Source organism: Sardina pilchardus, chromosome 4 (assembly GCF_963854185.1).
Source record: "Sardina pilchardus chromosome 4, fSarPil1.1, whole genome shotgun sequence".
In the NCBI taxonomy this organism is placed as follows: domain Eukaryota; kingdom Metazoa; phylum Chordata; class Actinopteri; order Clupeiformes; family Clupeidae; genus Sardina; species Sardina pilchardus.
This window is the reverse complement of record NC_084997.1, coordinates 36,814,035-36,938,077: the sequence shown is the minus strand read 5'-3', so window position 1 is coordinate 36,938,077 and position 124,043 is coordinate 36,814,035. Positions and strand designations below refer to the sequence as shown.

Sequence of the window (124,043 nt, the reverse complement as noted above, 5' to 3'; positions counted from 1 at the left end):
ATGCCGTCCACGACCTTCCCCAAGGGGATTCGGCGACGGTTTGCCCTAGTGGGACAGCAAGAGTAGCTTGGGGTACCACATACCCTCCCCCTCAACTCCAGGCCACTCCGGGGGAAAATGGACCACAGACATTCCGATCTTCGTGAAAGAGCATCTGCATTCCCCTGTTGCTTGCCTGCTCTGTGTTCCACCTTGAACTTGTAATTTTGGAGCTCCAAAAAACAGCGGGTTATTCGGGAGTTTCTGTCTTTATTCACAGACATCCATTTCAGCGGAGCGTGATCAGTAACTAATGCAAATTCTCTTCCAATCAAGTAGTATTTCAGTTTGTCTATAGCCCATTTTATAGCAAGACATTCCTTTTCCACTGTTGCATAGTTTTTTTCATGTTTTAGAAGTTTACGGCTGATGTATGTAATCGGGTGTTCAACTCCATCTTTTACCTGCGACAGGACTGCTCCCAGACCCACTGCTGAAGCATCTGTCTGTAAGACAAAAGGCACAGAAAAGTCCACTGTTGCCAGGACAGGTTCCCTGCAGAGGGCATCCTTCAGCTTCCCGAAGGCCTCCTCCGCCTCCTCGGTCCAGTGTAGGGGGCTCTTCTCAACCTTCTTGGTCAACTCAAAAAGGGGAGCTGCTACAGAAGCAAAGTTGGGCACAAACTGACGGTAATAACCCACAAGACCCAAAAATGTTCGTACCTGTCGCTTTGTGCTCGGCCGTGGCCAGGTGGCAATTGCCTCTAGCTTAGATGCTTGTGGACGTACACGTCCTCTTCCTACGGTGTAGCCCAGGTAGTTTGCTTCTTCTAACCCAAGGCGGCACTTTGGTGCTTTAGCAGTCAACCCTGCATCTCTCAGCTCCCCCAGAACGGCTTCCAAGTGCTGCAGGTGTGTCTGCCAATCTGTGCTATGAAGAACTATATCGTCCAAATAAGCTGCCGCATAATTTCTGTGAGGACGAAGGACTTTGTCCATGAGCCTTTCAAAACAGGCAGGGGCGCCATGAATTCCAAAAGGTAACACTTTGTACTGGAAGAGCCCGTCAGGTGTTACAAAGGCCGTTTTTTCTTTAGCCTGGTCTGTGAGTGGGACCTGCCAGTACCCACGAGTAAGATCTAAGGTGCTGATGAACCTGGCAGGTCCTAACCTCTCTAGCAGCTCATCTACTCTGGGCATTGGGTAAGAGTCAAATGCTGAGATCACATTAAGCTTCCGAAAGTCATTGCAGAATCTTAAAGGGATAGTTCGGGTTTTAAGACACGAAGTTATATGGGTTCCCTGTCAGCAACGTTGTGCATCAGCAATGACTTACCCCCCGACAGCGTCCTGTGAGCCGAGATCCAGCCGGTTTCTGATGCTGAAGAAAGTAGTCTGGCAAGTTTCTGGGGTCACGAAAGTAAAGTGTTTTTCTTCTCAAAACCATACGTGTTCAAAAGAGTGATATATTTGCACCACAAAAACGTTGTCCAGGAAAAATTCAAACCTCGTTATCTTGGCACTATTTTTCTCGATTCCTATCACTGCGCGCTACTGACAGCTGGACAACGTTTTTGTGGTGCAAATATGTCACTCTTTTCAACGCATATGGTTTTGAGAAGAAAAACACTTTACTTTTGTGACCCCAGTAACTTGCCGGACTACTTTCTTCAGCATAAAAAACGATCAAAAACCGGCTGGATCTCGGCTCACAGGACGCTGTCGGGGGGTAAGTCAGTGCTGATGCACAACGTTGCTGACAGGGAACCCATATAACTTCGTGTCTTAAAACCCGAACTCTCCCTTTAATGTCCCATCTGGTTTGGGCACGATGACAATTGGACTGCTCCAGGGACTGTGAGATTCTTCTATCACACCCATCTCTAACATTGCTTTTACTTCCTCGCGGATGGCTTCTCTCCTGGCTTCTGGAATTCTGTAGGGTTCAAGCCGTACCCTTTTCCCCGGCTCCGTGATGATGTCGTGGGCCACAACCGTTGTCCTTCCCGGTTTGTCTGAGAAAACATTGCTGTACCGGCCCAGCAACTGGGTCAGGTCTTGGACTTGGTGTGGAGCCAGCTGTTCGCCCATGGGAACCTGGGGTGGTCCAGACGTAGGCTGGTGGGTTAGCAGCGCCTGTGCATTAACCTGGTTGGGTTCGTGCCACCTTTTCATCAGATTGACATGATATATCTGACTGCTCTGTCTCCTCCCCAGCTACCTCACTCTATAGTTGACAGGGCCCAGCTTTTCAATCACCTCGTATGGCCCATGCCACTTCGCCAAGAATTTACATTCTTGAGTGGGAATGAGGATTAACACTTTGTCCCCTGGACTGAACTCCCTCACCTGTGCACCCCTGTTATACAGCCTGGCCTGTTCCTCCTGAGCTTTTAGCATATGCTCCCTTACCATGGGCCAAAGTTGGCCCAACCGCTGGTGCATCTTCTCCACATGTTCTATCACCGTGGTGAGTCGTGTTGGCTGTTGTTCCCATGCCTCTTTGGCTAAATCTAGCAGGCCCCGTGGTCTCCTACCGTACAACAACTCAAACGGCGAAAAACCCATGGACGCTTGAGGCACCTCACGGATGGAGAACATAAGATAAGGCAAGAGCTGGTCCCAATCCTTCCCATCTGTAACTATCATTTTCCTCAACATCTGCTTTAATGTCTTGTTGAACCTCTCAACAAGGCCATCTGTTTGTGGGGGATAGACAGATGTACGGACCTGTTTCACTTTCAGGAGGTGACAGAAGGCTTTCATTACGTTTGACATGAAGCACGAACCCTGATCCGTTAAAATCTCCTCTGGTAAACCGACCCTACTGCATAGGAGGAAGAGTTCCTTGGCCACAGCCTTACCAGTGGCTGCCCTTAAGGGGATGGCCTCAGGGTATCTGGTTGCATAATCAAGGAGTACCAAAATGTACCGATGTCGTCTGCTCGATTTAGGGACCGGCCCCACGATGTCCAACCCAATCCTCCTGAAGGGAACATCAATTATTGGTAAAGGAATTAACGGGCTACGGTAGGTCACTTTGGGGCTACGGAGCTGACATTCAGCACAGTGACGACAATAATCTTCTACTGCTCACTTTACACCTGGCCAGTAGAACCGGGAAGTGATCCATTCATACGTTTTTTCAGTCCCTAGGTGGGCTCCGAGGACATGGGAGTGGGCTAAGTAGAGCACTTTAGAGGCATAGGATTTTGGCACCAGAAGCTGACTAACCACTTCTTCCCCTTTCTTTATCTTTCTGTACAACAGCCCATTTTTCACAGAGAAACATGGAAGATGAAGTTGACTCACCTCGGCTTGCTCTTCACTGCTGAACACTGCTGATTTCCACGCCTGGGCTAAGTTTGGGTCCTCATGTTGCTTCCGGCTGAATTCTGTGGCGGCCCCTGGAGCCTCGCTGTGGATCTGGAGGAAGTCAGAGAAACGCTCATCCGTGACTCCCTCTCGAGTTGCAGCAGTTTGTGGATCAGCCGCCTGGAATCCATCACCACGGCCTTGGTGGGGGTCCTGTTCTTCTGAGCCAGAGGGGGAATCATCCATCCATGGGGCTGCCCATGCTTGGTGGGCTTTTTGTGGCTTCCTGAGTTTGGCTACCTTCTTTGGTCCCACTCGCCAGGCCTGTTGTGGTGTGTTCCAATATTTTGCAAACAAGGCACAGTCTCTGCCTATCAGGACCGGTACTGGTAGGCCAGGAACCACACCAACTTTTGTGATTACCGTCCCTCTGGGAGATTGAATTTTCACCTGGCTTGTTGGGTAGCTCTTAGTGTCTCCGTGTATGCATGCCACGGCCACCGATTCTCCTTGGGCATTGTCCACCAACTCGGGGCGGACCAGTGTGATGACACTTCCTGAATCCAGCAGGGCCTCTGTATCCTGTCCCAAGATTTTCACTGGAAAGCGGGGAGCAGACTCAACGGTTTCCACCCAACAGGTGGTGAGGTATCCACACGGAAAGGCAGACATGGCAGGTCCAGCTGTTGGCATGGACTCATCTCTCTCGGGGCAGTCCCTCGCAAAATGGCCTTCCTTACCGCACACAAAGCATCGTCGATCCTCTGTTGACAGGGGACTTCGTCCCGGGGACCGTCCCCACCTCACACCCGGAAGCTCTCCTCTCCTAAGACCGTTTCTAACAGGTCGGGGAACACTGGTTCGCTCGAGTTTCGCCGGACTGCTTCGATTTTCTGTCTTCACGGGTTTGAACAGCTCTTGAGTCACTCTGTGTTTTTTTAGCAGTGCAATCAGCCGATCAAGGTCAGTGGCGCCTTGCTGGGCAACATATTTTTTGGCCTCATTAGGGAGTGCTCTAACACACCGGTCAAGGACCACTCGGTCCACCACTGCTGGGCCATCACCCTCCGTGAGCCACGTCCTCACTAGCCGCTGGAGAGCTTTTACCTGGGGCCGGGCGGGTGTACTGAGATCATAGGACCACTGGGGTATCTGGTTGCATAATCAAGGAGTACCAAAATGTACCGATGTCGTCTGCTCGATTTAGGGACCGGCCCCACGATGTCCAACCCAATCCTCCTGAAGGGAACATCAATTATTGGTAAAGGAATTAACGGGCTACGGTAGGTCACTTTGGGGCTACGGAGCTGACATTCAGCACAGTGACGACAATAATCTTCTACTGCTCACTTTACACCTGGCCAGTAGAACCGGGAAGTGATCCATTCATACGTTTTTTCAGTCCCTAGGTGGGCTCCGAGGACATGGGAGTGGGCTAAGTAGAGCACTTTAGAGGCATAGGATTTTGGCACCAGAAGCTGACTAACCACTTCTTCCCCTTTCTTTATCTTTCTGTACAACAGCCCATTTTTCACAGAGAAACATGGAAGATGAAGTTGACTCACCTCGGCTTGCTCTTCACTGCTGAACACTGCTGATTTCCACGCCTGGGCTAAGTTTGGGTCCTCATGTTGCTTCCGGCTGAATTCTGTGGCGGCCCCTGGAGCCTCGCTGTGGATCTGGAGGAAGTCAGAGAAACGCTCATCCGTGACTCCCTCTCGAGTTGCAGCAGTTTGTGGATCAGCCGCCTGGAATCCATCACCACGGCCTTGGTGGGGGTCCTGTTCTTCTGAGCCAGAGGGGGAATCATCCATCCATGGGGCTGCCCATGCTTGGTGGGCTTTTTGTGGCTTCCTGAGTTTGGCTACCTTCTTTGGTCCCACTCGCCAGGCCTGTTGTGGTGTGTTCCAATATTTTGCAAACAAGGCACAGTCTCTGCCTATCAGGACCGGTACTGGTAGGCCAGGAACCACACCAACTTTTGTGATTACCGTCCCTCTGGGAGATTGAATTTTCACCTGGCTTGTTGGGTAGCTCTTAGTGTCTCCGTGTATGCATGCCACGGCCACCGATTCTCCTTGGGCATTGTCCACCAACTCGGGGCGGACCAGTGTGATGACACTTCCTGAATCCAGCAGGGCCTCTGTATCCTGTCCCAAGATTTTCACTGGAAAGCGGGGAGCAGACTCAACGGTTTCCACCCAACAGGTGGTGAGGTATCCACACGGAAAGGCAGACATGGCAGGTCCAGCTGTTGGCATGGACTCATCTCTCTCGGGGCAGTCCCTCGCAAAATGGCCTTCCTTACCGCACACAAAGCATCGTCGATCCTCTGTTGACAGGGGACTTCGTCCCGGGGACCGTCCCCACCTCACACCCGGAAGCTCTCCTCTCCTAAGACCGTTTCTAACAGGTCGGGGAACACTGGTTCGCTCGAGTTTCGCCGGACTGCTTCGATTTTCTGTCTTCACGGGTTTGAACAGCTCTTGAGTCACTCTGTGTTTTTTTAGCAGTGCAATCAGCCGATCAAGGTCAGTGGCGCCTTGCTGGGCAACATATTTTTTGGCCTCATTAGGGAGTGCTCTAACACACCGGTCAAGGACCACTCGGTCCACCACTGCTGGGCCATCACCCTCCGTGAGCCACGTCCTCACTAGCCGCTGGAGAGCTTTTACCTGGGGCCGGGCGGGTGTACTGAGATCATAGGACCACTCGTGGACCCTTTGAGACTTTGCTGGTAGACTATAGCCATACTGGGCCAAGACGACGGCTTTGAGCTGGGTATAATTAGCTGCCTCTGCTGTAGATAAATCTCTAATCGCCCGTTGGGCCTCCCCCGTTAAGAAAGGAGACAAAATGTGAGCCCAGTCTTCTCTTGGCCATCTCTCTCTGGTAGCGACTCGCTCAAAGAGTTCTAGATATGACTCTACATCATCTTCTGCTGTTAATTTAGTAAGTACCTTGTGTGGGGCTCTCGTCGAGGTTTGTCTGCTGAACTCCGCAAGGGCTCTCTGTAGCGACTGCTGGGTCTGCACAATGTTGGACAAAACTTCCTTTAGTGTCGGATCCATGGTTTGGGTTTGCGCTGAGCTGGGTCACTTTGCCCGCATTCTCCACCAAATGTGAACTCCCAGGGCTCCAAAGGTACGAGGAGAGAGGTTTCCAGCAAAAATGGTTCCTTTTATTTACTTATAAAGCCTCAAACAGAGGTGCTCAAAAAGGCAACAAAAAACTTTTCGATCTCTTTCGGGTCTTGAGTCTGGAAACTGGATGGGCCCTCTTGGCTAGTCTCCAGTCCACTCCGCTCTTCAGAATTCCTGGGCACAAATAATTAGCGTGAAAAAGGTTTAAACGAACAAATCACTGTTTTAAACCAAGGAGATTGGCTTTTCGAGTCTCACAACCACAGCCCTGCTGTACTCTCTCCGTCTCTCCTAAAACAGGTCTTTCTTGAGTGCTGTTCAGAGCAAAAGTTACACCTGAACTCCAATTAGTGGAAGGGCTGACGAGCAGAGCAGCTCCCCAGCCTCAGAGCAGCTCCCCAGGGTCCTAGAGCCCAACATCGCCCTGGTGAGGTATATGCCGTCCACGACCTTTCCCAAGGGGATTCGGCGACGGTTTGCCCTAGTGGGACAACAAGAGTAGCTTGGGGTACCACAACACACACACACGCCCAAACAAACACAGAGAGTCTGAAATGTTTGTGATATAAAGTCAAATACACACACACACACACACACACACACACACACACACATACACACACACGCCCAAACATACACAGAGTCACAAATGTTTGTGATAGTCGAACACATACACACACACACACACACACACTCACACACACACTGTATTAAGAGTGTTGTTACTGTATGTCCTCATGTAATGTAATGTCTGTGTCCATTGGGCCTCATTAATGATCTCATCTCTGCTTCTGGTTTCTTTAGAGCGCAGGGGTAAGTACCAGAGAGGAGTTGGAGTGTTTGGGTTTTTTAGGAGGGAGGGTGCATCATCATGGTCACCCGACACCACACACACACGTCCAAACACACACAGTCACAAATGTGTGTGTGATATAAAGTCAAAAAGTCAAACACACACACACACACACACACACACACACACACACACACACACACACACACACACACACACACACACACCACACACATTGTATTAACTCTCACATTGTATTTACTCTCTCTCTCTCACACACACACACACACAGGCCCAAACAAACACAGAGAGTCTGAAATGTTTGTGATAGTCGAACACACACACACTCACTCACTCACTCACTCACTCACTCACTCATACACACACACACATACACACACACACACACACACACTGAATCACTCACTCACTCACTCACTCACTCACTCATTCTCACACACACACACACACACACACACACACTCAGGGGCAGATGTACTAACGCTTTTGCGTCCACTTCAGGTGTATTTGTTTCGCAACGTGCGCTTAAAAAGATGGCGAGGTATGTATTAACAGGCTGCAATGAGGTGAATACGCAGACTGCCTGTTGCGCTCTCTTTGTCTCATGCATATGGATTTATGGGAGTGTCAGATGATAGTAGGAGGTTCGTGTAAAAAGATGGGAGGAGAAGTGTAAAATGCACCTATTTATGTATTCCCCTGTGTGTACTAAAACTGACGATGAAAGCGCATGTCTGTTTTGCCCCTAAATATTTCCGCCCTGTAAAAGCAGTTGCTAAATGCGGTTTGCTGCGGTTTTGTGCATGACACAGAAAAACGCAATTTGCCATTTTCAGCTCGCGCGACAGCACCTCATTGCAGCCTGTTAATACATACCTCGGCATCTTTCTATGCGCACGTTGCGAAACAAATACGCCTGAAGTGAGCGCAAAAGCGTCAGTTCATCTGCCCCACAGTGTATTAAAGGAATAGTTCGGAATTTTGGACATAGGACCTTATTTCCAACTTAGTCGGGGTGATATAGATCGGTGAAGACCATTTTCAGTGAATTTCTGCCCTTCCTTGAGTTGCAGCGTTCATCTCGTGCTAACCTAGGTGCCGAGATAACGCAAGTCAACGTAACATCCAGCCTGCCACTGAAAACACTCCACAAAACACCCGAAACAAATAAATGATAACATCAGACTATCAATGCACATGCCTGTGTTGATAGAACAATGTTAGAAATAAAACTAACCTTGCATCGCATTGCAATAGCCTACTTTGTTTCCTGTATGGCAGTGGCAGATTGATATTGAGAAACTAGTCCCTCAAAATGTAATAAATCATTGAGTTGCAAGGTTAGTTTTATTTCTAAAATTATTCTATCAACATGCAGTGATGTATAAAGTACTAGAGATCCAGACTTGAGTAGAAGTACAAGTGCTCTATCAAAAAAGTGACTTGAGTAGAAGTAGAAGTGCTCTTTAAAAAACGTACTTAAGTGGAAGTACTAAAGTATTAAACATGTTTTGTACTTAAGTATTGCAAGTAGTTTATTTTTTAAAATACTACTCAAGTACTGGAAGTAAAAGTAGAAGTATGTGTAATTAGCTGATTTGCGAACGAGATGGGTGCAAAAGGTATCAGCACAATCGTTCAGTGCAGGCCCCTTGGCAGACACACGGGGGCCATAGCCTAGGCCCTAGACTAGGCTATAAACATGTGGTAGTAGTTAAACAAGGTGAATAAATATAACTGTATGGGTTTCCCAATGTCATTTGTTGGGGTGTTATGACCGATGCAACTCACTTTTAATACAATAATAGGTATACAGAATCATATCTATCTAATGCATCAGTAGCCTATAGCCATAGCATGAAAAATACACGATAAGACTATAGTGTCACAATTGTTTTAACATAAGTTAAGAATTTTGATACTGATTTGATATGGGAGCCCCACCACACCAGTGGAGACCAGACACCAGACATTACAAGGCATAGGCCTACTTCCCCACACTCAGTGAAAAGGTGGCTTCATATCATATGTTTGTATTTCAAACATTTTGAAATTCATATGAAGTTTACATTAGGCCTATTTATGATCTGCACAATTAGTTAAAATACATAGTATGTTGAGTATTTGATATTGATTTTTTATTTTGACTCACATTTTACACGAGTGTCATATTGACTTACATTTATTTTTAATGTCAATTGTCTAATTGAGTGCCTGTCACTTTAAAAGAACATGAGAGTAATTAGGCCTCAGTCGTGGTAGGTTATCCGGCTAGTCTAGAATAGGCATAATGCATAGGAATATGTGGAGGTGATGCTTATGTTTTCTATGTAATCTATGTAGTTTAAATAAATGTTCTAAAACCAAACAAGTGGAAGAACACAATATTCAAGTAGTAGGCTAGTTATTGTGGGGTGCTACACAGACTGAAGTCGGAGACCAAGAAGAAATGTTGCAATTTAAAAACGGGATTACTCGAGAATGACTTGTACAAATGAATGCTTCTCATGTAGCCTAACTTCACCTTGATTTTCTCGCGAACCCTTAATTACAGCAACTATTTAATCCCATTGGAAAGCTAAGATCGTGCTGTCAACAAGTGACACGCATCAGTGTGACTAGGACTTTGTGAGCAATCCGGAACGGATTTGTTTGTGACCGACACACCAGTAACGAGTAACGATGGAGCACATAAAAAATGTATCGGAGTAAAAGTACTATACTCATCGAAAATATGTAGTGAAGTAAAAGTAGAAGTAGGAGAAAAAAATAATACTCCAGTAAAGTACAGATACTGCATTTCAGTACTTAAGTAGAGTACTTAAGTAGTTCTACTTCGTTACTATACATCTCTGTCAACATGGACACGTATATCGATAGTCTGACGTTTTAATTGACTTGTCTCAGGTGTGCGGTGGAGTGAGTAAGACTGTTGTTGATGTAAGACTGATGTTACAGTAGAAATGCGTTAGCTAAGAACCAGAGTTAGCAAAGGGGGACGCTGCAACTGAAGGAAGGGGTTGAACGCGATAAAAACGGTCTCCACCGACCTTTATCACCTCGGTAAAGTTGGAAATGAGGTCCTATGTCCAAAATTCCGAACTATTCCTTTAACACTAGAAGCGCCATGCTGGTGTGAACTACTTAAAGGGGACATATCATACCTCTTTTTAAACGAGGTTAGAATTGGTCTCTCCCAAATTGAGCCGTTTCTGGGCTGGCCCCGCCTCCGGCTGCATGTATTGATTACGCTGCTCGTTTCACAGGTGAAAATGACTAAAACAGAGCCGGCCATCCAACCACATATGTTAGACCCTGGTGCTAGGGTTGGTCTATGCAAATTCCCTTAGTATGACATCAGAATAAGGGAGCCATCCAAATGGCTCGCAGCAGCATACTTTCTTGACACCAAAGTCTTTCTACTGATCTACAGAACACGGATGGATGGGTTTTTTTCGCGCTTGGAGTGTTTATAAGAACAGTAGAGGCCTAAATATGAACATAAAGGCCCGCAAAAAGTGAGTTTTGCATGATATGTCCCCTTTAAAGCGTGGCTGAGTCCTCAGACTGGGACGCTGTTACTTACACATAATGATAGCTAGATGGCGCTTCGTGCATGAATCAAATGGTTTGGTCATAAATTCCGTTTGCACCAAGCCATGTGTCATTCGTGTCAGACCGTGTTGGTTGTGGTTGTTTCATTATGACATAGGCTACAGCATGTTTGAGTTATTTGTTCATTTATTTGTGTTTATTTGTGTTGTTTGAGGTAAAAACTCTGGAAGAGTTCTTGAACAAACCTTAGTCAAACTTTCAACTTTTTCATAGTATTTAATTTTTTATATTTCGTTTTTACATTTTGTATGCTACTTAGAAATGTTATTTATAGACAAGACAACTGCTAATGGGTCTTTTATTGAATGCCTCCATGTGAGAAGGTTTCAAATAGGCTGTTTTCAATGGATAGTAGTGATGCGCGGTTCAGGCCATTACCCGCGGATATCCTCGGGTCGGGCGGATTTGGGTAGACCTAGTAGTTTTTTCTAAATATTGCGGGTGGGTCATGTCAAAAAAGTAAAAATGCACATTTCTCACTAGGAAACTTATGACATATTAGGTGCAACGAATTAGGCTAACATTTTGCATTAAAGACTTTCTAAATTGCATGCAACATGCTATGACCTTAAAGGCAATTAGGCTAACATGACCACTGCAGAGCTCTCTTGCACTCAAAAGCGCTCTCACATGCACAACTGTCTGAATCTGGCGCGTCCCTTTCTTCGAAGGTATATAAATAAACAGCATCCAATTGCACCATGTGTGACTGACTGAAAAAAGTAAATCGCGCTATTTTAGCCTAATGATCTGGGATATGGAAGGTTGTGTACAATGCGAGAACACCTTGCTTCTGTCATACACGAATAAACAGCTGTGCTCATGCAAAATGTGTTTATGCTTGGCAGTGTTTCACGCAAAAGTAGCCTCTGAAGTTGCAAGGGGAAATATTAATGGAAAATCGTTATGTCCATGAAGATGAGATTTAACACTGGCTATGTCTAGGCTGCAGATTCCAATTATGAATGGTGTGGAAGAGCACAGATTGTCAAAATGACCGATCATTTTAACCACTGCTGTCTTCACGTAGGAGAACTAGTTACCAGCGGTTCCCAAACGTTTTTCCCCCGCGTACCCCCACCTACATTCTGACTTGACTTATGCACTCCCATCATCTGACACATACAGATGGTACGGGTTGAGAATGCTCCTTTCTTTCCCGCACATCGGGAATCCCGAAGCATCGGGACTTTGTAATTAAAACTGCAACCGCAAGGGGGCAACATAGACTGCCCTAATAATATGAAGGTTCGGCTCATGGAAAAACCCGAGGACGCCGCGCTGGTGACAAGCGGAGAAAAGAGACATGACGCTCGGCATGTTAGATTGCAGTTGCAGAGTTTTCGAATGTTTTACAGCCTACCTCACAGCTCTCTCACTCGACGTAGCCTATAACTCAGTCAGTCCAGCAGAGATGCCAGAGCAACGTTTTGGTCAATGGAGAGGGAGAGAAATGCTCCGCATATCCGTCTCATTTAATCATTAAAATGAAAGTGATGACTGGCGAAATTAATCAAACGACGTTTCAATAAACCATTGTTGAAATGAATGAAAATGGTTTTAGAAAATCGCCTATAGGCCTATCAGAAGGAAATAGCCTTCAATTAAACCTGAAATACTCGAAAGGCAACCTTAGATTAATTCATGAATTCATTACGGTTACAAGACCGCATTTCCGCGATTAGGCTATTATTGTCAATGTCAAGGCGAAGACGAAAGAGATGGACAAGATGGACATTTTGGCTACATTTACATACTAGGAATACTTAGAAATGTGTATAGGCTATTTTAAAACGGAGGCATGTTCATTTTAACCGGTGGCGCTGGGTAACCTACATGTACCCAGCACTTGTTATCACAGATTTTGTCCCCACCACTTTTGACGACTGAAAATAAAATGTATTTAACAGAAATCTCTTTAATACATGCCTATGCTTGTCACTTTACTTATAACCGTAGGCTACATGCATGGAGAAGATCGCGCATTTTGTAACATTGTAACAATGGATGGTCAGATATGCGATAGGGCAGTGAGGGTGATTCATTGTAACCATCGACTAGCAGGCCTAGCTCCGCAAAATAAGTTTCTAGCAACGTATGTATCGTATGCATGTTCATGGTGATTCAGAGATAGGCATAGACTAATCAAGCTATATGACAGCATTTTATCATGTGGCAGAGCTGCCAACTCTCACGCTTTCTTTTATTTCACTTGCGTAAAACCGTGAGATAGAAAGCTACCTCACGTATTTCTTAAAGCGACAGGCACTCAATTACACACACCACTAATGCACACTCAATTAGACCTGGGCCTACACACCATTTAAAAATAGGCCTATGAGTAAGTGTAATAGTCTTGAAATCAGTACACAAATGACTAAACATTTTTAGCTACTAATAGTTATGCAGATTGTAACATACATTATTATCAACAAAATATGTACAGTTATGAATTCCAGAATATATGCTATAGAAACATATGACCATCTTTTTCTCTGTGTGTGGAGGGTTGAGCAGAATCTTAGATGGCCACTGGTGTGAATGATCACACAATATTCAATATTAGGTTACTGATGATTAAATCACCAAATACACTAAAATTGTATTTTGTATTTATATTGTTATAAAAAAGCATCGAAAAAGTATCAAAATCACAATTCTTGACTTAGTATCAGGATCAAAACAATATTGGCCGCGTTTCCCAAACACGTTAAGAAGCTCTTAACGCCAAGATCTTCTTTGGAGCGCTCTTAAGAAGGCTGTGAAAGAAAAACGTGTTTCCCAGAGTCGCTCTTAGCTTAAGAAGATCTTTCACTAAGAAGGAAACGTACGATCGAGCTGACCCACTCTTAACAGCCTTCTTAGCGATCAAATGCTCAGTGATCAAAGCCTGCCGCTAGGGGCACCTAGATTTCTAGGCTTTAGTGATCAAGCTGCGTCAGGGAAATGTATCCTCCACTTTTTTAAACAATAAAACAATTTTCAATGTTGCAATGCACTCGTGGCTGTGGACCACTGGTGCAAGAATCATAGACTTAAAAAAAATAATATTTAATTAAACGTTTAAGTTTTCAACACATCTGCATATGAGTTTATAATACTTCACATACAAAAAACATCAACAACCCTGTGGCATTCCACGGATATCAAGGAAACAGATGTAATTGAACTAAGAACCTAATCCAATGAGGCTTCACCTGCTACAGTACTCTAGGCGTTGAAAAAGTCTGCGATGTAAAAGTCCGGTTTACATTAATGCATATGTGCACCCCACTCGCAGGCCACATGGGCTGGAGGGTTACATCTTCTCGGATATTAATAAAGTGGACTAGCCTATAGGGTTGTTAATGAATAATCGAATATCGAATAATGTTTGTTAAGAATTTATTCGAATAAAATAAATGCCTACTGAATAATCGTTTTAGTCTCACGGAATATGAGAACAGCAACATTTTCCGGTATTTTGCGCGCATGACAAAAGCAAGCAGAGATGAAGTGAGCGAGGAAAAGTGCTGGACCTCTTCTTTATTTAGGGGCTCATGGGAACGGGGTACCTAGTAAAACGTAAGCAAGAAGTGTTGTGGTTAGAACAACGTGAAGTGCGAGAGTTAGAGAACTGTGTGTTATGTTAATGAATGCGGGAGAACTGTTTTGTGAAGCATCTCCATGTTAAACAAAAAGAAGCCTATTAAACTGGTATTCCGAGACATCAAGCCTCTTAATTGTTTCATCACCAATATACCACGAGGATAACCCGTGTTTGAACGATTACCTCGCAAGCTGCCGGCAAGTGAAGTTAAAAGTGATAAGATAACGGGCCGACCGGCAAGGTAACAAAATGTTCATCCGACCATAAACGAAACCAGCACCGGAGATGACCAGTGAGCGTTGCAATCGCTAGCCTACATGTTCAAATAGGACCTACGTCGGATGGCATAATGCCCTGTAAAATAAAGTTTACAACTTAACCCAGGGCTGGACTGGGACCAAAAAACGGCCCGGGCATTTTTGGCCATAGTGGCCCACCATGATAATTTACACGATAAAACATATGTGCACACTGTTTTGTTTGTAAAAAATATTTAAGTAAACCGCAGTAGCCTGCATGGAAGTGAGTAGGCTAGCCTACCCTTGCTAAAAAAAATATTAATTATTATACTCTCTCTCTCTCACACACACACACACTCACACTCACACACACACACACACAACCACGCACCCACTAGAGTGACCTTTAAACCAGCAAGGATGAGGTTGTGCACAAAACTCATGCTATTAAATGCTTCACTAAATAAAACCTGCTATAATTTATGTTGAGGATTTGCACAGTTTTAGCCAACAATTCACCTTGATACTATTTAGTGAAGATGTATAGGCTACACATCCCAAAACATTTTCATTGTTAATTCCATGGGCTATCACCTGTTTCATTCCATGCGTCTGACTGCATGTCTGTGTGTAGGGGTGTCTGCTTGTCTGCGCAAAGAAATTTGATAGTTTGCTTGTTGTACTGCGTCAAGATTGACAACAATTTCGACCAATCGTGACTGTCTTAAGATTTCAGAAGGTTGATGGCGAGCCGACAACTCGTTAATTTGATGGGTATCGCAATTCAAATGCATGCGAGAGGGGTAGGCCTACACAGAAATCACACAAAAAGACGCGCTCACACTATAAAACTTTGTTTCGCTTAACTGGGTGCTGAATCCTATAGTAGGCAGGTTAATACATCTAAGAAGCAAGGGGAAGCAGCAGTCGCAGATTTCAAACTTTTAATTGTTCGTTGTGCGCCCAAAAAGTTCAGCCAACATTTCGGCTACTTCTTACCTGGCTCACAGTAGCTATTCTGACCTACTCCTCCTCAATCTGTCCCTGCTGGGTCACGTCTCTCACCTCTTCCTCCTCCTCCGAATCAATTTGAATAGCTACTCCTTCCTCTGTGTAACTACTCTGTTGCACACTCGCATGTGCCTCTCTGAAGCCTGTGCACTCGGTGCTGCTTCTGCACTGCTGCTATGTCGACGGCCCTGTTTGAACTTGTGGTGGCAAACATTTCTGTAATTTTAGCACATTTTTGCTGCATCCACTTGTAGGCTTTTGCCTTTTATCTCGCAACTTCTCTGCGCCCCCCTTGCGCTTTTATGGTTTGTCTTTGTACATTTTTCATATACGGACGGTCTCAAACTCCGGTCGAACTCCAAGAGGGAGATGAGGCCGGGAGGGAGACAGGGAGGGGCCTGAGATTTCATTGGACTAGCTCAATGTCCATTAAGGCAGTCAACCAATGGGCCGCGATTCGCTACCGTTGCGGCCGTACGCTATATAAATGAGCCTAATATTTGTTTTATAATTATGAAATTATGACAGCCTCGGCCCAATATATGCGTCGGCCCACCGGGCATTGCCCGGTATGCCCTATGGCCAGTCCATGCCTGACTTAAGTAAACAACTTATTTCTTGTAAAGGTTTTTGTAATATCATCGTTAATATCAATTGTGTGCGTGTTGGACATGTGGGAGTGATGGGTGGGGGCAAATGTTTACACGGCTCTGAATGCCATGTGACGTCATGATTTAGCAAATAATCGATTAATTGTTCAATAACGTTATGATTAGTCGAACATGAAAATTCATCTAAAGTCCCAACCCTACTAGCCTACATTGCATGCCTACTACCACACTATCTATAAGAGATAGCGTCTAGTTAATAGGCTATATGATTGGCCTGAGCTAATAAACAATAGACCTAGGCTGTATTGATAATCACCCTGTTTTATCAGTTAGTTTGAGTTTTTTGGCAGACGTAAGGAGCCGCGACCGCATAGCCCAGGCTGCAGAAGTGCCGCAAGGACGCAGCAAATTATCTTCAGAAATATATTTAAGCTCACGATATTCACACCGGCCCAAAACGTTAACGGCCCACCGGTAATCCTCCCGAATCTCCCGATTAGCCACCCGGGCCTGCACACACACACACACACACACACACACACACACACACACACACACACACACACAAACACGCACGCACACACGGCGTAGCCTAATTGCACCTGTAGGGGGAACACGGGGCGCTGTGTGTGACTTGTGCGCTTATAAAGGGGTGGGTGATCGATTTGCCTGGCATCGATTGATTCCGTTTCAGCACCACCGTGGTGAACAGCTCTCGTTAAGAGCTTCTTTAGAAGCTTCTTTGGCTTGATCTTAAGATTCTCCTAAGAAGGCAGTTAAGAACGCGTTTGGGAAACACCCGTATCTTAGCGTTCCTTCTTAGCGATTCCTTCTTTGGAGCCTTCTTAAGTCCTTAAGAAAGATCGCGTTTGGGAAACGCGGCAAATTTTGGTATCGCGACGAGTGCGGTAAAAACTTTTGCTCACCCCCGACAGAATCTCACTCCAAGGATTTTTGAAAAGTTGGCAGCTCTGTGTGGTGAATTAATAACTAACGTCAGTTTAACTTTTGATAGGCGAATAAAGCATGACGGTGATCACAATCGAGTTGTGGCGCAACTGGTTTAAGCATATGTATCATACGTCAGCGACCGGGGTTCAAAACCTACTCGAAGAACCTCTCCGGAACCCATCAAGAGAAAGGGCATCGTTTTATTAAAAACATGAAAGATTTTCTGTTTTGCGATTTTTTTTTTTGTTTGCGATGTCTGCTGAAAAGAAAAGTTAATATGTGAATTCGTGGTTCAGCGCACACTCACACACATTTTTACATTGACATAGTGTCGGGTTAAGTGTCTGTCGAGAGAGAAGAGGGGGAGGCAGTCGTCCTCATTGCCACATATAGGTAGGCTATAATGTAGTGAACTGGTTAGACGAGTGTGGGGGAGGGGGAATGATCGCACAAGACAATTGCTCTTCATGAAATGGATCTCACAGACGGCTGTCGATTTTTAAATGTAGCCTACTACACCACTTGCGAAATCGGACGTGGCACATAGCCTAATTATTAGGCTACTGGATTTAATATAGCAAATCCATGTACTTTGTTCATCCTATATATACAATAAGTATAAAATCCGACAATCCAAAACGATAACGAGATCTCCCTGAAACGAAAAACAAGTTTGTTGAGTAGCCTAGTCCTTCCAACAATCTCAGCTTTTGCGTTTGATAGATAAAAGGCATCCTGTCCTGCTGTATTCCAATGAGAAAAAAAAATATCCACAAGATATAGGGTCACGGTAATGCAGCATGCATGAATCTCTCTCTCTCTCTCTCTCTCTCTCTCTCTCTCTCTCTCTCTCTCTCTCTCTCTCTCTCTCTCTCTCTCTATAGAGAGAGAGAGAGAGAGAGAGCGCCATACATAACAATAGCTGCCGCGCGCTCTCCCCGGCCTCCATTTAAACTAAGGGCAAACCCATTCATTCGTGCCCAAAAAATTATTGTCAGTAAGGATAGGTCATATTACCAAATGGCGAACCTCGAAAATTATTTAGGATATAGAGCCGTGTCCATTACGCACTACAGTTATTTTTTAGGCTATTGTTTTATTTGAGTGTTTTTGTCTACCATGGCAAACATAGTTGAAACGTTCGCTCTAAACTTATGTATTTCCAATCGGCTTTCACAATCAGCTACAGCTGCGCTGATGATCACCATGAAAACTTGCAATGTCTATACAGAACTGCTTTCACTTCCCCAAGTCACGAACGCAACATGCACAACAATATACCGATATTTAGCAAACACATGTATTTCCAGCTCTCAAAACCGATGAGGTCCAGATCTCAGTGGCCTCATAGCTGCCTAAAGCCATGCATAGTAAGCCTAATGATAGCCTTGCCAAATAAGTCATCAGTCACACACCCCTAGTCGCGGGGTTGACCTGTTCCTTTCACACTGAGCCCCGATGAAAACAACCTCCTTGGCGGAGATAATAATTAGGCCTATCAAATTAAAAGCACACTACGACAGGTATACTTGTGTGATCACGCAACACAAGAGAGCATTTAGCGATGGGACAGTTGTGAATGAGTGCTTAACACCCTGGAGTCTAAATACCCCCCGGGGGATTTGAAAAACACATCTCAATCTCTGATTTTATCATAGGCTATTATAGAAACACCATTAGAAACCTTTAATCAACTCGTTTTCAAATATATAGCCTATGTTTTAAGAGAATATGGCAATGATAATGGCACTTTGTAAAAACAATAAATTCTTAGGATTTGTCCTCTCACCTGCAGCAGGCCCATTCAAAAGCCCATCCACCTAATTTGCATTTGAAAGAGCCCATCACTAAAGTGACACATTCATAGGCGTATCAAAATATTTCCAAGCCCCCCCTATAATTTTGGGTCGGATTTAAATAAAAAAAAATAGTGCAGATACCTTAACATGACAACAAAGCGAGTCAAACTATAAATACAAGTCTGTTTATTGAATGAAAGTATCGTTACATTTAGTCTGGAAAAAGTAGCAGGCTAGCCTACTTTATGAGTTTTTTTGACCCCTCTAATAAATTGCCTATAGGCCTACTACGATATGGAGGAAGGGCTGCCTAACTGTTCCCCCTAAGAGTTTTTCCATAAGATAAAATGTTTACGCTATTTAAGTTTAGGATTTGGTAGACAAGACAACCTCGGAAAAGTTCTTCAGATAAACAATTTTTTATTGAATTAAAGGAAAGAAAATGTATCGCCGGGGTTTTGGGGCTTGCAAAAGCATTCGTTGATCTTATCGATGCAGTCCTTGCGGCCACTTCTCCCCATCGTAGGAAACTTTCTGTTTAGTGTTGACAACACAAAGGCCTTCACGTTGTGTGGCAGTGCTTGCTTGCCCTTCGATCCATCCCAGTTGGTGGTTTTGCACCTGTCCCTGAGTTATAGTCTATATGAGTAAGCGCTTATGCTCTAACCGCATAATAAAAGAAGCACCTGCATGCCACAGCAGTGCTTATGGCAAGGCTATTAACACCTGTCACTGAGCTATGGACAAGCAGTTATGCTCGAAAATTATCATAATAACAGACACACCTAATTGTATGGCTCTATGTTTAAACACATCAAATTAGCAAGTATTTCCTCCCGATAGCAGCAACGTTTGCTTTCTTTTTCTGTCAGTCCGCGGTTGCTTGGTCAATTGCGCAGCAAATTATCAGATGAAGCACCGGACCTAATTTCACTCCATGTCTCGCGGACCAGCAGCAGTCTCCACATTTTGCGGCCCATAGTTTGAGAAACGCTGCATTAAAGTGTCATTAGGTTGTATGTAGGCTATATGTTTAGTGTTTTCTTTGTGTATTTTTCATTGTAGTGTGTGTGCATTGAGTAGTTCCTTAAAATACGGAACAAAGAGCGTCCCGTATCTGTTCAATACGGAAGAAGACTTTAACTATTACTTATATATTTCTTATAACGAAATGCGAAGAAAAAATACGAGGACTGACCATCTCGTTTCTCCGCGTTTCCCCCAATACCATGGCGACAAAGAGCAATAAATATGATTTGACATTTAAGCTGATTGTTGACAAATTTGCCACACAATTCGGGAGAAGCAGCGGACAGGAGCGCCACCACAAACAAGCACTTCTATATGAAGGGTCAAAGTAACAATAATTAAATATAAAGTAAATTACAAAGTAAAATGTCATGTAAGTCATATCACCAAGTATCAAATTTAAATCTATCAACGATTATTAAATGTAATCTAATTTAAAGTTTAAATCAATGTCATTTGAATTTTGAATTACATTAAACTTTAAATCAATTGAATAAGAAGTTGAATTAATTTTAAGTCATAGGCCTACATCACATTTACATTTCCCTGTTGTTCTCATTTTGAATGAGACTTAAAATTTCAGCCTCATGCAATTCCGGGCGCCACCATTTAATTTGAACGCCTTTAGCAAAACCACTCTGGCGTGGACCTGGCCCACACCTATCATGCGATCCGCCCCGGATCCGTCTCACGGACACGGTCCAGCGTCCAAACGCACAGCGGGCCGATAGTGGTCAGGATTCTTTTTATGGCTCTGCACCGGAGATGGGTCGGCGCTGGCCCATTCCCGTACCAAAACAGTAAAACTACACTGGGGTGGATCTGGCCCACACTTACCGTTCCATCCGCATCTGCACATCGGCCACGAAGTGGTCAGGCTCCGTTGCACGGCTCCGAATTGGAACTGGAACAGCGCTGGCCCAGTCCCGTATAGATGCGGCATGGAACCGCGTGCCGGATCGATGCCAGCTATGCCTTATTTTTGGCATTTATAGTTAGGCTACATGATGTTTAGTCTATGATGTGTTTGGGCTACCTTATTTAATTACCCTACAGTCAGAAGCAACAATCATAGGCCTACATCCGCATAAAGTAGCCTACACATTTAACAATCTAACATTCTCGCTTGGTGTCTTTAAAACAAGGCTAAGCAAATTACCCAGTGACTAACATAGTCCAATACCCCAATAACCCTAATCAGAATCGAAGAAAATGTTTACTTTTTTTTCCAAAAAAACTTTATTCAAAACATGATGATCATCAATGAATCTAGCTTGCTCCTTCACACTGCCGTTTGCGACGTCCCCCCTTCTCGGTCATGCGCCAGCACATTGGTGAATGTCGGTATCCGTTGCCTGGGCTGTCACTGGACACTTGCGTACCGCTCCTGTGGAAAAAGAAAATACGTTATATTAGTGTGCTGCTAAATTATATGGGCAGGCTCGCACTGGTGCACCTGCCGCTGCTCGGGTGGAAGGAGTTTTCATTGTAGACAATGCATGCAACTTTACCAAACTGTAGCCGTTTTCAGACAGACGTGTATTTCCACAATGTCCACGGTGTGTAGGCTACGGTAGGGTTGTCTTTGCTGTGATGTCTGAATTCATATATCCGTATACTATCTACCTTCCTGTAGCTAACCTGGTAATTTCGCCGTAATGTTGTCGCCACAACTGTCCTGTGAATCCAGTCACGGAAACATTCAAAGGCTAGTGAAAACGACACTCTTCCGCGGTCAGGCATTAACACTAGAAGCGCCGCGCCGTTCTGACCCACTTATACCTAGAAGCGCCGCGCCCCGGTCATTTGACCGCTTTGACGACCTACTAGAAGCGCCGTGCTGTTGTGAACTACTTAAAGCGCGGCGAGGCGGTCAAATGACCGCTGAGTCCTTAGACTGGGAGGCTTTTACTTACACATAATGATCGCTAGATGGCGCTTCGTGCACGAATGAAATCGTTTGGTCATAAATTCAGTTTGAACTAAGCCATGTGTCATTCGTGTCAGACCGTGTTGTTGATAATCTGTGGTTGTTTGTTTCATTATGACATACAGCACGTTTGAGTTATCTGTTCATGTATTTGTGTTGATTTGTGTTGTTTGAGGTAAAAACGTTGGAAGAGTTCTTGAACAAACCTTAAGCAAACTTGACTTTCAACTAAAATGCTCTAAAAGTGAATGTGGCTAGTTCTAATTCACTCCCCAAATTCACTTCTATTAATTTAATAGGTTCGCGCCGCCGAAAATGATCGGACCTAGTCACCTGGAACAAAGAGCCTAACAGTCTGGTTTCAATTACACAGTAGCCAGGATTTCATGCCGCATTTTACAGGCTACCGTGGCTACTTTCTAAAACAACTTTCATTCATTTAGGGAGAAGCATCTTATAGGGTCTAGGCTAGCTACCTCGGAGGGAGGGAGATAGAGAGAGCTATGCTGAGCAGGCATAGGCGTGAGAAGTAGCATAGGCCTAATTTAAAATAATGAGTGAATGATATTCTCCGTTTTGCGAATGTGTAGGCTATGTTTGAGATGTCTGCTGAAAAAAAGCTATAGGCCTGTTTCTACAATTTAAGCTAACTTCTATGTGAATTCGAGATTCAGCATTGAGAAACACATTTTCACGTCATTAATAAGCAAGGTAGTAGCTCAATGGTTAGAGCTTCGGCTTCAGGACCCAAGGGGTGTTGGTTCAATTCCCAACCTATTCATGACGGAAGTCCTTTTGAACAAGGCATCAATAAAAAAGGCTATATTCTATTCTTTTCTATTCACATAACTACACGCACGCTGGCGAATTCGAACATTCTGAAACGCGCATATGAAACATTGCGCATTCTTCCACGAGTTGCCTAAACAGTCAGCCTACAGACTAGTAGGCAGGGACAGATAGATGGGGTGGGGGTGGGGAGGCAGTTAATTGTCCATTGCCTCGGTGATGTCTGTAGCCTAGCCTAGACGAGTGTATGGGGGAGGGGGGATGATCGGTTTGAAATAGGCTGCAATGGATAGTGTAATGTATAGACCCCGAAGCCATTTGCTTTGAGAACGGCTGGCTGATGAAGTTGTTGGCTGGCTAGCTGGCTCAGCCAAAACCTTAATGCAGCCGCCACAGTTTTCACGACTGATAATGGCTTTAGTTGCCACTTCATGTCTACAGATGTGTATATTGTATTAGATATCAACACACAATGTTATTGTATTGTTTTGGACAACGTTCTGCACGTTTCACTTCAATGTAGACTGCATGCGTTCATTGCGTTGTGAACGCGCAGCAATCTCTGGAAAGGAAACGGTGGAAGTCGCAGCAGTAGCCTAATAGCCTATCACGCTCAATGCTGTAAATCCATCTGTTCCAGAATATTTGGTTCATATCATCAATCTTTGGTTTTGGTGTTTGTGCAACCGGGCCCTGACGATTTAACAAAAGTCTGAGTAACGTAGGAATTAGGAAAGTATGTAGGCCTAAGGTGAGATCAAAATCAGGCTAGAAGTAGTTGTTTCCTTCTTTTCCCCATGTCATTTTCATTGGTCGTCAACTCACTGTGAGTCCTGTATCGTAGCAACGAGCACAATACTGATGTGGTGTGTCCAGTGGGAAAGTCTCATGCAGGCCTAGTTTCTAAGCTATCGTTTATTTTTTCGCGTGTCACTATGATATAATTATTTTTAGATGCAAAAAGTCTAACTGGCTTAGTCAAAGTTTGTCAGATGGCGGCAGAAAATGATTGGCTGGCGAAATGTTTTTTCGTTAATGGTAGGCCTAAACATATTGTGATTCATCCGTTTATTTCAGATAGGTTGTTATTAAAAACCATTAACAAAAAATAATTGTTCAACGACGTTGAAAAACGGTCAGTAAATTCGATCGAAGGTTCTGTTTTTCGCTCCTGCCAGGATGTGAACACGGGTCTCTGGCGTTGCAGACAGGAGTGCTAACGCTGCGCCACTTGACAGTATACAAAAACTGCGTTAGGATAGGTCTTTGACTTGACGTAACTCAGTCTGTCCAGCAAATATGTAAGAAAATGCTTATACATTAGCATAGATATAGTCTGAGCTTTAAAAGATAGCCTACAAATAGAAGATAAGATATACAACTATGAATGTACGTAGGCATACGCGCCCTACGTACATAAATAGGCTACGACGAAAATATGTTTTACACATGTAGGCCTGTCGCAACGTTTTCAAAACAAACTCGCATTTTACCACTGTAAATCGCCTCCATAGACTATGCCATGTAAATGAAAAAGAGTTATTAAAATAAAGCACATACATAATACATATTGCACATATATAAACGATATGTTTTATGGTAAAATATTATTCTCATGCCCGACTGACAGGAAATCCTTGCGACATCTGCTGTGAGAAAAGAGAATAGCAGCCTGGACAAAAATGGCCGAACGCGAGACAACATATAGTGTTGTCACAGAAGTGAGCGCAAAATAGCTCTAAACTAGCTTGTACCGGTGTGCTTTTGATCATGTAAAAAATCTGGGTGACAAAACACGCGTATTTAGGAAAAGTCGTGAACGTAGGGTCCTGGAATTTAATCGAGTGAAAAGATTTATTTTTTTTTGTAATCGCTGCGGTCAAATGACCGCAGCCCGGCAGTTCTAGGTATATCTAGGTCAAACCCACACGGCGCTTCTAGGAATACGCGTCAGCGGTCAAATGACCGGCGCTTGGCGCTTCTAGTGTTAACGGCGCGGCCGCATTTGACAGAAATTGACAGAAATTCTAAAGAAGACGTGAACAACAGGTGGCCGTATACATTCCGCATATCATGTCTGAATGGCCCGATTTCTCTCGCGCACACTCAATGGACACCCGCCCATCAACAAGCACATGCAATCCAAATAAAACATTCACAATCGTGAAAACAATGATGCATAGAAGACGAATAGCTGAATTAGCGTATTATAAAATCCGGTTAGCAAGCGGCGCACACTCTTGCATTCAAGTTGACTGATCATCTCAATACCAATGTTTTCAACTCAAAAGACTCAAAAGCGCCTCTCTCAAGGACAAAAGTATTACTCTACTTTTAAACTTAAACACACATGGGGAAACTGAACAGTCCAACCAGTAGACTATGACAAGCTAGCCAACTATGTTACTTTGTTTACAATATTTTGAGGCTTCCATCAGACAGCTGAATTAAAGAGGTGGAGTTGTAATGTGAATATAATCTGCATGAAGTGTGCGGCCATGAATATCAGACAATTCAGCATGTAGAATAAAGAATTGTATATACATATAGGCTATTTATATTTTATGTTGAATGTATCTCAATTCATCCTTACCTAGAGACAGCAGTGTTGCAGAGGCCTGTAGTTATTTCTCTTCTGAAATAAAAAAATATGTGCATTCCATTAGCTTTTGAGGCATAAGGTGGATTTTTATTACAGCAGACAAAGGGATTCATGTATGTTGACATGTACCTTCAATTCATCCTGAACTGGTAACACCACTTACAAAGGCATATCACATGGTTATTTGTATTATTAATGTGTGGACCAAAAGTCAAATAGATCAAATGTAAAACTGTATAGCTTACTTTGTGTGGGTGGCAGGACAGGATGAGCTAGGGTACACCCCCAAACCAGACCGGAGCAGATACATGAATATGCATTACTTTCATCATCAGAAAGAAATAGCCAAATATTTATCAATACCAATATTACACCCCATTAGAAAATAGCATTATTTTGGGATCCAGAGAATATTTTCATTTTAGCTTCCCTTCCCATATATTCTAAACATTGAAAACAGTCTGGTCTATGACAAGGCAAAGCGAAGATATGCATCAAGTCAACTACTGCCTCTTCTATATTGCCCCTTTTCAGTCAAATCTTAATCCAAGAAACTTTCAACATCATTAAATGAACTTGTAGACGGCAGTATTTCTGCATAAAACAAATGGCTTCGGGATTTGTGCCCTTACACTTTATAAAAGTTAGGGAGGAATCTCTACTATTCAGTCCAAAAAGTCACTTGGAAACAAGACTTTTTAGATTGAATAGTAGGCCAGCTAGCGGGTTTCTCAATAACGTGTACAAAATATAAGGGCACGAATCCCAAAGCTTTGATCCTTACCTGGAAACAGCAGTTACAGAGGCCTGTAGTTATTTCTCTTCTGAAATAATAAAAAAAATATGTACATTTCATTAGAGAGCTTTTGAGGTATAAGGTGGGTTTTTATTTCAGCAGACAAAGGCAGTCATGGATTTTGACATGTGCCTTCAATTCATCCTGAACTGGTAACAACACTTACAAAGGCATATGGTTATTTGTGTTATTAATGTGTGGACCGAAAGTCAAATAGATCAAATGTAAAACTGTATAGCTTACTTTACTTGGGTGGCAGGACAGGATGAGCTAGGGTAGACCCCCAAACCAGACTTGTGAATGACCTGTAATACAGATACATAAATATGCATTACTCTCATCATCAGAAAGAAATAGCCAAATATTTATCAATACCAATATTAGACCCCATTCTAAACATTGAAAACAGTCTGGTCTGTGACAAGGCAAAGCAAGGATATACATCAAGTCAACTAACTGCCTCTTCTATAATGTCCCTTTTCAGTCAAATCTTACTCCAAGAAACTTTCAACATCATTAACACTAGAAGCGCCAAGCGCCGGTCATTTGACCGCTGACGCGTATTCCTAGAAGCGCCGTGTGGGTTTGACCTAGATATACCTAAAACTGCCGGGCTGCGGTCATTTGACCGCAGCGATTACAAAAAAAAAAAAATCTTTTCACTCGATTAAATTCCAGGACCCTACGTTCACGACTTTTCCTAAATACGCGTGTTTTGTCACCCAGAATTTTTACATGATCAAAAGCACACCGGTACAAGCTAGTTTAGAGCTATTTCGCGCTCACTTAGGCTGAGATTATACTTGCCGTTAGACCAAGCGTACGCGTATGCGCCCGTGTGCGACCTGCTGTGTCCTGTGTACAGACTCGCTGCAGCATTAAAGGGATAGTTCGGATTTTAAGACACGAAGTTGTATGGGTTCCCTGTCAGCAACGTAGTGCATCAGCACTGACTTACCCCCGACAGCGTCCTGTGAGCCGAGATCCAGCCGGTTTTAGATCGTTTTTGATGCTGAAGAAAGTAGTCCGGCAAGTTTCTGGGGTCACGAAAGTAAAGTGTTTTTCTTCTCAAAACCATATGCGTTCAACAGAGTGATATATTTGCACCACAAAAACGTTGTCCAGGAAAAATTCAAACCTCGTTATCACTTACTTATTTTTCGCGATTCCTATCACTGCGCGCTACTGACAGCTGGACAACGTTTTTGTGGTGCAAATATATCACTCTGTTGAACGCATATGGTTTTGAGAAGAAAAACACTTTACTTTCGTGACCCCAGAAACTTGCTGAAGAAAATAGTCCGGCATCAAAAACGATCAAAAACCGGCTGGATCTCGGCTCACAGGACGCTGTCGGGGGTAAGTCAGTGCTGATGCACTACGTTGCTGACAGGGAACCCATACAACTTCGTGTCTTAAAATCCGAACTATCCCTTTAAGGCCCCGGTACAGTTCACGCACCCGACTTGTCGTGCGACATGTTGACGTCACGGGGAACGTTGCAACCATGTATACTTGCGCGTGGTATTCGCGACACAATTTGCAGTATTCTCCTGAACAGAGGCACGGTATCCATTGACGTTAATGGCAGTAGCAACTAGCTTCTTTGCTGATATTTCAGACTTAGCTTGCACAACTGAAGGATTAGCCTACCATCTCGTTTATGAGATGAGCTTGTGTAATCTCCCTAAATGGAAAGATATATAGCCTATATTTTTTTAGGTCTAGCAGATATCCTTTGGTTGAAAATAAATCTCTTCCTTACCTTTTGCTGGAATACTTATGTGCCTCGGTCCTAGTCATTTCCCCCTAATATCCTCCTGTTGCAACTCTCACTGGTAACTTCGTTAACTTATCCAACGTAGTTCACGACTGTAAACAAATCAGTCATCCAAACGGCAACTCTCGCTGCAGCCTAGCCAAGTTAACTTCCCACTTCTCAAACTTACTATTATTCAAACTTCATGACTACAGTCGTTTTAAAAATGAATGGGCTTATTTAAGATGTTGGATAGGCTATATGATAATGCCTGAATGTGGTTTATGTGGTTGATGACTGTAGAAGGACACTGGCTCCGTGAGCTTGGCTTCAATCTCTTCCTAGTTGTCGTGCGAGGTTGGCGCGCGCGGTTGATATCAAATGTTCGGTGCGCGACAGGTCGGCGCGCGGCTGAAATGTGGCTAGCGACACAGGAAATTACGTCATTTTGACGTCACATTGTCGCGCGACAGGTCGGGCGCGTCGAGTATACTTCTAGCATTACGCACCTTACTGGAGGTCTTCACCAGGGGGAGACTAGTAGCCTAATATCAGATGTGGATGTGGCCATGTGCCATTGTTTACTCTCATGATTGCCCCCAGCTTTGATGTCGATAATGCATCTTGCAGTCACTTTGTTTTGGCAATGATCGCCCCCTACTTTCTTGTCAGTATTGCATCTCGCGGACGCGTCGTGTTCGCTTGCGACGACGTGCACGACCGACGCACCAAACGACCGCAAAATACGCGAGGCAGCCATGATGCGTACACGAACGCGTTGTCTACAGCAAGTCTAAACGTGCCATTATGTGACAACACTATGTTGTCTCGCGTTCGGCCATTTTTGTCCAGGCTGCTATTCTCTTTTCTCACAGCAGATGTCGCAAGGATTTCCTGTCAGTCGGGCATGAGAATAATATTTTACCATAAAACATATCGTTTATATATGTGCAATATGTATTATATATGTGCTTTATTTTAATAACTATTTTTCATTTACATGGCATAGTCTATGGAGGCGATTTACAGTGGTAAAATGCGAGTTTGTTTTGAAAACGTTGCGACAGGCCTATGTGTAAAACATATTTTCGTCGTAGCCTATTTATTTACGTAGGGCGCGTATGCCTACGTACATTCATAGTTGTATATCTTATCTTCTATTTGTAGGCTATCTTTTAAAGCTCAGACTAATGTATAAGCATTTTCTTAAATATTTGCTGGACTGACTGAGTTACGTCAAGTCAAACACCTATCCTAACGTAATCTTCGTATATGTTAAGTGGCGCAGCGTTAACACCCCTGTCTGCAACGCCAGAGACCCGTGTTCACATCTTGGCAGGAGCGAAATGTAGAATCTTATATCGATTGAATTTACTGTCCGTTTTTCAACGTCGATGAACAATTATTTTTTGTTAATGGTTTTTAATAACAACCTATCTGAAATAAACGGATGAATCACAATATGTTTAGGCCTACCATTAACGAAAAATAATTTCGCCAGATCATTTTCTGCCGCCATCTGACAAACTTTGACTAAGCCAGTTAGACTTTTTGCATCTAAAAATAATTATATCATAGTGACACGCGAAAAAATAAACAATAGCTTAGAAACTAGGCCTGCATGAGATTTTCCCACTGGACACACCACATCAGTATTGTGCTCGTTGCTACGATACACAAGACTCACAGTGAGTTGACGACCAATGAAAATGACATGGGGAAAAGAAGGAAACAAAGTAGCCTGATTTTGATCTCACCTTAGGCCTACATACTTTCCTAATTCCTACGTTACTCAGACTTTTGTTAAATCGTCAGGGCCCGGTTGCACAAACACCAAAACCAAAGATTGATGATATGAACCAAATAGTCTGGAACAGATGGATTTACAGCATTGAACGTGATAGGCTATTAGGCTACTGCTGCGACTTCCACCGTTTCCTCTCCAGAGATTGCTGCGCGTTCACAACGCAATGAACGCATGCAGTCTACATTGAAGTGAAACGTGCAGAACGTTGTCCAAAACAATACAATAACATTGTGTGTTGATATCTAATACAATATACACATCTGTAGACATGAAGTGGCAACTAAAGCCATTATCAGTCATGAAAACTGTGGCGGCTGCATTAAGGTTTTGGCTGAGCCAGCTAGCCGGCCAACAACTTCATCAGCCAGCCGTTCTCAAAGCAAATGGCTTCGGGGTCTACATGCCACATACATAACACTATCCATTGCAGCCTATTTGAAACCGATCATCCCCCCTCCCCCATACACTCGTCTAGGCTAGGCTCAGGGGTGTGATTCTTCTGTTTTTAAACGGAATTCCGTTTTTTTAGGCCTGATAATGAGACCCACGCAATTCGTATAGATCCGCTGAGTTTTTTTTTAGGGGGTGGGGGTGGGGGGGGGTTCAGAGGTTTATTTCTGTAGCCTAAACACAGACCATTGCTTAGGCCGCTGACAATGACGACGGGTTTGGTGCTTCTTTCATTCATATCACTCCGCAAGCCTAGTCCGTTCTCTCACTAGTGGAATTCATTGAAAGTGAAAGCAGACGGGTTGATGAATGTTTGATGCAAGTTCGATGTGTGAGTGTGTGGTAAACTATTTGTTTCTTAGCAGAAGCCATGAAACGGTAAAGGTCAAATTATTTGTTTAAGTATTATTATTAAGTTAAGTAGTATTTATTAAGTCTTTGCTTCGCGTTCGCGTCCAGTTTGACGTGTCTGGATTTTCCGATAATGACGACAATCTCCTGGTGCTGATATTGACTTTTAATTTCTGCGCGTGTAAACTAGTCTAGGCTACTGTGCTTGAAGTTAGCTGTGACAGACTAGCCTACTGGTTTTCATCGTTTTCACCACAAAGCCTGTCTACCTTAGCTTAGGTCTACTAAATTGTTTAGTTAACACCTGTCATTCCGCGTTTGTCCAGCCGTTTACCTCCGTGCGCCCCATGTCATTCAAAACATATTTCGGGATAGACATCTCACTATGAGAAAACGTATTATGACAGTGCTAAGAGATTGACACTTTGGCATTCTTGGTAAACATCAGTCTTGACTCTTGCACATAATATTGAGCTGATTTATTTTAGTGGAAATGGCCTATTGTAGCATTGTGCTGATACATGGAAAAAAGTTGCCTATTTAAAGGCACATTCTGAATTTTAATTCTAGCTCTCCATTGAGTGTGTACACTTGAACAACTATGTAGCCTATACCAGTAGGGCCTGCCATTTATTTTAGGAGGAGAGGACATGTTACCTTGGAAGGAGAGGGAGTGGTGCAATTTGATTTTCTTTCCAACTTAAATATCAATAACCTTCAAGCAACCTCTTCAATCAGCATCAATAGGCCTATATTGTACAGGACTAGACGACTGTAAGGGGGCAGGCTAAATGTTATCATAGGCCTATAGCCTACTAAATAATGTAGTCAACATTATAACTTTATGTTGGTTTAAGTTGAAACAAAACATGAACTGAGAAAATCCATAATTCTACATCATTGTTGGCAAAATGATCATGATAGCCTATATTTCAGCCATATCTGCTTTAGTCTTAAGTAGGCCCTTGACTACTTTGCTATAAATGAGTTTTCTTTAGGCCTTATAGACTATTTTGTAATATGTTATAATGTTTGAAATATATGTATTTCAGTCTATCAATAGTTCTCATAAAAGTCATCAGATGTCATCATTTAAGGGGTTATTTTTCAAAATGTTCTCCCGGGGGTGCATGCCCCCGGACCCCCCTAGTAAATTACATTGAAGTGCACAGTAGCCGATACTATAGTACCTTAGCTATACACTAGAGCAGCAGTTCACAAACTTTAGCCCCCAAGGACCACTGACTCGCGTATTAAAAGGGGTGGGGGGGGGTGGGGTGGGGGGGGGGGGGGGGGGGGGGGTATATAGGGGTCGGATATATTTTCCTTTTTTTTTTGTCCTTTGCCAATCACACCCCTGTAGGCTACAGACATCACCGAGGCATTGATGACAATTAATTGCCTCCCCACCCCCACCCTATCTATCTGTCCCTGCATAGGCCTAGTCTGTAGGCTGACTGTTTAGGCAACTCGTGGAAGAATGCGCAATGTTTCATCGCATATGCGCGTTTCAGAATGTTCGAATTCGCCAGTGTGTGTGTAGTTATGTGAATAGAAAAGAATAGAATATAGCCTACTTTATTGATGCCTTGTTCAAAAGGACTTCCGTCATGAGTAGATTGGGAATCGAACCAACACCCTTTGGGTCCTCAAGCCGACGCTCTAACCCACAGGTGTCAAACTCAAGGCCCGCGGGCCAGATGCGGCCCGCCACGTCATTTCATATGGCCCGCAAGAGCTTTAAGGGTCTGATACAGTATGTGGCCCGCGAGAGCTTAAAAGGTCCGATACAGTTTTTGCGTAGGCCTATAGGCAACACACTGCAATACAATGCACGAATGTGAAACTGACAGGGAGGCAACATCAACCACCTTCCTCTATGATCAGTGCAACTGGCTACATCAGATGTGATAGCAACGTGTATGTGTGAAAACAAAATAGACCAGTATTCTAAAGTATTTTAGCGAACAGAGCGCCTAAATTACGCGCTCGGTTTAGCCTGCCTGTGAAACGCATGATTGTTTGAAGTGCGTGTGCTTCTTTGAGAGGGGAATCGATGTAAGTTGTAAACTACGTGATACGTTTACGTCTACGTTTAAAAGGCATGTATAATTGTGTGTTGTCCTATTATCCAAAAAATCCAGCTCCAAATCCTTGCTAATCGAGCAAGTGATTGTTTGGCCAAAAGCGAAAATAAGCCTATTCTGACCGAGAAGAGGTGCATTCATATCAGGCAAGCAGAGGTATGCTAGAAGTTTGTAGTAATCACCCTGTTGCTTTGCATTTTCATTTCAGTTTAAAACGAACAACATAGAATCCACACAACACCTTTCAACTTTAAAACTTCAAAGAAAAAGTCCACCAGGACCGTTCGCTTCTACTGTATGTGTATGGAACGGTGTAGGCTAGTGACGCATTTCATATGGATGCACTTTTTGACATGACAGTTAGCCTACTCGTTTGCATCACTTGCTAGATGTAAAACTGCATTTCGTTACTGGTATTTCACTCGTGCAATGACAGTAAAGTTGAATATACTCGAATCTAAAAACTCAGAAATATGAAAAAAAAAAAAGAATCCATGGCATGATCTCTTCCTGACTGACCAGTGACCCTCATTGAAAAGTCAAACTGTATGGAACTGACAGTGGTGTTTTGTTTTTACAAAACATAACAATATTAAAAAAGAACATGTCATGCTGATACCTTTTGCTCTTCTCGATTTTAGAAGTTTTACCGATGCTAAAGATTTTGTGGCTGGTGCTACAAATCTTAGAAGATACATCTGGCCCTTTGAGGGCAACCATTGGGCTGATGTGGCCCTCGGTAAAAATGAGTTTGACACCCCTGCGAGTCTAACCAGTGAGCTACAGCCTTGCTTATCAGCCATGTGAAAATGTGTGACTCAATGCTGAATCTCGAATTCACATAGAAGTTAGCTTAAATTGTAGAAACAATAGGCCTAGCTTTTTTTCAGCAGACATCGCAAACATAGCCTACACATTCGCAAAACGGAGAATATCATTCACTCATTATTTTAAATTATGCTACTTCTCACGCCTATGCCTGCTCAGCATAGCTCTCTCTATCTCCCTCCCTCCGAGGTAGCTAGCCTAGACCCTATAAGATGCTTCTCCCTAAATGAATGAAAGTTGTTTTAGAAAGTAGCCACGGTAGCCTGTAAAATGCGGCATGAAATCCTGGTTACTGTGTAATTGAAACCAGACTGTTAGGCTCTTTGTTCCAGGTCCGATCATTTTCGGCGGCGCGAACATATAGGCTAAATGAATAGAAGTGAATTTGGGGAGTGAATTAGAACTAGCCACATTCACTTTTAGAGCATTTTAGTTGAAAGTCAAGTTTGCTTAAGGTTTGTTCAAGAACTCTTCCAAAGTTTTTACCTCAAACAACACAAATCAACACAAATACATGAACAGATAACTCAAACGTGCTGTATGTCATAATGAAACAAACAACCACAGATTATCAACAACACGGTCTGACACGAATGACACATGGCTCATGCAAACTGAATTTATGACCAAGCGATTTCATTCGTGCACGAAGCGCCATCTAGCGATCATTATGTGTAAGTAAAAGCCTCCCAGTCTGAGGACTCAGCGGTCATTTGACCGCCTCGCCGCGCTTTAAGTAGTTCACAACAGCACGGTGCTTCTAGTAGGTCGTCAAAGCGGTCAAATGACCGGGGCGCGGCGCTTCTAGGTAAGTGGGTCAGAACGGCGCGGCGCTTCTAGTGTTAAATGAACTTGTAGACGGCAGTATTTCTGCATTAAACAAATGGCTTCGGGATTTGTGCCCTTACACTTCATAAAAGTTAGGGAGGAATCTCTACTGTTCAGTCTAAAGAGTCACTTGGAAACAAGACTTTTTAGATTGAATAGTAGGCCAGTTAGCGGGTTTCTCACTAACGTGTACAAAATATAAGGGCACGAATCCCGAAGCTTTGATCCTTACCTGGAAACAGCAGTTACAGAGGCCTGTAGTTATTTCTCTTCTGAAATAATAAAAAAAAATATGTACATTTCATTAGAGAGCTTTTGAGGTATAAGGTGGGTTTTTATTTCAGCAGACAAAGGCAGTCATGTATTTTGACATGTGCCTTCAATTCATCCTGAACTGGTAACACCACTTACAAAGGCATATGGTTATTTGTGTTATTAATGTGTGGACCGAAAGTCAAATAGATCAAATGTAAAACTGTATAGCTTACTTTACTTGGGTGGCAGGACAGGATGAGCAAGGATAGACCCCCAAACCAGACTTGTGAATGACCTGTAATACAGATACATAAATATTAGGGCCGGGACTTTAGCGCGTTAATTACGATTAATTAATTACACAAACATTAATGCATTAAAAAAAATTGACGCATTTTAATCGTATGCCTATTTATTTTTGCACCGCGGAACGTTTCTCACTGGATGAGTTTCAGACGGACCGATTATACTGGAGCACCAAGTGACGTGCATGAGTTCGGTTCAGACAAAACAAACCACAGTGGCACAGTGAACATGAACAAAGAAGCTGATGTGACCGCGTTGGTTGGCCCCGTGGATGGGAAATGTTGTTACAAAAAACGAACGGATGGAAGCGTAGATAAGAGCATGGTTGTGTGCAACCTATGCAACAAGGACGTATCACCGCAGGTATCACCTCAGTGCAAAACATAAAGCAGCTAGCTGCTAGCGTGGACAAAGTATTGTGATACTCCAGACACTTGAGGGAAACCTCTGAGCTTTATTTATTAAACAAATAGCAACCAAGTTGCTGTTACAGCCACAACTCACGCTTATAACAGTAATCCACCGCACCTAATTCCATGTCCAACTTTCATAGACCTAAAAGAAACTTCACACTCAGAACCGCATGCAAGCACACATGCACACACGTAAACTCCGCCCCCCAGTTCCCCTTAAAGGGACACAACAATTTCATGAACTCAACTCAAGGTAACAGGTGACACAATTAACAGGATATCACAGTATTATAGTTTACAGAAGGTCTACCTATCTATATGCTACATGAATTTCTGAAAATGTACTATTTCTAAATATGGTATTGCTACACTTTATGGCAAAAATTGCCCTGGTCTGTTGGACTTATTAATAAACAATATTTTTGTTGCTTAAGCTTAGGCCTATGTATTCAGTCATTATCCAATAGTAGGCTATACTAAAAATCCATGTGAAAAAAAAATACTTCTCACTGTTCTCAGGTCATATATTTATATACAATTAAAATGCGATTAATTTCGATTAATTAATTACAAAGCCTCTAATTAATTAGATTAATTTTTTTAATCGAGTCCCAGCCCTAATAAATATGCATTACTTTCATCATCAGAAAGAAATAGCCAAATATTTATCAATACCAATATTAGACCCCATTCTAAACATTGAAAACAGTCTGGTCTGTGACAAGGCAAAGCAAGGATATACATCAAGTCAACTAACTGCCTCTTCTATAATGTCCCTTTTCAGTCAAATCTTACTCCAAGAAACTTTCAACATCATTAAATGAACTTGTAGACGGCAGTATTTCTGCATTAAACAAATGGCTTCGGGATTTGTGCCCTTACACTTTATAAAAGTTAGGGGGGAATCTCTACTATTCAGTCTAAAGAGTCACTTGGAAACAAGACTTTTTAGATTTAATAGTAGGCCCGTTAGCCGGTTTCTCACTAACGTGTACAAAATATAAGGGCACGAATCCCGAAGCTTTGATCCTTACCTGGAAACAGCAGTTGCAGAGCCTGTGGTTATTTCTCTTCTGAAAAAAAAAAAAAATATATATATATATATGTACATTTCTTTAGAGAGCTTTTGAGGTATAAGGTGGGTTTTTATTTCAGCAGACAAAGGCAGTCATGTATTTTGACATGTGCCTTCAATTCATCCTGAACTGGTAACACCACTTACAAAGGCATATGGTTATTTGTGTTATTAATGTGGACCAAAAGTCAAATAGATTTGAGGTATAAGGTGGGTTTTTATTTCAGCAGACAAAGGCAGTCATGTATTTTGACATGTGCCTTCAATTCATCCTGAACTGGTAACACCACTTACAAAGGCATATGGTTATTTGTGTTATTAATGTGGACCAAAAGTCAAATAGATCAAATGTAAAACTGTATAGCTTACTTTACTTGCAGGACAGGATGAGCAAGGGTAGACCCCCAAACCAGACTTGTGAATGACCTGTAATACAGATACATAAATATGCATTACTCTCATCATCAGAAAGAAATAGGCAAATATTTATCAATACTTAATATTACACCCCATTCTAAACATTGAAAACAGTCTATTCTCAGTTAATTATACATTTCTAAAAAAGTTCATAAAGTTGGACAGGACTAAGTGAGCTAAATTAGCTTGCGCAAGCTACACGTTAGCAGCTAGCTGGTATGTCAATGTGAGCCACCATCAGCCGGCCATTATAGCACATTTTCGGATTACATCAGCAAACAAAGCTAGATAAGTAGGTAACTTGTGTTATGGAAGTACGTTTTCACTGGATAGACTGGGTAATTGCATAAATAAAGCAGAGCATACTTACAGTGAGCCTTCAGACGCCACCGTTTTGTCTCACACTCGGCAGCACTCCATCAGCGAGAAAAAGCGCGTTAGGGCGCGTTCGGTGTACGCATCCGTACAGGGTCCGTCGCGGACCCGGTGAATGAAGGCGCGCTGGCGAGGCGGATCGGGTCCGGTGCCCGTAGCCAAAACGGAGGTAGACTGTCAGGCGGATGTGGCCTTATATGGACATTATATGCTGTATATATTTTTAAGGATGTATTCTATTTGTAAAGCAGTTGTCTAGTTGTCAATAATCCAGGTAGGCGTGCGATCAGCAAGCAGGTGGCCTTTTCATGGAAAATTGCTGCCCAAACAAACCAACAACAACAACAATAACAACAACAACAACAACAAAAACTTTCCTTGCACCCCCCAAAAATGTTACCTGGATATGATTTTGAATCATATCTAGGGTGATTTTTTACCAGATTATCTGGAAATAAACGAGGATCAGTTATAAGTTTTGTTTGTAAGCTATTTGGCTGTGATTGGCCTAGTATAGTTTGAAGGTGGTCTAGGTCCGTATTAGTACAGATGTGGCGTAGGGTTGCCAACCGTTCTGTATAATACGGAATCGTCCTGTATTTGACACCTAAAAGTCTTGTTCCGTATTGAACTAATACGGAACGCTCTTTGTTCCGTATTTTTGAGAAACTGCTCAATGCACACATAGTACAATTAAAAACACACACACACACAAAAACTAAAAACTCCCTGACACAACGTGCGAGCCTGCTGGTCCGCAAGGCATGGAGTGAGGCCGTGCTTCACCTGATAATTAGCTGCGCAATTGATCTGGATCAAGCAACCGCGGCCCGACAGAAAATAAAACAAAGTTTCTGCAATTAGGAGGAAATGCTAGCTAGTTTGATGTGATGTGAGTCATACAAATAAGTGGTGGTATGAGCGTTCATTGAATGCATGCCTGTGTGCGTTTGCGCGACAGAAACTGAAACTACACAATAACGTTGTTGGCAAAGCTCCGCTTCAACCTGTTGGAAGACTATTTAATTACGTAACGACATTTAACAACGTGGATTCTTGCAACTTCCATGGAAACAGAGCAGAGACTGTACAATACATTGTTTAGCATTGAGTATTGTTTAGTCAAATTTGAATATAACATGGTCAGAAGATTGTAGCTTTAGTCTTTCATTTAAAGATCTCCAGATAAGTGATTTACGCCTATATGCTCGGCCGTTTAAACCATAGACAAAAGTTGGTATTATGTTTCCTGCATCTTTACATTCAGGCATTCAAATGAAATTTCATTATAAAGCATAGGCCTATCATTTTTTTCTCCATTTGCCCACAGAGTATGATGCTTGCATGAGGGAAACATCCCAAAACAATAGCACCCATATAATTGTTGTTTTCAGAAGTATTTCTCATGCAACCATGCAAAAGCAATGAACTATTGTAAATATATCTTACATTATTAAAGCAGGCCTCTGATGTGCATATAGGACATGTAGGCCTACACACTTGCATAGCACTTTAAGCACTTTTAGCATTTCAAATATTGACTGCTTTGAAGTGAAAGTGCATGTCTAACAATATAGCATAGCCTAATAATAATAATTGTGATAATGATAATCATAATGATAATTTGATGTGGGGTGGATGCACTCTAAAAAATGCTGGGTTATTTTTTCAACCCAACCGCTGGGTTGAGGCTGCTGGGTCATTTTATTGGGTTGTTTTAACTCGTATTGGGTCATTTCTGTAACCCAGCTTGTTGGGTTGATAGTACAGCGCTGCTGGGTTGACCATTTAGGACTGTGCCCCTCTTCTCCCCCACCTGATGTGGAGCACACTACCCAGCACCTGGGTGACTTTAACACAGCTGCATAGTTATTTGAGAGGTTGAAGAAAAAAATCGGTACGGTAGACATTCTTTCAACCGTCCAGTCCAGCAGCTGCTGCCAACAAATGCAATGGAAATCAGGCGATTTTGGAAGGTATGTATCTGTTTTTAACTTCTGCATTTTAAAAAGAAATCCAGACGGATTTTAAAAGTCCACCCAGAGACCTTTGTGATATATGAATGAATATTCTGCCTGACGACTTCATTCAGCCTCAAGCAAGCCAGCTATATTAGCTAAGCTAAGTTAACATTAACAACAATATCTGTTCATGTTAAATCTACACAAAGACAGACTCATAAAAAACACAGTTCTGTGTTCACTGGGTATGAACCGCTGAACAGAAACAAAACGAACTTTTACAACGAACTAAAATTAGCATAACAGCTGTAGGTAATGTTAGCAGACAAGTAACAAAATTATGCTTTGTGGTGCAGCTGAGGTTTATCAGCTAATGTTAGCTAATACAGCGAAGTAGTCTCTGCCCAACACACGTAACTGACGGTAATAATCATGGCAAACAACATCTTATTAACTAATTTAGGGTAACGTCATATTATAGCCATGTTACTTATTGGGTGTATTTTGGTAGTAGCGTACAAACACCTTGGATCCACTGACTGAATAACGTGCTAACATTGGCTAGCTAACGTTAGCATCGCCACTATACTAGCTGCTAATTACGTTTATTAGCCTGCTTATCCAGCTCATCTCCAAACGCACGTTTTGTGTTACCTGTATTAGGTTTAAAACAACGCCATAATATTCGGTCTCCTGGTGGATTTTTAATGTGTGTCAACATCATTCATTGATAATGGTTCATGGAAGTCTTGATATAAAGCTCTGTAAATAACTGATTCTCTTTTTTTCTTTGATTGACAGGGCTGACCCCCGAAACGGACCGTGAAATCTGCCTGCCTTCATGGAAGTATCACAGACTGTTCAAAAATAAAGAAAAGTATAAAATAAATAATCATGTCTGTTTTATTTCATTGCATGGCTATTCTTGCCCATATAATATGTTGTCTGTATCCAAGCTGTCAACAAAATGTGTGACTTTAAGTTTGGCTATTTAAGTGAAGTGTTTTAAAAATGAACCAGTGGATTTTTTTGGGATTTGGTTTCAAATATAACCCAAACATTATGTAAATTTAACTAAACATTCGTGTCAAAATAACCCAACACATTGGTTAAAATATCAACCCATCCGCTGGGTTAAATTTAATAACCCAATTTGCTGGGTTGAGATAACCCAATGCTGTGTTGGACCCCATTTTACTCAGCAGTTGGGTTGAAAATAACTAAATTTGGGTTGTTTTTAACCCAGCATTTTTTAGAGTGTGTACGTGTAGGTGGGCCCCAATGAATTTTTGTTCTGTATTTTATTTTCTCAGAGTTGGCAACCCTAGATGTGGGCCACATCAGTGAACTGTCTTTGAGGAAGCTTTGGCTCCGATGTGGTAAGTGGATCTGGGCCAGATCTGCTGATCGTAAGAAAAACAGCACTGCAGTTAAAGCTGAAAAGTCTAACCGGCCTAGATCTGGTCCTTAGCCAGAAACCGTGTGTAAGCTACGTCCGGATCTAGAGGCTTTTATGCGGGTCCGGCCCAAAGGGGTTTGCTATCTGGGGACTTTGGACTTTGGTACTTTGGTTGAACTGTCACCTGTCAATCATGCTATGTCCCCCGCCCCCCGCCCATCCACTGAATCTGAGTTGATTTATCAGGTCTTTTGTAAGACTCACTCACTCCGGGCGAAATTATCACCACGTTGTACACTGTAGCCTACACAGAGGTGGGAGTAACAAAAAAACCAAATCAATGGCGGTGGCTCCGGGGGTCGTAACTGGAAATATTAAATGTGAATAAAGGTTTCTTGACCACTTTTAATGGCTTATTTTGATACGGTTTATTGTTTATATGCTAAACAAATGTGTTCAGGACACACTATCATTGAAGGTTAGCTAGGGTGACCAGACGTCCTCTTTTTCCCGGACATGTCCTCTTTTTGAAACCTAAAAATGTGTCCGGGCGGAATTTCAGAATCGTCCGGGATTTTGTTATTCTAGCCTAACGTGTTTTCACCGAGTTTGCATTGCTCTCTCTTTCATTCACATAGTAGGCTAATCACGCCCTCCCCCTACAGTTCGCTTTGCATCGAGTTGAAGTGTAGAGCCTGACCTTGGAGCTACCGTCATTGGTCGATATTCTCGGCCTTAACATTTAAAGAGTCACTTCACCCCATAACTCCCCCCACTTCACATTTCTGAAATCGGCTTTCAAAATGGGCGAGACGTTCTGAAATTTGGAGAGAGAGTGCAGCACTGTTGCAACCAATCAACCATGGTGATGTATACCAAACGGTAGTATGCGCGAGAGAGCAATATCTCCAATACAAAATCAGACGAAATGTTACTTTTGTCGAGAAACACGATTTTTGTCAATATTAACCCTGGTAATAGTACAGTTCACCACTTATGAGTATTTTCAATCAATAAACAGCTCAAAAAACCTATTTTAGGGTGCAGTGACCCTTTAATTGGTTATTCACCTCATCAGCGCACACTTCCTTGTTTACCACTGGCAACGCGCAAAACTATCCGGCATCTTCAGCCATGCCGAAACGCAAGTGCAAGTTCACTGACGTAATTTCCATGTTTTCGGCTCGGTCGAGATCAATGCAAAGCAGGCAGTTTAGGAGGACTGAAAAGTATCAGCCATTGGACAACTTTTCAACTTTAAAAATGTCTCATTTTGTGCAATTAGGTTTTATTTTTTATTATTTTTGTTTTACCATTGTTGTGACTATACTTTACATTGTATAGCCTACAAATGTATAGTTTGTTTTTGCACATTTAAAACTTTCAACTACAAAATAGCCTTTTGAGGCAGTGTTTTTCTGTTAGTGTTGGGCCGGCCAATAAAGCTCATTATCATATATCACCATGTACACAATTGTATGAATGCATGTACCTCTCCCCCCCCTCCCCCCCCTTCCCCCCCCCGCTGAAGTGTCCTCTTTTTTGCAAACTCAAATCTGGTCACCCTAGGTTAGCTTGTTAGCTTGTTGACCCATTATAACCAATTGAAAACACATAGCAAGCTAGGCGACTAGATAGTTATAGCACGCTGATATGAACTGTGGTGTTTCTGTAGATTATGAATTGTTGTCAACATGAAAACATTCAAACGGATTTTTGTGTGTATGCCACTTGAACATACTTGGGCTAAATAAACCCCTGAATGTAATCTGAGGCACTGGACTGTCTAGCTAACTAAACACTAAGCTAACCACTAACCACTAAGCTAACCTGTTGACCACTGAGCCGAAACGCTAGGTGTGTGACAACTGGACAACACCCCCTGGGTGAAATTTTAGCAGGCGTATTTCACGCAAAGACAGTAGAAGATCTCGCATGGTGACATGCTCTGTGGAAACCCAGCGTCAGACGAAGGACGAAGGCTCTGGTGATGGTGATGAAGTGGGGGAAACTGTTACTAAAGAACTGATAAATCGACTCAGATTCAGTGGATGGGCGGGGGGCGGGGGACATAGCATGATTGACATGTGACAGTACAACCGAAGTACCAAAGTCCAAAGTCTGAAGTAAAGGCGTTCGAATTAAATGGTGGCGCACATAATTGCATGAGGCTGAAATTTTAAGTCTCATTCAAAATGAGAACAACAGGGAAATGTAAATGTGATGTATGACTTCAAATGAATTCAACTTCTTATTCAATTGATTTAAAGTTTAATGTAATTCAAAATCCAAATGACATTGATTTAAACTTTAAATTAGATTACATTTAATAATCGTTGATAGATTTAAATTTGATACTTGGTGATATGACTTACATGACATTTTACTTTATATTTAATTATTGTTACTTTGACCCTTCATACTTCTAGCCCAAATTAACATGGCAACGTTGCCTATGACTTAAGTGTCTAAGTAGGCTAGTCCTACTAATATTACATTTGATTGGTAGCATGTTTGTAGCGCGCCAGTTTACCCATCCCCTACATCAAAACAGCTTAGAATCAATCAAAGAATCAGCTGTGTCGGCGTTAGGCTGTAGGCGATTTTCTATAACCATTTTCATTCATTTCAACAATGGTTCATTGAAACGTCGTTTGAATAATTTTGCTAGTCATCACCTTCATTGTAATGATTAAATGAGATTAAAGAGTCGACTATTGACGGATATGCGGTCTTCATCATTAAATGCAGTTGAAATGCGGGATGAAACTTTCTGCCACCTGGTGGTTGTTTGGGTACATTGCCTTAGCCTCGAAAAAAATCGGCTTGACGGCCTGCGGGATCTCTTCGGGAGTCCCGCGGGAGAAGGTGCATTCTCAACCCGTACCCACTGTACAAACATAGCGCATTGTATTACCACCCCACCGCCCATGTTTAGAAATTATTAACAAAATATATAAAGTTTATGAATTCAAAATATGAAATAGAAACAAGACAAGCCATTTTCTGTGTGTGTGTGGAGGGTTGAGCAGAGACTAGGATTGCCACTGCTGTGAATAATCGGTATCCTGCTGAAGGCAAAAAGGTTTTGCCTATATTTTTGAACAGACACAAACACACACACAAATACACAATTTAACACATCCTTCTTGGCTTAACCCTGGGCCAGAAACACATGTATAATGCTGACAAATGTGTGTGTGTTCAAGATGTGAAGATGCTGAGGACGGCTGTTTGCCGAAACGTGTCCGTCTTGTACATGCTTTCAGCATAAATAAAAGCACAAGAATATATTTGAGAGTATGTTTATCTTTCTTTAAATGTGTTCAAGATGTGTTCATGTCTGTTGCTCATCTCTCTACTCTGGTATTACAGTGAAGCAGGAGATCACTGCTGAACAGAAGAAGAAAATGGAGGAATCTGTCCAGTCTCTGGGTGAGTGGGAGAGATGATTGGTGGAGATCTGATGACTGATGAGTGAACAGGAGAGATGATTAATGGAGATTTGATGACTGATGAGTGAGCAGTAGAGATGATTGGTGGAGATCTGATGACTGATGAGTGAGCAGTAGAGATGATTGGTGGAGATCTGATGACTGATGTGTGAGCAGTAGAGGTGATTGGTGGAGATCTGATGACTGATGAGTGAGCAGTAGAGATGATTGGTGGAGATCTGATGACTGATGAGTGAACAGTAGAGATGATTGGTGGAGATCTGATGACTGATGAGTGAGCAGGAGAGATGATTGGTGGAGATCTGATGACTGATGAGTGAGCTGTAGAGGTGATTGGTTGTCTTACACTCGTGACTCGTCCTCTTTCCATTCTTACCCTATACTAGGCAGTATTGTGTCAGGCAGCAACTTTTTAAATTGTATGCTGTTAAATTTAATTATTGTATTTTTTTTAATTATTATCTGTATGTCGCGTTGGACAACAGCGTCTGTCAAATCTCAGAATTACTTCGGACGAAGTTGCTGCAAATCCTGTGCTGACATCACAGACTCCTACCACTGGGAGCTGAGAGAGCCCGTGGTCTCCATGGAGACCGTATTACCAGTGTATAAACACAGGTCTTCCTCAGGATGTTTTGAGTGTGCGGTGTCTGGTTTGCGTTGGGTGTGTGGCGGAGAAGTCACTCTACAATATCAATTCATTGACCCTGATGTCCTCAGAGCAGAACTCGCCATGCTGCAGTATGTACCCATTGGTCCGTTGATGGACATCAAAGTGCTCTCAGGTGAGCTGTTGGAGGCTCACCTGCCCCATTTTGCCTGTCTGGACGGGTCAGACTCCTCCTTTAGAGACGCTGTGAGAGTTCTGCGTGGAGTGAACAACAGCGTAACCCTGGAGACCTGTGAGCTGACCCGCTTCCACGTCAAACTCCTCAAGCCCTCCTTCTCACAGATTGGAGTCCTGCTGAAAATTTACATCCCAATGAAAGTCCATCTTGATGTGTTAATCTATCGGACCAGAGTGACACCCTTGACTCTTCACACATATGTTGTGCCACGAGATGCTTACATGATTCAAGCTGTAACAGATGAGATATCAGTGATCCAAGATGCAAAGAGGATCACAAAACCTCGTCCGGACATGTCGATCTGGATGAACTCTAAATTCAGCCTCACCTCGTCCTCTTCTGCTGAGATTGCCCCATCGGAGATCACCCTTAAATACATTCGGCCCCCAGACTGGTTTGAGGTGTTCATGGAGAAAGCAGAGGACTGTTTTGAGTTGGAGGTCATCAGTCAAGGACAGTCCATTTGGAAAGCAAAAATGCGAAGCATTGAGTTTGGCACAGCGTCCGGTAATTCTGAAGAAGGGAGAAGAAACAGGGTGGCAGTAGATAACAGAGGGGAAGGGGAAATGGCCTCCTTGTCAAACGAAGGTACAACCAAACACTACACTTTGTTTTACAATCTGACTGTGCAGACTACAAAAAACATTTAAAAGATATTTATTGAAACTATGCTTTCCGTTATTATTGTTATAATTATTACTGCTATTATTATTATTTATTTTTTTAAAGTCATGAACAATATGTTTATGTTTTTCTGTCTGTCTGGGAATATAAGAAGGTGAATTTCAATACAAACTAAATTGGTGCAGACTAAACATGGTTTCGATTTTCCATCAATATTGTCCTGTTTTCATAGTGGAATAATGTAGCATTATGGGCATGAGTTGATGATCTGTTCCTAGATTGACTGTTTGTGTTTCGGCCTAGCCTCATCAAAAACATATCAGGAGGTCTTCTCAGAGATGTCTTGGACAGGCTCCAGGTCCTGCGTTATGTGGTCAGCAGCAGGCTTGTGCAAAACTCTGAATTTTAGAATTGGCCTCCATTCAATTCATGAATTGGAATTTGAATTGGCTCCGCCCCACAGGAAGTTCAATTTGAATTTGAATTGGAAGGACAGGAAGTGGCATTAAATTCAGGGCAATTCAAAGCAATTCCACAGTCACAAGATCAATAGCCACTCTCAGACAGACGTGTATTTCCACAATGTTCACAGACTTTTTAACGGTAGTAATTTCTAGACAAATTCTGTGCAATTACCATACAATAACAATGCAAATAACTTGGGTAAAATAAAATGGTAATAACTGCTGTAAATATGTACTTACCGAAGCAATAAATATTTAGGATTTACTTATTGTGACATAATATTTCTGTAATTATACCAACATGATGGTGCTATGAAGGACTAAATTACATAGTAACTTCTAAGTGTTATGGCACAATTACAAAGTGGTCAAAGTTTTTGTAGTAGTTAGTTTGATGGTAAAATGTGACCTGTTATCTGTTATTATGATGAAATAAATGAGGTAATTTCACAATAACTATCTGGTATCAGGGCTGTAAAATACTGTTTTGTCTTTTCGAAAGGATTTCAACAACCCCCCAGAAAACGTTTCGAAAAGACAAAGCAGTATTTTACAGCCCTGATACCATATAGTTATTGTGAAATTACCTATTTATTTCATCATAACAACAGATAACAGGTCACATATTATGTCACAATAAGTAAATCCTAAATATTTATTGCTTCGGTAAGTACATATTTACAGCAGTTATTACCATTTTATTTTACCCTTAAATCCAAGTTATTTGCATTGCTGTTGTATGGTAATTGAACAGTAATTGCCTAGAAATTACACATTAATTATTTGTAATATGTGGTTTAAAAATATTATTACCATTAAATTGCATACATATTACCATAACATTACTCACTTATTACCGATCTGTAATGTAAAGTGTTACCGCATTTTTTATGTTATTTTGTAAATAAGAACTATAATGTCACTGGAGATCAGTGACTGTTTTCAGAATGTGGAATGGTTGAAGGTAGAGTTTTCTTTGTTTGGATGAAGAGCATCTCGGCAGCAATGAGAAGCTATTGCTGGTAAAGTTAACATGATCCGGTCTGCTCAGTGTCCCCTTTAGAAGCCTTGTTTTGATTTTCAGGTGAATGAAGCAAATGCCGCAGGACTTCACAGTCCTGTATACTCAATGAATATTATTTCTCCGCCTCCTCACTTATCATTATTTCTCCTCTTGTAGACAAGCACTTCATAGACAGACACCGTACTGCTTTGATTGACCGTGTGAATGTGATTGATGCCATGCTGGACCTTCTGCGGGAATGGGACGCCCTTGACAAAGAGGCTTATGAAAAGGTGCGCTCTTGTAATACCAGGCAGAACCAAATGAGGAGTCTGATAGACCACTGCACCACCCAGAAGGAAAAAGACCTGCTGTATAGGGCTCTGATGAAGACAAATAAATTTGTAGTAGAAGAACTAGAGGGGAATAGACGTAGTTCTATAGTACCGTCTTGTACAGTGCTCTGAAGGAGACAAATTAATTCCTGATGAGGGATCTAGGGGGTTTAGCTAAATAATGCAACATCCTACCTGGAAGTATATATCCAATTATGTTTACTGAGTTGTTGTAAACAAACAATTGCATAGACATTGACACAGTAAAATATGACAAAAGTCTATGGTTAAGTTGTTGGCTGTGTTCCAGTACCTCTGCACTCTCCCTCTTTTAAACATTCCATATTGTCCTTTATGTCTTGAATATGTTTATGCTACTGCCCTTTTATGCTTTTATGTACTCTGTGCTCTTTATGTAAATCACACAAATTACTAGGGGTGGCACGGTTCACAAAATCTACGGTTCGGTTCGTATCATGGTTTAGGGTCACGGTTTACGGTTCGGTGCGGTTCTTGTTGTTATTTTTTCTTTTACTCTTTAACACTCCAGAAACATATTTCAGCACATAGCTTAATCATCCACAATTAGGCTAGAGTATTTAGAGAATAGTTATCATGTAATAATGCACAAACTGAATTTGACTTCACATAAAGCACATTATTGTCTGAGGAAACGTTAAGCTTCAGTTGAGATTTTGATAAAGCAAGAGGGAAGACATTGATGATTTCAACAATCATTTTCATTTATTTGGCAGGGATGGTGCACCAGCACAAAATGTAGGTCGTCCACCCATATTTTTCATTGCATCGCCTTTTTATCGCTCTCCTTTCATATAGTGTGAATGATTTTTTAACAAGATGTAAAGCTTGTCTTTATTTGAAACACACACACATTATGTGATTATTTATTCATTCTATATACTGACATGTCTGATATTCATAACAGCAAACTTTATGCAGATTATAGCCTACTATTCATTATAACTCAACCCTTTAAATTCAGCTGTCTGGCTGAAGCCTCAAAATATTGTAAACAAAGTAGCAGGCTAAGCTCATCATACTCTACTGGTTGGACTGTTCAGTTTCCCCACATGTGTTTTAGTTTCAAGGTAAGCTAATACTTTTTCTCCTTGGGACAGGCCCTTTTAAGCCTTGGAGTTGAAAACATTGGTATTGAGATGGTCAGTCAACTTGAATGCAAGAGATTTTATCAAATGTCTGATGCTAACCGTTTTTAACAGTAATTTAGCTAATCGTCTTCTGTGCGTCATTGCGTTCACGATTGTGAATGTTCTATTTGGATTAATGTGCATGTCGAGGGCGGGTGTCCATTGAGCGCGCACGAGAGCGGGCCAAGGAGAATGAGTTTACTTCTACTGTTTGGTAAAGTTGCACGCATAGTCTACAGTTACGGAAGAACATGCTTCCACCCGAGCAGGGTCAGGTGCATCAGTTTGACCACGCTAGGGATGATCTCTCGCACTTGCCATTTCTAAAACCTTGCGCGCAGCACTCAAAACTCCATACTCCTACTCTCGCACGTAAGGGAAACACGTCGTGACATATGGGAATCAATTGCGCATGCCATAACTAGCCTGAACCGTAGGACCGTACGACAAACACACACTCCGAACCGTGACATGCGAACCGCACGGTTCGGAGCATTTTTCAAAAACCGTGCCACCCCTACAAATTACCCCTGTGTAAGGGATATTCTATATCAATAAACGTGCCTGGCCTTGCCCTGTGGAATATACTTTTTGGAATAAACACCTTCCTGTTTATACTGTAAAGAACTCTGTGGACCATTTTCTTTCACATGCGCTGCACACAAGTGAATATTTGTTCTCTGTTTAGCAACATCAGCTCTCACACAGTGAAATGTTGAAGAACGTCATTTCAATCTCATTAAAAAAAGGGCCAGTAGTGCCTAGAGGTGAACTGTACTGAGTGGATCATTAGCTGATGATGTGTTTCTTTTTCATGCTTATCAAGGTTTGTTTGAAAAGAGCAATGTGCTTTGTCACACTGCAATCATGTTGAGCCCTTCTGTATCGGCTTATAGGCTACATGGTTGAAGTTCCCTGTGTGTGTGCGTCCGTGTGTTTGTGTTCAGATAATTCAACACAATCATCTGTAACATACTGTACTCTACCTAACCTCTAGATGGTGCTGTTGCTATAGATCTCAGAGTGTAAATAGACCCCAGGGGTTCTTAAATGTTTTGTCTGGCATCCCCCCAAAGATGACTTTCAGTTTGAAAAATGGTGAGATAGGCATTGGTAGCAGAGACACCAAATTGTGTTCTTTCATATCTAGGCTGATGGTGCTATCAATGGCAGCCTCTAAACATCTAATTTATTATTTTCCAATGGATAACTAGCACTCATCAATGTATAACTGGCGCTCCTGTGGCAAAAGAAGACTGCATTGTGTTATGTCACTGGTAAGCTCACACAGCATCTTTTTTTAAAAATGTTTTATAACTTTTATTTTTGGTATTTATCAATGCATACACAAATACATTTCAGAGTAAACCATAGCCCTCCCACCACCCTCCCCTCCCTTCCCACATGGGTAACAGTAAAATCATTAACACAGCACAGATATGTCAAATTTAAAAGAAAGAGAGGAAAAGAAATCCATTAGTCTCTCGGCATTATAATGCCTTTTACTCTGGCGATGCCATTTTTCCAAGTTCGTATTGTCCGTGGGGTTGCACCATTGACTCTGGCAGAGGAAAGTTCAAGGAAAAGAATATCTAAAAGGGTATTCAACCAATGTTCATATGACAGATTGTGAGGTGGGACCCACACTTGCACAATAATCTTTTTGGCTGCTGTTAGACCAGCAAGCCAAATTTTCCTAGACCTTTCATTCATACAAATTTGGGAGTCGTCATTGAGAAGGTGTAAGGCAGGGTCCATGGGCAATTGTACATCAATAAGATCAGACAAAGATTGTACCACTCTATTCCAAAAATCATATATTTTAGGGCAATCCCACATTACATGCATAAAAGTTCCTACAGTATTTTGTGAACAAAGAACACAAAATGGATGTGGTTCCAGTCCTATTAGGTGTCTGATTCTAGGGGTAAGATATGCTCTGTGAGAGATCTTCATATGTATAAATTGATGATTGGGATTATGGGAGGAGCTACAGATATTATCCCAGCTTGCTTCCCAATTTATCACCCTCCCTCTAAGTCCCATTGTTCTATCCCATTCCATAGTACTAGGTTTAGAAGATACTTGGGAAAGTAGTTTGGAATAGAGATAGGAGACAAGACTACGTGGCGCTTCCTGTATCCATTTCACAGTAGGATGTTCTTTCATCCCTGTGCCCCAAGTAACGTTGTATGTTTTAAGGGCTGATCTAAGTCTAAAGTAAAAGAATAATGAATGCTTAGGGATGTTGTAGAGCGCCATTAAATCATTAAAGCTTAGTAAGGAGTCCCTGCCATTTATGTCTCCTAGCACCCATATGTCTTTGTCAGCCCACATACTTTGAACAAATGGTTTATTACCGGATAACAAATATTTGTTATGCCACAGAGGAGATGATTTATGCCATTTTGATGTAAACCCCACACATTTCTCAACTTTTCTAAAGATGTTTAGCATGTAAGTCAGATTTGGGCCATACCTCAAAGCACAATGTTTTATAGAAAGACCACAAAACAAAAAATCCTTCAGTCTAATTGGAGCAATTATTTCTTCTTCTATTTTCTCCCAGGGCGAAGTAGAATTAGGATCTAACCATTGCTTGAGTGAACGTATAATGAATGACCAATGATATAACTGAAAATTTGGAAGTGCCCAGCCGCCTTCTTGTTTATTGCGTTGGAGTGTAGTCCGTTTAATGCGGGGACGTTTCCCATTCCATATGTATTTGGAAAGTAGGGAATCAACCTTGGCCCAATAGTCCTTTGGAGGAGGGAGTGGTATCATAGAAGAGATGAAATTAATGCGAGGTAGAATATTCATTTTAACTACTGCTATACGAGATGGAACTGATGCAGGTAAGGTAGCCCACCTTTTTGTGTCCTCCTCAACCCTTTTGAAAATATTAGTGTAGTTTAATTTAGCTATGGCTGTGACCGATGGTTGGATTAAAACCCCCAAATATTTTACTTCTTTGGAAACTACCACAGAAGTAGGCAAAATGGGTTGACCTCTATCCCCATGTATTAACATCAAAGCAGATTTTGATAGATTGATTTTAAAACCAGCTATTTCACCAAACTTATCCAGTATCTTAAGAGTGTTAGGTAAGGATTCTTGAACATCTGACATGTAGATCAATGTATCATCTGCAAACATTGATACAGAATGAACAGAGGAGCCTATTTGGATGGGTGAAATCAGTGCACTGTTGGGGATATACTGTGCCAGAGGTTCTATGGTGAGATTAAAGATTAAAGGTGATAAGGGACAGCCCTGTCTCGTGCCACGGTTAATTGGAAAAAGATCTGAAATAGCACCTCCTATACATACTCTAGCTGATGGGTTTGCATATAGGACCTGAATCATCTTAATGAACTTGGGACCGAAGTTAAATTCCTTAAGAACTCGCCTTAGGTATCGCCATTCAATTCTATCAAAGGCCTTTTCGGCATCAAGAAAAAGAAGACCAGAGGAGGAGGGGATTTTATGTGCTTCGTCTAAAACATGCAGCAATCGTCTGATGTTATCTGCCGCTAATCGACCCTTCATAAACCCTGTTTAGTCTGGGTGTATTAGTTCTTGTAGGACTGACTCTAGTCTACAAGCCAAAACACGGGCATATATTTTCAGATCTGCATTGATGAGTGATATTGGTCGATAACTTGCACATTCTGAAAGGTCTTTGTCCGGTTTTGGGATTACTGAGATAAGTGCAGTGTTAAGGTCTCTATGAAAACACCCTTGCCCAATTGCAAAGTTTATAGCCTCAAGCCAAAAAGGACCTAGGATTTCCCAAAAAGCTAAATAAAGCTCAGCAGGTAACCCATCAATACCTGGTGAACGCCCTTTCTTCATATATTTTAACGCCTGGTGTAATTCCTCCAGTGTGATAGGGATTTCAAGTTTAACAGCCTCTTCTGTAGCTAGAGTAGGGAGATTAAGGTTAGCAAAAAACCCTGCATAGTCATCCTCTGATGGGTGGCAATCACTTGAGTAAAGTTTTGTAAAAAAAGATTTGAAGGTCTCATTGATTTCAGCAGTGGTTGTCACCACGTCTCCTTGGTCTTTTTCGATGGTTGCTATTGTTCTGCTTTTTTCCTGACGCTTCAGAGTCAAAGCAAGGAGATGGCTAGGACGACTTCCCTGAGAATAATATTTATGCTTTGTGATATGCATCATATACTCTACTCTATATCTTAACAGGCTATTTAACTCAGCTTGAGTTGCCTTCAAATGAGAGTCTATGTCTGAACTGTATGTAACGTTAAGCTGATTTTCCATTTGTTTGCATTTTTGTTCTAAATCAGAGATCTGACGAAGTCTATCACGTTTCAGATGAGATGAAAACCTAATGGCATTGTCCCTAAGGAATCCCTTCATAGAAGCCCAGAGAAAAATTGGATTATCCACACTGCCCTCATTAATACGTATGAATTCATTTAATTCAGTTTTAAGTTGGCTAAGAAAAAATTCATTTTGCAGTAAAGATGAATTAAATCGCCATCTAGAGGTTTTATTATTTTTAAGGATTTGAAAACTGAAAGTTGTTTCAATGGGATTATGATCAGAAATATGTCTGGGGAAGAGGTTCATTGAAGAAGATGCAGGTATTAGTTCGCTAGAGATGAGTATATAGTCTATCCTAGAAAAGGATTTGTGGCATGGAGAGTAGAATGTATAATCTCTTGATGTAGGGTTTTGAACTCGCCAGAGATCAACTAAATTCAAGTCCTTTGCAAAATTAACCAAAGCTTTGGAGGACGTAACTTGGGTGTGAGTAGCACTTGTTGAAGTTCTGTCCTGGCTATTGTCAAATACAGAATTCATGTCAGCACCAATGACTAGGTGATATTCATTTAAGGTGAGTAACTCTGTTGTAATACTCTGAAAAAATGTATGGTCAAATGCTGTTGGGGCATAGATACTAATGAAGGCTATTTTCTTTCCTTCAATGGAGGCACAGCAATAGGCTAACCTTCCCGAAACATCCAAGCTTGTTTTAATGATACTAATATTTAGATTCCGTCTAATTAACACAGCTACTCCCTTTGTGCTAGAGCCATCTGATGAGGTTGCTACGATTTTATACCTCTTATTTTGAAGTCTTGATGAGTCATTAGGCTTTAGGTGAGTCTCCTGCAATAGGGCTATATCAACATTTTTCCGGTTAAGAAAATCCAAAACTTTGGTTCTTTTGAAAGGGGAGTTTAACCCTCTCACATTAAATGATATAACTGAATATCTATCCATTGTCGCTGTTGAGGTATGGCAAAAATAGTAATGTGTAAATAAAAAGGTTGAAAACGTTTGCTAATAGTTTCAAATGAATAGGAGAAACTAATGGTATCTTAAACAAGTAGTATTCTGTGCATGAACGTAACAATCCCATGTGTAAAAATCCCCCGAACGTCTCCAATCCCCTCCCAGCCCCCACCTCCTCCCCATCCCTCTCCCACCCCCTCCCCCCAGCCCCTGATGTCGTCTGTGAGAAACACGAAGCGATGTCTACAGTGAACTTTTGCCCATAGCCCCTGATTAGGGCAGCTTCCTCGCTGAGTTAACATAACACAAGTATCAACTATTTACTACTCTGGCCAACACGTTTAATATAAGAAATACAGCGATTTAGCTGTCAATCAAAGGGCATTTGGCAGGAGCTCAATGTGAAGCGACCATCTCGCTGCGCGTCCCACCGGAAGTCGCTCACACAGCATCTTCAAACTAATCATTCATTAGAGGCACTTGTAGGGAGATGGGCTGTATTCTCTGTATGAGCTCCAAATAAATATATACTTTATTCAATGTATAAAGGCAATGTTTGTACAGTTGAGGCCAAAATTATTAGCCCCCCTGAAATTTTGGAACATTACTGTAAAATTCTGCCTAAAAATTTCATCCCTGATAAAATTTTGAAAATCAAACATTCGCTTACTGTTATTATGCAGTATCTGGTGCATTTTGGAGTGTCAATATTATTATTAGGAATGCTTAATCTCAAATAGTGTGAGAAGTGGAGCGGTCAAAATGATTAGCCCCCATGTGATTTTTTTTTTTTGCTTTTAAACACACACAACCAACCTGTCACCTTTCAAGCCGCAACTTTGCAGTCAGTTAGTGCCAGACAACACCTGAACATCCAATCAGCATTGATTGTTTACCGCAGACTCCAAGGAACAGGCCTACAGGCACCTGGACACCTGTCTGAGAGGGGACTGCCTTTGCAGGCATTCTGAAGATGAAATAAATCAGTCTGGACCTCAGAAAGAAAACCATTGAGGCCTATACTATGGAGAAAGGCTATACTGTAATTTCTAGATGCTTCACAGTTTCTAGAACAGCTGTGCGAGGCATCATTACAAAGTACAAATAGTTCCAAGTTTGTGCATAACAAACCTAGATGTGGATGAAAATGCTAAATATCTCAATCTATAGAGAGAAAAATCATCAGGGACGTTAGCAAGCATCCCATAAACCCCATACACACACTCCTAAACCTTGTGGAAAGCCTTTCCAGAAGAGTTGAAGCTGTTATGGCTGCAAAGGGTGGATCGACATCATATTAAACCATATGGATTAACAATCGGATGCCACTTAAGTTTATATGCAAGTTAAGGCAAGCGACCAAATACTTTTGGCAATATAGTGTATGTATAGTATAGTGTGTGTGTTTGTAGCATGTATTTGCGTGTGGTTGGTTGTGTGTACGCGTGTGTGTGTGTGTGTGTTTGTAGCATGTGAGTGTGAGTGTGTGTGTGTGTGTGTGTGTGTGTGTGTGTGTGTGTTTAAGTGAAACCCAGCTGGCCAGTGTAGGGGACTTGAGCTGCTAGTCTGGGCTCTGCTAATTTGAGCTCCTCATTTGCATGGGCAGGTTGTGCTGCTTCTGCTGTTCCCAGAATAGAGCAGCTCATCTAGCAGAGCTTCCCCAGGGACCCCCACACCTGCACTCAGTCAGCCCCTAACATACCGAACACACACACACACACACACACACACGCACGCACGCACACACACACACACACACACACACACACACACACACACACACACACACACAGACATACAGATTTCACTCATTTCATTGCATTATAAATTATTAATCAAAATGTTAAATGCAACATGCTAAACAACTCATAGAGCTCTAAACCTTATCTTTGTAAATTGTACATTTCATTTATTTCTCTTTGCGTTTGTGTGACTATGTGTTTTGGTGGACTTATCTGGTCCAGTTTTGTCCATGAAGGCTGTGAATGGTCCTCAGCGTGGGCAGGACTGCTGCTTCAGCTGTTCCCAGAACAGAGCAGCTCGTCTGACACACACCAGAGACATGCAGCGTTGAACCATCGCGTTGCATAATGTGGAATCATGGATTATCTGCAAGTGTGTATTAAAACAACTTTTCACTCTTTAATTTTATTTTGTTTTAATTTGTTTGTTTGTTTTGATTAGTTTCTCTTTACCTCTATTTGAATCTTTGTTTGGTTGACTTAGTCAGTTTTGTCCATGTAAGCTATGAAAAATGGTCTAGACATGGACTATTAAGACAATTATGCAAATGCTCATAATTATAACGGCAATAAGGAATAAGATAAATTGACTTATATTTATTCATTTCATTTTTGAATATAAATCATCACATCTTATGATCAACGTATGTGATGGTGAATTATACTGCGTAGGCAAAGTTTCCAGGGATGATCTTGTTTAAATGGAGACGCGGTGAGCACGGAGGGGGTGTGTGTGTGTGTGTGTGTGAGTGTGTGAGAGAGAGACGCGTGAGTGACATAGAGAAAGGAGGAAAGGGAAATGCAGCGAATATGATGCGTGTTTTTAATAGCGTTAAAAAATAAATGAATAACGAAACGCAATATGTGGTGGCGGGGCGTTGAATCTATGGCGCACGGCCACAAATTAGTCTATGGGAAACACTGTGACTGCTACCTGTTGTGGTATGTTCATCACGTTACTTTATCCTCTGTGACTATAGTGTCTACATCTAGAAACTAAACTGCGCAGTGCAGCGTTCTATGGACGGAATGACGCATTTTAAATATCGCTTGATCACGCGAATTTGATCGTGGGAAGCCAATATTGTGATCGTGATTAAAATTCGATATATTGTGCAGCCCTAATACTGCCCTTCAAAGCAAAAAGGCAGTAACTGCCAACTGAAAAAAATGAAATAAATGACCTTAAAGTTATCCTGCTGTTCAGCCTGAGTAGTTGTAGGTGAATTATTGGACATGTGGAGGTTTTGTTACTTAACATTAACTTATTTTTGGTAAATATCAATCTTAATAACAAGTTGAATGTCATGAAAATTGTAATAAAAAAAATAGACCAAAAACGCAGTTACTGCCTTCTTGCTTTGTAGTGAGTGCAGTTTGCAGATGAGAAGTGAATGTGTATAACTGCTGGAGTTCACAAAAAGCATCTGAATATTTTAAGGGAAGTTGTAGCTGAAATACTACACAATTTCAGTAATTATAACACATGCATATCACATTTATCATTGAATGTAGATGATCACTTCTGCAATTTTATGAAATTATGTATTTTGACTCAATGAAACTATAAGAAAAAGACAACATTTTATAATCCTTAGAATATTATTTATTGTTGTTTGCAGCCTGAACACATATGCACATTGAACAACAAGCACACAGTACCAGACAGTGTGTGTGTGTGTGTGTGTGTGTGTGTGTGTGTGTGTGTGTGTGTGTGTGTGTGTGTGTGTAGGGTCTAGTTGGAGCACTGGTCTCTGGTGAGCGTGCTGGTGACAGTCCCCTGGGCGCTGTGTGTGGCCTCACACTGTGCAGTACTGATCTTTGACCAGCGGGGGGCGCTGAGAGTCAGGCTGCTGGTCCAGCTGTACAGGCCGTCCTTCCCCAGGAGCCCTGCACTGGCCTCCCCGCCCTCAACCCCCCCATCCAGACGCCAGCTCAGCCTCCAGTCGGACGGGAAGCCCCCCCTGCCCACACACACCAGCGTGGCACTGCGCCCCCCCGACACCTCCTCAGGGGAGGGGGGCAGCACCGTCAACACCGGGGGGGTCACAGCTGAGGGGGGAGAGAGGGATAAAAGAGAGATGAGAGAGAGAGAGAGAGAGAGAGAGTGAGAGAGAGAGAGATGGGGGCTCTACATAAATAAGGCAAACACCAGGTTTCTGCTTTACTAGACATCGACATACAATTTCACTTCCTTATATGACTATTACTTATGAAGATACAGTATCAAAAACATTAGCAAATAAACAATGGTATGTCTCACACACCAAGACCTCTCAACCAGTAACGGTTGGGAGAGACTTGACTTTTCACTGTGTTCTATTCAACAAACTCAAGTTAATACATTCTACAACAACGAGAGCCATTTCATTGACATCTGATATCCACAGTAATGTATGTAAACATGAATTTCTGCTTAGATATCTGCTACAGTTTGAAATCAACAGAATCACCAAAAGGCATTGAACTAAATTAAATTAAAAGCATACAAAGGATTTTGTTTTCCGTTTCCACATTTTCATATATTTCTTTTACCATCAATGTACATGGCTGTTCAAAAATACTGAAATATCATGATTTAAATCTTTGTGAAATATTTAAATACTGCAGTCTGAGCTAAAAAAAACAACAACAATAAAACATCTGTTCATTAGTTATGTTAGATCTTAGAATATAGACATACCTCCAACTTCAAGTTTAGAGCCACTTCCAAAAGTGCGCCACAGTGATACAAAGTAGTCAGCTGCCCGTACAAAAACCTCTGTTGCTCTCTCAAACCTATTTGATCTCTAATATTCAATATTCTCTATCATCGTGCACTACTAAATAAGCCCTCACATTAGAGCACTGCCATACTGGCATTTTATTACTATTATTATTATTATTATTATTATTATTTGTAATGTTCTTGCTTATTAGATAGATGCGTTTTTCTGATTCAGCAGATAAACACCTCGGTAACACTTTATGGTAAGGGTACATGAATCATGAATTCATACATGAATTCATTCATAATTTGTGCATTAATTCATGCCTTAATATATCACGAATCATCAGGAATTACAAGAAGGACAAGAAGCAAATTAACCATGCTATGAATATTTAGTGGAGAGAGATAGGAAGTGAGTGGGAAAGAGCGTTGGGGTGGGATCCAGAAAGGACCACGGGGCGGGAATCGAACCCGGGTCATCGGCATGCTGTGCAGGTGCCCCAGCCAATCGCGCCACCGCTGGGGCCATTAAACATGCTATTTAAATTAAATAACTTCCTGTGTACTCACCAGTGAACTCCCATAGCCCATCAAGAGTCCATCAAGAGTCCAAGCATACAGTTTCCTACAGCTGCTCGTGGAGTGGTTTGTGATGATGATGATGATGATGATGATGATGATGACATCTGTTATTCCCAATCATAAGTGCATAAATGCATCCTTACAGGTTACCCTCTCATTCCCAATCATATTATAAAGAGGTTACCCTCTCTACATCCTCTGGACTCCTTCATGAGCTGGTGGTCACCACACTCCACTTCAAAAGGTTTGATCTCTCATTTTGACCTGCGTTATCCCCTAATTTTTGTGCAGTGAAACCTGAAGGAGTTCCTGAGAGTTCCTGGAATAGTTCCTGAGTTAGCACCTGCGAGTTCTGCTGGTCCATTTCCTGGTGTTGATGTGGGAGATCCTCACTCAGCCCCCGCAGTAGTCCCCAGCTGCAGCAGTGCAGTCATGTGCAGTCACTCTGACAAAGGAGGTTTTTGTACAGGCCTCTAACACTGTGTGAACACCCAGGCACAAGAACTTGTGCCACCAATACAGAACACCCCCATGCAGTAGTAATGTCCAGCATCCTCAGCCTGGACTCCACTGATGGTCAGAGTGAAGTCAGAGCCATAGCTTGATCCACCTCCACTGAATCTGTCTGGAGTGCCTGTATAACGGGTGCTGATACTGTGTATCAGGAGTTTAGGAGCTTCTCCAGGCTTCTGCAGGTACCAGGACAGACAGCCCCCACAATCAGCAGGTGAGCGACGTCCGATTCCACTGCTGGTTTTGCAGTTCAGAGTGACTGACCCTCCTGGACCAACAGCTGATGCAGCAGGAGTTTGAGTCACAGTGATCTGACCTCTGCATTCTGGAAATCAAATAATAGCACGTATTAAACATATACAGATAATATGGATTCATGTATTAGAAACATATACAGATGCTATGGATTCACAATGTTTTTTTAGATTTGTTTTTATGTCAAGATTGACTTTACCTTGGAGGCAAACTAGAAGAGTCCAGATGAGGATGGAGATGAAGGCCATGGCTGAGGATTGACTCTTTATGACGGACAGCTGTCAATCATGAGGCGTTAAACTCAGTGGGATATAAACTCTCCCTAACCACTGAAGCATGTGCAGCCAATGCAAATACCCCTCTCTATGCAAACCCTCTTCCTGCTGTGTGTCAGTGTGTGCATGTGTAAGAGTGTGTGTCTGTGTGTGTGTGTGTGTGTGTGTGTGTGTGTGTGTGTGTGTGTGTGTGTGTGTGTGTGTGTGTGTGAGTGGTTGGGTGTATACTGTATGTGTGTGTGGTTTATAGACCACTAGGTTTACTGGCACTGCATTAGACATTACTTGTTAATTGTTATAACTTACATTTGGCATAAAGTTGTTGTAATGACATTAAAGTTTTGAAAATCACCGATAAATCTATCAATAGAGATATAATGGATCTACCAATAGAGATAGAATGGAATCGACCAACAGACAGAATGACTCTTTCAAATGAAGGGACACCAACTGTCATGTTGACTTACTGCGTCTGTAAAGATGTGCTACACGTGATTTATGCTAAACATTACTGGATATTTCAGGACTTTTGTTCATGTGTGTGTGTACATGCTTTGTGGCACTACTGCAGTTTGCATACAGACCTACAGTAGGTGAGGTACGGAGGACACAGTGGAATGCCTTCTCCATTCCAGCCTTCAGCACTTACACACATATTTTCTTTGTCGACTTCAGCTCTGCATGCAACAAAATCCAACATCACTAGTCACACACACACACACCAGCTGTGGTAGCATTGCCACGACTCACACACCTGCACTGGCTGAGATGGTGTTGACCGGACACACACACACACACACACACACACACACACACACACACACACACACCTGCATCAGCTATGGAGGCTTAGCTGCCTCCTGGTGGTCACTCTGGGCTCTGCAGTTAGGTGCACATCCTCTTTGCTGTCTTCAGCTCTGAATTTAGCTCAATCCAGCAATTCACCAGCTCATCAACACTACAGCACCTCAACATCCCCTCACTTCTCACCCACTGGATCCACAATATCCTCAGCAACTGACCACAGACCATGGAAACAGACGTTTGTCCCTACTGCCATCAAAGTGCTACGAGTGTGTGTGTGTGTGTGTGTGTGTGTGTGTTTAAACAAACGTATGTACACATCCATTGATGCCCCCTCCACCCCAGTCCGTGGTGTGGATTTGTGTTACAGTGATGTGCCTCTGTGTTCTGATGTGATGTGTGTGTCTATTGAGTGGGGTTGAACTTGAGAGTATATGCTACATGTGTCAGGTGTATATGTGCTGTTGAGTGTTACAGTACATGTGGTGCTTGAGACACGTGAAACAGCAGCCATGTTTGAGCTGTAGGCCCCTGATGGTGTGCAGCAGTGCAGTCATGTGCAGCCACTCGGACTGACTGAGGAGGTTACTGTGCAGGCCTCTAACACTGTGTGAACACCCAGACATCTGAGGAGGTGACTGTGCAGGCCTCTAACACTGTGTGAACACCCAGACATCTGAGGAGGTTACTGTGCAGGCCTCTAACACTGTGTGAACACCCAGACATCTGAGGAGGTCACTGTGCAGGCCTCTAACACTGTGTGAACACCCAGACATCTGAGGAGGTTACTGTGCAGGCCTCTAACACTGTGTGAACACCCAGACATCTGAGGAGGTTACTGTGCAGGCCTCTAACACTGTGTGAACACCCAGACATCTGAGGAGGTTACTGTGCAGGCCTCTAACACTGTGTGAACACCCAGACATCTGAGGAGGTTACTGTGCAGGCCTCTAACACTGTGTGAACACCCAGACATCTGAGGAGGTTACTGTGCAGGCCTCTAACACTGTGTGAACACCCAGACATCTGAGGAGGTTACTGTGCAGGCCTCTAACACTGTGTGAACACTCAGACATCTGAGGAGGTTACTGTGCAGGCCTCTAACACTGTGTGAACACCCAGACATCTGAGGAGGTTACTGAGGAGGTTACTGTGCAGGCCTCTAACACTGTGTGAACACCCAGACATCTCTACTGCTGATCCAGACGGAGCCTCCACCCGCCGTAGTAACGTCCAGCATCCTCAGCCTGGACCCCACTGAAGGTCAGAGTGAACTCAGAGCCAAAGCTTGATGCGCTGGAAATCCAGAGTTCTCGCGAGAGCACGATTTGAATAGTGTCTGCAAGATACTCTGGCAACGAGTCATGATGCACGTCAGTTTTGTGATCTGACCTCTGCATTCTGCAAATCAAATAACAGGACGCATTAGAGAAAAAAAAAAGTACAGTATGATTTATAAATCTTTTCAGATTCACTTCATGGTTTAGATTGACTTTACCTTGGAGGCAAACTAGAAGAGTCTAGGTGGGATGGAGATGAAGGCCATGCTGAGGATTGAGTCTTCCTGACGGACAGCTGTCAATCATGAGGGGTTAAACTCAGAGGGATAGAAACTCTCCCTAACCACTGAAGCATGTGCAGCCAATGCAAATACCCCTCTCTATGCAAACACTCTTCCTGCTGTGTGTGTGTGTGTGTGTGTGTGTGTGTGTGTTTATGTGTCTATGAACTTGAACCTCATTATATCTGTTGTCTTGACATTAACTTTGAACAGCAATTGATCAATTAGTCTGCATCCTAAAGGACACACGTAAATACATGCTTACACACTCACTCACTCAATCTCTCTCTCTTGCTGACTCTCTCTCTATCTCTCCGCTATACTAGGCTTTATGTGTTAAACAACGCTCTCTGATAGAAACGGTGATAGACAAGAAAAGCCATGACATTCTCAAATGTATCATGTATTGCAACATGCCTTTGGTATAGAATATAATGAAACAAAGAACATTTGACAAGAGAAATAGCTGTTTATTTTACAATGACATTCTAAAATCCTGGACAAATGTGTCAGTACCTCTAAAAACATAATACATTATAGGATTATAGCCATGCTTCAAACTGTTTTATGTTAATTAGTATTAGAGATGTATTCAATGTTGATTCAGACATTCAGCCTATTTAAATGAAGTGTTCAGTCTGTAGTCTGGCATCATTGTGTTCGCAACAACACACATGGAGCAGTGACAGAAAAGGATATTGTTGTCTGGGCAAATTACAGACAAACATGTTAAACAGACAGGAATTACAGACAAACATGTTCATGGAGCAGAGACAGAAAAGGATATTGTTGTCAGGGGAAATTACAGACCAACATGTTAAACAGACAGAAATTACAGACAAACATGTTCAACGTAAAAGCTACCGGACCACCTTCAGCTTGATGTTCCTGTGACTGCTGATGTCCATGCTATTGAGGAGATGGAGGCTGGTGCTTATGACTGCTGATGTCCATGCTATTGAGCAGATGGAGGTGCACTGATGTCCATGCTATTGAGGAGATGGAGGTGCAGATGACTGCTGATGTCCATGCTATTGAGCAGATGGAGGTGTATGATGTCCATGCTATTGAGCAGATGGAGGTGCACTGATGTCCATGCTATTGAGCAGATGGAGGTGCACTGATGTCCATGCTATTGAGGAGATGGAGGTGCACTGATGTCCATGCTATTGAGGAGATGGAGGTGCAGATGACTGCTGATGTCCATGCTATTGAGCAGATGGAGGTGTATGATGTCCATGCTATTGAGCAGATGGAGGTGCACTGATGTCCATGCTATTGAGCAGATGGAGGTGCACTGATGTCCATGCTATTGAGCAGATGGAGGTGTATGATGTCCATGCTATTGAGCAGATGGAGGTGCACTGATGTCCATGCTATTGAGCAGATGGAGGTGCACTGATGTCCATGAAATTAAGGAGATGGAGGTGCATATGCCTGCTGATGTCCATGCTGTTGAGAAGATGGAGGTGCTTATGACTGCTGATGTCCATGCTATTGAGGAGATGGAGGTGCATACTGTAGGACTGTAGCAAACCTCCCAGCATGTAGCTGCAGGAATAAACGTGACCCCAGACTGAGTAAAGGGAGAGTGGGAATTGGAAGGCTAAAGAGAACTGTAAGGTCAAGTCTTCAGTGTCTGATCACACCACAGACAACAGTCGACTCCTCAGAGGACTCAACTGCTGAAATAAAATCATAAAAAAGTTGGATTTGATAGAATCATTATTGTGAAATTAACTTTGCTGTCATCTGTAGTTAATATGAGGAATTGCTCAGTAATTCATTCACTTTCCAGAACACTATTGATGGCTACTGTATGATGTGTAAACAACAGATATTGCAATGAAATTATGTCTTAATCAAATGTCCACTGAAAGTCTTAATTGTTTATGTCATCAGATACTTTTGTACTGGAATTGGTGTATCCTGTTTATATTACTCCTCCTTCTCTGCTGACTTCTTCTCCTCCTTCTCCTTCTTCTTCTCTTTCTTCTCCTCCTTCTTCTTCTCTTTCTTCTTCTCCTTCTCCTTCTTCTTCTCCTTCTTCTTCTCCTCCCTGGTGTGTCTGGAGTCCGATGCCTCCTGGGCCTCAGGAAGGTCTTTAAGGGTCTTCTTCCCTTTAAACAGGTTTGAGAACTTGAATCCTCTGGAACCTGGACTCTTTACAGAACCATCTCTAGAACTCAAAGATCCAACTCCAGAACTTTGGGAGGAAGGTGTAGATCTCATTGATCTACGGAGAGACCAGAAGCCATCTCCTGTCGGTGATCTGAGGGAGCTGTATGCAGATAAAGTGAAAGACCGGCGGTCAACTTCTCCACTGGGTTCTCCATGCACTACAAAAGAAGACAGAAATGTCAGTGAAGAGGATGGCTCATAATGACGCATACCGGAATAAATAGCAAAACACAGCATCAATTTCCCCAACAGTATCACTTCCCATCTCTCTCAATTTTTTAGAAAGCTTCAGTTAAAAATCTTACTATTTAACAAACCATTACATTTACCTTAGTCTTTGAGGGGAAAAAAAACAGATGTCAAAATAATCTGTTTGAAATCATGACACTTTTGGATTTAAATGGAATTTGGAAGACTGATTATTACTAGTGAGAGGAGACATTACTAGTGAGAGGAGAGTTATAGTAGCATTATATGCTATACTTCTCCACAAGGGTGACCAGAGAGTGCTGCTCAGTTGCACACCAACACAAAGTCACTGCATTCACAGCTACTAGACATCCTCACTAGGAATGACAGCATTTGACAGTGTAATGGATGCCAGCTAGTTAGCTGTGTGTGTGGAACGTTAGTAAACCTCACTCCCCGACGCCTCAAGAAGGCTGCTTGTATGAAAGCGAGTAGCCTCGGCTTTTAGCTGGATTGTTAGCACGCTCGACTCCCGATCCGAGGTGCTGCTGTTTCGCAGGGTTGTCTGGGTGTGTGCAGGGCTGAACCATGGGGGGAGGGGGGGTTCAACAAAATGCAGGTTACAACAGCACAAGAACATTTATGACTGCCATTATGGGGAAGTCCATCATGCAAAACCTCATGATGGAAAAGCCTAATTTGTATGAATGTGCAAATGGGGGGCAATTGGTCTGTCGATAGCTTAGCCACTTTTTAGAGTTTAATACTAGAGTTTGAACTTGCTGGTGACGCAAGAAGTCACAGGACGTGAAGAAATACATTTACACACAGTAGATTGAACTCTTATACGAAACATAAAAGGTAAATTCCCATTTTGTGCTGTGCAGTTAAAGTTAAACTCCGGCGAGCCCCGGCAAAAGCTAGAGACCAAATATTGCTCAAAGCAGCACCAAACCTCGTCAGTAGCTTACTCTGGGTCCCTACACATAAGACGATGCACCAACATTGTAGTTCGCCAACAATTTGGATTTCTTGTTCAGACAAGAAATCAAAGTTGTCTGAACTGTTTCCTTACTTCTTGGTAGCGTAAAATGAAAGCCTCTGGCTTTTTTAACAGGAGGACATGCTTGTAGTTCCTCTGGCCCAGCTTGAGATCTGCATCCAGAAGTGCTGACAGAACAGGGGTCAGAGACGGAGTCTCCATTCACTAGAAGAGATCAAATTAATAATCGGAAGTTAAAAGGGATAAACGTATCATATAAATAAATAGGCTATAAACAATTGAAAATAATAAAGTTCAACTTAATATAAAGCATTACATTTCCTCAACATGCCAACAGATTATTTTGCCTAGCAAGAATGATAGTATATTTGCTAAATAATGGCTTATTGTCATTCACCAATCTCATAATGCTGTCCACTGTTTCCTGTCACCATCTCTTCTATCTTCTCCATCAGCTGTGTAACCTGCATGTGGTCATCTCTGTTCTGGTTGTTGAGGACATGATATCTGTTCCCACATTTCTCTACCAGCCACTGCAGACTCTCTCCTTCACTCTCAATGTGCTGCTCAATGGGTGTTTCGCCCAGCCAGTCTCCACAGGTGAACAGCACTATAGTGTGACTCCACACTCTCCCACTGAGAAGCTCCAAGTGTTCCTGAACTGATTTTCTTCCTGTCTCTGAGAGTGAAGTGTCCACAGGTATGGCCAGCAGTAGAGCGTGGGGTCCAGGAGGACACAGAGACACACTGAGCTTAATTTGCTCTTTAGTCAGTTCAGGAGTGTCCTTCAACTGAGCATCCCTTAACCATCCTGGAGCCTCCACCACAGTGACCTGCCTCCCTCCTACGTCTCCCTGTCTCTTCACACACTGAGCTGGTCTCTCTGTATCAAACTCTTCTCTGCCCAGGATGCTGTTCATTGATGAACTCTTCCCAGATATTTTGTATCCCAGAAACACAATCCTCAGTTTTGACAGGTGGTGGGATTTACCTGATAGGAATTAGTACAAACAAGTTGGGATATTTCAAGATAAAATGGTACATTATTATTTGTTTCTGTGTTTGGAAATATCAGATGATCTAATGTTGATGATACATGTATTGCACAAAAGTTTTGATAAAGAGTGAGAAGAACGACAATGATATATGAAATCTTTCGGGCAATTGCTCTGTTGCTAGCTTGGAGTTTAATACGGTTTTAAACAGGAGCTGGAGTTGGGAGTTGGAGTTTAAAACTGTATTAAACTCCAAACTAGTGACAGAGCAATTGCCTCTAAATGTGATTTTATTCAAAGCAACACTAAAGCACTTTTCCTCTGTCACAAACAGGCTATTTGTTTATCCAGCAAATGTTGTTGTCCACAGTCAAGGTCGCGTATGTTGCATAATTTTATGAAAGTATGATGTATTGCGACATCAAAGCAAGTCAAATTTGTAGTTTCTTCTTTCTCATTTCATTGAACTACAGATCCGCTACCTGATCTTGAGCCGCAAAGCGAATGCTGAAGAGCCGTTCACTACAAGTTGATGAACCACTGAAATGATTTAGTAAACATTATTTTAAGGTAAAAAAACTCTTTAGTGTTGCTTTAAGAGAGGACAATAAAAAATAGCTGCTACAGCGGCCGCACCTCGGTGCTCGGACCCTAAATAGCTGCATATAATATTTGGAACTCACCCATCTGTGACCTGAGAGACTTTCTCTGTCTCTTCACCTTCATCATCCTCTCTTTCACCCTCTCTTCATCTCTCCTTCTTTTCTTCTCCAACTCCTCTCTTCTCTGTCTTTCTATCTCATAATGTTGTCCACTGTTTCCTGCCACCATCTCTTCTATCTTCTCCATCAGCTGTGTGATCTGCATGTGATCATATCTCTTCTGGTTGTTGAGGACATGGTATCTGTTCCCACATTTCTCTATCAACCACTGCAGACTCTCACCTTCCCTCTCAATGTGCTGCTCAATGGGTGTATCTCCCAGCCAGTCTCCAAAGGTGAACAGCACTATAGTGTGACTCCACACACTCTCACTGAGAAGTTCCAGGTGTTCCTCAACTGACTGTCTTTCAGTCTCTGAGAATGAAGTCTCCACGCGTATGACCAACAGTAGAGCGTGGGGTCCAGGGGGACACAGAGACACACTGAGCTCAATCTGCTTCTTAGTTAGTTCAGGAGTGTCCTTTAACTGAGCATCCCTTAACCATCCTGGAGCCTCCACCACAGTGACCTGCCTTCCTCCTACTTCCCTCTGTCTCTTCACACACTGAGCTGTTGTCTTTACAGCATCAAACTTCGGTCTGCCCAGGATGGTGTTTCCAGAAGAACTCTTCCCAGCAGCTCTGTATCCCAGCAACACAATCCTCATAACAGACAGGTGGTGAGTTTCACCTGATGGTAATGAGTGAAGATCATTTAAGAGTGGAACATTGATTTCTAACATACCTCACACTAAATCTTTCATAACTCGCCTGCTTGTAGGCTAGGCTACTTACAGTAATAAACCAATAAAAACATTTGGCACGAAGTTTGAGCGCTCTGCCTTGGCAGAAGCGTCTTTTGCAATCTGGAGGTGCCTGTTTATCCATTGGTTTGATCTTGTTGCAATCTATTAGGCAACTTTCCGCATTAGATGGGCTTAGATTTGGAAATACATTACATATACATTTCAGGAAGGGTCATCAACGGTGACAAATAAGGAAATGATGATGATCATTCTTTATTATTGTCAGCACTTCCTCAAACTAAGCGCCGTCTCTTCGGAGCTTTCATTTTCTTAAGTGAGCCGCGGCAATTTCTTTTTCAAATTAGCTTCTAACGCTAGACAAACGCCTTTATTTGCAACGCGATCACCTTGTACCCAAACCATTTCGAAACGAAGGAGCCATTTGTCCTCCACTTACTTGCAAGCTCCTTGGTTTGCGGGACTCATGATTCGCGCTGTAGGGGACTTTAAAAAAAGTGACGTGAGTGGAAGGACGGCGCCGGGGCTGTGTGTGAGCGGGGGACAGAGAGATGCGACAGAGTTGCGAAATTGCATGGCTGTTATTTCAAATAGCGTAGCATATATATATATATATATTTTTTTTTTTTTAAGATTATTTTTTTGGGCTTTTTATGCCTTTAATTGGACAGGACAGTAGAGAGCATGACAGGAAACAAGCAGGAGAGAGAGTAGGGGTGGGATCCGGAAAGGACCACGGGACGGGAATCGAACCCGGGTCGCCGGCGTGCGGTGCAGGTGCCCCAGCCAGTCGCGCCACGGCTGGGGCCTACGTAGCATATTTTAAACGAATCGGTTAACCGGTTTCAACCGACTAATGGGGCTCGGTGGTCGGTCAAGAAAATTTGTAGTTTTCGCCATCCCTAGTGACTACTCGTGTAACTGTATTTTAATAGGGAAAACATGGAGGTGTTTGGTCGCTTCTAACTTTATCTCTGTTTGGATCCTAATGAATGAACTGGGCTAGCTAAGGGCTATCAAAGTGGCGCCGTGCACCAGAGCCAGTGAGTGCACGCATTGAAACGTGAGAGGTATGTATCAACTCGTCTTAGTTAAAGGAATAATGTAGTTCAATATGAAAAAACGGTGAAGTGTTCCTTTAAGTCCTGATGTTTTTTTTATATATAAAATAAGACTTTAGTTACTCACCTGTCAGTGATCTGAGAGACTCTCTCTCTCTTTTCACCTTCATCATCCTCTCTTTCACTCTCTCTTCATCTCTCCTCATCTTCATCTCCAACTCCTCTCTTCTCTGTCTCTCCATCTCATAATGTTGTCCACTGTTTCCTGCCACCATCTCTTCTATCTTCTCCATCAGCTGTGTGATCTGCATGTGATCATATCTCTTGTGGTTGTTGAGGACATGATACCTGTTCCCACATTTCTCTACCAGCCACTGCAGACCATCTCCTTCCCTCTCAATGTGCTGCTCAATGGATGTGTCTCCCAGCCAATCTCCAAAGGTGAACAGCACTATAGTGTGACTCCACACACTCTCACTGAGAAGTTCCAGGTGTTCCTCAACTGACCGTCTTTCTGTCTCTAAGAATGAAGTCTCCACACGTATGACCAGCAGTAGAGCGTGGGGTCCAGGAGGACACAGAGACACACTGAGCTCAATCTCCTCTTTAGTCAGTTCAGGAGTGTCCTTCAACTGAGCATCCCTTAACCATCCTGGAGCCTCCACCACAGTGACCTGCCTCCCTCCTACGTCTCCTTGTCTCTTCACACACTGAGCTCTTCTCCCTACAGCATCAAACTTCTGTCTTCCCAGGATGGTGTTTCCAGATGAACTCTTCCCAGCAGCTCTGTATCCCAGAAGCACAATCTTCAACTCTGAGAGACTCTGGGCGTTATACCCTGCAAAAATAAACAGTTGCATTGTTTCCCCTTTCAATGTCTGCATTGTGGATTTGCGCATCATCTTGTAATTATAAAACATAAGACACTGAAAAACAGTTTTACTATTTTGAGAATTGCTAACAGATAACTCACCCAGATGGGCCTTGCATTCAGGAGTTGCCATTTATCCTCCCTCATATATGAGATATGAGTTGTCTTGCAGAAAGTAAATGTGTAGTCTCTCCTTTAATCATCGGACGAGAGAAGTGAGATGAAAGAGTGCCACAGAGCAGCTCAGTTTTACAAAGAGTGAATATATAGTGCATACCACTGATATTACTGTGATTCAGTATGATATGCACTTACGTGGAACTGCAAAGGTGTGCTTGCTCAAGTGCAGTTCACCTACGGGAGCACATAGTGAAATATGATGCTTTGAACTAGACTTGATCCAAGAACGGTACATCCAGATCCAGAACATCATTTATCAAAATCGGGCATACAGGTCAAAGTGCATTAATGTACATCCGAAACGCCAAAACCCATTTTTGCTACTTGCGACGAACCCTAGAACAAAGGGCACCAAATTCTATAGTGACCTTACAATGGAGTCCTGAGTCTAGTCTAGTAGTGGTTAAATGTCACCAAATGTATTGTGTGTCCTCAGTGTGGAGTCCCAAGTCCATGTACAAAGTTTGGTTTCTCAGCGTTTCTGAGATATGAGCCTACTTCCTGTGATTAAAGCACTTCCTAGTGGTCAAAATGCATCAAATGTATGGTGCATCCTGAGGATGGACTTCATACATCAAGCCTTGCTGACATGTGAACTCACTTCCTGTTTGGCAGCTTCACGACTGATTTGTTTCGACTGTGATGGGTGAACCATTTTTGCAATAAAAAAAAAATTATATAGGCCTATCTTATGTGAGGCATAGTTTGAAGATCATGTTCGTCAAGTTTCATGAAGATTGGACAACATTTGTGACATGTGAAACTATTCGCTTTCGCTAAAATAAAAATTATGGCTGAAATCCACCGAGGTCCAATTTGACGAAATAGGATGCATTGAACTCGGCTTAATCCAAGGATTCTAGCAGTACCTTTTCTTTTTTCTTTTTTTTTAGATCTGGTCTTTGGGTCAACAGTTACATGCATTAACATATTGTTAGGTAATTGCAGCACCCCCAAGAGGTCAGATGGCACCAGTTTTATTGTGCATCCTCCCGTCCCAAGTTCTTGTACAAAGTTTGGTTTCAATATGTGAAAGCATTCCTGAGATATGACCTAACTTCTTGTTTGGCAGCTATGCCAACGATTTCGTTTGGCTGTGATGGGCAAAATGCTTCCGAAAATCAAAAATCCCTCAAAAAAGTGTTTTGCGGCTTGGTCCAAGGATCATGTACGTCAATTTTTGTGAAGTTCAAACCAAATGTGTGACATGTGAAAATTTAGTTTCGCTTTCTATTAACTCCAATATAGCAGAAGAATGACAAGAGTCAGTGACACCATCTTCTCAAGCAACTTACACCAGTACTGCCTGGACCTTCCAGAGTTGGACCGGTGGTGATATCTCAAAAGGTCTAGGGGCAGGAACTGGCCGAAATGATCAACAGAGGAACATTTTCTAACCAACTGTTCATATCATTCTCCCGTTTATGTCTCATTCATTTTTGTTTTGCATGCAACACCCATTGTTGATGACGCGTCCTTGGTTTGGTTCTAAACTGGTGGAAATGTGGGCTGATTCACTAGATAGCACCATGGTTCAAAGAATTCCGAACTGCTCTGGTTCAACACCGGGTTCGCTGTCGGTGGAAAACTGCCTACTGTGTAGTGCTTTACACAACTGATACTGTCCTATTCCTATTTGTAAAACTTGGTCATTATAAATAAAGTGTACTGTATGTTTATTAAACACAACACGTATTGAAGTTCTGATAAAAAATGTTGCAACTCAGCTAACCAATATACCGGTAGTCTTTCCCAAAGTGCATTTCCAGAATGCCACAGCCCTGACCTACATAATCTAAACTAAAGGGATCACTTATTAATCCTTACTACATGTCAATCTTAAAATACAATATATAACAAAGTGACAGTGACACTAAAGGCAAAATATACTATTGTTGTGTAATTTGTGTGTAATTTATGTTTATGCATCCCGCCATCAAGTAGATGACGTCTACTCACCCTAATACTGTGAGTAGAAGTCATACAGTTCGATCAAAATCGCAGACAGAGTAGATCTGTAGCTTACAGTGATACCAAAACGTACCTGGATTCTGCTGAATTGGTGAGAGTATGCAGGTGCGGTCTTGGTCAGTACTTAAATGGAAGATCACCTCAGAAGTTCCTGCTGGAAATGTGATCGTGGCAAATGAATAGTTCTATTGGCTTGGCTCTACTAACTAATCCTAATACTTCCTTGAAGTTATGGAGGACATTGAACTTTCAACGCAATCGCCAAACAATAAAGTGATCACTGAGAGATTAATGTTGGATTGTCATATACTTTTTTACACAATTACACAAGAACAACATAACTTTTAGTTTCTCTGCCACTTTGTTATTGTAGCTATTCCAGATTAGTCTGTAATTACAAGGCAACCGGTTTGCATGTTGTTGTTTTATTAATTAAACTAAGGTTAACTAATAGGTTAAGTATGATTAACTAATTAACTTCACAGTGTAGCAAAGCTTTAGCAATTCAAGTATAGTGATTTTTGACAAACACTGAGTTATTTGAACTAAACATTTTAAGTAGGAATAGCTATTAGATTTTACAGTGTACCCTTTTCCCTGAGTAAAGTGGCACTATGATCAGCTCAGTTGGGTGTGGCATGCGGTCACTTTTTGCTTGTGAATATGGGGCAACACTTCAGAACAAGTTCCCGCTTTATGATACGGTCATATTAGTTATGAATTAACTCACAGTCTGAATTGATGAGAGTTCTGATATAAGCAAAAAACTGCTTTAACAAGCATCACAAAATAATACACAGTTGATGATTATTTCACCAAATTTGTTGATTTTGTAATGGAGTCAAATAACCCAATTTGATCATGTAATTTAAATTAAATTACACGATTGACACGTACTGTAGGCATTCAGGTGTTCTTAGTATTGAAAAATCAATGTTAATGGACAACTTTGAAGAACAGTATTAAGAAGTAATCATGGCAGTTGAAACACATGCTATGGAACCACTGATACTTTGTGGATGCTCAATACCTAACACTTTCATGGTGGGAACAAAGCATGGTATACAGTAAGATACAGTAAGATACAACTCGACTCTAAATTCAAGTCTACTCTACTCTAAGCATATTCTTTTGTGATAACCTTTGGCAACACTGCATGATCATCCCAGTGGCCCAATCCCAAAGTTCTGACTCTCATGGACTTTGCTGTGCATTCTCACAAAATGTGGTTTAGTAAATGTGACAATTCAACTGAACAACATTGTATTTGATAGAAAAACGAGAGTCTGTTTAATTTCATATGTTGTGGTTTAGTAAATGTGACAAACCACAGAACCTTTTCCCCTCTAGTATACACACCTGATCTCAGTGTATGTGGACTGCCTCCTGATCTCAGTGTATATGGACTGCCTCCTGAACTCAGCACACAGACCTTCCTGCAGTGTATGTGGACGATCTCAGTGTATGTGGACTGCCTGCTGATCTCAGTGTATGTGGACTGCCTCCTGATCTCAGTGTATGTGGACTGCCTGCTGATCTCAGTGTATGTGGACTGCCTCCTGATCTCAGTGTATGTGGACTGCCTGCTGATCTCAGTGTATGTGGACTGCCTGCTGATCTCAGTGTATGTGGACTGCCTCCTGATCTCAGTGTATGTGGACTGCCTGCTGATCTCAGTGTATGTGGACTGCCTGCTGATCTCAGTGTATGTGGACTGCCTGCTGATCTCAGTGTATGTGGACTGCCTCCTGATCTCAGTGTATGTGGACTGCCTGCTGATCTCAGTGTATGTGGACTGCCTGCTGATCTCAGTGTATGTGGACTGCCTGCTGATCTCAGTGTATGTGGACTGGCTCCTGATCTCAACACACAGACCTTCCTGCAGTGCTACCTGCAGGACAAGAGGGCTCATGGCAGTTGAGAAGAATGCAGGAATTTTAAATTATATATGTATATATATCATTTATTATACTTATATAATGTGATATAATTCAGATGTCTCTTATTGGAATATTGTTCCATCCAGTCTGTTATTTTAATGACAGTAGCCTAGATAATCAACACTTCCACACTGATGGTATCATGATAAAAACACATCCCAGTTTAGGCTTAAAGATATAACCAGACTTTCCACAATATTTCACTGAATCTCTCCTGCCCTCTGCTGTTAGAGAGAAGAACTGCTTTCTTCAGTCTACAAGCCTTGTTGTTACAGTTTTTCTCAATTGTTTACACACAATTTCTGGTACTTGAGACACAATTCCAGTAATATGTAGCTTATGCACCAACCTCCTGAACCGATTCTGCTGAACTATAAGCACAATTTCTGCTTTACGCTCAAATTGCCGTTCTAAAACACACTGTTTTCAAAACACTACACACAATTCTCTGCATTTGACACAATTTTCATGAAGAAAATGTCTTGTTCTCTCAAGGAACACACTGCCATTCAAATTCTAAAGCTAACTGCCCTACCATGTACACTGACTCATCAGATGGGCAAACACCTGTCACACAGTCTTACAATTAGCAATCAGAGCTTTAGTATTACAGTAGTAGTACAGGCAGAGGCAGAGCCAGAGGAGTGAGAGTAAGAGGAGGAGGATGGGGAGGCCAAGGACCTTAATCTCCGAGCCACTAGAACATTGCAGTGCTGCGTATCAATACAGTACAGTACCGGACAGTACAATACAGCTCAATGAACACAGTAGTACAGTATTGCCTGTGGGCTGTTCTGTAGGACTCTAAGAATAAAGTATGTTTCAAGTATTTGGGGAAAGTATTCCTACTTTGTATTTCTACACAGTTTACAGTATTTTACTATTTGTTTGGCAGCTGAAAGATTACCAACACAAGGGCTTCTGTCTCCTGAACAGGACACTGAAATCATGAGCATTGTCCTAGAAGAAAACGCCATAACATTACGGCAAACACAAAGAAAAATAATAGAAAACAATGAGATATTTAAAAATATTGTTAGGGTAAGCATATCAACTTACTGTATCAGCTTATCTACTGTTTGTAGTACTGTTTGTAGGGTAACACTGAACAAAATAAGGCCAAAGTCATTATGATGAATGGAGAAGAAGTGTTTTCAATTCATTGCAGTGTTTTACACTGAGCACATCAGTGTTCAACTGGTCCTTATAAATGTCTTGATATATGATGGTTTGTGTGTGTCTCTTGAGAACAAAAGAGCATTTTGAGGAGAAATTACATTGTTTTGAAGGTAAAGTGTCATTTTGCAGGAGAATTGCAGGGTTTTGCCCATTGTGTGTGTTGTTTTGGATTTGTGTGTAGAGTTCTGAGAGTATGAGGCATGTTTTCAGAAAATGTGTGTTAACAATCGAGAAAAACTGTAATTAAAGGTATACTATGCAACGTTTTTCAGTTAATCAATTCGTTCCATACTGTTATATATGATTAAATGGGTCATTACCGGTCGAACAGTGTTTTTTTTGGCCGCTCTAGTGGTCTGTAGCGGTAAAACCACACTTGCAACTTCAGAAGACACCGGGCACGCACCCATGCTCTACTCCAGGAAGTGTCATGTAAAGTCTCATGAAAAGGCACGGCAGACTGACCGATTGAGGAGTTTTGTCAAATATACACGCTAAAGCTGTAGGGGAAGCTCTGCAGAGAAATATGCAAGCATAAAACGAGCGAAAATGAAAAGCGAAACCGGCGATGAAATCGCCAATCCTGCATAGTATACCTTTAAGAATTAACCTGGCTCATATTCACAAAGCATTTTCTTACCACTAGGAAGAAATGGCCATATATTTTGATAATGGTCTTTTAATTCTGACAATAATCTGAAAATCCCACAATCAGTTGCTCTATGTCATAGTGCCTTTAGTGGACTTGCACGGTAACATTTGGTCCTCTGACAGTGCCAATAAATGTTTGTGGCCCTCCCTATAATCAAAGTGGCCTATCCCTGTGTTAGAGAGAAGAATTGCTTGAATTTCTCATGTCTATAAGTCTGGCTGTTAATGTTTAAAAGGAATAAAATCCCATAAACATGAAATTCAGCACAATTGGACTTTCCTCTGTGGTCATATGCTGCTTGCCATGATCAGAGTTCATATTCGATGCTGTTGAATAAACATTTCAGATAAAATAGTTCTTAAAGTTAAGTACCTGAGGTACATTTATACTGGATATCTTAATTGGTGAGGACTGAGAGCACAGGAATAATCCAGAGAGTTTAATCAGGACTAATCCAGCACTACTGAGAGAGGAAGGATTTTTTGCTTATCAGCCATTTCACTCAAGTAACTTTTACTGGGAAAGAAAATGGCCTCCGTATCTTACTGAAGAGGAGTTCTTATGGTGAAACACCCAGGGATCCTGTTCTCCTGTGACTGACTCAGTGTGTGTAAAATCTGTCTACAGCAGGAGTGTCTAGCTCTCTGGATAAACACCTGGTCTTTGTTGTGTTTGAGGAAACTTCACTCTCACAGCTGACATACTAGAACGAGTACTACTACTAGGTGAGTGCTACTTTGTGAAGAGTGATTCTTTAGGAGAAAACATTCAATTAGTACACAGTGCTTCCACAGCATACCCACCCCCTTCCCCAACTTCCCCAACATTCTAAATCAATCGTACTCTGTGAAATCTAATAGCTATTCTTACTGAAAAAATGTAGGTAGCATAACTCAGCTTTTGTCTTTTGTTGATTATGCTGATTTTGCTTTTTGAGATTTCTTGCCTAAAATGAGCTTAGTGCAATGTTGGGAAAGTTGAAAAAGTAAACATGATCATTTAAATCAAGCAAACTACACTTTGTGTGCGTGTGTGTGTGTGTGTGTGTGTGTGTGTGTGTGTGTGTGTGTGTTTATGTGATTATGTGGTGTGTGTACGTGCATGTCTGTGAGTGTGTGCGTACCTGTGTGTGTGTGTGTGTGTGTGTGTGTGTGTGTGTGTGTGTGTGTGTGTGTGTTTATGTGATTATGTGGTGTGTGTACGTGCATGTCTGTGAGTGTGTGCGTACCTGTGTGTGTGTGTGTGTGTGTGTGTGTGTGTGTGTGTGTGTGTGTGTGTGTGTACAAAGTAATCTGGAATAGGAATTGTAAGTAAATACTTAGTGTAGTACACTTACACTACTGAGAATTCCTATTTAACCTAACTTGACCATTACAAGTATTGTGTAAAGTATTGTGTGTTTATTAATCACAACATGTAAATAGACCTCTGAAGTCCAACTACAAAAAAGAACCAAAGTTGCTAAATATTTGCCCATATAATGAGATACAGATGACAAGTTGCATTTCAAGTTAGCTCTGGGGTAGCAAAGATCAAAGTGTGCTGTCCTCACGTACTGAAGATCACAATATCCACTTGAAGGCAGAGAACAAAACTATGTAGAGCAAAACCTCTGCAATTCTGATTTCTTTGTCCCCACGAGAGTTTAACAGGTGCGATAATGAAAAAAAAACCCATGTTATTTTCCCATAGAAAATATATCAAGATACCGGATCTCCTTATTTGGGCAAAGATGGCCGCTTTTTTGTAGGCGAACTTCAGAGGTCTACAGAAGGGCTGCTAACTAATGATACATGTCCCACAATGCATTTCCAGAATGCCACAGTCCTGGCCCACACTTGTAGAAATATCACATATTAATCCTTACTGGAATTCAATTTGACCCCAAGGAATGTTTAACATCATAAAATACTCTATATTGCCAAAAGTATTTGCTCACCTGCCTTGACTCATATATGAACGTATGAGCATACTAAAGATGAGAGTGCTTTTCCATTAAGCCCAACAGTGTGTAGTTGGTAGACAAAAGTCTGGTAATATGAATGAAGTATGTGTCATGTGGTGCAAAAGTTTGATCTTGAGTGAATTGTGTGTGAATTCTGATAAAAAAAAAAAAAACAGTCTAGTTAGCAAAATTGTGTTTTAGTAATTGAAAAAAAAAAACGTAATTGGAGAGCTCCACAGTTGACTATGTTGTGATTACTTAGCTAACTGGGTTTAATGAGAATTTAGTCTTCTATGTCCCAGTCTGGCATGATTGTTTGGAATAATGTGCATGCAGAGAGCAGGACAAGGAGAGGTGAAGGTTGTGCACATACAGTAGCTCTACAATGAAAGACTGATAATCTGAGTTAGATATCACAACATAGTTTGTGGTCTATGTTGATATTGTGAAATGTTGATACAGTAAATCTATGGGAAACACTGCAGAACGTCTATACTGGAGATTGTTGGAGAACATGATACAATGTCCTGTCTTTTTTTCAGAGAGGCAACATGGCAGCTGGGGACACAGACAAAGGTATATCTAAAGATTATCTGAGATATTCTGTGTGTGTGTGTGTGTGTGTGTGTGTGTGTGTGTTGCACACGCAAAGAAGAGGCAATATTCTTCAGTGCAACGTATTTTATTTTTTTAAAGTTTGCTCTGAAATCACATAAAGCATCAAAACAAAAGTACTGTACGTGAGTGGCTTGAAAACTTGCGTGTCTCGTTGGCTTTCAATATCTAACCAAGACCTACTGCTGGCTAGTGGCTACCTAATAGATACCAGCATTATCCCACAGCGCCACCCCATGACACTTTTCGGTACTATATATTGTGTGTCAACTCTAAAAGACCAAAAATAAGAATGGGGGGTCTGACCACAATAAGAAACAAAGTACAACAAGAGCCACAGACTTCTATGGCGCCATATGGCGTGTGTGTGTGTGTGTGTGTGTGTGTGTGTGTGTGTGTGTGTGTGTGTGTGTGTGTGTGTGTGTGTGTGTGTTGTTATGCAGGGTTACTGACCAAGTTGTCAGGTTTCTCTAAATTGGTTGTAATAAAACATTACATTACATTTGGCTGACACTTCCAACATACAACGACTTACAACATGGTAAAAACAATCAAGCTTTTTAGAGCACTTCTAACAACAAATTAAAAACCACAATATGTGCATCAATGAGTGCAATTGTCTGTAGTAGTGCTATGAGAGGAGATGTTGTCTGAAGTGCTGGGTTTTCAGACATTTTTTCAGTGTGTCCCGGGACAGTGCTTGGGTGCGTGTCCCGGGACAGTCCACAGGCCACCAGCAACAGTACAGTACAGTTATTGCTCTAACTGCCTCTCCATTTTTTTTTTGAAGATGTCGAGGGATGTCCCTACTCTACACTGTAAAAAAACATCTTAAAAAAAACAGTACATTTCCGGCAGCTGGGGTGCCAAAAAAATACTGAAATAACATAAAATTACTTTCTAATAAAAATACGGTTATTTCCCATAATTAAAATACAGTTTGTAGTTGTAATTTTAACAAGATTTTACCTTATTGTCATGTTGTTTTAATGTTTATTTGGAAACATTTTCACATTAAACAATGAAATGACCTACCATCATGATGATAAGAAGACCATGATTAAAATACATGGACATTTTAGAGAATACATATATTTCTTCTTGGGTGCAATGCAAAATTGAATACTTTCTCAATTAGCATTCATCTGCCCCTTTGGCGGTGTCACAAAGTTGGACACTCATCACATTATATGTCTGCAGAGGCGCTGTTGAGAAACCCGGGCCCCACATTAATGTTAGTATTATTGCGGAAGGGTTTCTAACATATGGTGTTATTGGGGAGGGAGCTCTAAATATGCATTTGATGGAATCTAAAATGAATATCATGTTTTTCCACATTTTTGTGACATGTTTTGAGAGATGAATCACATTATTTTGTGTGTCATATACTGTTATATCACATAAAATATAAATTATTATACAACAATTTCCATGACAACCAACTAATAACAGTACATTTCTGTAAATTTAAGCATTATTATTCGTAATACAACATTTATGTACCATATTTGTAGATAATTTCATTGTTTTGAAATGTGAAAATGTTTCTAATTACACATTAAAAACAACATGAACATAAGGACAAATCTTGTTAAAATTACAACTACAAACTGTATTTTAATTATGGAAAATAACCATATTTTTATGAGGATTGTTGACCAGGCGTGCTGCTGCATTCTGGATAATTTGAAGGGGTTTCACAGTGCAGGCTGGGAGACCTGTCAGGAGGGCATTACAGTAGTCAAGTCGAGAGATGACTATTGCCTGTACCAGGAGTTGGCTAGCATCTTGAGTCAAGTAGGTCCTGATTTTCCATATGTTGTATAGCGTGTAGCAGCATGACCTGGCTACTTAGGCTACATGATCGGAGAAGGTTAGTTGGTTGTCGATAACAACTCCTAAGTTTCTTGCAGTCCTGGTAGGTGCAACAGACAAGGAGTCGATTTTGATGTTGAAAACAACACTCATCAGCTTAGAAATTCTACCAGAGGCGAGATATTTAATAACAAGACAATTACTTTACTTAATCAGGAAAATAAAACCACTTTAAGTTTGCTGGTTAGTTATTTCATTACACAAGACTATGCTACTGGTATCTAATTTGGAGTTCTCTGACAACTAATTCTGGGAAATTTGTAGCTTATTCTGCCTGTATATCATGCTTATATTTATTTATGTATTGATGTATTTATGTATTTATTTATTTATTTATTTATTTATTTAGAGTCGCCTGATCCACCCATCCTCTGTGTTCCGGTGTTATGTGGTAACTGGCTTCCTATGTCAAGTTGCTTCCTTGATGACGTTCCACGATTGATGACGTTTCTTCGACAGATGTGGCACCTTGATTTGTCAACTTTCTGATCTCCCGTTTATATCAGAAAGTTGACAAATCAAGGTGCCACATCTGTCGAAGAAACGTCATCAATCGTGGAACGTCATCAAGGAAGCAAGTTGACATAGGAAGCCAGTTACCACATAACACCGGCACCTCCCACTTTACTAATTAAGCACTGGCAACAACTAAATATACATTATAGCCTATATTTAGGCCCAGGAGTGCAAGATCCGGGACTTTAACCCATCAATTTTTGGGGGTGTTTTGTACGGGGGTCTGGGGGCTCTCCCCTGGAAATTTTGAAAATTGGGCTGTTAAAGATGCCATTTTAATGCAGTTTGAGAAGGAAAGGAAAGCCAATCATTGGGGTCCTCATCATCATATTAGAATAACAAATAAAGCTAATTTCTCCTCACTAGACCAAGGCCTACTGGTACTGAGTGGTTACATGGTATTTGTGGGGCATTAAAGAGTCACTGCACCCTAAAATAGTTTTTTAAGCTGTTGATTGATTGAAAATACTCATAAGTGGTGAACTGTACTATTACCAGGGTTAATATTGACAAAAATCGTGTTTCTCGACAAAAGTAACGTTTCGTCTGATTTTGTATTGGAGATATTGCTCTCCGCGCATACTACAGTTTGAAACATGCCATGGCATGTTGGTCCAAAATACTATTGGAATGCTGACGTTATCTTGCACTTCTAGTCCAACACTACTGGTGCATTCCATTTAGTGTCAGCAGTCTCGTACGTTTACCCGCCCGACATGTGAGAATGTGGCTAGCGTGAACTCTGGAGTTTGTAGTCTTTTGGGAAAGAGCATGGATGCCACCAGGGCAGCAACTGTCTCTTAGTGCTGGACATTTGTCTAGAACACAATACGATGCCCCTCATTCTCCCTTGTTGGGTATGGTCAATGGGAATGAATAATAAAAACATTTTTGGGCAATTTCAACAAGTGCTGTCACATTTCTAATGAGCTAGATGGGCATTAGCAGGCTAGCTAGTCATTGTTATTGTTTTGTGCTAGCCTCTTTAGCAAACCAGCTGGAAAACAAATCATTACATTGTATTGCACGCATAGCAAGACCGTTAAATGTATGAATTGGTGACCGGATTGATGGAGCAATGTAATCTAGTGTGTTAAAGCATTCCATTGTCATTAAAACGACCAACACAGTACAAATACAAAGAAAACACATGTCATCTCATCTCGACTATGGGCGCAGCCATGTTTGTTTACAGGTCGTAAGCCCAACTCGGGGTACTCGCAAGTACTCCGAGGTAAAGGGGGCGTTCCTCCGTAAAATGCCGCAAGAAAGCTGGGTAATTTACACTTTACAACTCGGGCGGGTGACTTACGATACAAATGGATTGCAGGGTACGTCACCGGGTCGTTACAAATTAGGACTGAAACGCCCCAACACCTGCTACCCTGATTAGCTTACCCGTGATAAGCCATTGTCTGCAGCACTCATTCCCAGATTGACACGAAATCACCATGGTTGATTGGTTGCAGCAGTGCTGCACTCCCTCTCCAAATTTCAGAACGTCGCCCATTTTGAAAGCCTTTTTCAGAAATGTGAAGTGGGTGGAGTTATGGGGTGAAGTAACTCTTTAAGGGTCACTTAACAGAGACCTCACACTCAAACAATTTGTTATACATGTTATGAATGAATGCATAGGTGCCACTCTAATCGCTAACTGTAAATGGATTAATCCAATACAACTCCTACTTGCTCAGTTTTCAGTTTGCATGGAAATCGTGTGTTTGCCAAGGACTGCGGCTAGGCACTCGGTTTACCCATTTACAGTAGCAGTGTTTTTTTTTTTTTTTTTTTTTTTTAAAGCCTGTTGACTACACTTAATGGAACAAGTTCATGGAAAACGAATGCGAATGTGATTCCATCCTACATAGCCGGTAGGATACGTTAGTAAGTTTATCTCTAGTTATCCAAATTAAGCGTCTTCAACGGACACTGTGTAAGCCTGAGGAAATTTCATTGTGAAATTCTCCCATCTAGCGGTTAGGGATTATATTGCAGCCTATAGAGACTACGGTAGCCATCTCACGTCAAAAACATAACCCGAAGATCTGCGATGAGACAAAACTGTTGCGGAGGTGTGAATGAAATGAAATGATCTTTTACTGTCTATGATTAAACGTTGCACATCGTTGCCAGCATTTGCAAGCCGTTGCAAAGCATTCATTAAGTTGTTGCAGTATAAGGTTCATCTCGTCGTGAATCTACCAAGACAATTTCCCCTTGGGGATCAATAAAGTATCTATCTATCAATGGCCTAGCCTAGTTCCAGTCTCCTAGTCAAAATATAACTTTTCTCTATTGTTGTTGCTTGTGTGTGATGCCAATAAAGCTCACTTCCGGACACATTATAACTTATTTCACTTTGCCTGTTAACCAAGCTAAGCACAATAGCTAGCTAGCACAGTACATACAGTGGGTACGGGTTGAGAATGCACCTTTTCCCGCGGGACTCCCGAAGAGATCCCGTAGGCTGTCGAGACGATTTTTTTCGAGGCTAAGGCAATGTACCCAAACAACCACCAGGTGGCAGAAAGTTTCAACCCGCATTTCAACTACATTTAATGACGAAGACCGCATATCCGTCTCATTTAATCATTAAAATGAAGGTGATGGCTGGCGAAATTAATCAAACGACTTTTCAATAAACCATTGTTGAAATGATTGAAGATGGTTTAAGAAAATCGCCTGTAGGCCAGAAGGAAATAGCCTTCAATTCAACCTGAAAGACTCGATAGGCAACCTTAGATTAATTCATTAATTCATTACGGTTACAAGACCGCATTTCCGTGAATAGGCTATTGTTGTCAAGGCGAAGATGAAAGAGATGGCCAAGATGGACATTAGGCTACATTCATATGCCAGGAATACTTAAAGGTAGGGTTGGAGATCCTGGAAAACGATTCCAGCAAAGCTGCATTTTGAAAATACACAAGTCAAAAGTCCCAAACCCTTTCTTCAGACTTCCCCCCGAAGCCACGCCTCCAGAGTACAGGAACGCGCAATGCTTGTTCACGAGCAGGAAGGTGCACGAGCTCTGTTCTGGTTCACGAGCAGGAAGGTGCACGAGCTCTGTTCTGACCTGTCCATGGTTCTGAAAGCAGTGTTGTTGGTGTACATAGAACAATCTACAACCCAAAACTCAGAGATCAGGCGGTTCACTTTGCTTCTTGCTTCTAAATGATGAATTGCCATTCTGTGAACCAAAGTCTCAGTTGCTTAAACACAATTCTTGAATTAATCACATATAAAACCCAATTTGCAGATTTGTTTTCTTGAAAAACTCTCAATGCATTTCTCATGCAATAAGACACATTTTGCATTGTGATGCATAATGGTAACAACATGTGGCAAAATAAAGCACAAATGCCGTAAGAGTTGGACAAAACCAATATAAGCGAGTTTAGAGTATACTGTAAACTGGTGAGATGTACTTCTCATTTACTGTACTGAAATGCCTTTTCCGGCAGGCTATACAGTTTTTCACAGTTGCTGAAACACATTTATTTAAACTTTTCTCCCTTTTCTCAAAACTTTAAACTCAAACCCCCATTCTCAATGCTTCATGTGAATTGCTGACGTTTGTGCTACACTGTAAAGTTAGTTAGTTAGTTTACCTTATTAACCTGTTAGTGAACCTTTAAAAAGCATGCAAACCCATTGCCTTTGAAGTTACAGAATAAAATGCTTACTTACACTACTGAGAATTCTTTTTTCACCTAACTTGGTTATTACAAGTGTAACAGAATGTTATAGTGAATGTATTATATCCCCTCGGGGCTTTCCGTAGTGAAAAGATATATTCCTGCTCTCGCGGTAGAGAGCGCTATTCTGGTTACTGATGAATCTGATGAGTTGGTGAAGTAAACTGTTCTTCTCAACAAGTCTTGGCTGGCGAATTATTACCAATATATTAATAAGTACTAACGCTCGGTTACATTGGTGACAGCGGTGGGATCTTTGTGTCATTCGAGTTTTGTTTATTGTAGTCGTTTTCTTTTGATAGTGTGTAATTTAGTGAACGTGTTAACTTAGGCTAGTTAGTGTGGCCATCGTTTGACTAGCTTCGCGTAGCCGGTTCCACGGCTAACAGCATAAAGGACAGGATAAAAACTCAGATTCAACATGTGGTGCAAACAAGAAGAGGATTCGTTGCTGTTTAATGCTCGACGGGAGAAAGATTATCAAACTGCCAGAGTGAAGATTGACTTGCCACCTCCGTTTTCTGGGGAGGATGACAAACAAAGTTTTCTCTGCTGGGCACGTCAATTTGAAGTAGCAGTCCGCGCTCTTGTGGAGGGAAACGAAGGAAGAGACTATCATTATGAACTGGTGAGAATTCTACCAACTCGTTTGAGCAATGCCGCATTCTTGTTGTGGGATAGCCTTCCTGCTACAGTTCAAGCTGATTATAAGACTGTTAAAGAGAGACTTAAAGAAGCCTTTGGCCGCAAACAGTTTTTGGACCGTTTCAAAGCCAATCTCTCTACCCGCCCTCGCGCTCCACATGAGAGCCTAGTAGTCTATGCTGCTGATATCACCAGGCTTGTGCTAGAGGCATTCCCTGACTATGGGGAAAATGCTACTAAAGAGGAGAAGTTTCGCCGTTTCCTCGCTGGTCTGGATCCTGAGTTGAGAGTAAAGTGTCATGAACAAGGGGCGACAGACATGGAGGAGGCATTGGTGATTGCTGAACGGTGTGAGAATGCTAGAGAGGCTGTTAAACTGGACTATGCAATGAAAGGAGGCACGACTGGCTTGGCCGCCGCTGTTGGGGGTCCTGTAGCCTCTGTTCACTCAGTGACTGATTATGGGAGTTTACACAAAACAGTACACAGCCTTGCAGAGGAGCTGAGGAATATGAGAGTAGAGATGAAAATGATGGCCGAGGACAATCTTCGACTGCGGACAAGTGCAGGTGGATGGCGCAGCTCTCCTCCATCAGGGAGGAGCCCATGTTTTTGCACCTGTGGGGGTTCTGGATGTCAATCGCGGACCTCCCGTGAGCCACAGCGAGGCCGTTCACCGGATAGGAGATTCCCGTCACCTGGGGGAGACCGGAGGTCGTTCATGTCATCCCGCAGCCATGGGAGTCCTGGTCCTGCCTCGTCACCGGGGAGACGCAGCCCCAGCCCAGGCCATCGCACCCACTACGAGGAGGAGACACCCAGGAGACGGGGAGTACGCTTTTACTCGCCACACGATGAGCGCCAGCTCAGCCGACAGGGAAACGGTATGTAGCTGATGTTGCGGCCCAAACGCCAGCTGCATTCTCTTTGGGCCCACAGACTGACGCAGGGGACAATGACTCAGTTATGAATGTGTCTGGGAACAACACTGAATGTGAGATGCCTGTTTCTTATGTCAAAGGTGTGATTGAGGGCACAGTTGTTCCTGTGTTACTAGATTCAGGATCAAGCGTATCTCTTATTAGTGCTGATTTCCGCATGTCTGTCCCTGCACTCCGCATCCGCCCCTTGAAGAAAAACTATGTGACTGCTCGTGCAGTGAATGGACAAATGTTAGACACGTTGGGCACAATCTCTGTTGTTTTATGCCTAGGCACACACTCATGGCAGCACACTTTCCACGTGTTGAGGGAAACTACACAAGCAGTGTTATTGGGCTGGGACTTTTTGTTGAAGAATCATGCCCTTTTGGACATTGCTAATGCCAGATTACAACTGTGGGGCACCACAATTCCTCTACTCAAGGGGAGAGACCTAACCCCTGTGTGCTGTAATGTGTCTATTGCCAACACGATGGTCTTCCCCCCTCTCAGTGAGATTATTGTGCCTGTCAATGTCCATCCACCTAACTTATCTGGAGCCTATTCATGTGACTTTGTTGGCTATCTAGAGCCTAATATCCCTGACACTTCAAATCTAGTGGTGGCTCACACAGTCACCTCAGTAAAGAATGGACTGACATGTGCTCGGGTTCTAAACCCTACTAAAAATGATGTTGTTTTACAGCAGGGCACTCATTTAGGGGAATTCTACTCTGTGAGTGAGGCTGACTTGAATTCATTACCACACGAGGTGGCTGCAGTGACGGCTGATACTACACCCCCCCTGTCTTCCCTCTGTGTTTTGCCGCCTGTGTCATTAGAGGATTCCCCCATCTCAGAAACACAGAAGGCAGCACTATCTGCATTGCTGAGGCAGCATGGGGACGTTTTCAGCGCCACTAATAGGAACACCGGCAAATGCACACAAGTCAAACACCGCATTCACACAGGAAGCCATCCCCCACTCAAACAACGTGCATACCGAACGTCCCCTGAGAAAAGAGCTGAGATTGAGAAACAGGTAGCAGAGCTGCTCGCAGATGGTGTCATTGAAGAGAGCTGCAGCCCCTGGGCCTCTCCAGTTGTTTTAGTTAAGAAAAAGAATGGTCAATGGAGATTTTGCGTTGACTACAGACGCCTCAACAGTGTGACCGTGAAGGACTGTCATCCTCTGCCGCGGGTAGATGACACACTGGATGCACTGGCAGGTGCTGTATGGTTCAGCACATTAGATTTTTCGAATGGATTTTGGCAAGTTGAAGTTGCAGAGGAAGATCGCGACAAAACAGCGTTTACCACTGGGCGGGGCCTTTACCAGTGGCAATCTATGCCCATGGGCCTTTCGAACTCGCCTGCCACATTCCAAAGAATGATGGAGCTTGTCCTCAGGGGTCTGCCTTGGAACATCTGTATGGTGTACCTGGATGATGTCCTACTTTACAGTGCCACTTTTGAGGAACATCTTTCCAGCCTTGGCGAGGTGTTTTCAAGAATCCAGACGGCCGGATTAAAATTAAATCCCTCAAAGTGTCACCTTGCCAGGAATCATGTGCTGTTTTTGGGCCACATCATTTCTCAACATGGTCTGCAGCCTGATCCAAAGAACACTGATAAGGTCCGGAAATGGCCTACTCCTCAGTCTCCATCTGAAATCAGAGCCTTTGTGGGCTTATGCTCATATTACAGGCGCTTTGTACACAATTTTGCCAAACATGCCGCCCCTCTGAATCGTCTGATGGGTAAGAATGTGCCTTTTGACTGGACTATAGACTGTGAAACATCATTTAATTATCTGACAAATGTGCTGTCCTCTGCTCCCATTGTGGCCCTACCGGACTTTAATGTGCCCTTTAACACTAGAAGCGCCGCGCCGTTCTGACCCACTTATACCTAGAAGCGCCGCGCCCCGGTCATTTGACCGCTTTGACGACCTACTAGAAGCGCCGTGCTGTTGTGAACTACTTAAAGCGCGGCGAGGCGGTCAAATGACCGCTGAGTCCTTAGACTGGGAGGCTTTTACTTACACATAATGATCGCAAGATGGCGCTTCGTGCACGAATGAAATCGTTTGGTCATAAATTCAGTTTGCACTAAGCCATGTCATTCGTGTCAGACCGTGTTGTTGATAATCTGTGGTTGTTTGTTTCATTATGACATACAGCACGTTTGAGTTATCTGTTAATGTATTTGTGTTGATTTGTGTTGTTAAAAACTTTGGAAGAGTTCTTGAACAAACCTTAAGCAAACTTGACTTTCAACTAAAATGCTCTAAAAGTGAATGTGGCTAGTTCTAATTCACTCCCCAAATTCACTTCTATTCATTTAATAGGTAGCCTATGTTCGCGCTGCCGAAAATGATCGGACCTGGTCACCTGGAACAAAGAGCCTAATAGTCTGGTTTCAATTACACAGTAGCCAGGATTTCATGCCGCATTTTACAGGCTACCGTGGCTACTTTCTAAAACAACTTTCATTCATTTAGGGAGAAGATCTAGGGTCTAGCTACATCGGAGGGAGGGAGATAGAGAGAGCTATGCTGAGCAGGCATAGGCGTGAGAAGTAGCATCATTTAAAATAATGAGTGAATGATATTCTCTGTTTTGCGAATGTGTAGGCTATGTTTGCGATGTCTGCTGAAAAAAAAGCTAGGCCTATTGTTTCTACAATTTAAGCTAACTTCTATGTGAATTCGAGACTCGAGACACACATTTTCTCCTAGTCAACAAGCAGAGTCGTAGCTCACTGGTTAGAGCTTCGGCTTGATCACCCAAGGGTTGGTGGTTCGATCCCCAACCTATTCCTGACGGAAGTTCTTTTGAACAAGGCATCAATAAAGTAGGCTATATTTATATTCTTTTCGATTCACATAACTACACGCACGCTGGCGAATTCGAACATTCTGAAACGCGCATATGCGATGAAACATGATTGCGCATTCTTCCACGGGTTGCCTAAACAGCCAGCTTACAGCCTAGTCTATGCAGGGGACAGATAGATGGGGTGGGGGTGGGGGTGGGGAGGCAGTTCCTCAATGCCTCGGTGATATCTGTAGCCTAAGTATCCTAGACGAGTGTATGGGGGAGGGGGATGATCGGTTTCAAATAGGCTGCAATGGATAGTGTGTTGTATAGACCCCGAAGCCATTTGCTTTGAGAACGGCTGGCTAATGAAGTTGTTGGCTGGCTAGCTGGCTCAGCCAAAACCTTAATGCAGCCGCCACAGTTTTCATGACTGATCGGCTTTAGTTGCCACTTCATGTCTACAGATGTGTATATTGTATTAGATATCAACACACAATGTTATTGTATTGTTTTGGACAACGTTCTGCACGTTTCACTTCAATGTAGACTGCATGCGTTCATTGCGTTGTGAACAGCGCAGCAATCTCTGGAAAGGAAACGGTGGAAGTCGCATCAGTAGGCTAGCTAATAGCCTATCACGTTCAATGCTGTAAATCCATCTGTTCCAGAATATTTGGTTCATATCATCAATCTTTGGTTTTGGTGTTTGTGCAACCGGGCCCTGACGATTTAACAAAAGTCTGAGTAGCCCTACGTAGGAATTAGGAAAGTAGCCTATGTAAGGTGAAATCAAAATCAGGCTACTTTGTTTGCTGCTTTTCCCCATGTCATTTTCATTGGTCGTCAACTCACTCGGAGTCCTGTGTGTCGTAGCAACGAGCACAATACTGATGTGGTGTGTCCAGTGGGAAAATCTCATGTAGGCCTAGTTTCTAGGCTATCGTTTATTTTTTCGCGTGTCACTATGATATAATTATTTTTAGATGCAAAAAGTCTAACTGGATTTGTCAAAGTTTGTCAGTTGGCGGCAGAAAATGATTGGCTGGCGAAATTATTTTTCGTTAATGGTAGGCCTAAACATATTGCGATTCATCCGTTTATTTCAGATAGGTTGTTATTAAAAACCATTAACAAAAAATAATTGTTCATCGACGTTGAAAAACGGTCAGTAAATTCTATCGATATAAGATTTTGCATGTCGCTCCTGCCGAGATGCGAACACGGGTCTCCGGCGTTGCAGACAGGAGTGTTAACGCTGCGCCAATTGACATTATACAACAAGTATGTTAGGATAGGTCCTTGACTTGACGTAACTCAGTCAGTCCAGCAAATATGTAAGAAAATGCTTATACATTAGTCTGAGCTTTAAAAGATAGCCTACAAATAGAAGATAAGATGTACAACTATGAATGTACGTAGGCATACGCGCCCTACGTAGGCCTACATAAATAGGCTACGACGAAAATTACACATGTAGGCCTGTCGCAACGTTTTCAAAACAAACTCGCATTTTACCACTGTAAATCGCCTCCATAGACTATGCCATGTAAATGAAAAATAGTTATTAAAATAAAGCACATATATAATACATGTTGCACATATATAAACGATATGTTTTATGGTAAAATATTATTCTCATGCCCGACTGACAGGAAATCCTTGCGACATCTGCTGTGAGAAAAGAGAATAGCAGCCTGAACAAAAATGGCCGAACGCGAGACAACATAGTGTTGTCACATAAGTGAGCGCAAAATAGCTCTAAACTAGCTTGTACCGGTGTGCTTTTGATCATGTAAAAATTCTGGGTGACAAAACACGCGTATTTAGGAAAAGTCGTGAACGTAGGGTCCTGGAATTTAATCGAGTGAAAAGATTTTTTTTTTTTTGTAATCGCTGCGGTCAAATGACCGCAGCCCGGCAGTTCTAGGTATATCTAGGTCAAACCCCCACGGCGCTTCTAGGAATACGCGTCAGCGGTCAAATGACCGGCGCTTGGCGCTTCTAGTGTTAAAGTGTTCACAGATGCCTCAAAGGAGGCTGTTGGTGCCGTTTTAGCCCAGGTTAAGGAAGGGGTGGAGCATGTGGTGGCATACGCTAGCCAAACATTAAATCAGACGCAGCGTCGCTGGTCCACGTTTGACCGTGAACTGTGGGCAGTCGTTTGGGCTGTGCGTGAGTTCAGGCATTACATTGGCCTTACATCCTTTACCATTGTTACAGACCACCGCCCTCTGTTGGGACTCAGACGCATGGCTCTCGATAATGACCCAACAGGCAGGCGAGGTAGATGGATTTTGGAGCTAGACCCCCTCAATTGGGACATTGTGTACAAAGATGGTCAACGTCATATGAACGCAGACGCTCTCTCCCGGCGGCCGGAGAGAGACAGCCTGGCTGACAGCATAACAAGCCACTCAGACACCATCATGAGGGTTAACGCCATACACTCAATGCCATCAGACCCAACTAATCCACAACCTGACGCAGGGGTCTGCCCGTCATCACCAGCACTCACGGCGGATGCACCAAGGGAGGTAGGAACAGGCATCCTACCATCGCTGTCCACCCTGGGACATGATGTGGCGGACATTAAAGCGCAACAGGAGGCAGATGTGGACATTGGAGTTGTTCTAAGCTGGATGGAGATGTCCCGGAGGCCGTCTCGAGCACGACTGAGGGGGGCCTCTTACAGTTTGAGGAAGCTGTGGACAGAATTTGATCGGCTGATTATGCAAGATGGACTATTATGTCGGTCTGTTGCCTCCTCCCTCACTGGTGACAAAATAAATCAAATTGTTGTCCCCTATGCTCTCATACCGGATCTCCTGCAGCAACTACATGGTGGCCCGGCCTCTGCCCACTTCTCAGCTGAGCGCGTGTGGGAGCAAGCACGCCAAATCTGCTTCTGGCCCTCCATGTTCAGAGACATCAAGAACTGGTGTGAACAGTGTAAAGCATGTCAGACACGCCGTTCCCCAGTGCCACCACATCGTGCACCAATGGGGGGCTCTTGTGCGACCCGCCCATTTGAGAGAGTGGCCACTGACATTGTGGAGTTGCCATTGACAACAAAAGGGAACCGGTATGTGCTGGTGGTCGAGGATTATTTTACAAAATTTGTTAATCTATATCCTCTGAAAAACCAGACGGCACAAACAGTAGCGCGATGCCTCTTTGAGGATTATGTGTTAGTGCACGGTGTACCGGAGCGCTTGCACAGTGATCAAGGGCGTCAGTTTGAAGCAGAGGTGATACAAAGCCTCTGTCAGCTGCTGGGAATCACAAAAACACGCACCACTCCCTACAATCCGAAATCAGATGGAATGGTAGAGCGTTTTAACAGGACTTTAATTGATCAGCTCGCTAAAACTCTGCTGGAGTGTGGGGGTGAATGGGATGAATATGTGAAGCAGGTGTCCTTCGCTTACAATACCTCAGTACATGCCAGCACACATTTCACTCCTTACTACCTTGCCCACGGACGTGAAGCGAGAGTTCCTGTCGACGTTCTGATGCCTTCCCGTGCCTTGGCGTCACAGGTGCCTGGATCTCACAGTGAGTTTGTCTCCTCATTGCGAGACAAACTGGAGTCTGCCTTCAGCAGAGCCAGAATGAGTAGCGAGGATGCTCATGAGCGGCAGAAACTGTATCATGACGAGCGATCTCGACACAAACCCTACAAGGTGGGTGCGATGGTGTGGCTCAACAACCCTGTGGAAAGCCGCATGAAGTTAGCCCCACACTGGAAAGGGCCTTATCAGGTCTTGCAGGTATTGAACTCAGGCGATGTGCCGGGCCTCACCTACCGTATTACCAACCCCTTTGACTGTGATGAGCGGCAGCAGGTGGTGCATTATGACAGATTGAGGCCGTATACACTGCCAGTTCACCTGCCTACACAGCCACAAATGCCCAGTCCTCCTTTGTCCCCAGTCCCTTGTTCTTCTGGGATTGTGTTTTCGGGCCTGGATCAGGATGGACTGTCTGATGCAGCTGAAGTGCCGTGTTCGACGGAGAACGCTGTGCCACCTGGCCCTACCATGAGTCGGCACGGGAGAGCACTGAAGGCCCCTGGACATTTCAGTGGTTTTGTTATCTACTGAATTTGTGTGACCTGTAGTTCTGGTCAACGGTTGTTTTTTTTTTGAGATTGTGTAAAAAAAAAAAAAAAAAAAAAAAAAAAAAAGAGGACCAATATTCACTCAAACACTGTATGTGTTTGGAATGCTGTTTGAATTTTCAGGGATTATGTGTGTGGTTTTCTACATCGCTGTGTGGAGTTGCTTAATGTCTTTATACCTACACTGTTAGCGGTTGTTCTTTTTGCAAACGAGGACGTTTACTCTTGGAGGGGGGGACGTATGTAACAGAATGTTATAGTGAATGTATTATATCCCCTCGGGGCTTTCCGTAGTGAAAAGATATATTCCTGCTCTCGCGGTAGAGAGCGCTATTCTGGTTACTGATGAATCTGATGAGTTGGTGAAGTAAACTGTTCTTCTCAACAAGTCTTGGCTGGCGAATTATTACCAATATATTAATAAGTACTAACGCTCGGTTACACAAGTAAAGTGTATTGTGTGTTTATGAAACAATTATAATTTAATTTTAGAAGTAAATAGTGAGTGTGACACTATGTGTGTGAGAGAGAGTGTTTATGCTATGAGAGAGAGTGTCATTTTGATGTAAGTGTAATGGTTGTGCATGTGAGTGTGTGTGTGTGTGTGTGTGTGTGTGTGTGTCTGTTTGTGAACAAGAGCAAGAGAGAAAGAGTGAGAATGTAAGTGCAATATGTGTGTGTGTGTGTGTGTGTGTGTGTGTGTGTGTGTGTGTGTGTGTGTGTGTGTGTGTGTGTGAACAAGAGAGAGCGAGAAATAATGAAAGTGTGTGTTTGTCTGTGTGTATGACAATCATTAGCACCACTCTCTTTCTCCCTACAGATTTTAAACTGGTCACCCCTGATTGTATTAAGTTTTCTCCTTGTGATGATGTCACACTGCCCTTTCACCTCTCTCCTGAAACCAGTGCTGTTGCCATGGAGATCAGGTGGTTTAGGTGGACCGACTGTATCTACCTGTATAAGAATGGTGATGTGATAGAGGGGAGGGGCTATGAGGGCAGAGTGAGTGTGGACCTCCAGCAGCTGCAGAGAGGAGACTTGACTCTCACACTGAGGAGGTGCAGATGGAGAGAAGGAGGAGTGTACACATGCCAGGTCATCAGTGGAGGACACATGGAAGAGGCACGAGTCGCTTTGTGGACCAAAGGTAAGTCTTCTGTGTCTACTGCAAAGAGTTCAGTGCTACCATTTATGTCACTAGCCCTAATGGTCTTAGTGATAAGAGTTTTAGTGATGTGAAGTGAAACACATAGAACTAGAAAAGCACTCAGAGAGTGCAGACCTCCACCTGTACAGACAGACAGACAAACAGACAAACAGACAAACAAACAAACCCCTGCGAAAACATAACCTCCTTGGCGGAGGTAACTAGTGTTAGTGTGGGAATAGAGAGCCGAAGTCCCGCCCCTTCCGTTTGCCTCCATGGTCTATCTTTGGATTTTTTTTAATGGCAGTCAATGGAGAAATATAAATTATTTTCTGGTCCCGATTGTCTTGTGCCTTGAATTACCCATATGATGTTTGTCAATTTTAATGACAATTTTTCATGTAAAGACATTTGAAAAGTATGTCGTAACTAGTGAATTACAACATTGTGAAAGATCGTGTTTCCAACGACTACAAACACATCAGTCGCGTTAGTGACGTTAGACCAATTCACAGCCACGGGCACCAGCAACAGGTCTTATTTGAGCTTCCCCCTTGCCGATGAAAATATCATGAGTCAGAGGATTAAACACATCAGATAAGTTGTATTTCATTCATAGACTGTACAAACACTACTGTTTAGTGACTTAGCTGGCAGCAAGATGTCACCGTTAACTAGCATAATAGCTAGCTAACTAGCCAGCCTCTCGTTTGCTAGTTGGTGACGTGCATCGTTTGAGACGAGAGATGTAGTCCACTGAACGGATTCGCACAAAACTTACAAAACTTTTAAAGTCTAACGAAAAACAGAACTTTATTAATCTGAAAAAATATATTTTAAATTCCCACACATCATATGTGTAATGCACGGTCCAACTCGAACGGGACCAAACAATAATTGTTATCTCTCCATTGACTCCCGTGCATAAAAAATCATGAAATAGGTCCCATAGACCGGAAGTAGAAGGGCATGACTTCGGCTCTCTATACATTACACTCAACCAAAGATCATTAAGGGCGGAGCAAGATACTTCATGAGAAGCCACTTCCTGGAACTCGAATCGCAAGAGGGGGGGTCAAAATCCCCCTTTATGCAGAGGCAGCAACTGTTCCATTGAAGTCCATGGACATTTCATGTATATGCTAAGATCTTGGTTCTCCAGAGTTAGGAATGTGAATTTTGGGCACGGTTTCATGACCCTCAACCCCTTCTGACCACTTCAGGTACATTTTTAGCATTTTTGAGCATTCCAGTCTGGAGAAAATCGACTTTATATCAGGTGTGCCCCTCTTGTTTATACTGCTGATGTTGGCCAGTTGCTACATACGCTCTACCTTGACAACACATTATAGCCAGCCAGCTGAACCAAATTCTGATTTGTGCTAATGACGATCAGATGGCTCTGGGGTAACTTAATGAGAGCAGCAACATACATGTATTTCCATTATTCCATTGATGTTTTTATTTAATTCATTGAAAGTGTACATGCTTTGTGTGTGTTATTTTCTATATTAGAATTAATAAATGTAGAAGACTTGAAAGAGCAGCAAGATTATTTTGGAACATCATCAAGCAACTGATAGCAATTGCATTGATAATTAAGTGCTTGATTTTATACACCTGTGGAAAGGGACCTGATGAAACCCATGAATACGTCAGTAGCTGCGTTTCCATTACAAATATGCGCAAAAACTTTGTCGATATTGTCTTCATGTCGAATATCACAATTTTCGCAATTGCGGTGTTTCCATTACATTCGGCTAACTAATTTAAAATCTCGTGTATTCTCGCGTGCTGTAAGTCATTAGGAGACATGGTGGTTATCAACATTACCCAGATTTAGCCATAGGGATTTAGCCTACACTAAATGCAAATTCAAATTGCCACCACGGCACGCTGATTATCAGTCATTAGGCTATAAGCCATCAGCGGAGGAGGCCTACGTTTTGGTGGGGCAGAAACATAAAATTAAAAATGACATATTTCACAGGAGTTTGTTGTAGTAGGCCTATGCTTAAATCATGTCACAGCCATGTCAGTGGAATATTTCGTAGATCAGCCCAGTTGATTAGTTTCTAAAACTAGAATCTAGATTTCTTTCAGCACCGTTCTCATCACGTTAAACCAGCAAAGCATAGCAACGTTGTTGCTATGGGTAAACAAAACTAATTGAGCGGTTGCGTAGCCTATGCAGCGTTTTTGAGAAAGTGTTGTCGGCAAGTTCACAGCTGTGGATTCAACATTTTAGAATGACACGAGCCACTTTTAATGAAAAAAAAAATATTGTTTTACATTATTCTCCCGGTGCCACTTCCTGTCGGCAGTCTTCTTCGTCGGTTTCGTTCCTCCTAACATCCGGTTGTTGGATCACGTGACTCGTCAGATGCGAAAAAAGTGTTTCCATTGCAGTTTTGCGAAATATACAAATTTCGATACGCTCGAAATACCACCTCACCCGAGCGCAAAAACTTTTTATCGAAACATGTGAGTTTTTTCGAAATGTGTGTGTTTCCATTAAGCACATTTCTTTTCGCAACTCTTAATTTGCGCAATTTAATGGTCAATGGAAACGCAGCTAATGACACGCTTGACACACCCCCTTTATGCAGAGGAAGTGATCCCCGTTTTGCGCCCATAGACATGAACTACGACGACGTATCTTGCTCCGCCCTTAATGATCTTTGACTCAACTAGTGAAGGAGGTAGGGAAACTGCTGACAAAATTGACTGCCAGTAAAACTGGCTATTGATAGTTTATTTGATATAAAGTGTAGTTGAGAAGAGTGTTGGATCTCACTACCCACCGTTAACAAGAAAGGTGAGGTCAGCAGAACAAACTATGGTATGTCAAGTATGGTATACTCTGTGTTGAGTGCAACAAGTTTTGTTTTCTACTAAAGACACACTCAGAGCAAACGCACACCACATACACACACACACACACACACACTCTCCCTCTCTCTTTCTCTCAGAGCAACAGCTTTCATTGATGTGAGCACTTATGTAAATCCAAAAAAACACAGACTGTATCAGTTTTTTGTCCCTTGAGCCTCATTAATTATATCTGCTTCTGATGTCCTTAGGTTTTCCTGGTAAGTACCAGAAAGGAGTTGGAGTGTTTGGGTTTATTAAGGAGAGAGGGGGATCATCATGGTCATCAGTCCTGGTAAGCTGATGTGTTACTGACAGCCTGCAGTGGAGTCACACAATCATCATGACACATACACGTATGCACGCACACCCCCCCCCCACACACACACACACACACACACTGTAGTTTATGATACTGTCTGTGCCCATTTGGCCTCTTAAATGATCTCATCTCTGCTTCTGTTTTCTTAGGTTTGTTAGGTAAGTACCAGAGAGGAGTTGGACTGTTTTATTTCTTTACGAGGGAAGGGGCCATCATGGTCATCAGGCCTGCTACACACACACACACACACACACACACACACAGACACACACCTAAATGTTGTGTTACTGACAGTCTGAAGTAGAGTCTGACATTCGTTAAAAAAAATATTTGCAAAGAGATCACTTCAAGGCACCTAAAGGGGCATTCACATACGTCGCTACTCGCACATCGCTCCTCGCTTCGGTTAACTGTCAATCATCTCTATTCTACATTCTGATTTGGTACTCGCTTCACTCGCTTCACTCGCATCGCTGGAAGTTAAAATTATTTTAACTTCGTACCCGCCCACATCGCATCGCTAGTCCTCGCATCGCCTGTCCTGGCCACATTCAGCTAGAACACATTCACTTTACATTGACAGTTCTCGCTCAGAGATGGGCGAGTAGCGACGTATGTGAATGCAGCTTAACTCTAACTCTAATCTTAACCCTTGACTAACTCCTATCACCTTTCGGGCAGTGCTGACTTGAAGTCGAAGGTGGGGGCTCAAAATATCATAAATCGCTTGAGATATGTTCATGTCTGTTGTTCACCTTTTTACTCTGGTATTTCAGTGGCGGATGAGATCACTTTTGAAGAGGTAAAGGAAATGGAGGAATCTGTCCAGTCCCTGGGTGAGTGGGAGAGATGATTGGTTGAAATCTTCTGACTGATGAGTGAGGAGTAGAGATGATTGGTTAAAACCTAGGGATGTCCATGTTTTATTTCTCTCGTCACCAATAGTCGACACTCTTTAATTGACTATTCACCTTTTAATCCAAGTCCATCCCTGTGTGCATGTCTAATGATAGTTACGGAGTATGTGTGAAACATACTCACCACCTGCATATAGCAAGTGAGGCAAAAAGTAAAACATTTGCAAAGTGACAGCAAACAAAGTGTCTGTTAGGTAATGAAATAATCTACTCATTAATTCAACATTTCAATACTGACAATATTAGCTCAATATTGCAACATGTTTTTACCAGTTGCCCCTGGAACAAAACAGCAGCTGGAAAAAAACAAAGGCACGGATATGATGAACCGACAACTGGATGAGAAGTATAAACACCCACAGGAACAAGACACAAAATGGGAGAACAGAACTGAACGAGAGGGGGGTAGAGAGAGTCTACTGGAGAACATGACCAGTGAGTTGGAGACCAGAAGAACACAACTGGAGTCACTGGAAAAGGACCTGCAGAACAGGAACAGCCAACTACAGGACCTGAGAACCCAACTGCATGAACATGAGAGGGAGCTGGAGGAGAGAAGCAAACAGCTGGAGGAGAAAGACAGACAGCTGGAGGAGAGAGACAAACAGCTGGAGGAGAAATGCAAAGTGTTGGAGAAAGAACAAGAATATGGAGATGGTGAGAATGAGATAATGATGTGTGCACACTGCAATGCCTGGTGACTAGGGTGGTCCTTATATAACCTTTTTGCAAAATGTTAGTGTTAATCTCTTAAACTGTTGCTTTTAACTTCAGAATTAGAAATACTCGTGCAGTGCCCGTACAAACAATGTTTTCCAAGAAACTTGTTGTCCAATCACGTTGATGCAGGTTGCTGATGATGTAGAATCAGGCCTGTGCAGTTAGTGGAGCTTTTTACTCATTTGAAAAGTAAAAGAGTGAAGGGTAAAGGTGTTTGAGTTGCAGCTAATGGCAATATTAGACACATTACATACCCGTGCGTTTTTGCTGTTGTTGGGAAATGATAAAGCTATAAGAGAATAGAGAATAGAGAATAAGTCTTTAATTGTCCACCAAGGTGGAAAATTGTCTTTGGCTCACCCAAAACACAGGATAAAACAGACATGTTTCACAGACACATTGATTGGACATACAGCAACTGGACATACAGCAACATACAGCAACATATAGCAACTGAACATATAGCAACTGAACATACAGCGACTGGACATACAGCGACTGAACATACAGCAACATAAGCAACATATGGCAGCTGAACATACAGCAACTGGACATACAGGACAAACCATGACCATGGCCATGCCAGTTGTTGCAATATCAGCAACCTTTATATTAGGCGTAACATCGTAAGTCCTTTGAATGGTCAGAGTTGTGCCACCACAACATGTGAGGCTTTTTGAGTCCATGCAACTAAGCCAGGAGGACCGGGAGTGACGTTGGGCGGCTTTGTCACAGGGTGAGTGGCTAGAGTTAGAGCGGTAGAACGGTATTTTCTTTAAATGAACAATATCTTTGATTTGATATTTTTGGTCCAACACTGACCAAACTTTGCACTGCACTCACACATGCTATAAGCAAGGCCCATAACATTACCAAATTTGAGTGGCTAGACTAGAGAGCGGTAGAATTGTATTTTGCTTAATTTAATGATATCTCTGTCATTTTTTTGTCCAAAAACGAGCAAACTTTGCACTGCACCCACGCATGCTATTAGCAAGACCTGTGCCAAATTTTAGGTCAGTCGGATGAGTGGTTCGAGAGCTATGCGTGGAACAGACAGACAGAGTGACACACAGACAGACGTTACTTGCATTTATAGATTTATAGATGTATAGATTATAGATTTATAGAAATAGATGCAAAAAGTTTGACAAAATATATATTTACAGGTAGAGGTAGCTCAATCATGTGGAAGATTGCCTATACTAAGCTATGCGGCATTATGTGATATGCAATTAATATTAAACGTTGCTGCAAATTAACTACATTTTATTGGAATCAGAGCAACACTGACATGACAACAATGACAACAATCTCAAAAAAAAGTCTGACGTTCAACAGTCAACAGTTCCCTATTTCCCCTATTTGTAGCAGAGGAAGACTGAGGTATAGCCTCTTTGAAATTTAGATGATGGTGAATAAATTATCCAAGTTCCATTCTAATACAGTAGATGGCGGTTTTAATCCAACTAATTCTGGTATGGTAGAACCAAATAAGCTTCACTTCTTCACTTCTTCCATGACGTTTGCTCTTGGTACGCAATACAGCTGCAAGCTGCCTTTGCCTTTTCCTGCCTTTTCCTCATGCAGTTTAAAGGAATAGTTCGGTATTTTACACTTTAAAGGTATACTATGCAACGTTTTTCAGTTAATCAATTCGTTTCATACCGTTATATATCATTAAATGAGTCAATACCGGTCAAACGATGTCTTTTTCGGCCGCCCTAGTGGTCTATAGCCGTAGAACCACACTTGCAACTTCAGGAATCCTCGGGCACGCACCCATGCTCTACTCCCGGAAGTGTCATGTAAAGTCTCATGAAAAGGCACGGCAGACTGACCGATTGAGGAGTTTTGTAAAATATACACGCTAAAGCTGTAGGGGAAGCTCTGCAGAGAAATATGCAAGCATAAAACGAGCGAAAATTAAAAGTGAAAGCGAAACCGGCGATGAAATCGCCAATCCTGCATAGTATACCTTTAAGCCTGTTTTCTGTATTGCCCATAGGATACAAAGGAGTAGTTGACACCGAAATCTCGAAGATTGCTCACTATGAGCCAGGATGATTCTGTCCTTAAAACACCCCTAAACGTTAATTTAAAAAAAATGTGCAACTCATCGATTGGTTACTGGTCTTTAACAATCTTCTATAGCAGGTTTCGCAACAAAATACAGCCTCTGTCATTTTTTATTAGGGATTTTCTAAATCCTGGAACTACTTTTTCAGATACCTCACAACCGTGTATAAACTTCCGCTCTGTATTTGAATCTGAAAATTACACACTTCAGACCACTAGATGGCGACAATATGCTGAGCGAAAGGACTACAAACAAATATAAGCATGCCCCCTTTCCATAATATCAACAAGCAATGAGTCTTCCTACAGAAACCAATGGATTTAAAATGCCTAATATAACACAACAGAGAGATCGTTGAAGACCAGTAACCACTCGGTGAGTTGCACATTTTTTAAAACAAACGTTTAGGGGTGTTTTAAGTATAGAATCGTCCTGGCCCGTAGCGAGTAATGCTGAAGCCATACAGAGAACATTCTAAAGCAGCCAAATTGCAGCAACAGGACCAATCTTCGAGATTTCGGTGTCAACTACTCGTTTGCATCCTCTGCAATACAGAAAACGGGCTTAAAGTGTAAATTACCAAACTATTCCTTTAAGCATATAGACTCTTTGATCCTGAGAGGGAAATTCAGTCTCTGCATTTATCCCAATCTGTGAATAAGTGAAACATATACGTATATATATATATATATATATATATATATATATATATATATATATATATATATGTGTGTAATATTTAATCAGACAGTGATTAGATATAGCCTAACTAGAAAATGTAATTCCATGGAAGGAATTACCATTGCATGTAAATGCAAAAAGGTTGCTGACTGTGTAAAACATTGTATTAGAAACTATAGACTATAGGCTACACAGAAGAATAGATAAATAACAACCCAATTACAATTCCACTGAAATTACTTGGAAAATCACATTTAAAAAGTGATTTATGAAAATGCATCAAAATTGTGGATATAGGCTATTATGGAAAATAACAATTCATTTATTAGAATTTAAAAGACTGAAATTAAGTTGCCTTCAAACGTGCAAGAGCTGATACTTTAGTAGCTACAGTGAAACGACTGGTAGGATAGCTTACATAGCCTTCATATCTACACTAATGCAGGTTAAAAGTAGGCCATAGGCTATAGATTTAGACACCATTGGAATACGGAATACAATCCCTGTTGGTCTTGCAGCCTACCCGACGTTAAACCTAGCCTGGAGCAAGTTTGGTTGTCGTTAGCTAAATACATTGTTAAATTTACGTTGACGTTAGGTTAGATTGTCTTTAGCTGTTGATAATGTTACCGAGAGCAAACCGGTTACTGTAACGATATAAACAAATCAAGTAAGGAGTAGCCTAACAGGAGACAAGACGATAACGTCCTGGTTTACAGCAGCTATGGTAGAATGTTTTCATAGCTGTTACAGCTTAATGAGTAGACATAACATTCAGGTTTAGCAGCAGTGGCATGGCTTTGGACAGAGCCCCTTTAGGGAGAGCCGGTCCACTTCCTATTAACTCCATTGTACCGGATTGTTCATGCAATCTGTTGAAATTCCGCTAGGGGCGTTGCCGAGCAAGTGATACATGAATTGTGGTCTATGGGGCTAAGCGGCTAGAACTCGTTTTTTTCACAGTTGACAACTTCATTTCTTAATGTACATTGTCGTAGTAGCTACCTGAGTATAGGTTTTCCACTGGAAATGAAATGAAAAGTCACTCATGTCCTTTCTGCTTTTCATAGGATGGGCCGTTTTCCCTGTAACATGCTAGCATTTAGCTCATGGATGCTCGCGACAATCGCGACCGATTACGACCGTCGTGAAGCTGAACCTTCTTTTAGGTGTATGGCCGTAAAGTGGTTCGCTTGTGTCACGTGACATGAAAACTTTGAAAGGGTTTTTAGGAATAACAACACATATTGAAAATTGTATTGGTCAGCTGATTGTCAAGTCAAGTTATCCTGCATCGCATGCATTAATGCAATTTCAGGAGAAAAAATTATATAACGAGAAATGTGGTACTGGGGGGTTCAGCTCCATTGCTACCCATTCATTCATCACTTGCTCGCGATCGCCCTCTAGTTGCAGTACCATGCGGAAGTATTTCGCTAGTGGTCCTTCTCCCCTTATTAGACATTCTCTGCTTTGGATCCTTGATTACTGACAGCTGAGCACTGACGTAACAATTAATCTTTGCCGCCAAAGTGTCTCAATGTAAACTCTATGGGAATTTTAAACTCTTTTATCGTAAATATCTCAAAAAGTATGAAGTTCACAAATGTCAAAAATACAATCGTCAAATCTTTGTATGAGTGCTTGAATGACGTCAAACGGTTCAGTGGTTTTAGTGTTATAAATCGTTGATTTTGGTCGGAAGAAGAATAATCCCGATAATAAGAAGAACAGGGATAACAGTACATTGCATTGACATGCAATGTAATAATAATAACAGCTGTCTTTAAGCTAAGGGGGCGAGATACCGTGGTCATGTCTTCAGCAAGAGCTGTCAATCAACAGGTGTAACAACGCTGTTCTTAGATTTGTTAAAAGTTGTTAAAACAAATTCTCTGACAAAAGAATGTTTGTTTGTATTGAAGCATCTTGACAACAATTTATTTTCTAGCAAAAAGTTTTTTCACCTAAAGTTTTTGGTGAGAAAAGTGACATGGAAAGTTGGCTATTTGGCCATTGAAATACTTTTCCATATTACCCGCACAATGAAATTCTACAGCCTTCTGAAGACACATAAATTAACCACTAATCTCTTGTTCCCATGCAAACCCGGCAGAGTTTTTCAAACCTGATTATGTCTCGAGATGTAGCGACCCTGGGTCAGGCTATTTTGCAACCTGAATAAAAATATGTAGTGATCGCCCTGTCCAGTTTGTGAATATACTTTACTATTGTCAACTACTGATCCTGTGTCTGTTTATGTTGGGATCACAGATCCAAATCCAGATCCCACTCCCATTAAGAGAAGATGGAGTAAGGAGAACCCTCCAGACAGTAAGTGATTAGCAGTTTCTGCTCCATTTATGGGTGTGACTTCATCATATTACAGGCCTGATAGAGTTCAGGCGTGGTGCCTGAATTCAGGCTTGAGCTCAGCCATGTACCATGTCAAGAAAGGCTATTCTCTATATTGTCTTGTAATGTATTTGATCATTTCAGGCACAGACAATTTCCTGTCTATCAGCTCTGATATTAGCTGTCAATGAGAATGCAAAACTTATCTGTAACATTCAAGACCACGCAAACCAGTTGCCCTTGGGGGGTTATCTTGCTCTGCCTTATACTGTACAATCTTTAGCTGAACTGTTATATTAGTTAGCACAACTTAAATTGTGTTTAACACTAGAAGCGCCAAGCGCCGGTCATTTGACCGCTGACGCGTATTACTAGAAGCGCCGTGTGGGTTTGACCTAGATATACCTAGAACTGCCGGGCTGCGGTCATTTGACCGCAGCGATTACAAAAAAAAAAATCTTTTCACTCGATTAAATTCCAGGACCCTACGTTCACGACTTTTCCTAAATATGCGTGTTTTGTCACCCAGAATTTTTACATGATCGAAAGCACACCGGTACAAGCTAGTTTAGAGCTATTTTGCGCTCACTTATGTGACAACACTATGTTGTCTCGCGTTCGGCCATGTTTGTCCAGGCTGCTATTCTCTTTTCTCACAGCAGATGTCGCAAGGGTTTCCTGTCAGTCGGGCATGAGAATAATATTTGACCATAAAACATATAGTTTATGTGTGCAATATGTATTATATATGTGCTTTATTTTATTTTTAATTTACATGGCATAGTCTATGGAGGCGATTTACAGTGGTAAAATGCAAGTTTGTTTTGAAAACGTTGCGACAGGCCTACATAAAATATTTTCGTCGTAGCCTATTTATGTACGTAGGGTGCGTATGCCTACGTACATTCATAGTTGTATATCTTATCTTCTATTTGTAGGCTATCTTTTAAAGCTCAGACTAATGTATGAGCATTTTCTTACATATTTGCTGGACTGACTGAGTTCCGTCAAGTCAAGCACCTATCCTAACATCTTGTAGGGATAATGTCCAGTGGCGCTGCAGTAACACCCCTGCCTGCAACGCTGAAGACCCGGGTTCACATCTTGGCAGGAGCGAATAATTTAGAATCTCATATCGATTGAATTTATTGACCGTTTTTAAAGGTCGACGAACAATTTTTTGTTAATGGTTTTTAATAACAAACTATCTGAAATAAACAAGCCGCCATCTGACAAACTTTGACTAAGCCAGTTAGACTTTTTGCATCTAAAAATAATTATATCATAGTGACACGCGAAAAAATAAACGATAGGCTAGCCTAGAAACTAGGCCTACATGAGATTTTCCCACTGGACACACCACATCAGTATTGTGCTCGTTGCTACGATACACAGGACTCCCAGTGAGTTGACGACCAATGAAAATGACATGGGGAAAAGAAGCAAACAAAGTAGCCTGATTTTGATCTCACCTTACATAGGCTACTTTCCTAATTCCTACGTAGGGCTACTCAGACTTTTGTTAAATCGTCAGGGCCCGGTTGCACAAACACCAAAACCAAAGATTGATGATATGAACCAAATATTCTGGAACAGATGGATTTACAGCATTGAACGTGATAGGCTATTAGCTAGCCTACTGATGCGACTTCCACCGTTTCCTTTCCAGAGATTGCTGCGCTGTTCACAACGCAATGAACGCATGCAGTCTACATTGAAGTGAAACGTGCAGAACGTTGTCCAAAACAATACAATAACGTTGTGTGTTGATATCTAATACAATATACACATATGTAGACATGAAGTGGCAACTAAAGCCATTATCAGTCATGAAAACTGTGGCGGCTGCATTAAGGTTTTGGCTGAGCCAGCTAGCCAGCCAACAACTTCATTAGCCAGCCGTTCTCACACTATCCATTGCAGCCTATTTGAAACCGATCATCCCCCCTCCCCCATACACTCGTCTAGGATACTTAGGCTACAGACATCACCGAGGCATTGAGGAACTGCCTCCCCACCCCCACCCCATCTATCTGTCCCCTGCATAGACTAGGCTGTAAGCTGGCTGTTTAGGCAACCCGTGGAAGAATGCGCAATCATGTTTCATCGCATGCGCGTTTCAGAATGTTCGAATTCGCCAGCGTGCGTGTAGTTATGTGAATAGAAAAGAATAGAATATAGCCTACTTTACTGATGCCTTGTTCAAAAGAACTTCCGTCAGGAATAGGTTGGGAAGCGAACCAGCAACCTTTGGGTGATCAAGCCGAAGCTCTAACCAGTGAGCTACAACTCTGCTTGTCAAACATGTGAAAATGTGTGTCTCAATGCTGAATCTCGAATTCACATAGAAGTTAGCTTAAATTGTAGAAACAATAGGCCTATAGCTTTTTTTCAGCAGACATCGCAAACATAGCCTACACATTCGCAAAACGGAGAATATCATTCACTCATTATTTTAAATTATGCTACTTCTCACGCCTATGCCTGCTCAGCATAGCTCTCTCTATCTCCCTCCCTCCGAGGTAGCTAGACCCTATAAGATGCTTCTCCCTAAATGAATGAAAGTTGTTTTAGAAAGTAGCCACGGTAGCCTGTAAAATGCGGCATGAAATCCTGGCTACTGTGTAATTGAAACCAGACTGTTAGGCTCTTTGTTCCAGGTAACCAGGTCCGATCATTTTCGGCAGCGCGAACATATAGGCTACCTATTAAATGAATAGAAGTGAATTTGGGGAGTGAATTAGAACTAGCCACATCCACTTTTAGAGCATTTTAGTTGAAAGTCAAGTTTGCTTAAGGTTTGTTCCAAAGTTTTTACCTCAAACAACACAAATCAACACAAATACATGAACAGATAACTCAAACGTGCTGTATGTCATAATGAAACAAACAACCACAGACTATCAACAACACGGTCTGACACGAATGACACATGGCTTAGTGCAAACTGAATTTATGACCAAACGATTTGATTCGTGCACGAAACGCCATCTAGCGATCATTATGTGTAAGTAACAGCCTCCCAGTCTAAGGACTCAGCGGTCATTTGACCGCCTCGCCGCGCTTTAAGTAGTTCACAACAGCACGGCGCTTCTAGTAGGTCGTCAAAGCGGTCAAATGACCGGGGCGCGGCGCTTCTAGGTATAAGTGGGTCAGAGCGGCGCGGCGCTTCTAGTGTTAATAAACATGCAGTATACTTATAATGACCAAGTTGAAATAAGAATTCTCAGTGCACTACACTAAGCGTTTGCACATCTTGCAATTCATATTCCAGATTGTAATTTCAAGGGCAGTCCGCTTACATGCTTTTTAAAAGGAAAGGTTAACTAACAGGTTAAGTAAGGTTAGTAAACTAACTTTACGGCGTAGCGCAAGCTTCTGCAATTCAAGTATAGTTTACCTGATTGTTTACTCTGTCACCTCAACATTACAGTTTTTCTCGATTGTTAACACACATTTTCTGAAAACATGCATTCATACACTCAGAACTCTACACACAAATCCAAAAACACACACAATGGGCAAAACTCTTCAATTCTCCTGCAAAATGAAACTTCAAAACAATGTACTTTCTCCTCAAAATGGTCTTTTGTTCTCAAAAGACACACACAGACAATCATATATCAGAACCAGTTAAACACTGATGTGCTCAGTGTAAAACACTGTAATGAATTGAAAACACTTCTTCTCCATTCATTATAATGACTTAGGCCTTTTTTGTTCAGTGTTACACTACAAACAGTATTACAAACAGTAGAGAAGCTGATACAGTAAGTTGATATTCTTATATGTTATGGCGTTTTTTTGTAGGACAATGCTCATGATTTCAGTTTCCTGTTCAGGAGACAGAAGCCCTTGTGTTGGTAATCTTTCAGCTGCCAAACAAATAGTAAAATACTGTAAACTGTGTAGTACCCCAAATACTTGAAACATACTTTACTTTTACAGTCCTACAGAACAGCCCACAGGCAATATTGTACTACTGTGCTCATTGAGCTGTATTGTACTGTCAGGTACTGTACTGTATTGATACGCAGCACTGCAATGTTCTAGTGGCTCGGATCTCATCAGAGATTATGGTCCTTGGCCTCCCCGTCCTCCTCCTCTTACTCTCACTCCTCTGACTCTGCCTTTGCCTGTACTACTACTGTAATACTAAAGCTCTGGTTGATAATTGTAAAACTGTGAAACAGGTGTTTGCCCATGTGATGAGTCAGTGTGCATGGTAGGGCAGTTAGCTTTAGAATTGGAATGGCAGTGTGTTCTTTGTGAAAACAAGAGGTTTTCATCATGAAAATTGTGTCAAATGCAGAGAATTGTGTGTAGTGTAAGTAACATTCATTTTAGGCATAATCTCACCAAAGGACACAAACTGAATTGTGCTTAGAACATTTAAAGTAAGGCCAGGTATTATGTTTAGCTGTTAGATATTACAGTGTAATGAGTTGTCAAGTGTAGAGCTAGATTAATTATTTAATGTTTATTATATTTTGTTATTGTGACTAGCTAACACTACTTTAAGGAATTAGTTAGTCGCTTGTCGATTGTTGAAATAGATTTTCCTGTAATTCACTCAATTGCAAAAGTGCATCTCATAGTTTGTTGCTTGCATGTGATGTGACTGTGTGTGTTTGCAGTTGGAGGAGAGCGTCTTGGTCCAGCCCCCCCAGTGTCTCCTGCTGTGTCTGAGCTGAGGCTGGTGCTGCTGGGGGGGAGTGCAGCTGGGAAGAGGGCAGCAGGAAACACCATCCTGGGCACACACACACTCACACACACATCCACAGAGACCCAGCACAGTGAGAGCAGACAGGGGGAGGTGGCTGGGAGACAGGTGACCGTGATGGACACTCCAGACTGGTTCTGCAGTGGACTCTCTGAGAAGGACATGAGACAGGATGTGGGGCTTTGTGTCCGTCTGTCTGCTCCAGGACCTCACGCTTTCCTCCTGGTGATTCCAGTGGAGTCGTCTGGAGGGGAGGAGAAGAGGATGCTGGAGAAAATGGAGGATATTTTTGGGGAGGGCTGTTGGGGACACACACTGATCCTCTTCACCCATGCTGAGGGGCTGAGAGAGAGGAGTGTGGAGGAGTTGCTCCAGACAGGGAGCCAGGAGCTCCAGCAGCTGGTAGAGAAATGTGGGACCAGGTGTCACCTTCTCAATGTTAAGGACAGGCCTGAGGAGACACAGATCACACAGCTGCTAGAGAAGATCGAAGAGATGGTGTTAGGGAACAGAGAGCGATGCTACAGCAGTGAGACCTACCAGGAGGCAGAGAGACAACTCAGGGAGATAGAGAGAAGGATGCAGAAAGAACGAGAGGTGGAGGAGAGGAAACAGAGGGAGGAGAGAGAGAGAAGAGAGGAACATGCTAAAAATGTGCAGCAGTCTCTACAAAAGATGGAGGGAGAGATTCAGCAGCATGAAACAGAAATTAGGACATTGAATGAGAAAATGACAGAACTGGAGAGAAAGATGAAAGAGGAGAGGGATGAAGAGAAGAAAAGAGAGATGAAGAGAGAATTAAAGAAACAGACTGTCCTTAGAGAAGAGATTGAGCAAAAGCTAAGTAAACTAACTCAAAAGAGAGAAATAGAGAGGAGAGAAGGTAGAGAGATGGAGGAGAGACACAGAAGGGAGATGGAGGAGATGAGAGAGAGCTATGTGAGAGAGGCCAGGGCTGAAGCAGAGAGAGACCTCATGAAGATCATCCTGCCTGAACTACAGAGAAACATCAGCATCAGCAAGGAAAAGATGGAGGCAGAGTTCAACAGACAGATGGAGGAGAAGAACAGACAGATGGAGAAGAAGGACGTAGAGATTGAGGAGAAGAACAGACAGATGGATGAGAAGAAGAGAGAGATTGAGGAGAAGAACAGACAGATGGATGGACTGTTGGAGACTGTCCACAGACTCAGTCATCTGGTAGAGGAGGTCGATAAGCGCAGAGGAGAGAGCTGATTGATGGAGATGAGAAGAGTGATCAGATACATCTGCTGTTACAGGAAACACTTATAGACAGAGAGGGAGGGAAAGGAAGAGAGAGCATCTTAGACTTGTCTAGAGTAGGATGGAGAAGAGGAGGGGACAGGTGGAGGCATGTACTGACCGTATGTATTCAGATGTACTTACTATTGTAACACAACAATAATCTCAAAATCATTTTGAGCGCCACAGATACTTTGTATCAATACCTACTGTAACACCTATGGTACAAAGTATGGTTCATCTCAAAAATAAAATAATATAGAACTCCTAATTCTACTGATCTTAAAGCATACTCTCTTTAAGAAACCCCATGTGAAAACCTTTGGCAGCAATAACAGCTGTGTGATTATCTCTATCTATTGTTCTTGTAAAGACTCAGTGGGTAGGCCTACTCAATGAAATAGTGACACGTGTCCATTTTCTTTCTGAGTTCAGTGCTTGGATGCTTCACGTTGTTCTTACATTATTCTGTTGGATAAATTAATCACAAAATAATATCATGCTTTGATACATGTGTCAGTCCAGACTTGTCACTTCTTTCAGTGTAGGCATAACATGTCATAGGCTATATAGATCATTGTACGATACAGTTTCTGTTTTCTTTTTAGAATGTCATCCTGTTGGGAACAATGCAGAACCCATGTTTGGTAAGCCCATGTATAGCCTATGCAGTACCCTTAAAGTATCCAAGTTTGTTAGGCCCCTCCAGCCCATGTAGATTCATTTGGGTTGCCAATGTGGGATCTGTACAGTACCCATGTTTGGTAAGCCCATTTTCAGTAGATGCATATTAATTTGGGTTGCCCATGTGGGACCCAGCATCAACCCACTGAACAGTCAACTCTGAGCCCTAGCCCAGTTGAAGTCCATCTAACCCAAGTAAAAACCCATGTGGGCCCCAGATGGGCATGTTACCTGGGTGTCTGGCTTCCCATCACCCTGCTGTGTCCCCTCTCCTCCTTACAGTAAAGTTAACGCTACCAGCAAATTCACACTTACTTCAATTTTGATAATTTTAGCGTGATTTGTATATGCCCTTGTGATTTTAACCCTTAAACAGGCAATGTGCACTACGAGATACATGAGTTGTACTTCTGTAGTTTGACTAAATTCAGGATTGTAAAAACACTACTTGTCTCTAATGTCTCTGCCATGTCAAACCAATAAAATTAGACCTGCATCTGAAATCAGAGTGCTGCATTTGTATAAAGGTGTTTGCCACATTACAAAAGCCAAATTAAATACCCCAGTTGCCATTTACCACGTAAATATCTGATGATATTTTTCATGGCTCTCTCTAAGTCCTACATGTGATGCAAGCAAGCATTAGTGATCAAATCAGTTGAATTAGGCTGGAGTACATTGTTTTCAATGTGAATTTCCTTAGGTCTATTCGACAGGGTATGCAGGGTGATGCAACACACGTACACACAAATATGCATACACACACGCACCCACATACAGGCACGCACACACAGGTATGCACACACACACACACACACACACAGGCACATACACACACACAAATATGCATACACACACGCACCCATATACAGGCACGCACACACAGGTATGCACACACACAGACACACACACATTTTTTTTGCCTTTTATTGAATAATACCTTTCTTCATAGATCATAGATTCAAAACAAAATAGCCACACACAAACATAGGAGTCATAAACAGATTGGTATATGAATTAGAACTAGAATTGCAGTTCCAAGGAATTACCAGTGTATGAAAATGGCAAAAATGAAATGTAAAATATAATTTGTAGTTAACACAAATAATACCAAAAAAAGAGATAGACTAAAACAGAGTGAATGAGGATTTACATGTTGTGTAATTTACAGTATGTTGTTATAAGCTTTGTATTTTTAGAGTTGCTTGCTATGGAGGTTGCTAAGTAGCAATTTAATTATAGACATAGATATTGATGGATGTTGATACATAGTATAATGGATGTTGATAGACAAACAGTTTAATTGATGTTTATAGACAGATAGACAATTTAATAAATGGTTTTAAGCAAATGGATGGAGAGAAAGTTGGATGGAAGGTTAGATAGATGGAGACAAGGTAATAAATGCTGGTTACTATGGTGGTTCCTAGGTTGACATAATGGTGGTTGCTAATGTAGGTTGTTGCTAGGATAATTGAGATTGTTAGGTGTTGCTAAGACATATATGGTGGTTGCTAGGTTGATGTGGTTTAATAAATGTTGATAGGCAGATAGTTTAATAGACATAGTTAACCCTTTAGGCGCCAAAGTCGCCACATTGGGACATCACGCATTACTGAATAAAACAGCAGTTTTCTCCGAGTAGAGTGCTAAATCCCATATATACTCCCCACCACTAGTTGGCAGACATCCCATACTTCGACCTGAGAGCACAATGACGTTAGGTTTCAATGCATGTTCGAGGAAATCCCACTCAAACTCGTGGATGAGAAACCGGAGATAGTTAGCCACGGAGCTAGTTAGTTGAAGCGGTACTACTGGATTAAGCACGATTTTAAATGAGATGACAAGCAAAACGTTTACATGTACTGACGTGATAGGTCTCCTTTTCACTGATTCTGATTCTGAAGGAGAAAATCTGACTTTGGGAGATGATGGTCGGTCGTTTAGCAAGCCCAATAGCCACTTTGCCTCTTTAGTAATTTACTAGGCAAAGGCGCAACCTGTCGAGATGCTTGGCAAAGCGAGGAAAATGCACAAGCACAAACACAGACACACACACGCACACGACCCTTTGCCCAACATAGATGAGAGTATTTATGGATGTGTTAGACGTGGCAGGAGTGGTGAGAATATCGCAGGGACATTTATTTGTGTTGATTTGTGTTGTTTGAGGTAAAAACTATTTTTTATATTTCGTTTTTACATTTTGTATGCTTCTTTGAAATGTTATTTATAGGCTATTTTAAAACGGACGCATGCGTTCTGTGATTAGGAGCCTGACCCGACGGAACCGAAGGGAGGGATGAACAATTTCAACCTAACACCGGTGTTGTTGGATCTCGAGATCCGTAACACCGGCCGCAGTTCGGGTTTGGGCAGATAATCTAAACTCTAAAATGAATGGGTGGCTAGTCCTAATTCACTACCCAAATTCACTTCTATTCATTTAATAGGTAGCCTATGTTCGCGCCAGGGGGTCAAGGCCGTGTAGATTAGCTTCAGCATGTTATACGCCATTTTCAAGTATGGCGCCTCATGGAGCATTTAGAACCAGCCAGGGTTCGAATTATAACTTTGACCCTAAGGGGGTCTCAATTTTTTAAAAATATTTTTTTAAAAATAGGTCAAATAAAAAATAGGTCAAATAATAATAGGTACTAAATAAATAATACCAAACTGCGCAAGTAGCCTAAAAGAGACACAGGCGCTCTCCTGAAGCAAGTTCAAGAGGGGGAGGGTTTTTTGCGCACGGCACAACTTCGTGCACGCACATACACAGCAGACAGAGAAAGGCTACATAGGCTACATAAGTATATATATATTATTAATAATAATTTGCTATTGAAATTATTGTTTTCCATTTGCACTGGGTTAAAAATCTCAATTAGCTACGGCCGAATTCTGAAAAATTGGGCACTTTTGGAAAAGTTTTTGATTTTTGGCAGGGTGTTAGGTATAGGCCTAAGATTTAAAAAAGAAATCCATGGATACAAGTTGGGGTGGCACCCCTAGTGGCAGTTATGCATACAGTCCAAAATGGCCCCCACCGAAAAGAGAAAAGGTTATATCTCAGCTTATTTTACTCTTAAATTGTTGTAGAATATATTTTTTCTACTTTGTTTGATACAAGGAATCCTATTCTGATATATTCTTCTTCTTGTAAGTCAATGTCCATGTTAAATCTATTATCATAGTCATATTTAGCTCAAATTAACTGTCAATATCTCTGAAAATTCACACTGAAATATTACCCAGGACCCTAGACCATATTTTTACCTCCAATGTATTCTTTCTTTGCTGATTGGTCAGGTCACTATCACTATAGTGTCAAAAATCATATGTTGGAACCAAAAGGACCATTGTTGAGGCTTGAAATAAGCACTTCAGAACTATGCCACAGTGAAAAGTTATGTTTGGCTTTTAGTCAGGCAGCTGAGGGGTCCCGCCTATTTTTTTTTCTAAAATCTATTAGACTAGGGGTACCTCTTAAGATTTCGGAGGGTGCCCAGTGATATCCCTTGGGCAATTTTGTATATTAAGCCTTTCTTGTCCAATGTGTTGAATATAAGGCGGAGATACTACAGGTGAATAGGGTAAACAAATTAACAAGCAGATATCACAATGATACTTCACCAGTTGATTGCTTAGATCAACATAAAAAATAAATGTATTACAAGTTTTCTGTAATTTAATGTTTCAATATGCAAATTAGGCATGGTGCATTAAAGGTACATTATGTCAAGTCAACAAATTCATTCATAAATAGATCCTCTTTGGTGTAAAATAACATATGCCAATGATCTGACTTGTCCTACTGGCCGAAGAATCACTTCCCGGCATTTACATTGAAAGGGACGTTCGTTCACAGGAAGGCTTCCATGTCTTTCCGGTGTATAGAAAAATATGAACTGCCGAGAGGGACATAAAACACTACCGCTACCGCTAAACACTACCGCTAGGGAAAAACGCATTTTTGCATTTCACGTTACACAGAGAAGCAGCGTGAAGACGGTCATACTTTACCAACAGACAAGCACTGCACTTAGTGACATAGTTCATGCCTTTAGAGCAATACAAGCATTAGCCTATACTGTCATGTCAAGTTGTTAGCTGCTGCTATGCTAATATTACGATAGTAAGCTAATGTAAAAACAATATAAGCATGACAACGTAATTCACTATGTTGCTCGAGGAGTAATTACTCATACATGATCATACAAATTATTCAAAGAACTTTGGAATAACTAACATCATCACCGGAAAGAAAACTCGATGAAGTGGTAGAAGACATCTTGAATGAATCTCGACCCATTCAACTACCCGTAGCTCTAGCCATTGTTGCAATCGAGTCCGTACCTTTCCGGAAATGTTAGTAAAGTGTTGTTAAAGCGTTGCCAGCTGCAGCAGCGACATTTCCGGAAAGGTACTGACTCAATTAAATTCATTCTGGACTCTCTATCTGACCACATAAAGACGTTGGGATACTTCGGTTTGGCTTTAGGGACCCTCTACTCACTACCACGTAAGTGTAGTGGTGTTTGGAACAGTAGAAGAGGTATAAAAATAGCGTTTTGTAGCGGCGAAAGGACACGCCCCGGTCACTTCCAGGCTAACGAGTTTTGGCTAAAAACGGTGAACTCGAACTTTCTCAAAATACATCCGAATGACATGATTTTGGTGTCAACTCAACGTATGTACTCCCAATAGTCCGAAAAATTGATCTAAAGTGCATTTCACTCCGGATTATCCCTTTAAGGCAGAATGGACCGAATCATTTGCTTTGTGTGCGATTGCAGTAGCCTACTTCTGGAGAAATTTTGTTGCAACCTGAGAGATATTAAAACGTGGAAAACAACGGTTCACGGATGGTAATTACACGAAGTTGAACTTAAAGCACCATATACAGCGGAGTAGTCATGTGGTGTGTCATTCTCTCCGAGATACGCTGCGGGGAAAAACATTTAATCATGAAAGCTCATTAGCCTCGTTGTAGCCTACTTAGTCATTTTGATAGTAGGCTAATATATTAGATAATATACACTTACAGCCTGTGTTGCCTTCATATAAGGCTTACATGAGGCTTTTCTTTTTTTTGCGGCTCCAGACAGATTTGTTTTTTGTTTTTTTGGTCCAAAATGCTCTCTCTACCGTTGTCAAGCTGGCATATCCCAGGATTCTGATGAACGTTAACTTCGAAAGATCGCTATTTTTCTTAGCCTACTGCCACCCAACTAGCTAAAAGCCACCTCCGTCATATGCTAAATGTTACTTTGATCTGAATGTCTGTATTTTACAGCTTGGATGCAACGTGGCAAATTAATATTCAAGTGTGGTACGGGCGGCCAACAAATTGGAACTACTTCATAGCCTTGCGTGTATCGAAAGTTAATGCAACCCCTATAGAACGCAGGACAGTGGGGAATTCAACCAAGCAGTGAAATAATTAGAGTGGGATAACTGCAAACTATGCTATCACACCAGATATTGCATTTGTATATGGACTACACCATGTATTCATCTTCATTTTGAAGGCAGGGATGATACCGGATTATTGGACAAAAGAGCAGTGAAGGGGCTGGAGAGAGAGGAATCCATGGTTATTTTCCAAAAATGGCAAACTAGAGTGCGTATCATGCAGAGAGGCAAAGACCCTGCTACTGTCAACCAAGAGTCCAGGAATACATTTGTCACATGAATGGGTCACTGCTGAAGTAGGCAGCAGCTGTCGACAAAGAAAAATTACTAAAACAAAGACAGTGCCTCACACCTGAGGGCTGTGGAAATTGAAGGCCAGAGGCAAAAAGATGTCCTTCCGGCAAATGTTCTAACGATCAATACACAATTGTTGAGGGAAACTGTCAGTTCTTTTCATACATTGTATATATGTTGTGGCCAAGGAGCGGTTGGCATTTAGGTAGATGCCCCCCATCCTGATGCTCCAAGAGCTTAATGGTGCTGAGGTGGGAGCTGGGCACCGCTCAGATCAATCTTGTGCCCAAATAGTGAAGCATATCGCCACACAAATGAAAACAAAGTTAGTCCGGAAAATTAAAGAACGCAACACACGTCTTTCAATCACTAGACGAGATAACTTAGAGTTGCTGGCTTTGATGATGACTATCTATAGAATTGTACCGTCTTTTTGCAGTCACACAAAACTGAACGACTAATTTCAGAGGTAGCTGAGGAGCTAAACATAAAGCTCCTTAGAATTGGCCAGATGTTTAACATCAGATGGGTGGCCAGCAGCTTTAGGACAGTCAGGGCTGTCTGGAGAAATGATCCTGCTCTTGTCCAGTTATTTAAGACAGAAAGTGAGGATGTCACTCAGCCTGATCGAATCAGGAAAAAATACCTGGGCTTGTTAAAGTATCTTACAAGTGTTCACTTCCTGAATGATTTGGCCTGTATGAAAGATGTCCTTCGAGAGCTGCAGAGCCTTTCGCTTCGGCTTCAGCGAAGGGTTCTCGACTGTTTTTGTTCTGCAAAACAAACAGCAGAGATCCTTACAGCAATGAAAATGCGGCAAGGTGGCAAGTCCTCAACCATGGCTGAACAATGCGTATCTGCTGGCTTGTTCAAAGGTGTCAGTCTTGGAGAGGGTGCAGGGAAGATTAACATGCAGCAGTTTATTCAAGCTGTTGTAGATAATTTAAACTCCCGCATGCCTAGTGATGACCTGGTGAAGATGTTGTAGCCCCTTGACAGATCCACCTGGCCTCAGAATCGCGAAGATCGCGTTTTATATGGCGAGGCAGAGGTCAGAATGTTTGCTAAATTGCTTGGGGAACAATGAAGAGAGGCTGTTGATGACTTCAGAGATTATAAATTAAATGGGAAACAGGAGGGGGAGACCCTAAAACGACTTCTGATTGCAAATAAGACATACCTGGCAACCTCTGCTGAATGCGAAAGGGTTTTCAGCTTTGAATGACACAGACAGGAAAGCACGTAACTAGCTCCGCGCGAATAGTTCGGCATCTCTTCTTTTTGTGGACCTTAAGATGAATGATTAATTTTTCATTGTTTAGATTCTAAGTGATTTAAAAAAAAAAGTGAATTGTATTGGATTGATGAAGGCTACAGTACAAAAGCTCTGACCTGCGTGTGTGTGCGTGCGCGCGTGTGTCCGTGCATGCGTACTTCCTTTTCTGTTGTGTGCCCTTGGTGAAATACAGCCTTACTTTTGAAGGATGTTCTGAAGAGCTGACCTTTCTCTCTCGCTCTTGCTGTGAAATGTATTCACTAATTTGAATGTGTTAGTATTTGTTCTTGTTTTGTGAAGGAAGACAAAACGTGACTTCAATTAAAAAAAAAAAAAAAAACCTTCTAATATCATCTGGTCATTGGCAAAATGATGTTTATAAATGTCTTCTGGTTTGAAGAAATGTAAGCCTATTAGTTGTCTGCTTGGTTAAGAAGCCTATCCCATTGTGAGAATACTTTTGTTCAAATATAAGCATATTATTTTGTCAAACTTCATAAATAAACTAGAAATGCAATTCCAAGGAATTACCAGTGCATGAAAATGCAAAAATAGTTAGATAATGTGGATATGGTTACTAAGGTGTAGCTAGGGTAAACATGGTGGTTGCATAGTTTACAGAGAGTTGATAGTGTGAAGGTAGACAGTTTCAAGCTGAAACATTCCAGTTCTAACTTAACTAATGATTTCTATTCCTGTTAAAATGTTAACTATGGTAACCAGGTTGATTGGTTAATATTTTATGCAGTTATGGTAAAAATGTTAACTATGCTCACAGTGCTAACCAGGTTGATTAGCTAACTTAGCTAATGATTTCTAGCAGTTATGCTAAAAATGCTAAATATGCTAGCAATGTTAACTATTAGTCTGTCTCAAACCGACTACTTCCGTGAGTACACTTTCGTACAGCACCCTATGTGCCCTGTGTGCTTACTGGCATAGTGTGCACATTTTAACAGAATAGTGTCGTCTCGTATCAAACGCTAACCTCCGTGCACTTCACGGAAATGACGATCGTAACGTTTAAATATGTTTTTATTGGTGTCCTCAATTCCACCGTGACATGGTCGTACTGTGTCAAAACATGAACAGTTTATGTTGTAACTTGCTTGTACCTCTGTAAAGTGTGTTTTCCACCGCTGCTGCTTCAGATTTCTCTACCGCGATTTCTACGAGTTTGAAAATACTCCCTCCCCTTCCGTTATTTAGCCAACATGGCGTCCGTTGAGGGCGAGAAGTGTCCAGCGTTCCACACTCAACTTTTTGACCGTTATGAGTGCACCATCCGGGGACTTGCAGTGCCCTTCGTATCGTTCGAAATTTCAGTGTAAACGCCCTCACGCACTCAAATTAAGTATTTTAAGTGCAGAAGTGCGCGGTTTGAGACACAGTGTATGGTAACAATGCTAACTTTCCTAACAATGCTAACCAGGTTGATTAGCTAACTTAACTGATGATTTCTAGCAATAATGCTAAAAATGCTAACTATGCTAACAATGCTAACCAGGTTGATTAGCCAACTTAGTTGATGATTTTTTGCAGTTATGTTAAAAATGCTAACTATGCTAACTATGATAAAAATGCTAACCAGCTTGATTAGCTAACTTAGCTAATCATTTCTAGGAGTTATGTTAAAAATGCTAACTATGCTAACAATGCTAACAATGCTAACCATGGTAACTAGCTAACTTGCGGGTGAGGACTTTTATTTTGAAACATTTGTTGCTAGACTATCCATGGTGGCCAGGAATCAAGAAGTTACTGCAGTATAATCATGTTGGTTGCTATGGAAACGGTCATAAATGCTTAATTTCAATGGTTGCTACGTTGGTTGCTAGGTACATGGAGGTTTCATATAGTTGACTGGAGGCATAGTTGATGATAACTGACAGTTGGAATGGTTGAAAAGTTAAATAGTTGAGTAGTTTCAATGGTTAAATGATTTAATAGTGTATTATTGCAGTGAGGACTTTTATTTTGAAACAGTTGTGGACAAAGGAAACAGTTAACAGGATATGTAGTCTTCTGAGAGACTGTATGCTTAAAGCCTGAGAGAAACTGACAGTTGGTGCCCAGGTGGCTGACCAGCTGGCGTAAGATTCTAATTGCTGCCGTGATGTCATAATGAGCAATGTTAAGTCTATGGGGGAAATTGTAATAGTTTTTAACTAATAGTTTAAAAAGTATAAAAGTTGCAAAATTGAAAAGTCATAGCACATATGTCCTAAGTAAGACCTACGTAGCACAGTTTGAATGAAGTTTCTACGTTAAACGGTTCAAGCTGAATTGCGAGCGTTAGAAGAAGTAGAATAACTAGAAATGCAATTCCAAGGAATTACCAGTGCATGAAAATGCAGAAATAGATAGATAATGTAGATATGGTTACTAAGGTGTAGCTAGGGTAAACATGGTGGTTGCATAGTTTACAGAGAGTTGATAGTGTGAAGGTAGACTGTTTAAAGATGAAACATTCCAGTTCTAACTTAACTAATGATTTCTATTCATGTTAAAATGTTGATTAGCTAACTTAGCTAATGATTTCTAGCAGTAACGCTAAAAATGCTAATTATGCTAGCAATGCTAACTTTACTAACAATGCTAACCAGGTTGATTAGCTAACTTAACCAATGATTTCTAGCAGCAATGCTAAAAATGCTAACTATGCTAACAATGCTAAATTTGCTAACAATGCTAACCAGGTTGATTAGCTAACTTAGTTGATGATTTTTTGCAGTTATGCTAAAAATGCTAACTATGCTAACAATGCTAACCATGCTAACTAGCTAACTTGCTAGTGAGGACTTTTATTTTGAAACATTTGTTGCTAGGGTATCCATGGTGGCCACTATCAGGAAACAAGAAGTTACTGCAGTATAATCATGTTGGTTGCTATGGAAACGGTCATAAACGCTTAATTTTAATGGTTGCTATGTTGGTTGCTAGGTACATGGAGGTTTCATGTAGTTGACTGGAGGCATAGTGGATGATAACTGACAGTTGGAATGGTTGAACAGTTCAATAGTTGAGTAGTTTCAATGGTTAAATGATTTAATAGTGTATTATTGCAGTGAGGACTTTTATTTTGAAACAGTTGTGGACAGAGGAAACAGTTAACAGGATATGTAGTCTTCTGAGAGACTGTATGCTTAAAGCCAGAGAAACTGACAGTTGGTGCCCAGGTGGCCGGCCACCTGGCCTAAGATTCTAATTGCTGCCGTGATGTCATAATGAGCAATGTTAAGTCTATGGGGGGAATTGTAATAGTTTTTAACTAATAGTTTAAAAAGTATAAAAGTTACAAAGTTGAAAAATACAAAGCAGGCATGGCATAAGCAAGACCTACGCAACAACGTTTGAATGAAGTTTCTACGTTAAACGGTTGAAGCTGAATTGCGTGCGTTAGAAGAAGAACTAGAAATGCAATTCCAAGGAATTACCAGTGCATGAAAATGCAAAAATAGATAGATAATGTAGATATGGTTACTAAGGTGTAGCTAGGGTAAACATGGTGGTTGCATAGTTTACAGAGAGTTAATAGTGTGAAGGTAGACAGTTTAAAGATGAAACATTCCAGCTCTAACTTAACTAATGATTTCTATTCATGTTAAAATGTTGATTAGCTAACTTATGTAATGATTTCTAGCAGTTACGCTAAAAATGCTAATTATGCTAGCAATGCTAACTTTACTAACAATGCTAACCAGGTTGATTAGCTAACTTAACCAATGATTTCTAGCAGCAATGCTAAAAATGCTAACTATGCTAACAATGCTAACCAGGTTGATTAGCTAACTTATTTGATGATTTTTTGCAGTTATGCTAAAAATGCTAACTATGCTAACCATGCTAACTAGCTAACTTGCTAGTGAGGACTTTTATTTTGAAACATTTGTTGCTAGGGTATCCATGGTGGCCACTATCAGGAAACAAGAAGTTACTGCAGTATAATCATGTTGGTTGCTATGGAAACGGTCATAAACGCTTAATTTTAATGGTTGCTATGTTGGTTGCTAGGTACATGGAGGTTTCATGTAGTTGACTGGAGGCATAGTGGATGATAACTGACAGTTGGAATGGTTGAACAGTTCAATAGTTGAGTAGTTTCAATGGTTAAATGATTTAATAGTGTATTATTGCAGTGAGGACTTTTATTTTGAAACAGTTGTGGACAGAGGAAACAGTTAACAGGATATGTAGTCTTCTGAGAGACTGTATGCTTAAAGCCAGAGAAACTGACAGTTGGTGCCCAGGTGGCCGGCCACCTGGCCTAAGATTCTAATTGCTGCCGTGATGTCATAATGAGCAATGTTAAGTCTATGGGGGAAATTGTAATAGTTTTTAACTAATAGTTTAAAAAGTATAAAAGTTACAAAGTTGAAAAATACAAAGCAGGCATGGCATAAGCAAGACCTACGCAACAACGTTTGAATGAAGTTTCTACGTTAAACGGTTGAAGCTGAATTGGCTGCGTTAGAAGAAGAAGTTTAACTAGAAATGCAATTCCAAGGAATTACTAGTGCATGAAAATGCAGAAATAGATAGATAATGTAGATATGGTTATTAAGGTGTAGCTAGGGTAAACATGGTGGTTGCATAGTTTACAGAGAGTTGATAGTGTGAAGGTACACTGTTTAAAGATGAAACATTCCAATTCTAACTTAACTAATGATTTCTATTCATGTTAAAATGTTGATTAGCTAACTTAGCTAATGATTTGTAGCAGTTACACTAAAAATGCTAATTATGCTAGCAATGCTAACTTTACTAACAATGCTAACCAGGTTGATTAGCTAACTTAACCAATGATTTCTAGCAGCAATGCTAAAAATGCTAACTATGCTAACAAGGCTAAATTTGCTAACAATGCTAACCAGGTTGATTAGCTAACTTATTTGATGATTTTTTGCAGTTATGCTAAAAATGCTAACTATGCTAACAATGCCAACTATGCTAACTAGCTAACTTGTTAGTGAGGACTTTTATTTTGAAACATTTGTTGCTAGGGTATCCATGGTGGCCACTATCAGGAAACAAGAAGTTACTGCAGTATAATCATGTTGGTTGCTATGGAAACGGTCATAAACGCTTAATGTTAATGGTTGCTATGTTGGTTGCTAGGTACATGGAGGTTTCATGTAGTTGACTGGAGGCATAGTGGATGATAACTGACAGTTGGAATGGTTGAACAGTTCGATAGTTGAGTAGTTTCAATGGTTAAATGATTTAATAGTGTATTATTGCAGTGAGGACTTTTATTTTGAAACAGTTGTGGACAGAGGAAACAGTTAACAGGATATGTAGTCTTCTGAGAGACTGTATGCTTAAAGCCAGAGAAACTGACAGTTGGTGCCCAGGTGGCCGGCCACCTGGCCTAAGATTCTAATTGCTGCCGTGATGTCATAATGAGCAATGTTAAGTCTATGGGGGAAATTGTAATAGTTTTTAACTAATAGTTTAAAAAGTATAAAAGTTACAAAGTTGAAAAATACAAAGCAGGCATGGCATAAGCAAGACCTACGCAACAACGTTTGAATGAAGTTTCTACGTTAAACGGTTGAAGCTGAATTGGCTGCGTTAGAAGAAGAAGTTTAACTAGAAATGCAATTCCAAGGAATTACCAGTGCATGAAAATGCAGAAATAGATAGATAATGTAGATATGGTTACTAATGTGTAGCTAGGGTAAACATGGTGGTTGCATAGTTTACAGAGAGTTGATAGTGTGAAGGTAGACAGTTAAAAGATGAAACATTCCAGTTCTAACTTAACTAATGATTTCTATTCATGTTAAAATGTTGATTAGCTAACTTAGCTAATGATTTCTAGCAGTTATGTTAAAAATGCTAATAATGTTAGCAATGCTAACTTTATTAACAATGCTAACCAGGTTGATTAGCTAACTTAACCGATGATTTCTAGCAGTAATGCTAAAAATGCTAACTATGCTAACAATGCTAAATTTGCTAACAATGCTAACCAGGTTGATTAGCTAACTTAGTTGATGCTTTTTTGCAGTTATGCTAAAAATGCTAACTATGCTAACAATGCTAACTATGCTAACCATGCTAACTAGCTAACTTGCTAGTGAGGACTTTTATTTTGAAACATTTGTTGCTAGGGTATCCATGGTGGCCACTATCAGGAAACAAGAAGTTACTGCAGTAAAATTATGTTGGTTGCTATGGAAACAGTCATAAACACTTCATTTTAATGGTTGCTATGTTGGTTGCTAGGTACATGGAGGTTTCATGTAGTTGACTGGAGGCATAGTGGATGATAACTGACAGTTGGAATGGTTGAACAGTTCAATAGTTGAGTAGTTTCAATG

General features: G+C 41.8%; 2 protein-coding genes and 1 gene segment (V, D, J or C); 1 reads left to right on the top strand and 2 right to left on the bottom strand.

The window, feature by feature from the left end:
* Window positions 1–7,245: 7,245 nt before the first annotated feature.
* Window positions 7,246–49,016, top strand: LOC134079188 (NACHT, LRR and PYD domains-containing protein 1 homolog). The gene is made up of 5 exons (XM_062535385.1): window positions 7,246–7,249; window positions 40,437–40,502; window positions 43,898–43,957; window positions 44,463–45,413; window positions 47,094–49,016. The coding sequence occupies exons 3-5, from the start codon at window positions 43,933–43,935 to the stop codon at window positions 47,381–47,383; spliced, it is 1,266 nt and encodes a 421-aa protein (XP_062391369.1). The 5' UTR covers window positions 7,246–7,249; window positions 40,437–40,502; window positions 43,898–43,932; the 3' UTR covers window positions 47,384–49,016.
* An 8,016-nt stretch (window positions 49,017–57,032) lies between these two features.
* On the bottom strand, window positions 57,033–59,747 carry LOC134077940 (Ig kappa chain V-III region MOPC 321-like). The segment is given in 4 exon segments: window positions 57,033–57,476; window positions 58,108–58,167; window positions 59,237–59,554; window positions 59,684–59,747. Coding segments are annotated over 4 exon segments (744 nt in total).
* A 2,006-nt stretch (window positions 59,748–61,753) lies between these two features.
* On the bottom strand, window positions 61,754–70,021 carry LOC134079064 (GTPase IMAP family member 8-like). Its single transcript, XM_062535233.1, has 7 exons — window positions 69,991–70,021; window positions 69,277–69,855; window positions 67,308–67,883; window positions 65,895–66,488; window positions 65,570–65,664; window positions 62,062–62,138; window positions 61,754–61,964 (listed from the first exon to the last, which is right to left on the bottom strand). The coding sequence occupies exons 1-7, from the start codon at window positions 70,019–70,021 to the stop codon at window positions 61,754–61,756; spliced, it is 2,163 nt and encodes a 720-aa protein (XP_062391217.1).
* Window positions 70,022–124,043: the final 54,022 nt, after the last annotated feature.

Bases quoted from the DNA above. Each gene is read 5' to 3' on its own strand.
- LOC134079188 (XM_062535385.1), top strand. From the start codon at position 43,933: ATGGAGGAATCTGTCCAGTCTCTGG. The intron at 43,958-44,462 runs GTGAGTGGGAGA...GTTGGACAACAG, and splicing joins GGAATCTGTCCAGTCTCTGG to CGTCTGTCAAATCTCAGAAT. The intron at 45,414-47,093 runs GTACAACCAAAC...CTCCTCTTGTAG, and splicing joins GGCCTCCTTGTCAAACGAAG to ACAAGCACTTCATAGACAGA.
- LOC134079064 (XM_062535233.1), bottom strand. From the start codon at position 70,021: ATGGCAACTCCTGAATGCAAGGCCCATCTGG. The intron at 62,139-65,569 runs GTAAGGAAACAG...CATGATTGACAG, and splicing joins TCATTTTACGCTACCAAGAA to CTGTCCGTCAGGAAGACTCA. The intron at 61,965-62,061 runs GTAAAGTCAATC...TTTGATTTGCAG, and splicing joins TCTTCTAGTTTGCCTCCAAG to AATGCAGAGGTCAGATCACA.